The 116,035-nt window shown below is 38.3% G+C and overlaps 2 protein-coding genes across 3 annotated transcripts; both read right to left on the bottom strand.

The window, feature by feature from the left end:
- Positions 1–4,679: 4,679 nt before the first annotated feature.
- casp3a (caspase 3, apoptosis-related cysteine peptidase a) lies at positions 4,680–11,561 on the bottom strand. Its single transcript, XM_079615119.1, has 7 exons — positions 11,311–11,561; positions 10,537–10,767; positions 10,186–10,328; positions 8,822–8,950; positions 7,255–7,430; positions 7,025–7,142; positions 4,680–5,812 (listed from the first exon to the last, which is right to left on the bottom strand). The coding sequence occupies exons 2-7, from the start codon at positions 10,578–10,580 to the stop codon at positions 5,583–5,585; spliced, it is 840 nt and encodes a 279-aa protein (XP_079471245.1). The 5' UTR covers positions 10,581–10,767; positions 11,311–11,561; the 3' UTR covers positions 4,680–5,582.
- A 10,709-nt stretch (positions 11,562–22,270) lies between these two features.
- On the bottom strand, positions 22,271–106,084 carry fat1a (FAT atypical cadherin 1a). 2 transcript variants are annotated; one of them, XM_079617379.1, is made up of 28 exons: positions 105,973–106,084; positions 101,061–104,344; positions 81,738–82,052; positions 67,151–67,212; positions 60,978–61,307; positions 60,250–60,460; positions 58,687–58,826; positions 49,708–49,983; positions 49,262–49,472; positions 44,506–48,576; positions 43,605–43,801; positions 43,006–43,159; positions 39,575–39,808; positions 37,381–37,770; positions 36,747–36,961; positions 36,186–36,323; positions 35,952–36,095; positions 35,060–35,257; positions 33,220–34,042; positions 33,005–33,136; positions 32,339–32,496; positions 30,915–31,371; positions 30,676–30,829; positions 29,765–29,875; positions 28,910–29,553; positions 28,647–28,784; positions 25,424–25,459; positions 22,271–23,960 (listed from the first exon to the last, which is right to left on the bottom strand). In XM_079617379.1, exons 2-28 carry the CDS (start codon positions 104,317–104,319, stop codon positions 23,281–23,283), a joined length of 13,878 nt encoding a protein of 4,625 aa, XP_079473505.1. In that variant the 5' UTR covers positions 104,320–104,344; positions 105,973–106,084; the 3' UTR covers positions 22,271–23,280. The 2 variants fall into 2 exon arrangements, with proteins under 2 accessions (XP_079473505.1, XP_079473506.1); XM_079617380.1 differs by lacking the exon at positions 25,424–25,459.
- Positions 106,085–116,035: the final 9,951 nt, after the last annotated feature.

The following is a 116,035-nucleotide window of genomic DNA, read 5'->3' as shown; positions in this document are numbered from 1 at the left end:
CGCCTTCGTTGACTCTGGATTTATTAATAAAGCACAGTGGACCAAAGTCCTCTTTTCTGATGAGAGACAATTTTGGATCTCATTTGGAAACCAGGGTCCCAGAGTCTGAAGGAAGAGAGGAGAGGCACAGAATCCACATTGCTTGAAGTCCAGTGTAAAGTTTCCACAGTCTGTGTTGGTTTGGGGTGCCATGTCATCGGCTGGAGTTGGTCCACTGCTGTCCACTCAACGCAGCCGTCTACCAGGACATTTTCAGAGCACTTCATGCTTCCTTCAGCAGACAAGCTTTATGGAGATGCTGACTTCATTTTCCAGCAGGATTTGCACCTGCCCACACTGCCAAAAGAACCAAAACGTGCTTCAATGTTCAATTTTCTGGGATTTTGATTTCGTGGGTTTCATAAGCTGTAAGCCATAATCATCAAAAGTATCACAAATAAAGGCTTGAAATATCTCACTTTGCATGCAATGAGTCTATATAATATATTATATTTCACCTGTTAAGCTGAATTCTTGAAATAAATCAACTTTTTGATGATATTCTAATTTTATGACCAGCACCTGTATATATATATATATATATATATATATATATATATATATATATATATATATATATATACCGGTATAAGAAAATGAAATATTAACACTGTACTTTTGAAAAGACAAATATGAAAGGTTTTCTCAATATTTCTTTCATTGGTGCTATTTTATATATATATATATATATGAAATAATAATATGGGGTAAAATATTCTATGATTACAATACAAAGTGTAGATAAAGGTCTATAGCTTGCTACTAAGAGACTAAAGCAAATGACTAATTATTTTCATGAATGAAACTGAAAAGACAATGAGGCGCACCCACCCGCAATGAGGTCCTCGTGCACACCCACTACTGTCTGCACGGTGCGGCCCCCACATACCTTACTGATCTCCTTTCCCTACACACCTCTACTCCGACCAGAGCAGGCAAACGGCACCTCCTGGTTACACCTAGGACACGGCTCAAAACTATGGGCGACAGGGCTTTTACAGTTTTTCTCAGTCGCTTTGGTGCATTTCTCACATCACTATTTACATTTGCACAACAGTTAGTTCAACCTCCACAACATTTAGTCATTTGTGCACATCATAGTAGCAGTTTCTCATTCCTTCCAACAGATTGCAAATGCTTTTGGACATGCATCAATTGCTTTCATACAACTCTCTGCTGTTTTATAACTTTATCATTTGCTTATGTCATGTCAGTCAAAATTAACTATACTTGTGAACAGAGATGGGGACTCGAGTTTGAGACTCGGACTCGAGTGCGACTTAAGTCGCACATACAGTGACTTCAGACTCGACTTGAGACTCGTCCTCGAAAGACTTCAGACTCGACTCGGACTCGAGCTGCGGGACTCGTGAACAATGTTTATTTTTAGGAAACGTCTGATGAGCTCGCTGTTATTCCCCTCCTTCCGTTATCTATAACCTGCCTACATAACACTATATCTGCTGCGCGCGGCCACACATGAGAGGACATCAAACATCGATTACACCGGCCGCTGCTGTGCCATTCATCGTAAGCTTGGGTTTAAAAACTTTCACCTCAAACAGAATTTTCACTTCAAACAGAAGGCACAAATCCTTTCTTTAAAGTGAATTTCGTTTTGTATTAATTGTATCTTAATTTTAATCAATGTTTCATCAACCAATTGCCTGGATTTAATAAATAAGAAGTAAATATAGCAGACAATATAATCACGACACGGAGGCGCCTGCGTGTGAACCGTCTCATAAATTAACCGAAACTCAGCGTATAAGGTAGGCTAGGCTAGTCTACTTCACAGACCTGAAAAATATATCTATATTGAAATGTATACTTTTATACAGAACAATTCAAAACGAAAGAAAACAGACTGCTCTCTGCTATGTAATCCGTAGCCTATTTCTCTCTGGCGCATTCACTACTGCGAAGATCGCGAGTCAGCATCGTCAACTTCATCTTTATTAATAAACAATTAAAATGTATCCTTGCTATATTTGACATATTCATAATCATTGCTTTTGCTGGTTCTTTGAGCTCTGGTGCTTTATCGGTAGCGCCACCGCATTAAAAACATGATTGCGTGATGAAAACATGATGAAAAACACCACCTACATATAGCCTAACTGCTTAGAAAGAAAACACAGAACAAATAGAGTAGCCTAATGCGCATACGTCCATCTCGCGAATGTACAGTCTTCTTCATGCCATCATCACCCATTAGCCGCTTTTCCACTGGCCACCGCGAGCAGAGAGGCCGAAACTCCTGTCAAAAATAAATCGCTATAGGCTACAAATATATCAGACGCTGCCATTTAGTCTTTATTTAAAAACCACAAACAGGTAACTTAGCCTACTTGCATTCTTCATTCGTTAATGTCTCGCGGTCTTTTTTTTTTTTTTTTTTGAACAAGTAGCCTAAAACTAAAAGTGTGTTGTAACGCAAGCGTTACTGAATATTTAACGAGTAAAATATTACTGAAAATTTATTAGTAATGCCGGCTTAGACTACTGCGTTACAGCAAAAAGTAATATGTTACTGTTATGCATTACTTTTGTAACGGCTTACTCCCAACACTGCATTACTTTGATCCTTATATATAGCTATACAGTGTTCTAAGCAGCCTGGATGGGTCGCTGTACGTGATGCAACACTTATTTAACCACAAAAGACTTGAGACTTGACTTGGACTCGAGCTCAGAGACTTGAGACTTGACTTGGACTCAAGCTCAGAGACTTGAGACTTGACTTGGACTCGAGCTCAGAGACTTGAGACTTGACTTGGACTCGAGCTCAGAGACTTGTGAGCATCTCTGCTTGTGAATGCTGAATAGTCATTCCATATAAAACTAATAGTCCTCCTTTCATTGCTTGAGTCATTACATACAAAAATGTTGAACTAGTTGTCAAAATCTGTCAAGCAAATTTTACAAAAAACATTGAATCTTTTTTTTTTCCTGAAAATGTCTCCTAAATTGAACAATTTATCTTAGGTGAATCTCAACTTTCACTGATGCGAAGGGGTGTGTGAAGCATTACTAGTTGCAACCAATGATAAGCCACTTCAGGGCTACAATTGTGGATCATGTTGTCAATCACGGCCTCACAACGGCTGAGGCTGGTCGAAGGGTGCAGCCAAATGTTGGGAGAACCACTGTAAATTCAATTATTCAAACATTTCGTCGGGAGAACAGGTGTGTATAAATGGCATATCCCCAGTCTTGCTCCATACAACACACAACATCTGCTGACTTTGTTAGACACTCTTTACAGGGACAGAATCCCTGAGAATGAGAGGGGTCTAACTGGAGACCATCTGAGCAAGCATGTTGTTGTTTTGGATTGCATTGCAAGAGATGATATTCGCTGTGATGCAGATGAAATGATGTGGCCAGACAGAGAGGAACGTCTGGATGTGCATGAATGATTACAGTACTATGTATGTTGTATGTTCAGTTCCAATATGTACTGCAATATTGTTTACAGTTGTGCACAGCTCTACCCAAAGGGAGTTTATGTTTGTTGTAAATAAGGGTGTATTTTTTCTTTTGCACAATGCTGTGAACAAATTAGAATTGCAAAGAGCATATGCAGTAAAAATGTGAAACATTCAGTGTCTTGTACTCAGTTACCTCACTAAATACAGTAATGTGTAACTTTACTGTATTTTTCAAATGGCTGTGCAAATAGTATATAGTGCTGTCTTGAGCATTTTCAGGTAGTGTCACCAATATCTGACTTTTTTGCATTGGAAAACATTTACAGAGTAAACTGTCATAATGAAAACATGACAAAGCCATTTGACTGTCTTGTTCATAAGCAATGGTGTCAAGACTTTTCATCTTGATGACACTGACACTTTCATTGACATGAATACTTGCTTTTGAGGAATGAGCGATCCATTTTGAGCAAGTGACACGCTTTTGCAGGTTATCAACTAGGTTTTGCAGTTTGTACTAATTGTTTTGAGAACTGCATTAACTGTTGTGCAAATGTAAATAGTGATGTGAGAAATGCACCAAAGCGACTGAGAAAAACTGTAAAGCATCCGCTCCTCGTCTGTGGAATGCTCTCCCAGAACAACTCAGAGCTCCTAAGTCTGCGGATGTTTTTAAAAAAGAACTGAAAACCTTTCTTTTTAGAAAAGCGTATTTTTAATTATTTTTTAAGTATTTGCGTATTTGTTTTTGTTTTATTGTTTTTATTTATGTTTTTATTCTTGTAGCACTATGAGATTTGATGTCAAATGTATAGTGCATTATAAATAAAATTCATGATGATGATGATGAGGCATATGATTGAATGAATGGATGAGAAACTCATTTTCTTTAGTTTATGATTCCGTTGTCACTTACTGTTACCTGTGCTCAAGGCGACTGATGCACCTGAACAAATGCAAACACCCTTCTTGTAATTCAGGAAACTGGTTTCACTGGCTGTCAGTGTCCTACACGCTATATAGACACTGGGAGCAGAAAAACATGTTTTCACAACCTATCTAAATATTTGAGATTATAATAAGAGCCAACAAACACCATTATAGATGCAATTGTTCTTTAGACAGACATCTCTATAATAAAAATGCCTGCCCAATACTGAATCATTTTGACACGTAGGTAACTCTCAATGAAATATTGACCAATCATCCAGTGCACCACAGAGCTGTTTAATTACATACAGACAAATCATATATTCAGGATTGTACAATAAACATGAAACATTTTTTTCATGTATGCATAATTAGAAATTCATCACGTACACAATGCATGCATGACCTCAACTGAAAGAATTATTTATGACTGACACTTACAGTGATGGTTTGGACAGTCGTTTGCCCCACAGACTTCAACTTTTAGACCAAAATGTCAATGCATTGTCTGTGGTAGTGGACTGGATGTCACTGATACCATCCACAGTTTAACTTCATGTAACAAAGTATGTCTGTAAATAATGCATTTATTGTGTCTCCGTGGAAAACTACACATTACATTTCAGAAGTTATCAAAATCTGTTAACATGGCTCAGTGAGAAGCACCAGGAATAGTTCTGATTGTTGTTTGCTTTTCACATTAAAACAGGCACACTGGTTTCCCTTCAATTTAGAGGAATCTCACCGTCCATTGCTTTAACTGATTTAATGCCCACCTATGATTCCCACTTAGTCAAACTAGTGCAATAACACATTAAAGTTTATCAAAGTCCCTGATTACTGTAATTCTGCCATCTTTTTTTTCAATTCATTATTATTCTATATTTTTTTTTATTAGAAAACCAGAGGCAAGTGACATGTAAATGGTATATAGTCACAAGATGAAAAAGACCTGAGCTTCTAATTTTACGTACAACACTTTAAATGCCAATTAGACGTGTTAGGAAAACCATCACAATAACAGTCCTAGGAGAGAAACCCCAAACTAAGCATGTTCAGCTAATGCTTCTGGTAAATAAGTGGATCTGAAAAAGAGCTTCCCCGTGTAAAAAGGGTCTTACACTTACACAAACTCAACCCCTAAATCTATATCATATGCCTTAAAGTTCCCTTGTAACTTCAAGGATTGAAGTACATCTCTTTGGTGAGCATTGAGACAATGCAGGGAATTTGTTTCCTAGCGTCAAAGTTAGGGATGTTGGAGGTCGACTCAAAGTCGTACGCCACTTTATGGTTGACCCTGGTCATGATATGCATGAGCTCAAGTTCTTTGCCATACTTTGCTATCATTTCACAGAGAGACTGAATGAACCATGAACCGGTCATGGTGTTTCTCCAGGAGTAGTAACCTGACAGAGAAAAGGAATACATTAGGAAACATTCCATGCATGTAAATTATTTAGGGCTTTCGAAATTAACGTGTTAAGGTATGCGATTGATTTTTTCAGTTTAACGTGTTCAAAATATTTAACGCAATTAATGCAGCATTCGTTTTTTTCCGCCATCTTTTAGCTAGCGTTACATTATATAATCACACCCCTTATTCATACAAATGCTTTTAAACCATTCAAGCATGTCAAGACAAACTCTGTGAATCTCCTGTCTGTCACAAGACTCATATGCACAGAATGCCGCTTCATTATGAACAAACTGAATGTTTGTTATGAACACCAAATTATGCAAAAATGCCCGTTTTGTCGAGTATCCTCGTAAGCACTGTCTTAAATGAACGTAAAGAGAATGGTATCTACTCAGATCTGTGTCGTGTGTGGCAGGTCTTAAAGTGACAGCAGCCTAATAAACCTGCTGCTGTCTGTCATTAATGTTAATCAAAGAACAACAGAAAAAGAGAAAATCACTCACTGTTCTTGACTGAATAACTTTTGTAGCTTTAAAAAAAAAATCTATGTTTAATTTATAATTTATGCAGAGAAAACAAGTGTTCGATAATTATTCAAATTATGTAGCCTATTGGCCTATTTTCTACCTGTTAGATCGATTTATTTTTAAATATACTATCTTTATCTGGTTTCTACATTAATATATATAATATAATATATAAAATAATTAATATACAAATATAGTAAAAATCACAATTATTATTTTTTTTAATCGATTGACAGCATTCATGTAAATTATCTTCATTTAGAGAATTATCTTCAATTATATATATATATATATATATGCCTACTTGGGTTTCAATTGATTAATCAGCATATAAGAAATACTTTCAGTAGCCACAATTCATTCATAGTGAACTTTCCTTTGTGCATTTGCTGTAGGCAAAGAAAAAAAAATCTCTTAAGCTCACCGAGGCTGCATTTATAGAACAAAAATACAGAAAAAAAGTAATATTGTGCAATATTATTATTATATATTAATAAAATAAGTGTTTACTGTTAAACTGTATGCAATTTCAGCATCATTACTATAAACTTCAATTCCACATAATGCTTCAGAAATCCTTATAATATGCTGATTTGATAGTGTACATTCATTATGTATGTGAATATTTCATCTGATACTCAGAGGAAACATTTGTGTGCTTTGTGTGTCTGCACCTGGTACTGTAGAGTACGCATAGAGGAAGTCTGCCTCCACAGGGATCCTCACTGGACTATCTGAGCTGCTTCTGGCATCAGTCTCCACACCGGGATCCAGCTCTGTTCCTCTACAAGCCTGGATAATTCAAGAGTGGAAAACAAGCACTCTGAGCCAGCTCATTATAAACATACACGCACGCACACACGCACGCACACACACACGATGACAGCAAAGATTCAGGATGTACCTGTATGAAGAAAAGTTTAGGCTTTCCCACTAGCGATGGGCAGCGGTCTCCTCTGAACAGGCTAGTTAAGGACTTTAGGTCCAGCTGACCATCAGTGCCAAAAAACACCCCGTCGTCTCCATGACTGAGCATCACACACACTAATGAAGCACAGCGACTGTGGTCGTCACGGGCAACTGAGAGAACAACAAACAGCCATGTTACAATTGGTTACAATTTAAATTGTATAAAAAGTATAATGATCAATTAACATAAAATGTGGGTATTGGCAGCTGATTCAAATTCATTTGGTAATTTTTACAGTTATAACATCAACACGCTTTTTAAATAATTACTTGATGCCCTGATGGCAATTCATAGATGCCATCTACGTCACTACAAATAGAACGCCGCCATATTTACGACCGCTCTCGCCGGTATGGCCGCCCAAACTGCCCATTTGAATGAGAGAGAGAGACAGAGATTTAAATTTTAGGCTCCGATCCTTATTTGTTACCCCCATTTTTCTTTTGTCCATTATTATCTGCCCCAATTGGCCTTCCACCATGATATATATATATATATATATATATATATATATATATATATATATATATATATATATATATTTAATATATATGTGCAAAACCCCTCCCCATACATACAGTGGGGATCGCTTGAAGGCTTTCAAGAGTACCGATGCATATCAATATGCTGTGGCTGGATGGGTGAAAGATGTGAAAGTGCGGCACCTGGCCACCAAGGATTTATATTTAATCATGGGAAATGTTAGGTAGCCTATTATAAAAAAAATTCAAATGTATGATTTTGGTGGTAGTTTGCTCTGGCTAGGTAGCGAGTTGTTAGCTGGCTAAGTGGCTAACAGCTGGTAGCTTGTAGTGATGTCCGGTTTGTGAACGAATCGTTCTTTTGAACCGGTTCTTTTTAGTGAACCGGTCGATCCAGGAGGCTACACTAAATCGGACTGAATCGTTCAAAACAGTTCGCGTCTTGCGTAAGCGCTGATCCACAAGTTACTAAAGTTACTCACTTTTGGACATGCCTGACACAGTTCCTCCGGAAATAAACAATATCCCGGAGTATATGTTTACTGAGTAAACTTCAACAATTTACTGAACTGAGACATGTTGTGCTGAAAGAAGTGATGAGCACTTTCTTGCGGCCAACTGCTGTGGTGTTAACTTAAATGAGCACGGGTGAACCGAGGACTTAAATGAGGGGCCGAATTCGGCGAAATGTAAGTTTATTTAATAACAAATAAAATAAAATTGATGAAGACCAGTTTATTCACTTTATATATTTTGGTATAGAATAAAATACCAGTTCGGGGTTCCTCTTTCGGCTGTTGTTGCAGCCAACTGCACAACATATTGCAGGCATTACTGAGACCGTCGGTCATAAAGATGGCGGCGCAAAGCTACAGTGACGTCATGTGACCCGAACCAATAACAAGAAAACTTGGGATTTTAAGATTTATCTACTGATATTGAGGCAGAGAGCTGAGAGACAGGATATAAGAATTAATTTAAGGTTTGTGCAGACTGAGTGTAATATGAATACACCATACCTGCTGTTAAAACCTGCTTAATCTGCATTACTGTCTGGTCATTGTAAACTTTCACAGTGTATCCAAGCTTTCGAAACACATTCATTACGTTTCCAGCATCTACATCAGTGCCATTGCGTTGGTTCATGCCTGTAGGAGGTGAAGAACAGGTAACCATCACTCTATTACATATAACAGATTTTCTTTTCCTTAAATGACTTAAAAGGTTTAAGACTAGAGAAGCACAATATATTCATTACATTGTTAATTGATATTAGTGATTCACACTTTCACAGTATGGCCATCAATACTTAATCATTATTCTACTGTCGGGCAGAAACCTTGTATATCCATTTTTTTTCTTTTTTTCCCCATAAATAGTTACCGTACTATTGGTCACCCTTTATGTCTGTCTTTGAGTATACAATTTAAAACCAATCATTTACAAATGTTGATTATACAAACATATATTTTGGATTTATTGCAAAATATTCATAAATTATGCACATTCACCGTGCTTTATGGGAGTAGGCGGAGCTAAAGAGCTATTTTGGACTCATTTTCTGTACAGCATCATAGCTGCACGCAGTTTGAACAGTCTCTGCTTGTTTGCAATGCAAGGGTAAAAAAAGAATTGGTTCTTTGACTAAGTACAACATTGTATTTACTCAAGAAACACTATACATATATAAAAGCTAATTTTTTATGTATTTGAGGAGCAGAGAAGAGTGTCTTAGTCTAGCATTTGTCATCCAGTCATAGCCAATACTGTCATAAATAGCCTGTGCGTAGCACTTCGTCTTTAAAAACACAAGATTTTGGCCACATGACAGAAAAAAACAGCGCCCTCATAGCTACAGTAAAATTTATAACCTGTAAGTTGATGAAAGTGAAATGCAATGCACTTATTGCCTCAGATGCGGCTGGTCTAATGACGGACAGAACACAAATCAACTGGTAAAAAACCTTCTAACTTTATTTGAGCTTGATTTTGGGTAAAATGTCAACAATATAATGATATGACCACATATAAAAGCATTAACTTTGACAGCGCGGTTTAATTATTTAAAAAAATATGTTTGTTTTTTTTCCTTTTCCTGAAAAGTAGCGTTAAACACTACAGGTAAAAAAAAAATACTGTAAGACATTAATTTTGGGTTCATCTAAAGATTACATTTTCATATTCTTATTACATATAATACATGTATATTATTTTTATTTATTTTGTTTATTTCATGTATAGGCCATAACATTAGTCATATACTAGGCTACTAAATTTGTTCACTGTTCCGTTCATAAGTAAATGCATTTCAACAATCATCTGAGTTTGATGAGCATTCAAATTGACAACTTTCACAAAAACAAGACGACTGACAACGTGTTACCTGTCTTGGGATCAAAATTCTTGTTGTTGATGACGACGCAGTGCCCGATGTTGGGGTAGTTCAGGCTGTATCTGAAGACATGTGACTGACCCTTAGCGTCCACCTGTTCGTGCTGCAGTCCAGATGCCACATCTGTACCAGGACTGGACAAACAGATGCATGAATCAATTAGATGAAACTGTAGCTAAATGGAATATATTATTCATCAGATGTTTGTATGCGTCTGTTCTACTACTTCTATAACACCATGGCACCAAAAAAAGAAAGCAATTGTTATGGAATTTAATACTGTTTTTGAACTGTCAATCACTTCGGAAAGCTGCATAGCAACAGTCGTCAATATCATCTTACTCTGTTGTAGCCTCGCGCCGCGCGTCCACGCAGTCTCCGTTCATCTCCAAACGTTTAACGATCACTCTTCAAAATAAAAAAGGTTTCCTCTTCACCAGAAGAAGCTGTTATAAGTGTAACTGGAGGCGTACAACGCGTTATAACGGGCTTTCAGCAGAATGAGCACCGAACCAGCATGCCGGATGTATTTTCTTTGTTGTTTGTTGTCTCGCACGCCCAGCCAATGGGAAGCTGCGAAGAAGAACAAAAAAAACTGAAATAAGACTTGGGATAGTGTAGCAGCTACTTTATTGAACAATTTATAAATGCAAAAGGCAGCGTTTGCAAATACTAGCAAAGTCAAATACAATTAACATAACATAATGGCTGTGTGTTTCAAAACCTAGCGAGCAGTCTTCCAGCGTGTTGGGAGTGTTCCAAACGTGCAAGTTCACAAAGTGCCCAACAACGCGGTCAAGGTGTGAAGGTTTAAAGACACAGCCATTGTAAGTTACAGAAGGTCAGTCCCGCTTGCCGTGCTAATGCATTAAAATACATTTGAGAAATAATTACAGCAAAGAATGCATGCCTATTAAATTAACTATTCTAGTACACAAGTCAATCCACGATTTTATTGGAATGCAGAGAGTCTATTTTAATATGTAATACTATTAAAACTATCCGTATACATGGCGTTTCTTTGTCTGCTTTTAGACGTGTAAATGGATAACAAGTAAATATTGACATAAAAAACAACCCCTAAAACTCTAATGTCAAAAAAACAATGGTACTTACCAAAAATTGGAGAATGTCCTGTAATTGACAGCTGGTAATGTACAAGATTCCGACGACAAAGCGGTTACTGTGCATCCAGGAAGTGTGCTCAGGCGACACCTCTAGCCATATATTGTTGGAACTACACCTCTTACTGTCTATGGAACTACACTAACTCGAAGCCCTTGCGCTTGGCTATTGCGCTACAATATCGCCCTCTGTTGCGAAGATGGCTTCTATACACACAATCTGCCACATGAACAGCCTCTGAGGTGAGAGTTCTGTCCGCCCATTACATAAGGGGTTCTCAACTCTCAACTTTTGTTTTAGTTATTTATTTTATTAATTTCATGTTGTTACTATGGCTACCATTAATTTCTATTATAATAAACAAACTGAACCAAATACAAAATAAGAATTGTTTATTACATATTAGATCGATTTAATACATACACTTCCATGCACAATATCAATGAATACACAAAAACATTGTATAATACATAAGCAACATGAATAATCAACCATGTATAGGCTATACAAAAAAAGACATGAACAAAATCCAGCAACATGAATAATCAATGTATATACAATAGGCTATACTGTACAAGAAAAGACATCAACAAAATGCATGGAAACACATATGTTCCATGTAATAAATCAATGTAAAATATGAAAATTTAGACTAATTAAAAACATCCATCTTCACTTAACTTTAAAACATTTGTCTCAGTCCGCTTGTTAAGTCTGACGTCACTCTTTCCAAGTCCAAAAGCTCTTTTAGATGCCAAAAACAAACAACAAACGGTGCTAATATACATTTATTGTGCTGTAATATTCCTGAAAATGATGATCCTCCTAACTTTTATCTCTATACTGAAATCTCAGATGGTTAGTTATTCAGCTATTTTGAATCATAAAACGTTAAAGTCTGGGATGCCGTAAGACTGGAGACTGTAATGTGCACTATGGCTTTTGAAAAGTTTAAATGTGTGACTTGAATCAACAGTGCTTGTAAATGGTTGTTGAGTAAACAAGATAGAGGAAGTAGCTTCGACCCGGAAACAGTATTCCTTATGTCACAACAAGCAGAAAACATTTTACATTAACAGAGTTAAGTTGCAGTGAAATTATCTGTTGTTCTGTGAAATTTCACTGGTAAATTCCAGTCATTTCAATAAGAATCCACACAATCAGCAATTTCGTGTGTGGTCAAAAATGTCACTATGGGACCAAGTTGGTCGCGGTAATTCGCTGGATGTGACCAACAGAAAGCTGCTGGAAAGTGACTCCTGTGTGAGCTGTGCTTCATACATTACGTCGCTACACTGCTGACAATGGTCAATGGACTTTTTTGCCTGTGTAATTTCACTAAATTACACAGTTGTGTAATTCATAACACTTGTGTTATTGTAGGGGGAAAAAATACCATGGAAGTCAATGGGACCAGTTAACTGTTTGGTTACTGACATTCTTCAAAATATCTTCCTTTGTGTTCAGCAGAAGAAAGAACTGAATACAGGTTTGAAACAACTTGAGGGTGAGTATGACAGCATTTTCATTTTGAAGTGAACTATCCCTTTAAGGGGAAGGGTGTCAAGATGACATCCCTTGTCAGATGCTGTCTCATATGGGATCATCAGTTTTCTCCTAAACAGTAGCCTGGGAGGCAGTGGCCGGGCACTGGTGATTTCTCAGGAGATGCTGCATGTGGCTGCTTCCTCTGGGGACAAGGCATGCACAAGTGCTTCCTGGAGAGGCAGTGGGTATGTGTGCTTCTGCTTCCTCTCAGGACAAGGTGGGCACAGGTGCTTCCTCAGAGGATGAGGTGGGCACTGGTGCTTCGACTGGGCATGCAGCGGGCACAGGTCACCTGCTTCTTCTGGGGAGGCAGTGGGCACAGGTGCAGCCTTTTGCGAAGAGTTGCGTACAGGTGCTTCCTTATGCCAAGTTCACACTACAGAATTTTAAGCCCGATTTGCAAGTCAACGAGCTCCTGACAGGTCGGGCTAGATGTGATTGGGGCAAATCTGAATGCCTTAATTTTTATAACATTCATTAAATGTATTAATCAATTAATTGTTATAATATTTACAATGAGCAATATGCCTGGTGCAGTCTGTCAGAGGAAGACAATTAGATAAAAATTTAAATATTTTTCAAAATGTACGTGACAAAGTTGACCAAGTTTACTTGTGTTGTATGCTATTAATGTGACTAATGCAGATGCATAATGCGAAAATAGTTTTATATTTTCTTACACATGCAGTTGACTATTGACAATTTGTGTTGGAGTATAATTATCAGTGTATATATATATATATATATATATATATATATATATATATATATATATTAGGGCTGTCAAAAGATTAATCGCGATTAATCGCATCCAAAATAAAAGTTTGTGTTTACATAATATATGTGTGTATACTGTGTAGAATTATTATGTATAAATACACACACATTCATGTATATATTTAAGGAATAATTGCATTTATATACTGTATATACATTTATATAATTTATATTATATATAAATATTTTATATATAAATGTAACCAATTTTTCTTAAATATATACATGATTGTGTGTGTTTTTATATATATAAATAATTATACACAGTACACACACATATATTATGTAAACACAAACTTTTATTTTGGATGCGATTAATCACGATTAATCTTTTGACAGCCCTAATATATATATATATACAGTTTATATATAATTTGTCTGAAATGCAAACATAGAGAAAATAACATCCATCTGCTTAAACAGCATGATATTATTGATTAAAAGAAACCTCCAGATGAAGAGTACGCTCACGATCACTTGCCGATCTTGTCTGCTCTAAATCTGTACTCCACGAACATTCTGAAATATTTTGCCATCATAATGGCCTAAGATCAAAACACTGCTACTCTGTAACAGAAAACCATAAAGGATGATTTAAAGATACTTTACAAACATCGAAAACACATATGCATTTTAATTTGTGGTTGTTTTACACCGCTCTGTTAGATATTACCTTAATAACTTAAAATTATAACAAACCAGTGTCGAACCAGAAAAAAACATATTTTTACCTCCTGGGTAAAAACAACAAATGAGATCAGTAAACTCCTTGACATCAGAGCAACATCCTTTTTTAACAAACATGGTCCTCAGGTCAGGTAGTTTTGCTCTCAGGTCTTTTACTGTTTTGTTTTGCCACCATCTATCTTTTGACAATTGTGTTGAGTGAAAGTGTAGAAGCGGACAAGAGCATCTTTGTAAGATATAATGAAATTGTACACTTTGAATAGTTAATCAGAGAGCCAAGGTGATAACTGTCGATCTTGTCTTAACTTCGCATGGCTAGAGGGTTTAGTTGTCTGCTTTCATCCAGATGCTCATCAATGTTGCAGCAAGATAAATAATTTATAATGAATACTGCAATATTTCAAAAAACAAAACAAGAATGGTAAGTTTTGACTTCCTAGTGCAGACTGTGGAGTATGTTGTCAAGAAGAGTTTACCAACACTTCTTTATTCTTGGATATAGTGTACAATGGGTTTACAACAATCAAAATGAATGTATATTGAACGTTTTAACTGTCCTGTTGTCTCTGTGAAGATCTGTTTACATTGCATGTAATGAGTGGTATGATAATTCTGCCATTTTGATATATAACTTGTGGACATTTTTGGTATATAATGATTTTGATATTATGATTATAAATTTTTTTTGTGCTTCGAGATTAAAGGTACGTACAATATGTAAGAATTTTGTAATAAAATATCCAAAAATCACTTGCACAGTGATATATTTACTGCAGTTGTGTACTTACAATATCCCAAAAGTTCCCAAAGATTTTTAATTTCAGAGAAATTTCCATTTTAAATAATTGGCCATCCGATATAAAAAAGCTTGTTTTGGAAGTTTTTAAAGAATGTATAAAGAAAGGTGAATTAACTGAGTTCATGAAGCAGGGCTTGATCACTTTAATCCCAAAGCCTAACAAAGATTCTTCATATTTAGATAATTGGCGCCCAATTACTTCGGATTATAAATTGTTAGCTTCCCTTTATGCAAATAGATTGAAACCATGCTTAGAAGAACTTGTCTCAGTTTCCCAATCTGGCTTCATGAAAGGCAGGCATATAGCAAATAACATTCGACTTGTTTTAGATGTTTTAGAATATAATGAATTGATCAACGATAGTCCAATCATTTTATTTTTAGACTTTTATAAGTCCTTTGACACGGTCGAACATGAGTTTATTTTTGAATCTTTGCGCAAATTTGGTTTTGGCTCTTCCTTTGTTAGAATAGTTCAGACTTTTTACAAAAATATTAACAGCAATGTATCTTTGGTGAATGGTGTTTCTCCCCGGTTTACGATTAGCAGGGGCATCAGACAAGGGTGTCTATTTTCACCATTTTTGGTTTTATTAGTCACAGAGTTTCTTATTATTTGTATGACTCGCTGTGTAGATGTTCAGGGTATTGTTGTAGCTGAACACACTTTTCTAATTAGTCAACTGGCGGGTGACACCTGTCTGTTTTTAAATGATGAGAAACAGGTTCCTGTTATTTTGGAAGCTTTAGAAACATTTTCTAAGGCTTCTGGTCTCACTGTTAATCGAAATAAAAGTGAAATTCTACCTATTCACAGTCTTGAAAAAGATCATATAGAAGGTAAAAAATAATGTAAGATATTTAGGCATTTTAATAAGTAAATCACCCAAAGATAGAATTTTAGATAAAAATCTAAAAATGTATCCAAAAAAATCTAAAATTTTTGTGTTTTTCTATCTAGGAATAAAAAAAATTAAGAATGTCTTCAATTGCTGGCCACAAATAAATTTAACTATCTATGGTCGTGTCTTGATTTCTAAAGCTGAAGGTATTTCTAGGATTGTTTACCCAGCTTTGTCTTATATTTCAACCCGAAAACTTGCTCATTTATCGACTCTATATTATTTTAATTATTGTGGAAAAATAAAACTGAGTATGTTAAAAGGATGACTCTAATAAGAAATACTTTGGAGGGAGGTGTGAATGCTTTGGACTTTAGTACTCTCAATCAGGTTTTTAAGATCGGCTGGATTAAACGCTGCCTGAATGCTGATTCTAATCTGTTATGGTTTCACATACCTAAATTTATCTTTGAAAAATGTGGGGGGTTACATTTTTTATTGTCTTGCGATTTTAAATGCAACAAACTTCTGTTCAAGCTTGCTAAATTTCAGCAAGCCTTGGAGGCCTGTAAGCTTGTCTTTTGCCATATTTCCCTCATAGGAGTATTATATGGAACAACCAGAATGTGCTGCGTGGAAAAAAAAATATTTATTAAGGATTGGGTTGACAAAGGTGTTATTTTTGTTTTGGATTTGTTAAAGAAGAACGGCAGCTTTTATCCCTACAATGAATTTATCAACCTTTTTGGAGTGGATTCCTCACCTAAAGTTTATAGCTGGGTAATAAATTCTATTTCACCTAAACTTTTGCATATGGTTAGGTCATACTGTAGCAGAGTATCTGCTTGTGAAATGCCCCAGTTATCTATTGGAGGTTTGGAGCTTTCCAATGTCAAATGTAACAATTTCTGGATTAGAAGATCTCCTATTAGGAAGATCCGCTGTCATCCCAAAGCTTTTTTCAAATGGAAATTAAATTATCCTTCTCTTTCTACTATTAATATATGGACTGGCATTAATAAGTTAACAAGTGGAAAGAGCTTCACTTTAAAATTCTATAATTACTATCCCTCTTCTTTCTAAATTTAAGGTAGACTCTTAATCTCTTCACACTGCGCATTCTGTAACTCTAATCTTGAAACAATACCCCATTTGTTTTTTGAATGTGATTATTCAAGGGAGTTTTGGAGGAAGGTAGCTTGGCTTATTTTTTCTGCTTATAAACTCTTTACTTTTGAAGTTGTGAATGTGTTGTTTTTGTGTGTTTTTGATTGGACTCCGGGTCAAAGGACACGGATGACAGATTAAAACTGCTTACTTTATGTGGCGAGTTTCATCTTCAGAAGTGTAAAGTAACTGATTTCTAAGCCCAATTAAGACTTTTTTTGTGTTGATTTAAAATTATTTCATGACTCTCTTTGTTTATCAGCTAATAAGAAAGCTGATAAAACTCTGCTCTGAAGATTACTATTTATTTTTTGTATTTCCCATGTACTTGTATTATTTTTTTGGATGTGTATAGTTTCTATGATTGTTTTATGAATTATATATATATATAATTATCATACAATCATACAATATATATATTTTTATATAAACTATCCCTTATCTACTGCCTTGATTTACTATGAGTATGACTTATTCTTATTTTTACTTTTTGTGCTTGATACTTGTATCCCCTGTGCTTTTTGTTCAATAAAAAAAAAATTTGGCCATCCGGATATCCTTGTTCACTTGTCGCCTGTCAATGACGTAGGCTAATATCCGCGTTATCCATGGTTTTCGCCTAGACAGGTGAGCAAATGTACATAAAACTAACAGCGCTGCGTTACCTCACAAGTTTAATTCATCTAAAAAACTGACCTGTGTGAGTAGTAATTCTGCAATTGTGGGTATATTGGTTGAATGAAATGTCCTTAACATTATTTCTTTCTAAAGCCTGTATTGGATTATGTGCAGGCAACACACCCAGAGGTTTCTGTGATACACTTGTTTAGTGATGGGCCTTGTACCCAGTACAAGCAGAAGGGCAATTGTTTCCTTTTTAGCACTGCATGAGCTGGCGAAAAGAGGCATTAAGGCAGGGACATGGAATTTTTTTGAGGCCAGCCATGGCAAAGGAGCACCAGATGGTGTTGGAGCAGCCTTGAAGAAGACTGCTGACATGCTAAGAAGCCATGGCCGGGACATCCAAGATGCACATGAGCTCTTTGAGGCCCTTTTGGAGACCAACACATCGATCAAGTTGTTCTTTGTCAATGGTGATACTGTTGAGCAGGCACTTGAGAGGATGCCATCAAACCTACAAGCAGTCCCAGCAACCATGCGGATACATCAGGTGGTAACTCTTGCTCCAGGAGAGATAGTGTCTCGTGATGTCAGCTGTATGTGTGCTCGACCCAGAAGCAGTTACAATGCGAGTGTTGGAACACAAATCATTTCAGCTTTGTTAAGAAGGTGCCAGATGCTGTGTCACAGAGGCAGACACGAATCCATTGGGATGACCCAGAGGTGCTAGGGCAGTGGTGTGTCCTAACATATGATAAAGATTTGTTCCCAGGAATAATACTTGCAATGGATGAAACGCATGTGCAAGTAAAATGCATGCACCGTGTCGGGCCAAACAGGTTCTCGTGAGGATGTGCTTTGGTATGTTTTTGATGATGTGCTTGAGCTCATCCCACCTCCTAAGCCAGTGACAACACGGCACATGGAAATTCAAAAAGATGTTTGGGCCAGGCTTTCTGAATAAATAATGAATTAATGGACATCTTACAGTCCTGTTCAATGTTCAATGTTCAATGTTAAGCACTAAAAACAAGTTTGAATCAAAATTAGATCCCAGCAAGTTTTCCATAGCCTATGTTGTTTTTATAAGGAATTTTTTGGACCAAATGGAAAGTTCAATTGATGTTTGTTATTAATTAATGCTTAATGCTTTTGATTTAATGTTAAATACTAACTATAATGTTTGTTTGTTTTTTACAACTTTAATAAAATACAATTTTATTGAATGTGATATCATTAATTTTACAGGAAATAAATCCATACTATATTGAAATAATGATCATCACTTCAACCCTGTTATCATGTTCAACCCTGTTATGCTGAGTTCAACCCTGTTATTTGAGAGTTTTTATTAATATTTTCGTGATAAGAAGACAAATTAGGTCAATGTTTGTTTTGCTGTGTGCAGAATTTACAGGACAGTCTGAAAAAAATATGAAAGCCTGATTAAATCCTAATGTTAATGCATATTTTATTTTGTGATAAGATATGAAGACCAATGTTAGATATAGTTTTCATGACCTGATTTGGTATTCAAATGGTGAGTATTTGAAAATAAAATTCTACATGCAGTAAATGATATCAAACAAGGGACATCTCATTGAAAAGCTTCAACAATAATTTTCTTGAAAATCTTTTTAAATCATATTGTTGTTTGGTTGAACTCCAAAACAACTTTCAGTAAGAAAAAACACTCAATATTGTTTAGAATTTCATGCCCGCGGTGGGAATTTTTTTTTTTCTTAAAGGTTTGACTAATCCACTATCACATGAAATTATCAGAAATATAACTATTTAAGGTAGCCTATATAAAAAAAAAAGTTATGACCCAAAAGGCACCCATCTCAGAGAATCACCCTTATATCCGCGGGACTCGCGTGTGGCGCATATCTGTCTCTCATTAGCAATCGCGACCTGCTTCATACAGTCATGATAAAAACATCAATGTATTCACTCATCCATAAACATATGATCCATCGGCTCGAAGACAAGTTCCATAATTCATACGCCTTTGTTATTGTAAGAGGTTAACGACCCCTAGCGGCGAAAAAAAAGAAGACATTGTATCTTTAAGTACAAGTTACGTGCAAATACGTCAAGCATTTTTCTGGACAGTTCTCAACCACACTGTAAAAACTAAATGTGCCTTGAATATCCTATAAAGTACTCATGGAACTTCAATGGTGAAGCCTGTAGTTTTTGCATCCATTAAGGGATGCAAAAAGCACATTGTATTAATTTGTGAGATTCTGGAGTTCATTACCATGAAATCACAACAAGATGTACAGCCTTGTGAATTGTCAGAAGTAAAGGTTAAGGATCTAAGCTATAGGGCCTTATAGCTGCTCTTGTTCGTTCATCAAAAGTGAATGAAGACTGAAGCAAAACTTAAAATGTCACTTTAAACCACCCCACCCACAATAAAACCACAATACATTCCTAGTTTTTAGAACCCATACAATAGCTATATGTGATGAACAGACAAAAATGTAATCCGTTATTCTCTGAAAATTTTCCCACTTGCTGCAGCTTTCAAATCTCATTCACTTAACTCAGATAAATATGACAGGTTTGGAATCAATGATGCCTTTTACGAGGTATTTTCTCTCTGTCTGAGGGCAATAAACCAGGAATGAAAACTCTTGTAGACCTAAAAATCTTTGAAGTGCCAGGACCATCTACCACAAAACAGGAAAAAAGAAACCTGGCAGAAAAAGCTGCTGCACCTTTTCTCTTTTTCTGACTTCTTAATGACCTAATGTCCCTTGTGAGTATTTTATTTATATGAATTGCATTTATGTTGCAACGGATTGGTCACATTTATGAAATTTCAGTAAAATTGCATGGGCAAAAAGACCCATTGTCAACAGTGTAATAATGTATGAAGCAGAGCTCACACAGAAGTCACTTTCAAGCTGTTGGTTTGACCAACTTAGACCAATAGTGAATTTTTTTGAATTCGAACTAAATTCCTGATTCTGCTTTAAATGACTTGAATTCACCTGTGAATATTCACAGAACAACAGAAGTAAATGTGACTGCACCTTATGAAATGTTAAGTCCTGATGTATGGAATACAGTTTCCGGGTCCAAGCTTCTAGGGAGAATACTCAACAGCTGTTTATGAGCACTGTTGATTCATATCACACATTTAAGCTAAGCTCTTATAAACTGTACAGTCTCCAGGCTCAAGGCATCCTGGACACCAATATTTGTTGTTTGCTTTGTTGTTTGGCATCTGATGGATCTTTTGGACCCCGAAGCAGTGACTTAAACTGATTGAGACACATACATGTTTTGAAGTTGAGTATACAAAACATATTTGAGACACTTTTAATTAATGTAGTCAAGATGTTAACACCGTTGTTGTTGTTGTTTTTGTTTTTTTTGATTGATTACATGGAACATATTGTGTTTTTTATGCAGTTTGTTTGAGATGTCTTGCATTTCAGCCTATAAATATATACACCACATGATGATTTATGATGTATTTTATGTAACACTCATGCAATGCCATCCAATTCTCTGGATTCCCTGAGTCTTTTCAGAATATTATGTATGGTAGATAGTGAAAGACATAAATTATTTGCAATTTTGCATTAAGAAATGTGATTTTTGAATTGTTTGACAATTCGGTTTAATTAAAAAAAAACTCAATAATTCTGTATTTTTCAAACCCTATAAAGGAATTTATCTCAAGATGAAGTATCTGCTGATGATGTAAGCAGTGAGATGGCTTGTTTAAATAAAAGTTAATTGTTTATTGAACTGTCACATAAATAATTATAGACTAACACAATGCGTATTGGCTTAACTACTGTATAAGCAATATTGCTTATATAATAGCACATCCAGGCACAAAATTAAAAAAATTTCCCAGTCATCTGGGAATTGTAATATAAGGATTTTAACTCAATATCATATTTTCGAAAAATGAAAAAAAAAATTAAACTGGAGGTTGAATTCAGTGTTTCTGGTATTTTTGTTGTCTCATTATAATTTCAACTTCAGTTCATTTATTTGATAAGCAGCCATAAAAAAGTGAGGCACCATTTCACAAAGCTAGCATATTAGCAAGTAACATAATTCACGAAAATCTCTTTATATATCTGTCAGAAACATATGTTAAATTTTTGTAGCCTATTATATGAAGGGTTTTCAAATAGTGTTTTGTGCGATTCATCCATAAAAGTGCGTTAGAATGTTTAAAATCAAACTTTTCATCTCAGATGTTATAAAGCTATCAGTAAACAATTGCAATCCAATTATTTTCATGTCATAATGGAGCTGTTACAATCCATTTGTAGAAACTAAAATAATCATATCAAAAGATCATTCAGTTTCCCTTCTAGTTTCTGAATTCTGCCTATAGCTAATATAATGCCACTGTCTGACCAACACAGCACTGCTCTAATCACAGATCAACACATTCAAGCATCGATACACGTGCAGTATGTCAAGTTCAATATCTGAATTGTTCTGCCTAAATCGGTGTATAAAAAGTAAATAAATGAATGCAAGACAAACACCCATTTTAGAGAATAATTTATTGCCAGTAGTAAAGCAGTTAAGCTAGTGGCAGTATTTAATAAAAATCATAAAACAAGACCATAGCATTGCTCACACACACGCAGACCCTGAAAAAGTCACATGTCTGTGAATAATCTCTCACTATAAATATATTGTGTCCCATTTTCATGGTCAAAAAAATAAAGATGTTCCAAAGTCACAATTTACAAACAACAAATTAAAAAAAGAAAAGAAAAAGAAAACATAACACATCACAAGAATATGCAGACGTCCATCAGATGATCCTTTCAGAAATGAACGCGTGTTGTGACGATCACACATTCATATCCTTTACATTAATATTTATTTGTATTTTTTAGACTCTTTGCTTGTGAATGAACATACAGTAAGGCTAATGACACACCATTTGAGTTGGTATACTACTTTTTCCTGTCTTTCTTTTTTTTTTGGAAAAGAAAAGCAAAAAATATCTACAGAAACCTAGTAAAACCTTGAAATCAAAACTGTACATTAACATTTACATTACAAATGACTGAGGATTTGTATAAAAAAAACAGTTTGCATGGTTATATCTATGCAAATACAGATATCACCTTTGAAATGATGCTTTTTCTCATTATCCATGACAAGTATATCAGTTATAATCTTCTGGGTAACTTGTACACCTCAGCATGATCTTGTGCACGATGATCAATGTATTATTTAACGGCACAGCCAGGTCTAATGCTCTCTTCGACACTGTTAAATAATAATAATATTAATAACAGCCCACGATAGCTACTGAAGAGAGAACTCATGTTCAAGCAAGTCTTTCCAAAAACCCCTCTTCAGTGAGATACAGATGTATACGGAGTGTGCGTTTGGCATTTATTAAGTGTAAGCCTAAGTTTGTGTACCGCGTTTGTCGTGTGGTTATGGTTTAAACACAGTCAGTATCCTGTAGCAGGGTTGCATTTAGGCACTTTTGATACTTTTGTGTTGGATCCAGTGTCAGACTTCAGTATGCTGCTGCTGCTGATGCTGAGAGTCCAGTGGTGGTATGATGAGCCTCTGAAACTGTGCTTCCTCCTCCTCTCCGCCGCTCTCGTAATCACTCATCATCACTTCAGACTCCTCGCAGCAGGCGGACATGTCCGAACAGGACGCCGTGGACGTGTACAGGGACAGTGACATGTTATCGGCAGCAGGGGGGTCGAAGTCGCGGCCGTAGCCCAGTGGGAATCCTCCGCGCCGGTATCCTCCGGTGGAGGATGATGTGATGGTGCTGGTGGGGTTGGTCTGGGGTTCGGGGTCTGAAGAGTAATGGTGGTGGGGTAGGAATTGGGTGAGGCTGTAGAGTTGGGGTAAGGGCGGGCGCTGGTGTACTACAGACCCTCCGGGACTAGAGGGGGCGCTGTTTAGTGCCCGCGTGGTGGACTGCAATGTGTCGTAGCGCTCCCCGTACTCCGGCACGGGCGGAGGAGGGGGGAGGTCATCGTGTGAAGGAAAGTCGTCGGGTGGAGGAGGGAAGTCGCTTTCGATGTCGTATCCGCCGGGATAGTAGTCCGTGTCCAGCAGGGTGGGGTCGCTGTAAAGGGTGGGTGGGGCCTCCACTACCTCATACTGAGGGAACTCCTGGATTCCAGGAAGTTGAACGCTCGGCATCCAGTCAGATGTGTCCCAATGATAGCCTGTCGGACAAAAACAATAGTAAACATCACAAACGCCACAATTTGAACAAAATAAAATCTTGGGATTAGATTGATGTCACACACACTGAAGAAAGGCTGGGGTCAATTCAACTTCAGAAGGGGTGATTTTAGTCACCATGTCAACATGAAGTCAGCATGAAATGGCATTCAGAACCTGTTTTACGTCTGTCACTGAAGTACTGAAGTATATAAAAAAGGAGGATTTTAATCATCAGGAAATTATTGAAATGATGATAACCATCAGCACTTTTTTTAAGCTTCTGTCATTATATGCTATTATTGACATAATCTTTATTATACTAGTATTAAATGGCATAATGATCACTAATTATTCAAAATTAATAAATTTAATTATTTGTAAAATAATAATAATAAAAAATAGACTCATTTTGACGTGCTTTAAAGACGCGATGAAACGGTCACACATCTGAAAATAATGGATTATTAAAAACAAAAACAAAAAGTATTTTTGGATTATGAGATGAAATATGAGATCTAGGTGTTGCACTTACATTTACATATATATATATATATATATATATATATATATATATATATATATATATATATATATATATATATATATATATATCCAAAAAACAACAAGTGCATAGAACCAAGTCCCTGCCCTATGACTTGTATATATATATATATGTAAGTGCAACACCTAGATCTCATATTTCATCTCATAATCCAAAACACAACAAGTGCATAGAACCAAGTCCCTGCCCAATGACTTTTTTTTGTAAAAAACAAACAAACATTATATATATGTAAGTAAAATATGCATGGATGAATTGTACAGAGTAAGATCCGAAATTAGAGAAATTGAAATTTCATCATAGAAAATCTTTTCATGGTATTCTTTTTTTTTTTTTTGGTCAAATGACAATTTATTCTGTGTACTCCCTGAACAAAAGTTGAATTGACTTCAACCCTTTTCATAAATCACTCGTTAAAACAAGCCAGGTCATTTAAAACCAACAACATGCAACGTCAGTATCACACCAACACAATGCAGATGCATTCAGCTTAACACTAATATTACTGGAGCGCACACAAATACACACCACACATGTGCACACACAATAACTCAGAATATGTCTACATATTCTATACACAACCTTGACAGAATATGACAATTAGTCAGTACTTTCAAAGATTCATTTTTACACAATATATTATTAGGAAAAGTATTTTATGGTTATTATTATTATGTGTTTTGGGGGAATTTGAGGAAGACATCACTAAGTTAAACTGGGAACACAAAAGCATAAAAACAAAACTTTCAAAAAGCACACAAAACTACCAAAAGAAAGTTGATTTGACACTATTTCTGTCACATATTTGTGGACATGCAGTTTTACAAGCCAAAAAGTAAACAAAAAACAAAAATATCACATTTAAAAGGCTTCAGGCAAATTGTACGAAAAATAAATCACCTCTTGGGTTCTTGTGTTCATGAGCCGAGAATGACTCTTTAGACAAAAAGCAAACAGAAATGCAGAGAAAGGAGAAAGAGAAAATGTCAAATACAAGGAGATCGAAGAACACTGTAGAAAAAAAGAATGCAGGAGGACGTAGATACAAATGAAAGAACCATGAAGGTATGAGATGATCTTCATGCCATTTGCTTACACAGAAACATTGTTTCATCTCACAGATTGGAGGGAAAGTGAAATCAGTCTCGGCAAGATCGTAATTTTCCATCTCAAATTAGCTGAACACTCATCAAATGAGGCACCTGATTGGCTAATGAGGCATTTGATAGAAATTTTCCAGATGTGATTAGTCTTTTTTAATCTCTCTGTCTCTGTAGATGTGGTATGGGTGAAGAAAATGGCATTTTGGACAGCTAATAATCACCCACCGAACACTAAAACAGACACTCAATAATCAGCAATGAAGCAGCAAAAGAATACCTTCTTTCTCCACCGAGTCAACAACAGAGCTGACAAGGTGGATTACTGTCACTAGGGAGGCTTGTAAGAAGGGCAGATAAAAGAAATCTAACATTAATTTTTCAGAAGTAAACATGACAGGAAAGAAACACTAGAAGTCAAGACTGCGAGGGAGAGAGGAAACGGAGACAAAAGCGGTTCTTACGATGAGACGTGGCATTCTGACATCTGACAAAACTGATGGATTTGATTTGATTTGCCAGCACGTTTGAACAACAGATACTGACTCTGGTTTTATGGGATTCTGGTTTCTGACAAGGGTGTGATCTGAGGGATGGGTTAATGGCAGAGGGATTTGGTTGTGTCCGTAGGGAACACGTCTGGGTTGAGCTCTGGTGGAGGAGAGTGGGAGTGACGGCTGACGTTGTGCTCATGATTACACACATTAACAGAGAGATGGAAGGAAGGATCAGGAAAATTCTCAAAGATAAAAAGAGAACAAAGACACTCTCTCTGGCCCCAAGCCAAAACCAACAGATGGAGGAAAATGAAATAAGCATGGTTGACGTTTTAGAGGAATATGCGGGTACATGGCCATAAGGAAATATGGATAATCTGTTCAATACAATGCATTAGTATATATCAGAGATTTAGTGGGGGAGTTGTTAGGTCAAGATCAGGGGTTGAAAAGGTCAAATGAGGGTCAAGCTTCAAAGGTTAGACGACTTCGTCCCTCTCACATGACTTCCGTCAGGGCTTCAACTAGGCGTGTTTAAAACTTCAAATCAAAATCCACTAACAGATTATACATGTTGTTTTCAAATTTTCTTATCAGGCCGATAACGTTAACAAAAAATGAACATATATCAGCTGATACCGATATGGTGGCCGATATATCGCGCATCCCTAATAAAAGCCAATTAAAAATATGAATAAATACTATAATCGTATATAAATAATACTAAAATGACACGCAACTCTAGCTTCAACAAACTTCTCAACACAAGCATCATTCGCTGATTTGATCGACCAATCTAACATGCATAATATGAGGATTATTCTCAGAGTCTGATGATATAAACACCTTTGACTAGATATGCACTGAATTAATCTTGTTTTCCTTTTCGCACTGACACTGGCCTCATAATGACATCTTAACGATTTGTCCGCTAACAATTAGCTTTGTTTGAAAGGTCAGCAGCAACTGGTTCAAAGCTGAAACTGTTTACTTCAAGCACTGTTACAACGTTCGACTTGAGCGCACACTATAGCTTGACAGTTTGTGCCCTGTAGTTCACCGCACTGGGGAACGCTGCCACGAGTCATGTGAAAGAGCCTTCAGATACAGTTATCAGGATCAACAGGAATGATGTGTGCTGGAGAGACCCATCATGTGTACTTTTCATACCCTGCTTTTACACTCTGAGCTGATGTCTTCAACCATCCATTGGCTTCATTAAGAGAAACAAAGGGAAGGGGTAAAAAAGAGAAGAGATCCAAAACATGAATTTCACACAGATAACTAATAGAGATGCTATATAGGTCATTCTCAGATGTTGCCTTAAACTGATGAAAAACGTACGAGAAGCTGCCGAGAGCAACTGCGCAACAAAAAGGTGAGGGGGTTTGGAGGGAAGACATGCTTTCTTCTTTTTATGCATTGAGAATTTCACAGGGCTTTTAGTGATCACTTCCTTTCACCGTGGGCGAATGTTCACTTACGAGCAGGCCTCTATTTAAAACCTTGCTCTGTGTCTGTGGTGAGATTTGATCCAAATGGGAGCTGAAGCCCCAGTGCAGCGATAAGGAAGAGAGAGAGAAACGACATAACACATGACCCAAAACATATCACCCTTTACACTCAGTTACATCAGTAAAATAAAGACAGACAGGGTTAGCAGATGTTAAAAAACACACAAAAAAACAGTAACCGAACTGTATAGGGGTCTGTCTACTAAGAAGAGCATGCAAGAAATGTAGGCTATGTTCAGAATAGCACATGAACACTATTTACTGTGCAGTTTGCAAATTTCCTGTTGATCTCTCTAGTATGCCAAATTATCAGAAATAATATCAGATATTTTGATCAAAGTTTTAACACATATGATCGGCAATATGACAGTTTTAAATATGAGGTGATAACTAAACACTGCTCAAACTAAACAAGTAGTGGTAGTGTGTGTAGCACATCCTACTCATACTTGCAAACGCTGGACTGGTGAAAGAGGACTCTAATGTCTATGGTAACATCCTAAACCGTAAAAAGAACCATAAAAACATACATTTAAAAAACAACAACTTTAGTTCTAATAATAATAATAAAAGTTGACAAAACCTAAAAAAATATGAAATGATAAACTTCACATTTCAGCCTTTAAACAGTTTTTTTCTTAAGAAAAGATGAGTCGAAATGATAAATGATATATTTCGCAGTAAGATGAGTTTGCAGTTATGGCCACTACTGTTCACACTAATGCAGCGTCCTACTATTTGAAGCGCTTTTTTTTTTGCACACAATTATTTTAAATTAGTAGGCAGCATTCAGTGTATACTGTTTGTATCGCAGTATGTAGTACACTAGTGCTCCATTCAAAACATAGCCTTTTTATTATTTTTATCTTGTTACAGAGAGACATTCTATATAAATAATTCTGATATCTGGAGAAAAAAAAAAGCATAAAAACATGTCAAGTATTTCACTTATAATTTGCAGTTTAACTGGCTGATTACGACCTATCTGTCATCTGTGTAAAAGCAAACGTACCATTGTCGTCGCAGGACTCGGACTGGAAGGAGCTGAGAGAGTGGACCTCAGACATGCTGCCTCTGGTGTTGTAAGGGTGACAGGCACTGTCCTCCACCATTTTCTTACTTAGACACGGGTCCAAGTCCACTACTTTAGCTGTGAGGAGAAGAAAACAGTCACATCACTTACTTACTGAGCCCATGAAATGGATTGTTTTACAATCACACATGTCACAAGTCACATGCACAACATTCTCCAGATTACAGATTCTCCATACGTACCATCGTAGTCGTAATCCCAGCTGGGCTTCTGTATGGAGTCGCTGTCAGACACCGAGTTGGAGGGTGGGGGAGGAGGCAGGTTAGGCGCTACACTACAGACAGCCACTGTCTTCCTGTGCCCGTGTACCGAGTCGGGGTTGAATGTGCTGAACTCTGGGTGTTCCGGTATGGCTGAGCCCTCAAAGGAGTTGCGGTCTAGATTGTTGCGGGAGTCGCTTGGAATGCTGGGTGTGTAGGAGATGGGCCGTACGGGGACCTGCGGCGGGATGTCGGAGTAGATGTTCTTGTTGAGTTTGGAGTCGAAGTACGGTCGATGGAGGAAAGCGTGGGGGGCCCCTGTGCCTACCCTGAGATTGTCGTCGTCGTCAGATTTGGATTTTGAGCGTCGACAAATGCGCTTGCGAATCATGACAAAGAGGAGGACAAGAAAAAAGATGCTGGCGACGAAAACGACGATTCCAATTACTTCCTCCAGGCCGATGTTCCAAGAGGTGGAGACAAATTCGTTACGGATTTCGGAACGGAGTTCACAATGCTGCCCACTGTAGCCCGTGGAGCAGTTACAGTTGAAGGAGCCGTATGTGTTCTGGCAGTGACCATTGCCACAAGGGTTCTTCAGACACTCATCTACATCACTGAGGCACCTAAACACATAAACACACACAAACATGGCATCGGTAAGAAATCGTTTGTGCTCACCAATGCTATTTTGATAAATATAGAGCAAAAACTGTAATATGGAAAATTATTACAATTTAAAATAACCTTTCTTTTTTCAATATATTTTAAAATGTAATTTATTCATGTGAATTTTTAGCAGTCTCATTGGTTCATAAGATGGATCAAAAGATTTACCTGTCTCCTTGAAAACCTGGTTCACACTCACAAACAGGGCCATCCAGGCTATCAATGCACTTGCCGCTGTTCTTACACGGGTTATCTGTGCAGTATGGACCCAGCTGACACCTGATAGACAATTAATATGAGCCAAATTGTTAGTCAGAAACTTCACACACGCACACATTTAGATAAACTTTAAATACGAAAGAACGGTTTGGATAGTTTTTAATTGCAATACAAATTTCTCAAAGAGAAAATTGATTCTGTCTTGCTGAATTAAATCTGAAAACCAATCACATCGTGTCCCAAAGCTTCTGATTAAATTTCCAATTTACCAGGAATTACTGAGAATGCCGCATGGATCTCTGAAGTATCTTTCTTATGTTTGAGTCAGACTATGCATATTAATGAAGTTTAATTAATGGAAATGTTGACAGAGCTTACTTTTACTTGGCTACATATCTGGAGTATACACAATGTAATTAAAATGAAAAAAATAAAAAAATAATTTAATGAAATATCAAACTTATCAAACTATTTTACTTTGCACTACATCCTGTTCTTCTTTCTTAGTCTAATTATTTTATCATTTAAAAAGAAAAAGCATGACAAGTAAACATCAGTCACATACAGTAATAGAGAATGATGAATATGTGTGTATTCTGAAAGTGTACAGCTGCCCCAAAATATCTAGACACTGAAGCCACTCTATGGCTTTATATTAAAGTCTATTTATATATATATACAAAGTTTTAAGTGATCAAACAAAATAAAATATTAATGTTCAAATTTAAAACAAAATGTATCTGAACACTATTAGAAAATACAGAAAAGTTTTCTGAACATGTCCATAGACAATGCCATGAATTTACACCTAAATCTCCTAAAAACCACCAATATGTGGTCATATGTGCATGTGCTCTTACCGTTGGCCAGAGTACTGTCCTCTGCACTGGCAGTAAAAGTCTCCTCCTCGTGGGATACATGTGCCTCCATAGAGGCAGGGATTAGAAGCACAGGGGCTGATAGTAACTTCACAGTGAGTACCCATGAACGCAGCAGTGCACTTACAGAAATATCCTACAACAGCACATGAGAGCACAGCATATTAGTCAGTCCTATATATAAACACAATGATTCAAATCCAAAGAAACACCATGCATACCTCCATTAGGCAGTGATGAACATGTGCCTCCATTGGTGCAGGGGTTACTGGAGCATCCCTGGACTGGAGGAGCCAAGCTGCACCCGGGAGCCGCTTCGACCAACTCCTCCAGCACTGAGTGAACCCCTCGAACCTGAGACAGTGGCAGCTCCCTCCCATTAAACACAATCCCCTCCAGACAACCCCGCAGCCCATTTACCACAAGTCTTCCTGAGCCGGACGCCGGCCGTGCATGACCCCCAAAGAACATGCTGGTATCTAGGTTAAGGGTGCGGAGAGTGCCTGGAGCTGTTCCGGATGCAGCGTGGACCTGATCCAGGACCAGCCGGGCGTAGTTGCCGTCTACCTCAAGTGAGACTGTGTGCCACTCTCCGTCACTGACCAGGGTACTGTGGACGGACACCACACCAGGTCCACTGCCACAGTCAAACTTGTACTGTAGGCGGCCGTTCACAATCTGAAAAAAAAAAAAGGGGTGGTGATGGCGCAATGGATAAGACACATGCCTTTGGTGTGAGAGACCCGGGTTCGAATCCACTGTGAGACACCAATGTGTCCCTGAGCAAGACACTTAACCCCTACTTGCTCCAGAGGTGTGCGACCTCTGATATATAGCAATTGTAAGTCGCTTTGGATAAAAGCGTCAGCTAAATGAATAAATGTAAATGTAAATGTAAAAAACACGCATAGTTTTGTCTTTCATGCTGACCTTATGCTAATCAGCAATCGCACTCATCTGGGGTAAAGTAAAAAAAAGTATCTCAAATTTACTATAAGCCTATTATTAGTCAATTTTTTATTTAAAATGATAATTTACAAAATTATAATAAAACAATAAATAACTCTTTAACAATCTAATTATAATATTTAAAACATAAAATAATTATATTTCCCATTAAGTTGTATGAATGAATTTAAATAGGTGTCTCAAAACCTAGTAAGCATCCTAAGGCCATCTAAGCACATGTAACATGTTTTAGAATTTGTATTATTATTTATTTTGCACATTTTAGGGCATCACAGGTATACTCGGTGTCAGCACCGTTGTTTGACACAACTAGCTTCTGATGCCCAAAAATGTGTGCCTATAAAAACTTTATAGCCAAATAGATACAACTAGAAAGTACTTCAGATGTGATATCAGACAGTTAAAAAAGATTAAACAGATGAAATGTGGAATGATGCTTCAGGGAGACGCAGAAACAGCTACACATTATTATAATGTAACAGCAGGGAGATGACACTGCTTGCATTTCAGTCCCAGGCTCCTTTGCTATATCTGTCAGTTGTGTGGTTTCCCCTCACCAAAGGGGGAATGCGTGAGAAAGAGCTCCCCTCTCTTCTCCCAGCTCCAAAATAACTCCCCTTTCTTTTTCCTCTTCTTTTTTTTGGAATGATTGAGGGGGTTAAGAGCACACACTCACCTCCAGGATGCTGTAGTCTGTGCCTTTGGCATACATGACAGTAGCGTGGGTGGAGTACGTTCTCAGTCTGAGGGACAGCTTCATTTCTTCTTTATTCTCGTTCTCCATCAGCCTGTACCGTGCATATCCATTTCCACTGAATGTTAAGGACTGAGGCTCTACAACACAGAGAGAAAACCAAAACAAGTGATGTTACCCAAAAATACATATTTGATGCAATTTCCATTGCAATGACATCATCTGTTTGATACAGCTAAAGGCAAATTCACACCGCACCGACAGATGCCGACAGACGGTGACAGACACTTCGTCGGGTTTTGTCGGATCAGTGTCTTACCCCTGTTGGGGTCTGTCGGAGCTTGTTTTCACCAATTGAACATGCCGAATCGGATTTAGAATGCCTGAGAAGTGACGTGCTGTAATCTGGTGACTGTGACAGTCTGCCGGTGCAGTGTGAATCGGCCTTAACATTCTACCAATCAGATTTTTTTTTGTCTGTAGCACAAATACAGCAGGTTGAGTTATGTACTGAAGTTTAATTTGAGCAATACTGATACTTGACTTAGCAAGTACTACCAATAAAAGGATGGGATTTCAATACAGTGCTTTAATAAAGAGTGTGAGTTGCACTAAGGTGCATGAAGGCAAAGAAATGTGTGTTCATACCTGAGCACTCTTCCTGTTTTCCCTCAGGACAGATGCATCTGAATTTGGTGTGCATGGGGTCTTCTACACACTCCATGCCATCAGGACAGGGGCTTCCCTCACACAGTTTACTCAAGACAGGACACTCAGCTCCTATAATCACACATAAAGGGTTAACATGCTAACATTATCTCTTGCCTGGAAGTGAAATACATATTTTGTGTCTGCATATTTACCTTCACAGAGACATTTGGATGTGCGCATGTGACGTGGAGTAACAAAACTAATCCTGGCAGTGCTGTAGGCCGACACTGCTCCCGTCTCCAAAGAAACCGTCTCTTGGCAGTAACTAAGCGGACAGTCCAAACCGGCACAGAGTTTCTTTACAACTCGTACAATACGGACCCCAGTCATCTCTTCGATTACCCCAACTGAGGCGTTTAGCTTCCTGTACACCACTTCCTGGGGCTGGAATGGACTTCCTGACCTCTCTAAAGCTAGAAGTACTTCCAGGTCACCGGATGCATCAGCAGCAGGTTGCAAGCTGACTAACTGTACGTCTCCGCGTCTGACACCGGCGATATTCCGCAAAGCCCGCAAAAAGTTGCGCCAATAATCTCCAATAAACTCCTCTGGGGCTATTGCAGAGAAACGCACAGCGAAGGAGTTATCGAGCGCTTGTGCTGTGGCCTGCCGTACATGAATATTGACTCGGGCAGCTGCAGTAAAGCGACCATCTGTCACTGTAATGTTAAGGACGTATTGACCAGCGTCCAGATTCCCACGGGCCACGAGTTTCCCATCAGCATCGGAGACGGAGAAGAGGCCGGAGTTTTCGGAGGCGGAGGAACTATCGGGCGCAAGGCTGTAAGTTAGAGTGTCGTAAACATCCTGATCGGTGGCGTGGATTTTACCCAGGACTCCGCCTGAATATTCGTCTGTTGCAGTGGTGATGAAGATGTCCAGGGGAAGAATGACAGGAGGGTAGATGCTCTCCTCAATTAAACGAACACTCACAAACGCCGTGGAGACCAACGGAGGCCGACCGCTGTCCGTTACCTAGGGCAAAAGAGTCAAGAGACTAAGGATTCAGAATATTCAGAGTATTTCAAGACAGTTGATTGTTTTCACAGCCATCTATGATGTATCTCACTTTACAGCACAAAACAGCATGCATCATAAACGTTAACTAAAAACTTGATAATTTGGCACCATATGTTGAAAGACTAATAATCAAGTCAGCTGTTTGAAGTATAATTGAGTATTAAGAGTAAAACGTCTTTGAACCTTCTGCATGGAGAGGCTGATAATAAGTGCCAGTCACGGTCAGTAGAGGGAGCACTTGAGCCTGGATTTACTTTTGGCACAGTAGACTATTCTCAGCAAATTTCTCAGTTCACACACACGCACGCACGCACGCACACACGCACACATTTACTAAGCATTGATGTATTAAATTGATCAAAAGTGACCGTAAAACTTTTATTACAAAATATGTCTTACATTATTAAAAATATTTCTATTTCTAATAAATGCTGTTCTTTTAAACTTATTTTCTTTCTAATTTTGATGTCCTTTCTAAAATGTATCACAAATTCAACAAAAATATTAAGCAACTATTTTCAACATTGATAATAATAATAAATGTTTCTTGAGCACAAAATCAGCATAATAGAATGAAGGATCATGTGACACTGAAGACAAGAGTAATAATGTTGAAAACTCAGCTTTGCCATCAAAGAAATAAATCATGTTTTAATATAAATATAATAATAATTCTAGCCTTGGTCAGAATAAGATTTATTACAACTGAAACAGAGCACCCAGAAGAGGAGGTGACTGAGACAGAGACTGATGTAATTATTTCCTTACAGGTCCACTCCTCTGCTCAGCTTTTCATGCCTGCTCCTTCGTCTTACTCTATTGCCCATGCCTGGCCTGTGCGGGGAATACTGAATAAGCTTCACCTCCGCTCTATTGCTGATCTATCCCTTCAGACGTCCAATGCAAAGTGAACAAGACCCCTACAGCTTCAGTTATAGTTGGAGAATCAGAGAGAGAGACTTGAGGTCTCACCTGGGCCTGTAGGAGGTAGAACTCTTGAGTCTGGCGGCTCAGCATTTCCACTGAGACCAACGCGCCCCGAGGAGTGATGTGGAAGGCGTTGCCCTCGTTCCCACTGATGATAGCAAACGTGAAAGGAGGTCCATTGTGGGAGGCATCACGATCCGACACAGTCAGCTGGAGAACACTGGTACCTCCTGGCTGGTTCTCCTATACAACATATTCAGAAAGTGTTTTAGAACATAGACCTACAACATTCACAGTTTTTTTACACTTAAGGAAAATTTGGCATGTTAAACATTTCTTACAACCTAAATTGAGAAGCTATGATTATATTTGATATGTGCAAGCAAGCACAGACATTTCTAGTGACTAATCATATTTTCCCTTAGAGCAATGTTTCAAAGACAAATGGAAACGGTATTCGCAATGGATTTAACTTCCACAATGCTGAATGTCAGCATGAAATGCAATAATCCTTGAGAAATATACATTTATCCATTGATATTAGATTGCAGCAGGAAAAGTAGACTATAATATTATTGGTTAGTTTTATTTTTTTGGTTCTGTCTAGGAATGGGTCAAGATAGTTGATTAGGTAGGTCATGTAGATTTTTTATTTTTAACCTTTACATTTTTAGACATATATATTATATATATATATATATATATATATATATATATATATTATTTTATATATTCTATTAAAGTATTTATATTTAAAATTAGCGTAGTTTTTCGGTTTTAATTTAAATTTTAGTTTAACTTTTTTAACTTAAGTTTATTTTGACTCTAAACCAGTGTAACTTTAAGATTAAGGTTTACACTGGTTACACTGGTAAGGTTTCGCAAGTGAAATTATTGACAGTGAAATCACTGTATCGTCTCCTTTGAGGACACAGACCTGTATAATGATGCTGTAGTTAGCCTGAGAGAAGAGAGGCGGGTTATCGTTTATGTCAGAGACGTCTACATTGACCGTAGCGCTGCTGGATCGAGCCGGGCTTCCGTTGTCAGAGGCCAACACAGTCAGCGTGTAACCTGAAGTCTACAAAACAAACAAAACAAAATGTCATCATTAGGTTTCAGCAACAGACTGTCGATGCACCTGCTGCTGAGAAACCTGAGTGTTTTGTACCTTCTCTCTGTCGAGCTGCCGAGCCACCTTGACCTCTCCTCTGACGGGGTCGATGGTGAAAGGACTGCCTTGATTGCCATCAATGATGGAGAAGCGCACCTGATTACTGGATGGACCATCTGCATCGTCGGCCATGACCTTCACGCACACACAGAAACACACACCTGGTTAAGACAAAGATTGCCACGGACTCAGGTATGCAGCACCCCTGCATTTTGTCCTTGCTTCGCGAGTCAGTAACTATTGGCTGAGACCCCCAAGGGAAATCAGAAGGCACGCAAGTGAAACAGAGCTGGGTATCAAAGCCTCACTTTCACACTCACAATTTATATTCAGCATGATAAGACATGAACATCTCTAATAAATGACCAGAGTGTGAGAGAAGACTACAGATTAAAGATTGCGGCGAGTCGCCAAGCTCTGGTTTGACATTGGACTGTGTTTGTTTAGTGTGTGTGTTCTTTGCTCAGTGTTGATTTTTAGGAGATGATGTAACACAGAGACCTGTGCAGGGCACAATAAAATCAGAAGTGCTTTAGAAAGAGAAAGCCAATGACTCACTGTGAGCACAGTCTTTCCCAGTTCTGCATCTTCACTGATCACGGCTGAGTAGATGTCTTGGTTGAAGATGGGGCTGTTGTCGTTTACATCAGTCAGGTTGATGTTCACAGTGGCCATGTCGCTGAGTGACGGTGTGCCTCCATCTGTAGCCTCCACTGTTAGATAAAACTCATGTGATGTTTCGTAGTCCAAAGGTTCGATAACAAAGACACCACCTGGGAAGAAAAGGACAATGAGTGTAAATAACAAAGTCTCTAAATAACAACATATTTTAATAATTAAATAAAATATATAAATAAATTAAATAATAAATAAATGAATGAATGAATGAAAAAAAAAATACATGAAATACACCTCTCTAAATAATATTTTTTTCCAGGTAAATAAAATGTATAAATCAATGAATAATTTAATGATATATATATATATAAATGGATGGATGAATGGACAAAATAAAGTAGAAAAGGAATGTCGCAGAAGAACAAACTAAAGTACTCCAGGTTCTTTGTTTTGTATGAATGCCATAAGGATTTAGGAATTTCACAGATGCTACATAGTTCACCATTTTAGGCACCATTTGAATCCTCAAGTGCTGCAGGGATCACAATAGGTTCACCAAAGCTGCTGTGTTTACCTGTATTGGGGTCGACGCGGAACGCTCCTCTCTCGTTACCATTGATAATGGCGTATGTAATCTCTGCGCCTGCTTCTGTCTCTCGGCTGGCAGCGTGCACCCGCAACACCTGGGTGCCCATCGGGATGTCTTCAGCAATGGTGGCAGTGTACTCACGCCGCTCAAAGACTGGAGGGTTGTCGTTAATATCCAAGATGGAAACACTGACGGTGGTGAGAGAGGAAAGATGGCGCGGGGAACCACGGTCGGTGGCGCGGGCGCGGAGGGTGTAGAGCGACTGGAGCTCACGGTCCAGAGGACGATCCAGCCGTACGACGCCCGTCTCCTCCTCAATGGAGAAGACACCATCAGCAGAGTCCAGCAGTGAATAGAGGATCTCTGCGTTAGAACCTAAACACACACACAAAGAACAATGAGATTAATATAGACATGCAATATGTCGGTTTGTTTTATCCCTCTCTCTCTCTCTCTCTCTCTCTCTCAAAAAAAAAAAAGGTTTATCTAGTTTAATACAAATTACACCGCAGCATTGTTAAAATCTTGATTCTGATTGTCTGACACATATACCAAAACTGCAATACAAAGAAATATGATATTATTATATTGTAACTTATTCCTGTAATGGAAAATTGTATGCAGCCATTACTCCAGTCTTCAGTCACACATTCCTTCTGAAATCATTCTAATATGCTGAATTGCTGCTCCAGACATATGTCTTATTAAATTTGAAAATTTGCTGCTTAATATTTTGTGGAAACAAGCACAATTTTTTTCAGGATTCTTTGATGAATAGAAAGGTCAAAATAACAGAATTTATTAATTTTTTTGTAACATAAAATCCTTACTGTCAATTTAGATGAATTTAACACATCACTGAAAAAATATTAATTTCTTTTTCTTTCTTTTTTTTTTTTTATCTTACTGACCCCAAACTTTTGAATGGTAGAGTTGTTATACAGCAAAACTGGCTCTACAAATGACAGTAGTCAATTATTCATTCATTTAATGCACAACTGAAACAATCATATTTCCTACTAAGAAAGGAAACTAATTCATAAAGATTACCAAAAGATCAATACATTTCACAAATTAAACTGCTTTCAAATCAATAGCAAAGCCTCCAGCAGTCATAATGATTTGCATAGTTCGACTGTGTCTCCGTCTCATTTGCTCAACTATAATGACTTATAAATTCATCCTACAAAGGATTCAGTGGTGAAACCTCTTGTCCTGTGCAGCATATTAAGAAGTGTGAGTGAGTGCCACTTATTGTATTGAGAAAAGCACACACACAAGCAAAACAAGATGAAGATAGAGTACACTAATCCCTCTAATGCATTTTTGAGTAAGCCTCATTTGTGGCTTGCTAGTACAATTCTATCTACCAAGACACACTCTCTCATTATAGCCAGATAACACAATCTCTTGTGTTTTACAAAGTTTCAGTCAGACTAAATTACTGTAATGCAGTTACTTCATGACAGTTCAGTATGATGCAAGTCTATAGATCATTGAATAAACTCCCTCTTATGATCATTTCCAGTTTACGGTACAGCTATTATAGGTTAGTCCCATAGACCTCCATTGTAAGTGCAGGTAAAACATGTCACGGATGCAGTCTATAGAGTTGAACTATTTTACCACATCAAGGGCTTTCAAAAAGTAACCAGTGATATGAAGGATGTGGCACTCATGCTGAAAAAATGAAGGAATAATATTTTTAGGCTGTTTAGGGTGAGCTTAAGTGAAATAGAGTCTGGAATATACACTGAGCACACAATGTGTCTCTGAGGATAGAGAGTACAGAACAAAAGAAAGATAAGAGAGGAATCTATGCAAATGGAAATTTGTGTTCTCTCAGATTAAAGGTGCTGCCCTGTTTGACTGAGTGTTGTCAACAGTGTTCTCTTGGCGCTCATGCACAGTCTTCACAAAGACGAACGCTCTAATCTGAATTCACAAAACAAAATGCACACAAATGTGTCCATGCTCTTTACATACAATCACATCTTTGCGATGAACATTTGTACATATATCCAAAAACGTATCTGACACGCTTAACAAAAGTTCTACCACCAGACCATTAAGACACACGAGCATTCCATGCAAAGCTATGTATTTATATTCACTGACTTGATTGTGACAAGTTACACTGACAAGTTACTGTTCATTGTACTGGAACTGGAGATCTTACCTGTGTCCAGGTCCGAGGCATACAGGCGAGCCACAGGTGTGTTTATCTCTGTGTTCTCGAACACAGTGAAGGTGTAGGGGTCAGAGGAGAACTGCGGAGCATTGTCGTTAACATCTTCGACTGTGATTTCAACTTCTGCTTCACAAAAGCGTCCGCCTCCATCCAGAGCACGCACCTTCATCTTGTGCACTTCTTCTTCCTCACGATCCAGAGGGAGAAGTGTTTTCAATTCACCTGATAATACAAAAACACACTTTACACTGCGTCCTCCTAACCAGATGTGATAAGAATGTCACAATAGATAAAAGCTCTTTTATGTAAATTATGAGATTTTTTTTTCTACCCAGCTGTGACCACAGAGTCGTGCTGAGTAGCCCTTCACATTATGAAATCTCATTGGTCCAAAATTGGTCATAACTCTGTCAGAATGTGTTGCATCAAAAGGTAAAAACGTTTGGTTGCACAAACTCTTTTATGAACCCCTGCAGTTATGCAACCCTTTTAATTGAAGTTCTGTCATCATTTACTCACCTTCAAACCCAATAGACTTGCAAACTTCGAAATGCAAACAAAGATGAAACCTGAAATATTTCTCATTTAATTGACCATATTTCATGTGATTATGAATGTGCATTGATCAATGGTTATATGTGAATAAAAGCCTAAATTATATTCGTTCATCATATAAAGTGATCCTGTTGTAAAACGTTTACAATGTTTTTAGCAACTTTTTGAAGTGTCAAAGTTTTGGTTGCATGCACTTAAAAAAAAAATAATAATTCTTCATTTGTATTTAAGATAAATGAAAGTCTTATGAAATTGGAACAACACAAGTATGAGCAAATGATGACACACTTTTCATTTTTGGGAGAACAAACACATTCTGTGAATTAGCATAAACTCTAGCTTGTAGGCACTCTGATGCTGCTTCCCCACACAAATGGTTCACTGCTCTCTCATTCTTCATGTCTGCAAAGTAGCTTTATGTATATTTATCATAGTTGTCGCTTGCTAAAAAAAATTTAATAAAAAAAAGAGGTGGAGGGAATTTTGAACATCAGCTGGCACTGCCCTAATGAACAGATACAATCCAATTCCACTTCAAACTCTCTCATCTGTCAAGTCAAGAGGACACTCTAAGAATGCCCTTAAAAGAAAAGCAGTGAGCGAGAGAGGCAGTCGTCTCTGTGATGAGAAAATGATCTGACCTAATAATTTCAGCAAGCGTGAGCTACATTCCATTGAAGTGGTCACTAATTTAAAACTGCACTTTTGTGTGCCAGCTGTTTGGTGTCGACCTTTTAGCTGGAGCACATCTCAAGAAAGAATGAATGCAGGGTGTCCAAAAGTTTCCCCTCGAGGGGAGCTAAAATCATCCTTGTGCTGAGCGGCTTTATGAAACAGAAAATATTAAAGAGGAGAGGGATGGTGAGAAATAGTAAGGGAGGATAAAGTGCAGTCGGCATGTGGGCTGCTCGGAGAGTGAGCTGAGTGAGAAAAGAAGAAAAGGGAAAGTCACCCTTGGAAAAGCAGCCGCCAGCTTTCAGGGGTCTGGTTGACTCGAACGAGAGCACTCTTTGCATTGCTAACTTACTATAATGCTCCTCTTCTTTTCCACGATGGAACGAAGGGGGAAAAAAGTGAAGAAAATCCTCCATGCACACTAAACCCACACAGAAGAACAGTAGCGCTCCTTCAGATTGTGAGCCAGCATTCCCTGCCTTCACACTCAGTGTTATCAAAGAGCCAGTGAGTAGCGCCTTTACAAAAGCTTTTGTGTATTAGCAGTGTGACGCTGTCACAAACCCACTGTTGATTTCTGCTCTCTTTTCCGGCTGGAACCAATGTTTAATTCACACAGTTGAGAGACAGTTGACTAGAGTTAATAGCTGAAGTGGGGTAACACTTGCTGAAATGTTTATTAAAATATTGTGTGCGAGTATGTTTGTGTGAATAAAAGAGGCAAGTAAAAAATGTAAAAGAATAATATCAGAAACAGAATTCTGTGGTATTCACTTGAAACCGGTAATAAAAGCCCAAGGGTGTACATTCTTCCCTGGAATTATACAAGTAATTAAATTAGAAATCATTATGGTTTTAAATGGGATGTGTTTGACTGCAGGCAAAGGCAAATGGTGCTGAAAATGTTCTGTGGGTATGTGGCATATACAGTATTTGCTAGAAATCTTGGAGTAATCTTTGAGGCCCAACAGACCTTCAAAGACCACATCGCAAAGACAGCTCGGTCATGCAGGTTTGCACTACACAACATCAGGCCTTTCCTAACTGTGCATGCAACACAACTTCTTGTCCAGGCCCTCGTCATTTCTCGGCTGGATTACTGCAATGCTCTTCTGGCTGGACTTCCATCGTGTGCAATCAAACATCTACAAATGATTCAGAACGCTGCAGCACATCTTGTCTTCAACGAGCCCAAAAGGGCCCACGTCACACCTCTCTTTATATCTCTGCACTGGCTACCACTTGCTGCTCGCATCAAGTTCAAGGCATTGACGCTTGCTTTCAGATCTACCATCGGCTCAGCACCCTCCTACTTCCACTCGCTCTTACGAGTCTACATCCCTACCAGAAGTATATATATAAAATTCTAAGCTTTCCCTTTCCTTTAATTCCTCTCTATTTTAGCTTATGCTGCTCTAAGAAATGTCTGAAACTGTATTTTGAGCAGACTGAGCACTTCTTGTGTTTGTTTGCCTCTTCACAATGAATTGCTGTATTCCTCATTTGTAAGTCGCTTTGCATAAAAGCGTCTGCAAAATGAATAAATGTAAATGTACATGTATTTGTCTGGTTATTGAGACAATGATCTTAGAGCTACTGTTCAAAAGTTTAGGCTCTGTAAGATTTTTTTATGTTTTAGAAAAAATATGCTCACCAAGGCTGCATTTATTTGATCAGAAATACAGTGAACTATTTTTCAGATTTACAATAACAGTTTTCTATTTTAATATATTTAAAATATAACTTATTCATGTGATGGTAAACCATGAGACATTCTCTTTCAGGATTTTTTTTGGAAAAGAAAGTTTAAAAGAACAGCATTTACTTGAAATAGAAATGTTGTAAATATCGTTACTCTCAATTTTGCTCAATGTAATGCTTCCTTGCTGGAAAACCTATAATCTTACTGACCCCAAACTTTTGAACAGTTGTGTATATAAATATCCTCAATTTAAAATATATATTAATTTTTTTTTTTCTAAGGCTTTACAATGCACAAACATGAACAATAATACTATAGCTTTGACAAAGTTCATAATACATATTGACCCTGCTGAGGACCCTCTCACTGTGCGATAGTGAAAGAGTTTGAGTAGGGTCATGGCATGGGTACACACAAATCCAACACAACATTTTACCAAAGGCACAATTGGCTTATTCGACGTGCACATGCAAATATGAAAGCATACCTGTCTCAGAGTCAATGCTAAAGTGCTCTGATCCAGACCCTAGCAACTCGTATGAGATCTGTGCATTGGAACGGATGTCAGCATCGGTGGCGGAGACCTGTAGGATCAGCCTACCAGCAGGGGAGTCCTCCGGGACGCTTTCCATATAGAATGACTGCAAACAACAGAAAGGGAGACATGTGACAGACAGAAGTGACTTCAAAAACGGGGTGATGGGGCTAAAAAGAAGAGAGAAATAATAGGACAGAGGAAGAGCTTGGTGATAATTGTGAAGCCAAATTGAAAAGAGGGCTAAAAGATTTTCACCGCAGGAGTTCTATTAAATTAACATTATTCAAAAAGGATCACAATAAGTAAAGGAGGCACATTAGCCCTCACAAAACCCTCTCTTAGTGCAAAATCGCTCTCTTTGTTTCTTAAATGCTGCATTTCACATAAGGACCTTTTCAAATCCCTCCTGACATTCTCTCTTTCTCTCTAAGTCTCGTCCCATTTAGCATGCACAGCGGGTAGGCAGCACCCTCCCCTGAACTGACAGAATCAGACTACATGACATTTTGCTTCCCACACACACATACACACAAAACTAACTATCATACCTTCTCACAAATTGGGCTGTTGTCATTGGCATCCAAGACCTTGACTTCAACTACAGCCTTAGCTGTGAAGGTCCCGTCAGTGGCCGTTATGTTCAGCAAGTAATTGTCCCTCTCCTCCCTGTCGAGAGGTTTCCGCACTGAGACCTTCCACTCGCCTTGAGTATGCTCAATGCCAAATTGCCCCAAGGGGTCTCCACCTTCAGAGAGCAAACATGAGAAATGCCAGTCAAACTAATGAACATGAATGGCAGATAAATTGACTATGTATTTGTGTGGTTTTCTGCAGTATGTGTAGTAGCTATAGTAGTGACTCAATTTATATCCGTTTTATTTAACAGGTCACTGTGAGATATCAATGCAATGAATAATCTACAGCGATCATGAAACTTCACTTCTTGTTTTCTTGGAATTCACAACAGTAACACAAAGCGTCTATATAAATAAGTGGCAGTGTGACTTGTTGTGCCAATTTCTGTCATCACTCTACGATCAGGCGAAGACAAGTGGATGTAATGAGACTGTTTTCTGTGCCAGAAAGGGTTCATCTCTTCTCCAGCTTGGCATCGATGTTCGCGCTAATTAATTATCACCAGAGCTGAAACATTCCCACTTTTTTTTAAAGCGTCATTATAGGAAAATGATCCAGTTTTCAATTTAGAATCTCATTGTGATCTAAGTATTCTTCACACAGAAATCCCTTAAAACGTGACAATTTGATCAATTCATAGGATATTGCATTAGCTTTGAGTGGCTTCCCACAGATTATTAATTGCGGGTACAATAATTTTTTCCATTATAAAGTAGTAAACTTAAACTATCCTTCCAAATTCAACTCAAATGATAATGGTGGCATGCAACTGCTAAAATTAAACTAGAAGAACAAAATCAACATCAGACCAACCTGTGATAAAGTAGCTGATTTGCTTATTATTGTCCTCTGTGTCCAGGTCTGTAGTGCTAAGAATGGCAATGACTCCACCAGGTGGGTCATCTTCGCTTACTGTGCCCTTATAGATCTCTGCGGTGAACCTTGGGGGGTTGTCATTCACATCTACCACTGTGATATCCACCTTGGTACTGGTCATCAGTTGTTCTTTGTCTCCACGGTCAGTGGCTAAGACTGAAACAGTGTATTTATTTCTCTTCTCACGGTCAAGTTCCTTTAATGTGGTAATCCATCCAGTTTCACTATTGATCGCAAACAATTCTGCTATGTCCCTTGTCTCTTGGTTGGGATCGAGATTGTAAACCACATGGCCATTAGTGCCTGAGTCCAGGTCTGTGGCCTTTACCTGTATAACAGAAGTGCCATCTGGGAGATTCTCCACAACGAAAGCTTCATAAGGGTTTGACTCAAAGAGCGGTCGATTGTCATTGACATCTTTGACCTGGATACTAATGTCCACAGCGGAGACCACTTTACTACCATCATATTCGCTTTGTACTTGTAGGGATAGCTGATACCATTTGGTGCTCTCGTGGTCAAGTTTCTTCTCCAGCTTCAATGATCCTGAGTTGGGGTCAACCACAAATACCTCATCCTGGTTGCTCTCAGGAGTATTCCCTTTCACCAGGCTGTAAAAGATTGGCTGATCACTTTCGGCCTGAATGACATCTATTTCTGAACCAAGAGGAAGATCTTCATCTATGGCAAATCTGTAGTGGGACTCTATGAACTTTGGCACTGGGACCTCGGGTGCAAGAATCCTGACATAGACGGGAACAACAGAAGCCTTGGTAGGATTACCGCCATCTTTTGCTCGCACAAGAAACGTGTATAGTTGGTTCTCCAATCCAATGAGGCTTTCCTTTGTTACAATGACACCACTGATCTGGTGGATTTCAAAATTCTCCTCAACATTGTCTGTGTCCGCTTCAATAGAGTAGGTGATGTCGGCATTACTACCTTCATCCATGTCGGATGCTGCAATCTTAAGTATGGTTGTTCCTCTTGGTGCGTCGGAAGCAACATTAACTCTGTAATCAGCAGCTCTGAACTGCGGGGCATTATCATTAATATCCGTTAAGATCACATTTACAGTGCAGAAGCCAACTTTGCCACCACCATCTTTAGCAATTAAGGAAATCAGAATCACTTTCTCCAATGCATTCTCTCGGTCAAGACTCTCCAAAGTAAAAATCTCTCCATTTTCAGAGATTGAGAACTTGTCTTTAGCAATATCATTGACTATATGGTAGGTGAGTCTTCCATATGTGCCCGAGTCTTCATCTGTCGCTTGAGCCTCAGTCACCATTGTTCCAACCGGTGAGTTCTCAAGAAGCTCAACCACGTAATCCACCTGGTTGAAAGTAGGATTGTGGAAGTTAGCACTAATAACATTGACCTTCACGATAGCTGAGCTTCTGAATACACCATCGGATACAGACACATTGATGTTATAGAGAGACTCCATGTGGGGTTTCCTGTGGTTTGATATGACTATAGCTCCAGTCTTTGGATCTATAGCAAAGTTTTGCCCTTCATTTCCTGATATAATTGAGAATTCAAGTTTACCACTATCCGAGTTGTCAGCATCAGAAGCCTGAACCAGGGTGACAAAGTGGCCACGGGGGGCCAGTTCACTGACCGTAGCTTCATAGACATTCTGTGAGAACACTGGAGCGTTGTCGTTAAGGTCTGTAACATCAATTAATACTATGACCTCACTGGAAAGGGCAGGCACTCCACCATCCACTGCTCTAATTATCAGTTTATGTGAGGGTTTTTCTTCGTGGTCAAGCATCTGAGTTGTCCAGATTGTGCCCGTGTCACGGTCGATGCTAAAGTAATAAGAGCTCTTGTCTTTATCTTCAACAATCTGGTAAAAGAGCAATTTGTTGTTACCAGTGTCAGCATCTGTAGCTGAGACTTGCAATACAGACGTCCCAATCACTGATACTTCAGAAAGACTTGCATTGTACAATTTGGTAGAGAAAACAGGTGGGTTGTCATTAACATCTTCCAAGATTATGTCAACAAAGACTTCAGCTTTGGCACCAGTTAGTGAGTCGGTAGCCCTTACACTAAGTTTATAGGCTGGATGGGTCTCAAAATCCAAAGGCTTTAAAACCTGAATGACGCCACTATTGAAATTGATGGAAAACTGGTTGAGAGGGTCCCCTTCTGTGATTGTGTACACAATTCTAGGGCCTTCTGAGTCATTAGCCTGAATGTGTGCAATAGGTGTTAGTAACTGTATGCTCTCTGGGATCTCCAGACTGTAGAAGGCTTTCTCAAATACAGGCATTGCTTTGTTTACAACCATTATTGGCACATCAACGGATGAGGAAAGTGCTGGTTCACCTCCATCTCTGGCTACAATGGTGATTACAAATTCAGTGTTAAGTAAGTCTTTCTCAAGCTTCTTTGTAAGTGAGATTTCACCATCCATGCTTATCTGAATAAACTCATTTAGCTCCTGGAGTTGGTAGTTGATTTCAGAATTTCTGTCAATATCGGCATCAACCGCAGTCACTTTTGTGATGACATGACCCACCTCTGTGTCAACCTGCACCAGTGCCTGATAGGGTAAATTGACGAACACAGGTGGGTTGTCATTTACATCCTCAATTATCACAGTGACGAGGACATGGGTAACATCAGATGACTTGTCTTCTCTGGTCACCTCGACCACAATATCAAATACGCCTTGCTCTTCTCGATTAAAGGGTGTGCCTGTAGATGAGAGTACTCCCGAGGTACGGCTTATTGTGAATCTCTTATCAGGGTTCAGAATGGTATAAAACAAAGGCTCATTGACTTGGTTTCCCACTGCAGCTATCACAGCTAAAGTCTTCTTCTCTAAGGAATTTTCTTGCACAGAGGCCTTATAAGATTCTTGGGTGAACCTCAGAGTACTCTCCTTATTCTCTCTGACATTTATTTTTACTAAAGCTGTTTTAGAAAACCTGCCATCAGACACCCTCACTCTGAGCTCATACCTGCTTCTAAGCTGAGTGACATTTTGAATAGTGATAACCCCTGTGACCGGGTCCATTTTAAACTTCTCTCCAATATTGCCTTCAACAATAGAGTAAAACAGCCTTGAATTTGGACCAGAGTCTGCATCTGATGCATTTACTGTGATCACTTCTACTCCTTTGAAAGTTGGCACTAAGACTGTGGTTTCATATAGATCTTGGCTGAACTGAGGCGGACAATCATTGATGTCCAGGATCTCAATCGTCACATTAGCAGCCTTCTCTGCAAAATGACGGGGGATTCCCATATCGTGGACTTGAACCGAAAAGCGAAACACAGATCTTTGTTCATAGTCCAATTCACTGATGGTTCTGATTGCACCAGTGCTAGAGTCGATTGCAAAGTAATTATGGGCAAATGGCTCCACAATCTGATAGACCAGCCTCGAGTTAGCATCACGGTCAGTGTCCAACGCACGGATGACAAGTGGTATGTTGTCTTTGGTGAGGACTACACTGTTGACTGGAGAAGACTCGCTGACCATTCCAGTGAACTCATCTTGAATGAATACAGGTGCATTGTCATTCTCATCCTTCAAGTGAATCAGTAGAGTAGTGTTACTTGCCAGACCGGCCATGTTTGTTCCCTGAATGGTTAGTTTGTATGAAGGAATAGTCTCATAATCCACAACCGAATGGGTCACAACCACTCCAGAGTTGGGGTTGATGTCAAATGCTCCATTCACGTTTCCATCTTTGATCTGATAGAATACTGATGATTGGCTGTTGGCGGTAACCACACTTACAAAGGTTCCAGGCAAAGCAGTTTCACTGACCTCGGCAGAAAACTCATTCTCTGAAAATTTAGGGATGGCATTGTCAGAAATAGTGACAGTTATGTCAACAGTAGCAGTAGCACTAAGAGGTGGTATGCCTTTATCAGAGGCTTTCACGGTTAGCTCAAAATGGTTCTTGTTGCTACGGTCCAGCTCCTTGCCCACACTGATGGTGCCCAAGATAGGATCAATGGCAAAGGAATTGGCAACATTTCCTAGGGAGAAAAATGAAAAAGATGCATCACTCAGATTTAATTTTCAGGACTTTTTAGAACTCATTCATTTAAACCTTTGGTGTAAAACTTTAAACTTTAAAGAGGAAAGTAAAAAAAACAATCATGGATGCATTTATTCAAAGTCCTTTTGTAAGCAAAAATCTCTTTGTTTTGGTTTATTTATACTGAATATTTTAATTTGCAGTTAGTCGATAAAAGGAAGCGGCTGTATTGCCTTAGACTAATCAGCTGCCTAAGCGTCAGTCATTCAGTATGTTATCTGAACAATGTTTGCTGTCTCACACATACATATACAGTACATTTCAATTAGCTTCTGTAATCTCAGACATTTCAAATATGTGCATTCTCAAAAGGCCACTTGGCGTCATTTCTGTGCTATGCTGTGCTTTCAAAACTCTCACACAGTTTGGTGGACTGCAGGATCCTTGGCTGCCACATTCAATATCTCCCACATTTTCAACTTTAAGTGGCCAGCATGGGCCGCTCCTGTAGCTCTCTCAACAATATCCCATGTTAAAACTAAGACGGCATGATAGGCTTTTAAACTTACAGTCTGTTTCTACTTACTTGCCTTTTCCATGTTCAGACATTTCATACATCATATGTATACATATGTAGTTTCCTGGACAAATTGGATTAACGTCAAATCAATCAGATTTATTACCTGACTCAATGCTATAGATGATCTCAGCATTCTGGCCTTTGTCTTTGTCAAGAGCAGAGACCTGAAGAACCGCTGAGCCGATGGCAGCAGATTCAAATACACGGCCCACATATGGTGAACCAGAGAACCAAGGTGCATTGTCATTGGTGTCCTGCACATTTACAATCACACGCACCAGGTTCCGCTTTACAGGAATGTCCTGATCTCGTACCTACAGTGTGGAGGGCAGATGAAAGGATAAAAAAAGCAATTCTCCAGTAATTTCAACACTTTAATTACCAGCTTATGTGAAACACATCAAACACTTGCAATGTCTAATGAATTAAAGCAAATACAATCTGCCAGGATAGTTTACACTGATGGATGGCTGACTGGCTGAACATTTCTAAATCAGACAGAAAAATCAATTGGACAGATAATGTAGATAGCAGACCACATGATCTTACCATGACAGTTAGAGTATGTTGGTGCATAGTTTCATGGTCTAGTCTCTCTGCAGTGTACAACATTCCTGTTCCAGGATCTAGTCTGAACTTGCGTAGACTGAATGGGTCAGTGCTGCTGAGGAGGGTGAAGGTAAGCTTGTTCTTTTCATCCTGGTCTGTAGCTGTAATCTGTAACACTTCTGTCTCAGGTGGGGTATCTTCAGGGACATCCACTTCATACTTAGACTTAGAGAACTGAGGACGATGGTTGTTGGTGTCAATCACTTTAATAAGAACCTGTAAAAACATACAATAAAAAGTAAAGTATATAATTTAGGAACTGTAAAGCCTTGTTAAAAGTATGTACAGTGTAACAATTTATTTTCATTAATAATGATATGATAATGATAACATTGCTATGATCATTGATCACATCACTGAAATTCTATGAGGAATAGTTAAAACCATAAACTAAACAAGTAAAATATCTGGCTTACAGAGACCACTGCAAGAGGGGCAACAGGAAGAGATTGACTGCATCCTAAATGTACACCCATATACAAATTCACCAAGGCTGAAATTCATTCAGTATTTCAAAACTGTAGAACAAAACTGTTAATTTGTGAAATAGAGGAAGATCAGAGAGACAGTAAGGATAGGCCAGTCTAACAGCCAACTATTTGTTTAATGCTGTTGACTAGTGAGTTTATCTACATTTCTCCATTTTTTAGTAAGGACTACGGATGCGTTTAAAAGGATTCATTAAAAGACAAAACCTCACATCTCTGTGCCTGTCAACTCAGGTAAACCCTCTCAGGGAAGTTGGGTGCCTAAATTATTCCTCTTTTAAAGCACCGCCACTGCAGCCATCAAAGCACAGCTTTTGTAACAAATATTCAACAATACATTCCTAGACAATTACTACTAGATTTCAAATCACCTGCTGTGAGCAAGGTTGTGAATAATTTGTAGGTCTCTGATTGTTTGTGAGGACTGTGATGGCTGCATGCAAATTTGAATAAAAGTTATAGTTATCCACTTGTTAAGTCATGACATAATGCATTTCTGTGAGGAGATAAAGTTTAGGATTAAACATTTTCTGGAGTACTACATCACACGATGAGTGTATATTAGCACTATGTATATTTGGGATTTGATAGAGTGTTTAAAGACTGAAATAATTAAATGTGACATCTGTAGAATATCTGTCAGGTACCTTATCTGATCAATGTTTAGTTGACATGAATAACCAGCCTAATTATATAGAGCATCTTTAAGACATATAGAGTCAGCTGAGTGGTTTAGACTACACACAGACTATTTTTTTTTTTTTTTTTTTAAGTTGTAGATTGCAGATCATGACATTGCACTTCATTTATGTTTGCTGTCCATTACCTCAGGGAATCAGAACTCAAATGGCAGCTTTAATATTGACTGGATCAATACATTTAATAACTCAGGCAATCATTTAAATGCCTGGTTACTTATGACTTACATTCAGCAATAAATGTTAGCAAACCGACATGAATCCAAATGAGTTGTGGCTGGTTGTGATAACATTGCATGTTGACATTTTCTATGGTTAGGAATGATTGTATTGTGAATGCACTTGGATGTGTTTCATTAACAGTTAAAAGTCCTACAGCGAGTGAAATGCCAAGGTTATTCCACTGCATACTTATGAGCATTTTGACTTTTTAGCGATGCTCAATGCACACACTTCTTGTGCATCGGCTTATGCTAGTATAGATAGGTAATTTAAGCACAGACACATTTTCAGTCTATACTAGCAGCTGTGTTTATACAATCAGACATACTTTTATAAAACCAGGATGGAAAACAAAGGGGTGAAATGCATTGAATTATTCAAGTTCAACATGCCAGCCATCAGGTGGCGCCGTTTTGCATTAAAAAAAGGTTACAGCTCATCGGATTCACTGATTCAAACCAGAATCCTCAGAAACAGATTGGCCACATATGTGTCCCTCTAGTGACATGTTTTTCATGTGACTGAACGAGAGTGGAAGTAGGAAAATTAGGGACAGTTTTAGTATGTCACAGAGTTACGACTGAATGAATTTACCGATCAGCAACCGTAAAAGCGTGCATCGTCTGGAAAGCATGATGCTCTATTCTAAGCGTCATATTTGCGTACAAACATTTCATAAATAATTTAATGAGCAGATTCTCATATACTCTAAACTTGGGCTGTGTTAATTCAGTGACATATCAATCTAATAAATTACATACATTAGATCATTTTATTAACATTTTTATTTATGTGCACATAATTCATATATTATATTCATTCATTTCCGAGAGCTCAGTTACTGAAGAAGCAGGTCATAAAAATAAGCATCTCTTCATGCATTTCTCACTGAGGTCAGAGACTCTTTTGAGGCGTCACACTAGACAAAAGCGAAGCGAGTCAAATGTAAAACTGGTCCTGAAGATTGGTCTCTGATGCGCATTTGCAGCAGTTTCAGTTATAATCGGAATACGATATATATCGCAATGCATCACCATGTATTGAATCTAATGTATATCTAATAGCGAGGTACTTGCCAGCTGTACTCTAGATCATCATTTGCCTTAAATTAAACATCTAACATACTACTACTACTGTTCAAAAGAAAAGTTTGAGTCGTCAGTATGATTTTTTAAGTATTTTATGCTCACAAGGCTGCATTTAATAATACTGAAGGAGCTTATATATGTATACGGTGATAGGCGTCGTATTCCTATAGGTAGACGTGGATCAGCTGAGTGTCAGCTGATGCGAGCTTGACTAACGTGACCTGCCAGAACTAACGTTACGCTTGATTGTAAAAGTCTTTACTGTCACTTTTGAACAATTGAATGCATCCTTGCTAAATAAAAGTATTAATTTCTTAAGCAAAAACAAACAAAAAACTCTTGCTTACAACAAAATTAAACATATCAAATATAATTCACATTAAATTAAGCCATTTTTTAGTCAAACATTCTGATTCACTGTAAGGTTTTGCGGTTTGAAGTTTCAACACTTCATAAACCATCATCTGTCAAATTTGTTGTTTCACTTTGGAACATATATTTCTCACCCACATTTGCTGGTTGCAGCCAATAAATAAATACAATTTGATATATATATATACAAATAAACTTAGCTGTTAGCTGCCACTTACTCTCAGCTCAAGATTAGCCCATGTGGGTGTGAGTGTGGACAATGCTCATACTTGTCCTGACAGCATCAGCACGTCCCCTGTCCCTGAAGAACATGTTTGGTTTTATCGAATGCCAAAGGTCGGGGAAGAGAAATCTTGGCCTTTTTCTCTCTTCTCTTGCCTTCTATCTCACACCTTTCCCTGGAGGCATGCCGCCTGGCCCAGGCAGCCTGGCTTTTTTTTTCTTTTTCTTTTTTTTCGTAAATCATGCCAGCACAGACAGTCAACTGAAAGCACCAGTGTAAATAGATGAAGCTTGTAGCTTGTATTTGTTTATATTCTGCCTGCTTTCCATGATGCTTTCTAAGCAGCACAACAGGCTTTGCGACTGTGATGCAAATGTACAGGGAAAAAACTCAAAGGAGCTCCACTAATGTCTAACACACATACAGAAAGAAGGACAGATGGAGAGATTCGAGAGGAAGTGGTGAGTGAGGGAGTGATTAAAGGAAAATATCAGAGAGTGTGAATGACAGATGAAGAAGGATGCGCATGTGAAAGACAGAAAAGGAGAAATATGAGGAACAGAAGGGAGGCACAATAAGAATAAGAGCAAGAGAGAGAGAAAAGCAGAAAGGAATGTAACACTATATATGAAAAATAAGATCTATGTGTGAACATGATATATATACACACACATCAGATGATCCATAGGGTATTCCCAGAAGCCAACAGCCTACTATTGAAGTGAAATTCCAGTTACAAACTTCTACCACTTAAACGGGCATTATCTCCCACACATGGACATCTCTCAGGCTGGGTTAAAACATCTAAGATGTTATATGTAGCCTATATACACATACACACACACACACACACACACACGAGAATTATAACATGGGGCATGCCACCGATACTTTTAGCAACAGATGTAATTTTAATTTTAGACTTCAGACTAAATTGCATTTTAAAATTAGTCACATTTTAGTCTCTTGAAAATTGTTCCGTTTTGCAGTCATAATCCAATTTGTTAAACTAATCTCTAATGCTTGACCTCCGTGGTCGCCCTAATGCCTTGTTTGTCTCGATCAGGGTGTTATTGAATCATAGGCATGCACATACCTTGAAAACTCTCTCACACAATTATAGGCAAGCTATTTATTAGATTTAACATCCTTATTGTGCCAGGCACTGGTATTTTGGCACGTGTAGTTATTATATTACACCACAGTTCAAAAGTTTGGGGTCAGTAATATGTTTTTTTTTTTGTATATGAAATGTACACTTTAGAAAGGATGCATTAAATTGATTACAAGTAGCACAACTTTCAACAATGAATCATCTTTTAAATGATTTTTGAAGACAGTAAGGAGTAATGGCATATTTACATTTAAAAAATAATAATTAGTAAACCATTATTTTAAATTGTAATATTTCAGAACAAATAAATGCAGACTTGTAAGCATAAGAGACTTCTTAAAAAATATATATCTTAAGGACCCGAAACTTAATTCATGAGTTTTGATCGGGTGTCACTCAGTGGGGCTCATCACAGGAAAAATTCTCTGATGGATATTTTTTTCTGAAGGGCATTCCCTCAAAGAAAAGTAAGAAACCGCAGGCAGAAATGGCCACTGTTCACCCAGATCCCCATATTTCTTTGTATGTGACATGTCTTAGGGAAAATGACTTTGGCACAGTCGCAAACACAGGGTTGCTACACATTCTCTCAGAAGGCCTAAAATAGGATTACACCCAGCATACACTTTCCTCCCCCTCTGCATTCTTTTCTTCCCTTCCAAAATAATCATAATCCCTCATTGCCTGTCTGAAATGTGGTGCTTTTGTTGAGATTGGGGTGAAAGAGAGATAAAAAAATAAAAAAAAGTAGAGATAAATGGCAAAAACAATGAAAATAGAGCATGGAGAAGGTCTGGCAAGCCCATGTGGAATACACATGACTTTGATTTAAACAAAGATATGCGGCTCCACGAGGAGGAGAGAGCTAATCGCTTCAGGAGAGGGTCACTAGACATACAAAGGCAAAAGTGAAGCCTGAATGCAGATTTATGATTAAAAACGTGCATTTGGTGGGTTGCAGGGGTAACTAAATTCATTCACATAAATCAATCAGCTGTAATCAGTTCAAGATTGTGTTTTCTTTCAAACACAACTGGCACATGATATAGTTGTAGATATACTCCCTGGGTCACATGCTGAAATTGACTTTGGAACCTGCTCGTATTTAGATGCAGCTGTTCCAAAACAAGTGCTTCTCGTAGCCAAACTCATTAGTTGGTCAATGAAGAAATTAAAGATGAAACAAGTTTCAAATGGGTTATATTACTCATCCATATTTCTCTTGCTTTGTAATGCGAGATGAAAGCTTGCAGGCGTGCACTTAATATCGCCTCTTTAATGTTTTAAGGGCAAATATTTGCTTGAATTGTTCGTTTGGCTTAGTTTGCTTTTCCAGCACCTGCCTGAGCATTTACAGATATATTAGAAAGTGTTGAGTATAACAGACTTTTGTCATTACTAATTAGCCAGCAAGCTGAAAACTCCTGTCAGGGTGATCTAATGTACCAAGGACGTCTGCAAAACTCTAGTCTGAGTTAAACCAGTCCTGAGACACCTGGCAAATGGTAACACAAGCTATAGATTCTGCAATTTAGTTTAGTTTATAGTATCAGTTAGCAGTTAATGTCAAGGGAATATTTTATCACAAAAAGAGGATAGAATAAGATATTATATTTTGACTTATATTTCCTATTATAATATATTATCTTTTTCATAAAGAATATAAAGTATGTTCCTGTTTTTTAATTTTAATAACAATTCTCTTTACAATTATGTAAACAAATTGCAAAATGATACTCCCATTGGGGCCTGAATGAATAGTGTAAACAAAAACATCAATAACAAAAAAGAAAAATATGATGGGTAGTAACTGCTTACATGTAATCTGGATTATGTAATAAATAAATGAAATTAGATTATATTACTTTTAAACTAATCAGACTACAGTAATTTTTATATTGATTACATGATTAAATGTTATTCTCACAATGGCAGTAAATTATTCAAAATGTATTAACTCTACTTCTTAATTCAAATACTTATTGATTTGTAAGAATAAGTATCACTCAGTGAGCAATTTAACCATGTATTAATGTCTCAGGAAGGCTTTTGTCTTTCAAACCCAATACAATTTACAAATTAACATCATTTTATATTTACACGCAATGTAGTGATTCACCAAATTTTTTGTCAGCTGAACCTCTTTTCCCTTACATATTTACTTGAATTAGGCGTTATATTTTAAGTTAAGTTAGGTCAATAATAAAAGTATTTATTTATAATAATTATTTAATTACTTAATACTAGCTTTTCACTCAACTCACAAACCCCTGAAGATCCTTCATGAACCCCAGTTTGGGAAACCCTGACGTAATGTAATATTTAATGCACTTCATGTTGTTGATAGCAAACAAATTTAATACATTTTCTTACTCTTTGTATATTTTTTTTTATATCAATATGGTAAAAAGATTATCATACTCAAATCAATGTGATAAACGAGTCAGGTCTTCATTTTTTGGTAATGTTCTTTGGCTTTTGATTTTGTGGTGAAATATGATCCACACAATCTGTGAGAATCACCCAAAAGCTCTTTTCTGTTGTTGATTTTCAGACTTACAAAATATTTTAATACCAGTTTTTATTACGGGGGACTAAACAGAGTAGATCAGCCAACAAAACTCACATTAGACAAACTATCACGGATTTAGAGCCTTATTAATATTTCCCATCAAAGCCTCAATCGTCATAGGTCAACAAATACATAAATGAACCCCAAGCAGTGATTATCAACACATAAACATGATAAACCCAAAAAAGGAAAATGTGTGCACAAGCAGCTCCAGGCAAAGCCAGATGCAGGGCACTGAAGTCTGCACTCTGTGCCCTGTGAATGTGACAACTGTAACTGATTTGACTTGAAAGGTTTGAGGGCCCAACAATAGTTTCAGATTAAGCAGGGTCGATCGAGAGACACTTTGAAGAGCTGCAGCGCAAGGACTCAGTGTCATGCCATTGCCTTTGTGTTTGGAAATTTTTGTCAAGAAGAGGGAGAGAGATTTGGAAGGGGGGGCTGGGGGGCTTCAGTTCAGGATATTCGTGGCAGTTAATTTTGCGTGCAGGAATGTATGTGTTTGGTGGTATCGTTGGCCACAGTGGTCTGCTTGATCACAAGAGAGTTCCGACAGTGTTGCCTAAACATATCCCGGGAGGGGGGTTGGGGAGCCGCTCACAATGCAGGCTCTGTTCACGAGAGTGAGGGCAAAAACATGGCCCTCATCCAGAGAGCCCCGCTCTTCAGTGACCTCTTTAGGACCATATGCAAAGATTTACTCGCGCTCAAACAGGAAATCAGTACATAAACTATGTGGCCAGTTTAGAGGTGATATAAATGATGTAGGGAAGACCAGGAGCAACGTGTTTTACACTTTCTGCCATAACTCACAGACTATTACAAATCTTCCTGGTAATATTCCAGTAAAAAAGCAACTGTACCGTAAAGGACTTTTGAGAATGATGAGATCATACTATCAAATAAAAGGTACATTCTCCTCCAACTACATTATATTAACCATTTAACTCACAAAAAAGCATGCCTCAAAGTAGTAATTTACTTAAATACACCATAGTCTCACTTATTTGGTACTAAATGTGTACTTAGAACAAAAGTGATATAATATACAGTATATGCCATATTGTTTTAAATTGGTTTAAACTGTTTAATAAAATATACTGATCAGCTGACTCAATTGGTGTTCTTTGATTAAAGTAGATACTTTGATTATTCACACAAATGTAATTTCAGTAGTGTTAAAATTGCTCCCAACCTTACAAGACAGTGTTAGTTTCCCCAAAACAATTTTTTGTTGGCAAAGAACTTGGCATAAGGCGAATAAGTGTCATCATTCATCTTATTTGTAACAAATGCAAAGGTCAAAGTAAATTGATAAGTTTGAAAAATGTTCTAATGCGCATCATTGAAAGTTAAGGTTGACGTTCTCCTAAGATTTACAACTGAACTAAAGAAAAAGAGCGAGACTGTCAGAGGAAGCGAAATGGAAGAGCAGGGAGCCAGACAGCTTCATCCTCCTCACACGCTCCAGGAATGAGACAATGGAAGATTCCAGGAACCCCGGCCAAAAACTCTCCGTCCGCCAGGCCAAGGAATGTCTGCCAGCATGTTGTGACGTGAGGTATGTAAAGAACATTCAGGGAACCTTTAGACATCAAAAAATGTCTACACTATCTGACCTGATTCTAACTAGAAAAATTGTCCACACTATCTGACCTGATTCTAACTAGAAAAATTGTCTAATCAATGCCTGGTATTTCGAAACATTTTCTAAGAAAAACGTATGACCTGGCCCGCACTGAGCCTGTCCAAAACATTTCTATAAATATACCTCTAAAATCACTACAAACCATATATATGAAGGTCAGATTTGATTTAATTTTGTGTGCTTTTCACTAGACCTATCCACATAAACAGCGAGATGCTGTGCTCCTTTTTTTTAAACTGAAGGCTGATATGAGCTTATACAGAAAAGACCTTTGGGACCTACAGTGCCAGTGCAGTCAAAAGAGGAAACTCAATTTGGAAAGTTGGAAATGCTTGGGTTGCTTTTCTATTCCTTGCCACCAGTCAACTGTACATGCACAAAAAAGTCTGAGCCAATTTTTGCCCCTCATAGTGATCTCAAAAAAGAAGCCCAAGCCTCTTTGGTGAGCGCACAATGCTCTGCTTCCATAAACACTTCATTAGCAATTCAATTACCTGCGTGCTGACAGATCTGGTGCCATCTGTTGCGTCCACCGTCAGGTTGTAATGGGATTTCTGCTCTGCGTCCAGCACTTGGGCCACAATCACCGTCCCACTCGCCTTCCCCACTTCAAATCGACTGTCAGAATTACCACCTGTTGAGAGGAGGTTTTCACCACAACCAAAATGGACAGGAAATTAGACGGCCATCATCACAAGTTAGGCAGTTGAAGACAGGAGAGAGAGAAAGAGAACTGCACAAGTGGCAAAAGTCAGGGTGTCACGTTTATGGTTTTGCAGCAACTGTTTCACCCTTTTTGTGTAAACCACAATAATGGCTGTCTGACATTTATACTACTATATCCCTGCCTAATTAAGCATTAACATTTAAAATTAAGCATTTTTACATCAAATAATATATAAAATGTAGTAATAGATATAAATCAATTATCCATTTCATTGGTACAGAGAATGGTCAATAACCATAGTGCTTAGTTTATTGATAGTTTTTGGAACTGTCTAAGGAAAAGCTAAGACTTAATCAGTATTTTAAAATTCTTTATTTGCCATTTTAAAAACACCAACAGCTTTGCCGATGGATAATATTCTGTTTTTTGTTTGAATTTTGAGTAAACATTTATTTGATTCATTTGCTATCATTAATTTGTATTATACAAATGTATCAGTCATCCTGCTTTTTTGATCTTGCCAGCAGCCACTTAATCACCAGCAGTATATATTCTTTTCGGATGATATGACCAAACATAAATTTAACAATAATAAAAACAGAATACATGAAAGAAAATGAGAGCACTGGGCCTTCAAAGTGAACAACACTAAGTGCATAGGCTGGCAAGGAAAATAAGCTACGCTTTATGTATGCAATAGTAAGACAATCTCATAGGGTGGACAGAGACAACTAATTTTGATTTAATGATCGGAATGTAACTTTCATTGCCAGCTCATAAGCCCTTAGTGAGAAAGAATCAAAACTTGGGACCTGGTGCAACCAATGTGAAATAATCACAACAGCACGAGTACAAAAGCACATGACAGATCTCATAACGGCCACGCACAGTAGTATTAGGAGATCTGCGGCAGATACCTTCTGCAGTGCAGTTGAGGTCGCAAGCCATCTGAACGATGTAAAACAGTTCTTTAGCCGCTATGTCCTCTTCCAAAAGCCAATGGAGAGGAGCAAGGAGACAATCAAGAGGAGGAAAGCAAGAGGAGGGAAGCAGAAGAAACCAAACCATTCCAAAATTAAGGAGGAGAACAAGTAGAAAAGAGAGAGAAAGTAAAGCTTGTCAGTGATAGATTTGTTAAAAGATAAAGGGACAGGATGCAAACTATTATGTCATATTATGACAGTTCTATTGAGAAGATAAACACAAAGATAGAAGTTCATTCATGCAAAGAAACTTCATCTAAAGAGTCTCATTAGAAGATTTAATCATTTCTGTTTATAACAAATGTGTGTACTAACAAAGACACTGATTAGGATCCAAGCTTTAGAATTGTAAATGCAGTCAAACCAACACACACAACAAGCTCTCTGAAGATTTACCTCCACCATACCTGTTATTTCAAACCAGACTGGTGTGTCCACAGACTCCATGGTGATGACCCCGACCATGTGTGCCACGGGGTCGCTCTCCATGACAGAAAAGGAGTAAAACGGCTCGTCAAATGCCAGAGGGACTGTGCTCGGCTCCGGCTTGGGGATCCATTCGATGTGTAGACGGCAGGTGGACGATTTCTGGGGTCGGCCATTATCCACTGCTTTAATCTGAAGGATAAACGTGTCAAATCAAAAAATAAAACTACTACGTAAATAATCTAACAGTAATGTTAAAATTTGGTTTTGGGATTCATATGTTTGGGAACAATAATACGTTTTGCAATTCTGTTTGGTGCTGTTAATGGTATTCCACACTTTAAGCTCAATCAGGGAGAGATACCACTATCTGAATACTACTAAATGCGGGAAGGACAGAACATTAACAGAACACCTGTCACTGTAACGTTTGGAAAACGACAGATGTTAGCTAATGAAACAATGGGAGGTCTGGCAAAAAATGTCACTGGCCACATGGGCCGGGCAGGAAGTTCACTCTACGCTCGTAAAACTTCAATAAGAGGGACATTCAGGAAAAATGTAGTGTGTGTCAAATCTGAGATCTCAAGTTTCTACATTCTAGGACATAATAATGGCCTCCTCAAACGCTGTAACGGTGTATATTTGCAATAAAAAAAATATTCAGTTTTGAACAGAATGTGTGCTACAGAAATGTGTACATCCTCACCGTTAATATATCATAATCTCCAGCAGAAGAAAGCTTCTTAAAGGAAACCATGCCAGTTTTGGGCTCAATGAAGAACTTTCCCTGTTCGTCTCCATCCTCGATGCTGTAGGAGATCTCAGCATTTGGCCCTTCGTCTCGATCTGAGGCGATGACGCGGTAAACAGGATCTCTCTTGAGCGCACGCTCTTTCTCTGGCTTTTCTCGCTCTGGGAGTTTGATTTTGTAGACTTTCTCCATAAACTGTGGTTTGTTGTCGTTCTCATCCAGAACTTTGACAATGACTCGAACAGTGGTGGACTTCACAGGAACGCCCTGATCAGACACTGTGATCTGTAACACAACATTGTGGAATGTGAAGTTATAATACACCCTCAAAATAATTTTCATCACTCAGTTGACTAGTTCAGAAAATCCACTGACTAGTTGGTTTTGAAAATATGTACTTTTGCACATCCCTTTAAAAGTTAGATTTTTTAAATAGAAAGCTTCAGGGGGCTGATAGAAATTCCTGTAATTGAGGGGGGAGGAAAGATTCATTCACTCAGTTCTAGTTTCCTTCTTTGCTTTCATGTCAAATAACTCCAAAACCCAAGAGAGCCGGGTGTCATAATGAACATTTTCAATTAAAGTGACAAAACGAGCGGTACTAAAAGAGGTGCACAGGACAATAATAGAACACACACAAGAATATCTGACACAAGTGATTGAAAACCTTCATTATAGCGAGCGCTTCAATCAATCGTCGTTCAGAAGTAAAGAAAAATCTCCTGTTCGGAACACGGGGGCAAGTGTTTCTATCTAAGTCAATTGGCTGACAAAATTGAAGTAATTCCCTGTGCGCTTAGCTGTCAAGCAATCTTTTCAGAGATGTGCAGAAAGGAGGGAAGGGTTTCCGGGGGTTAGAACAGACTGTTATGCATTACTCTGTGTGATTGCGGTATGACGTTTTTTCCTACATAATTTCTCTTTTATGACATCTGATGAAAAATACTAACATGAATGTGATAGCCAGACACGCTACATGGCCTCAAAATGAGTGTGCTTTGTATTTTTCTCAAAGCTAGTCTGATCATCTAATCCAATTGTGTTGTTTAATGACCTAGAAATCAGTTCTTCACACATTATTCAAAAAGGCATTAGACCGGTTCAGTTCAATTGTATTACAAGCACACTATAGTGACAAAAAATGAAAAGATAAAAAGTTCACATGCACATCAGTTCAAACAGGAAAGCACTTTTGTCAACAATATGACCAGTAATAGGTGCAGGAGTTGTTCCAAACAAGCAGAGACAGTGGCATTAAGCAGACGCTGGTTTGTTGAGCATATACTCATGCTCAGAAAGCCGTGTCCAATCTCAGCTGGTATCCGTTAACCAGCTCATTAATTTCCTCTGGATATCTTCAGTTAATCTCGGAAAATGCCCATTTGAGGCGGCTTAATGGCACGCTGGTGCATAAGCTGATGAATGCAAACACACACACAGATGCAGACATACACACTATTTCCTGCTAATGAACTCAGCTGACTTGCTTTCTAAGGCTGAAGCAGATAACAGGCCAGCACAGACATTTAAAGCATCTGTTCAATACTGGTCCAGCTTTTGGTGTGAACAACGAGTAGACCTATAATGTACATTTGTTTTCAAAGCTGTCCAGTGCTGTCCAAGTGTTTTGGCCAAACAAATTTAATTAAATAGGAAGACAAGGGACTCGGTCAGCTCCAGCATTCCTCTCTCCCGAGCTGAGCGTGTTTTTATGCCTGCAATGCACTGCTTTTTAAAAACCTTTTCCAGCAACTGGAGAGAATTCAAACAGCTGAAATTAAATTTCCAGTTCAATAATGAATAAATCTCCCATGTCTGCTTTGAACATCAATTATATAACTAGATTTTTACATTTTCTGTGGCGCTTGCCTGAGTAAAATCATAGAGAGTGTGAAAATGATCACTTAGGCGTTAGACACCTCTCCACAAGAGGTAAGATTTACAGTCTTACATGACATTTACATTACATTATGCATTTTGCAGACGCATTTATCCAAAGTGACTAACATTTCACTAAAGGTTTACATTTGAATCAGTTCATGCATTGCCTGGGAATCGAACCCATGACCTTGGTGTTGCTAGCGCCATGCACTGTTTGAGCTACCATCATGCTATCAATCACGTTCATTCCGGAATGCATTCCCATAATTACGAGCAATAGTGGTGTTTCATTCATGGACAAATTTGTGCTTTTGAACTAATCTTTTAGGTGAATTATTCTCTTTCAGTTCCATGCATTGAGACTCTGAGCATAGCTAAATGGGCCAAGTTGTTCATTAAAAAGAAACAAGATTAATCAGGCATCTTTTTTTGTGAAAGATATTCTACTAACTGACTCAACAAATGAACAAAACGGTGCATGTTGTTTGCTGTTAAGAGCTATAAAAGGTGAATCTGTTGATTGAATGATTCAATGACTCACTCATAACACACAAAAGCATTGTCTCCACATACTTATGTAATGACGTAACATGCAAAAAGAGACTGTGGATGAATCAGTGAACAAATCTGAATAGATTTTTTTTTTAGGTGAACAGATTCAGAAGCCATTGAAATGAATGACCACTAATAGGTGCAAGCATCTTGAACAATACAAATTTGTTCAGAGCTTCCAGAGCAGGCAAGGCAGTAACACATTTCACATGCCTGGAAAACAGGCAAACGCCCTACATCTTCAGTCACTCAGGGTGTATTCCCAGAAATAAATTACATTTCTTTGCAAATCAACTTAAGTGTATCGTGGGCATATTTTCCTGTTTGGTTTTAGAAGTTCAAAGAGCAACAGGCCAGGCTCTCCGGCGTGCTGTGCATGCCTCAACATGTTCCAGAGTAGCTCTCTCTCTGTTCTTTATTTTCTCAAATTTCATTCCCTTCCCCCTCTAGAAGCATTTTCACCTTACACCTTCCTTCCCAGCTCTTAAGTGTGTGTGAAAGTTTTCAGGGCTCTCTCCAATTTATCTCTCACACACACTCAACTGCCCTCACCCTGGCCTCGTATAACTGCCCCTCCCTCCCCCACAGGCCTCTTCTGCCTCCAACTAACCTTAGCGAACCCCTGAGCACCAGCTCATTCCCCAGTCCCCTGCAGTGCATTGCCCAGCAGGATTGCACTGCCCCTGGGAGAGAGACAGCCAGAATCCTGGGCGAGAGGCTGGGTGAGACAAGACCCCTGGAGGGAAGATGTCAATAAACAACTTCCTGTTGCTGGATCCCTGACTAAACACCGGCCAAAAAACCAAATTGCCATGGTTGTCATGACTACTGGAGTGGGCCACCGGAGCAGTGCGAGAAAAAAAGGAGAAACATGATCCAGAAGAATGCGTGTGAACAGTGACTGGACCGACGGTCATTTGTTTATTAGCCGTTCCCTCAGCCGGTCTAAAGCAGCGTGGTAATCAAATTAAACATGAGATCATAACAGTCCAAGAAGGTGTCTGAACAAAGAAGACCGTTGCTCTGGACAAGATAAATGTCTCCAAAAATCACATTTTGATCCAACTGACTAGTCAGTCTGTCTAGTTTTATTTCATTTTAATATTCTTTTAGCAGCAGTGTTGTAGAGAGGATAAATATAGGCCTGGTTTCACAGACAGGGCTAAGAATAAGCCAGGATTAGGCCTAACTTTAATTAGGACATTTAAATGGCATTTATAAACATGCCTTAGAAAAAACATTACTGGTGTGCATCTTGAGACAAAACAAGAACATATTTTAAGATATGTCAGTGCAAGCTGCTTTCAGTTAAAACAGCTCAAACATGCATTTTAGTCTGGGACTAGGTTAAAAGCTTGTTTGTGAAACCGGGGGACCAATTCAGTCTGCCTGTTGAGCTCACATAGGACCTCAAAGTAATTATTTTGGCTGAAATAAATTTGAATGGGCAATCCTATAGTTTTACCATTTACGGAATTCGTTATTCTTTTAGTTATCTATAGCGGCTAATACATGTCAGAAGTCTTGCACATTAACAATAAATAGCTTTATTATATGTTTTTGTTTGATCAGGCATTATAAACAAGCTAGGAGACTGAATGGACTAGTGGACTAAATTGTCCATTACACCACAAATTCATGGAAGATGGTTCATACTAAAGCTGAAAGTATGCTTCAGTTATATTTTTGATGCTACAAAAAGCGGATAGCTCCAATTTCTTTTAATGTGGATATATGTGTTTGTATCTACTCGATAAACCCAGATATTTTAAATGTGATCGGGCTGGCCACCAATTTATGCATCCTTTCTTTTCTATTTAAAAGTGCAATTAAAAGGGTAAAAGACAATGTTAGGTGAAAAGCATTCTATACAGCTCCTTAAGGTTAAGACAGCTGATATACAGCAAACAAATCGAATAAAACTACACGCACCACCAAACTCCAATCTCGACAGTTAAAAAAAAAGGCTAAGTTAATTAAAAACCAGTGAAACAGATTTAACCTTGAGGGGATCTTGGCACTACTAATATTTAGCTGAATAGTTGGCATTAGCTAATTACAAGCCTACTGTCTATCGGTCAGCAGGCTTTGCTTTGAAGTCAAGAGGAACTCTTCACATCACTGAGGCATGGAGAGAAGAAGGGAGGACAGACACTGGATGAGCGTATGCTGCAGGGTGTACCATCCTCCCTGGTTTTATTTCCTGTCCGCAACCCTCCTGCCATTTACAAAACAATTAGAGTTGCAGAAATGGGCCTGAAAGAACTGGGAAGGGATGGTGCAAATTTGCCAAATTAAATGAAATGCCACAGGCCTTGAATTGCACAATCTATAACGATAATTGAAGGAGCATCAATCTCTGAAGTCTTCTGTGCACGACTTGAAGTATCAGCAAACTGTGGTTGGTTTTTGTGGAAGGAAGTGAGAGGGTGGTAAAGAGTTATTGAGAAAAAGAGGGAGAGAGAGAGAGTGAGAGAAGCTTGCAGCTCAATTAAAATCCACAAGTATAAACTTTGGCTGGGCAGGGTGACGCTTCCTGTTCTGGCCTGCCTAATCCCGAGACGGTACACTGAGATAGAACAAAGGCAAACCCCCACATGCATATACACACACACACACACCTACCCTACACACACACCGGATATATAAATCCCCACAGAAGCACGTTGGAAGGAATGGAGGGGGGAAATGCAATCCACTCACGTGCACAGTTTAGTTTGGAGGCTTGAGCCTTGAAGTTTTTTGATGCTGAAGTTTTTTACTCATTTCCCCTGTATTAGGATGTTTCCTTTGCTCCCAAGGAGTTCCCTTTAAAATAATATTCTAGGTTAAAGGGATACTTCACCGCTGGAAGGATGAATGTGTATTTAAATTGGGTCATTTATGTAGTAGAAATGTGAAATTAGTTGGTGCCTTCTAGACTGAGAAAAGCCAGATACTGTATTTTTGGCTCAAGTGGATGTGAGACAACAACTCCCAGAATGCACTTGCTTCGCTGCCCTACGAGGCCACTCCCAAGCCACGCCTACCGGTTACAGAGGGCAGTATCGGAAAAATTGATACAAATAGGCTACCAGTTGACTCGAAACTGAAAAGACGCCGTTTTATCATGAGTCTCTGTGACGAGTTAGTCCGCCCCAGCTTTAGTCTGCCCGGGCTCTTTCTCCTGACCGCCAAAGCAGGTCTTCCTCCTCTGCTGCAGCAGCTGCTCCGGATCATGTCACAATGAATACTAATGTAATTATGCTGAAAATTCAGCTTTGCCATCACAGGAATAAAATGCTTTGTAAAAATATATTTAAACATAAAAGAGGCATTTTAAATTCTAATAGTTCATAATATTACTGTTTTACAGTATTTTTTATAAAATAAATGCAGCCTTGTTGATAAAAAAAAAGAATGGTATTTGAATGGTAACAAATGTACAACATCTTGTGAAATGTACAATGGATGCCCCTTAGACTTCAATTGCAAGAGCATTTCTGTACATGTTGTTTTAAAGAAATTGTTTCTTATGGTAATCAACAGCATAGCACAGATGATGTTCATATAGCTTAACTTTAACCCAGAACATTCCAGAGGGAAAAAATAAGCCTTTTAGGACCTCTCTAAATATGCGTTTCTAGGATTGTGATTGTATGCTCTAAGGAAGAGTGTTCAGTGTGATCAGTGGATGTATTTATAGTTGTTTTTACCTCCAGAATATGTTCATCCTGCTGTTCTCTGTCCAGCTTTCGAGATGTGGTGGCAACTAGACCTGCAAGCACATGAGCACAATTTAATAATCCCATTAAAACTCATCATAACTTGATACAAATAAAAACAAGTTCAGTTAGTGCAACATTTAGATATGGAAGTTTTTTTTACAATTTTTTTTTTAGTGTAATAATACAATTTCATCTTTGAGGATGTACCTAGACATTCTCAAAGTGAGTCCCCCACCCCCCACACACACACGTTAAATTCAGCTGCACAGAACTGCAGAAAATGGCATTGTGCCTGTGTCAGGACTGTTTTAAAGCTGAACAAATAGCCATGCTTTAAACACACACTCACACTGCCAACACAAACCTCACACACTACCTTCAACCAAACACACAACACTCATTATAAAGAGCTTCAAACGCTGCAAAGATGAGTGAAATGTCAATGTGTCACTGCGTTTACTCCGTGTGTGAACCTGTTAGTAGGTGTGTGTTTGTGGTGGGTTTTTGAAGATTTCTCTCAAGAGCTTTGCTTTATAATACAGCAAAATAGAATCAGAGCTAAAAGGAAATTCAACTGGAAGTGAAATCAAGTGCCGAACCTGGAGAAGAGTTTATAAACAGGCAGACAGGCAGATCGAACAACAATGCAAATGAGCACACATTTCTGTAAAGAGCGTCTCGATTGCAGATAATAAGCAGACTTGTGTTTCTCCGTCAGTATAATTGTACATTAGATGGGGCAGAGCACGCGGCTGACGTTGCCAGCCCCGGCCACACGAGAGACGCCTGCCGACCGCACCACGTCTGATTAGTGCAGAAAAAGGATTTCCGAAACCAGAAGCCATCAATGGCGCACATGCAGGCAGCAGAAATAGCCTGGCCACAACACGCCTCTTGCTCCTGGTCAAAACTGTGTTAGGCTGCTAACCATCTCTCTCTCCTTTGCTCTCGCAGTCATACATGGGAATGAAAATAAACTCTGAATGTGGGCAGTCATCAAAATCTCTACACTTTAAAACGTTATATTAAAGGCAATGCTACGTTTATAGACCAAGAACTTAACCAGAATGGAAAAGGACATTAAATAGGCACATTTAACAAAGTTTTATAAGAATTTACAAGCAATATTTTATGTTTCCCTATTAGGATTTGTAAAGTAACAATATGTGGCTGATATTCTGAGTAAATTCGCTTTTACATGTCTCCCAGGAGTTTGGTGTTCAGAATATGCAGATGACTCTTTTCCACTATTAAATACTATTTCATGAGTTAACATGAATATATATTGCATATGCATATTAAGCTAAAACAAATCTCCTTCCCCTAGATATCGTTCCACGTGAGCGTGTGCGTGTACTGCTGAGGTGTACGTCTGCTGGATGGACCGTAAGAACATGCTGCTAAACAGACGCCCATGTTCGTACCCACAATCCATTTCTTCCCGGGCCAAAAAAACGGTCGCGGGCTAAGCTAGCCAAAGAAAATTACAGTTCAGCCATTTTTGGAAAAGAAAAACAAGAATGAAGCTGGGAGATGCAGGAGAAAATGGAAGGAAGAAAAGGAAAAAAAAAGAAAGAAAGAAAGAAAGAAAGAAAGAAAGAAAGAAAGAAAGAAAGAAAGAAAGAAAGAAAGAAAGAAAGAAAGAAAGAAAGAAAGAAAGAAAGAAAGAAAGAAAAAGAAAGAACTGGTTTGTGATGTTAATGCTAGTTTGGTTGACCAATGAACTCTGGCTAGTTAAGCCTGTTGGGGACACCAGCAAACTGGGGTGAATCGTCCTCTGTAGGCACCTCATTTCATTAGCCCTAATTTTACCCCTGAGAAAGCAAATAAATTTTGCCCAAATATTTCATTATTTGTTCTGTCTGCATAGTCTGAGGTACTTACAGTTAGTGCTTGTCTCGCTGAGCGCAAGCGCGTGACCCTCGCCTAAAATCTTCTCTGCTAACCACTGTACTCCTACAATAAACCCATAGAGAAATCTCACATATAATGATAGTGCCGCCACACTGCCCCAGGACAAAAAAAAAAGATCAAATCAGAAGGAAAACAGCAAAAAAGAGCATCGAGGTGCCTCAGTAAATGACACTCTTTCCTCTTGCTTGTTTTTTTTTCTTTCTGGCTCACTTGAACTCTCCCTCACTCAGACGGTAGGCCATTGATGGACTTTAGAAGAGGTATCATTTAGCAGGCAGGAATGCAACACTCCGTATCTGAGACTGAGGTGCCACATTCCTCATTAAGGGTCTCAAACACATGTTAAAGCACACACACTTAAAGAAGCGCACATGCAGAGCTTAAACACAGATGAATGTACATACAAAACGCTCTCAAGGCCTACTAACAAGCACAAAACCGTCCATGCCACAGCTACATAGATAAATGAGCACACACACAAAGATGTGCTCTACAGTGGGTAGACCCGGGCAACGTTCCCAAATGGACCCTAACCCTCCTCCCCATTCTAACACATACTGTGTGTGTGTGAATGGCAGCCATTTCAGAGCTGAGAGGGAGAGACAGAAGGGCAACACTTGAAGTTGAGAAAGGAGTCTTTGCTGGGTTTGTGTCTCTCAGAAAAAGCCCCACATTAGCCTTACGCCATTAACCTCAGAACACTCAATAGAGCCTATCAAAAACACACTACACACAAATATGTGGTCAGACAAGTCATAAAAATGCAAATGCTGAATTTTTTTACATTATTATACTAAAAAATTTGTTTCCCGCAACTAAAGTATATGTTTTCATTAAATAGCGTATAAAGGAACTATATGTTTATATTAAATAGCATATAAATTAACTTTTAAAGGCATTTACAGTAACAGTGATTTGTAGTGGCAAAGTAACCTAGTAAGTAGTAATTCATTTTCAATCAGAGTTTGCAATTAAAGATGACATAAGCAACAGAGGGAACTATTAGGGATACACCACCATTAAAGTTGGCATGAAACATAAGTAAATGTAAAATCTCAAATAAATGGTAAAAATATCAACTATATATATATATATATATATATATATATATATATATACACACACACACACACGTGTATATATAGACAAAATAAGTCCTTTCAAAATCATTGGTGGATAAATCAGACATGATCAGAATAAATCCCATCAGTCTCGTCCGGTGGCTTCAGCTCAGTCTCCGCATTTAGCAACCAAAGGCCCCTGGAAATGGGGCAGCTGATGGTAGGAAATTCCTATCTGAGAGTGACTGAGATTAACAACACTGAGCTTTCAGACCTCCGCTCTATTCGGTGTACTAACTCCATTTAGAGTGTGGGTCAGGAAGAGAGAGAGAATGAACAAGAATAAAGAGACAAATCCCTGGCAGATATTTTCTCTTTCAAAACATTCTTTCTGATTTGAGTATTCCAGAGTTCATGGCTCACTCATGCATGGGGACGACCTGGATTTACTACACTAAATCACTGCATTCCTGCCTCTGTACAAGCATGTGTGCGCAAGGTCATGTTCGCATCAAGACTGCTGCATTGATTTTTTTCTACATCACAAGGTATGGCACACTACCACATAAAGTATCTGCCCCGTCCTTTAAGGATAAGGTGCTTCTGCACCACTAGTGGCACCAAAAAGGAAATCGCTAAAATAAGTCCTAAAACCCGGAAATGAGTCGTCATTTTTGAATTTCCGGTTCCATTGTGTCAAAGTTAATACGTTTTTTTTTATTGGGTTTTTGGTTAAATACCTGAATTAAGGTCTATGGTTAACACAATTTATTCTACAACATAAAATACATCAATAATAGGGATCCACCTAAATAAATTCTGGGCAGAAACCAAAAATTCAGAATTCACTTGGCCGAAAACCAAAAAAAAAACAAAAAAAAAAACTTATTTAATAATAAAATTGCTAAAACTGAGTTGGAAAAACATTGTACATTACTTTTTAATAACATAATTGTTTCTACTCCAGAATGTTGGTGAGCATTTAAATGACAATAAACTGTAATAACGTGTTTTAAAGACAGATTAATTCAAACATAGCCTACATTAAATAATGAAGACATCACTAACAAGTTAAGTTAAATAATGAAGACATCACTAACAAGTTAAAGTAAAAATATAATATGTAATACAGGACATATATTTTAGCAAAATGCTTTTGATGAGTTTTTAGAAATTTAATAGCTTTCTTGAGGTAAATTTAACGTTAAGTGTAGTTTTTTTTTATGTCTTTCCCCGGTTGAAAAACTGACATAGCGATTATAATAGACAAGATTTATTTCAGAAAGTTGTAATGTACTGTATCATTCAACATAGCTTCTGGTGTTCCCCCATGTTTATTTTGTGCTGTAACTAGTAAAGATGAGATGAGACGATCATTCGCTTCATGCGTGCTGCCGGTAATGATCGGTAATGCCGTATTAAAGAGCGCCAAAATGTAATTTTTTGTTTTAATTTTGTAATACAATTGACAATTATAAAGTTGAGACTTTGCTTCATATTAAAAGTAACAAAGATTTTTGAGATTATTGGATGGCAGGCGTGCTACAAATATTTGGTGAAGCTTTGTTCAAGCATCAACAGAAAAAAGCATAGACAAATATTTTTGAGAGAAATCATATAATTGCCTATAAAAAAAAAAAAAAATGAATATTGTCAATCCAGAGCTATAGAGTCCACAGAACTGACATGTTTAACTGTTGTAGCTTATCCACGTTGTGTGCACAAAATAGATGCTGAACAGTCAAAATGTGCCATTGGAGAAGCGCTAATTAAACATCTGTTTCAATACCATACGATGTTCTTTGTTTATAGCCTAAATGTAGCTTTATACTTCTGCTGATTAGATTTAGGCTTCAAAATTCCTAGAAGTTAGGTTAATTTGTGAAGATTATCCTGATGAACGAAAGTGTAAGAATGTAAGAATGTGTAAGAATCATACAATTTTGTTGATCACAAAGCTTATTTTCTGCACAGGGGGTGCTAAGTTGGCCACCAAAAATATGCAGCACTCTAGTGTTCATGCAGTTAGTCCCGCCCCAAACACATCATTGGTTGATTCAGAAGTTGACATGTCAGGTCACTCAAGCGCCATAGTGGAAGTCAGCCAATAAATGGCTTTCTTAGGCTAGGTTTACACGGAAACGATCTGAAGAGAAAACACAAAAGTGGCGTTGCGTTATCACTTTTTATTCTGCGTTTAGACGAGCGTTATGGGGGGGAAATCTGCGTGCATTGGGTGACGCAAAAGTGTGTGAAATTCGATGTAGTATGAAGCACTGAAAGTGAAAGAGACGCTGACACAGTTTTTCATGTTTAATACGGTAAAGCTGCTGCTTTAACCCTCGGTGCTCTTCACGTGTCGCTGAAAAATGACAGATTTTTTTTTTTAAATGTGTCAATGAAATTAATGCTATATTTTAGTTTGAAAATGTTTTGTTATTTTCCTGTACTGGCGCATGCCTGTAACGTAAACGCATACGCAACACCTTCACTGTCTAGCAGACTTTTGCGTTTTTACCCTTTAGACGGGAACGCGATGGTGGAGCATTTTTAAGATTTCCACTTTGGAGGGTGGTTTCACTTTTTTGCGTTTTTAAGCCCCAAAACACCGTCGCCGTGTAAACGAAAGGCACATCCGATAAAATATTTTTACGTTTTCACCCGCAAGCGTTCTAAACAGGGCCTTACATTGGTCTCTGAATATTAAATTGGAAAAGGATAAATTATTTTAGCATTGAGGGGATACTAATAATCACAAGCTTCTTTAACAATGGCAAATCAGTTTGTTAATTGTCTGTGTAACATATGCAAAGATTCTGTCAGAGGTCGCTTTCGCTCACTCGGCTGGGTTGAATATCAGAGACATATCTGGTGTGTGAAAACCGTAGGTTAGCAGTAAACAAACAGGACAGGTGTGCCGGTGGATATGTTCACAAGCCTCTAAAACCCTGCAACTTTATCCACAGGAATGAGTGTGAGGGAGGGGGAGTGATTTGTGTGTTTTTCCCCCTCTGCACCTCTCTTTAGTTTTGCATTCTTAATAACCTTTTGTGCCTCGTGCCAACTGTGGGAGCCTAAAAGGCAGGAAACAACAGGAAGTCGTTGGACATAGTATCCATTTCTTTTCAAGCTTCCCCTGCTTTGGGTTGAACCCTTTGAAAAGAGCACATGGCATTGTTGTATAACAACCCACATTTTTTTCCCTTTTTTCTCATTTAAAAAAAAAGCAGGCCCTTACTAAAAGTTAATAGGAAGGTGGAAAGGAGAAAAGAGGAGAGGAAAGCAGGCCTTGTGAATCATTGCAGCTATATCCTCCTTTCAGTCCTATTAAACAAGCAGAGCAGCGCTCAGAGGCACAGAGGTGGCTCATAGACTTCTAATTACTGAGCCGATTTCTAGCCCAGCAGCCAGTGCTCTTGATATAGTCAGTACAGAGAGCAAAACTACTGTGGTAAGAGGACAAATAGAGAGTTAATGCAGATATCGGGTATTACACCAGAGATCTGATATTTCCAGGAATATGTGTGTGTGTCTGTGTGTGTGGATTGTACACCAGAACAAGAGCTGTCAGCATTGTACTGCGCACAATTATTTCTGCTTGTGCCTGCCAGCTAGAGAAATTATTCCCATTCTCACACTATCTGCACACCCAAGGTCCAAAAATAACACTCAACAAGTGCAGTAAAATTTGTATATTTATTATTTATATACCATTATAGTAAAATAGTAATAATATTTTGAATTAGCTTTTATTTTTTTAAATGTTTTTATGGTTTATTTGTTTTTTCTATATAGCTTTATTTTTTATTTTAGTTTTATTGATTTTAATACTTCAACTTATTTAAACTTATTTTAGTTCGCTGCCAAGGCAAAATTTTATTTGTTACATTTTTTTACATACCATGTTTACATTTAATTTTATTTCAGTTACCAAAAACCTGAAAATAGTTTATGGCAAATAAGTCAAACTGAGTATAATCGGTGTTCGACAAACATTTGTGCAAGTCATTTTGTTGACTAAATTTTTTTTGTCGAATAAAATGTTTTTGCTGTCTAAAATTATTATGCTAAATTATATGCTATTTTACAATAAAACGATAAATACAGATGACATGATTGAATTTAAAAGGACAAAAATTTCACAAGACAATGTCTGAATGTCTTTTGTAATAATTTGAATACATGAAATATTAATTGAAATTTATTTTATCTGGTGATGATACAATAATATACAACTATAAATATGAATTACCATAAATATCACTCGACAAATGTGCAGCGTATGATACCCCAAGTGTCAAAATATGCTGTGTGTATTTTTTATTTGTCATAATTAGGTTCTTCTGAGAACTTCATCGATTTTTTAGGTGAACTATCTCTTTAAGCCTCTCATGTATGAACATTTACTCACCCTCATGTTCTAGACCTGGGGCGCGTTTCCCAAAAGCATCGTTAGCCAACTATGGTCGCAAGTTCTGTCGTTACCAATAGAGTTCAATGGAACTTGCGACCATAGTTGGCTAACGATGCTTTTGGGAAACGCACCCCTGTATGACTAACTGCTGTCTGTGAAAAATGGGAACCAAACAATATTGGAGCCCATTGAAAAGTATAAACAAGCCTCAAACTGTATATATTTTTTTATGTTTCACAGTATAAAGAAAGTCATAGGTTTGAAATGACATGAGTGAGGATGAGTAAATTATGACAATTTTCTTTTCTGGCTGAACTATCCCTTTAAGCTGAAAAGGCTTTTGACATGAAGGATACCGGTATACTGATATTTGATCCCCTCCCTCTCTCTCTCTCTCCCTCTCTCCCTCCCTCCCTCCCTCCCTCCCTCTCTCTCTCTCTCTCTACACATGCGCTTCCACTCTGAGAAATGAGTAGTTACGTTCACTTGTGTAAATACACTCCCTCATATAAAGGCTTTTCTTTTATCACATCGTTCGAAGTCCAACTCAGTGGGGTGCATTCGAAAATCAGGCTGAAAGGAGCTTTCAAGCAGATAGGCTAATTTCTCTTCACTGACAGGTAGAGCGTAGAAAGAAGATACCTTACACATACAGTCGAGCAAAAAAAAAAAAAGTGTAGTGCAGTCATTGAGAGAAAGCATTTCAACAGGGCAAAGGAAAAGATGGAGATGCTAGCAAACTGCCGCACGCACCTTACACAGAGCAAAGGCCTCTAGGAAAGACCTTAAAGAAACAGAGAAAGTGAGGAAATTTCATGAATAGAATGAAGGGGCAAAGGGAGTGTGTTAGCTAATGCATGAGCACTTATGCTGGTACATGTGCACTGCACATCTATACCATATTTATACACACCCACACACTCACTCTATCACTTTAACTGTCCTGTGAGGAAGGGATTGAGGTCAGTGTGAGCAGGTTAACCAGACTCGGGTTCTTTTGCATGACCTGACTCAAAGTCCGGAACAATCTGTTCACCTGCAGTGCATGTCATTATCCTTAGCTACACTCGCTGAACAAATCTGCGGCTGAGAAAGAAGCTCTAGGACAAAACACAAATTCAACAGGGATCCATGTTTCTCTGCCAGCTATCTCCATGGAAAATTCTAGTGCTTTTTGTTGAGTGTGGCTGTGGCGCACAGGTGTCAGAGAAAATTACAGTCTTCAGATGTTATGAGCTGGAATTTTAAGGCGGCTGTATTTTGCATTTTCTTTATTGCCTGACTGTCTTTTACCTTATTTAAAAAAATATTTAATACATTATCTCTCTCTCTATGCGTTTATATATCCATATTTATCTATCTACATATAAATAAATAAATAAATACATAAATAAATAAAGGAGATAAATAGAGATAACTAAAAAAGAGAGGTAGATGGGTAAATATAGAGGTAAATAAATACATATAATATCTATATTTATTTACCTCTCTTTTTATTTATCACCATTTCATTTATTTATTTACCTCTTTATTTACCCATCTTGGATGGATGAAATGTACTCATATAGATGTGTGTTTTTGAACAAGTCATTTTACAGCTTTCTATAAATGGACTGTGTAGGGGCTTTGTGTTGTGCATATTCGATTATGTCTACATAGCACAATAAACTCAAGAAAACAAAAGATCAAGGAAAATCCTGTTTTCCATGACATGTTCCCTTCAATGAAACACAAAAGCAGCACTAAGACCTGTTTACTGTTGCCAAAGGAAGAAAAAAAAAAATCACTCATCCAAGCCCTTAGTTACCTCACACAAAACTAAATCAACCAGTCAATATCGTCCAAGGTGCTTTTGTGACCATGAAGACAAATATGCCAGCTGAGAATAGGGCTGTAGCGATAACCGCAATATTGTAATACTGGGATACTGACAAGCCATCCGCAGAGGAACGCAAGCAAATGCTGCAAACGTACGGAATGTTGTTGTTTTTTTGTCCAAAAGGCTATGCCCTTCTTATTTAACATTCAATACACATGCATTAAGTGTAAAAAAGCTTATAATGACAACAAGAGTATTTTTTCACCAACTGGCCCCTTTCTACTAAATTAAGACTGTGTACCAGTGTATTAGCGACACTGAATAATGGTGTTATAATGTAATTTACACTGACTGACAAGCCTGTCCAGAACACGCAGAGACGAGAAGTGCTGATAGTACTGGTGAAATATCAGCAGTCTTAGAAAGCCTCTCGTCCAGTTAGATTCGAGGACTAGAACTAAATATCATATGCTACTAATACAATAGCCCTATACTGTATATATAACAACATTTCAAAAAGGCGATAATATAGCATATCGAGATATTGAGCCACTGAAAATCAAAGCAAGGGAAATTCCTTCACCACAACAGCATTAGCTGAGAAATAAACAATCAAACACCAAGGCTGCAGATGTGCTCTTCACCGATCTACCAGCAAACCGACAAACATGTTTATTCTGTTTCTTCCCACAGGTCCTATTTTTTGCAGGGCAGCTTTGTAGATGAGCCAGCGCAGGGCTCTGCTGTTTCTGAGCATGTAATTACTGAGCTTTTGGCCTGCTGTATATTTAACTGTTTTATCGTCAGGCGTGACGTTTTGTGCAGAAAAATGAAATACTAATAATAGAGGTCAGCAGTGATAACAATTAAACTCTATACTCAATGAAGCGTTCATGGAAACCTTGTTCAAATAAATACAACGCAGGTAGCTATGGTGTTAATGCAGCCTATGATAAGGGTTACGAGTTAATTGCTTGATTGCTTTGAGCCATATCGCATGAAGCGCTTTTAAGTGTTGTAAGGAAGTTATGAATTGTTTTAATGACTAACAAATTGTAGACAACGACACTGCACACTCTTTCTTACTCACACAAGTACACTTTCTCACACTGGTACTCGTGTAGAAAGATTTAGTGTGGATCTCTTAGTTTGGAGCTGATAAAAGTTTAACAGGTTTTGATATGCTGGAACACACACCAAGCTTGTCTGCTGCCTTGCCTGCCTAGTCACACTACACTTTTCTTTCTATTGACTTCCATTCATAGAAATGCAGGAAATCGGAAACACAAGCTTGTGCAAAGTTCTCTACATTCCAAAGTTCAAGCTTGGTGAACTCTGACCAGTGATTTGCATCACGTGAAGACGTGTGACCAATAGAACACTGAAACCTCACAGTGCGACCTCTTAACTTAGACCTGGGCAACTCTGGGCCTCAAGAAGAGTTTAGCGCCAACTCTGATGAAACTCACATGCCAGTAGCTTTCTAGTAATCCTGGAGGCCTTGATTAGCTTGTTCATTTGTGTTTAAGTAGGGCTGAAGCTAAACTCTGCAGGAAAGTGGATCTCAAGGAACATAGTTGCCCATCCCTGTCTTAGATGAATTAAAAGAACAAACTTTAATGCTGTTTAATGATGTTTTTTATTAAAGGCAACCACAGAGCTGACATCATATCGTGTCCGTTGTAATGTGGCTGCCGCTTAGAGATTTTTCTCTCACCTTCTTTTTGCAGAAGTCTCTGAAATCTGACCAAAATCTTTCATTTATTTGAGGTAGTGGCTGAAGTTTTTCATTTACTTTGAAAGTGCCTGGAACCTTTCATTTTTTTTTCTAAGGAGTAAGGAGGTAGTGATTTTTTTTTCTTTCATTTTCATTCTGTGTTAGTAAGTGGAGTCTTTCATTTTCCCTCTGAGCTCAAAACTCAAACAGTAGTGCAAGTCATCATGATTAAATGGCTTATACTCCTGGTTATTGTGAAATGCTTATTAAAGCAGGGAAAGCATTATCTTGTTCATTCATCACCCATATTAAGTAAATCTGGGCTAAAGGAAATTCAACCAGATAAACCAATCAACCTTGAGGCAGTATTATTTATATATTCATTTTAGTTTCATTTGTAGTCATTTCATTTCATGTTTTTTTAGTTTTTTTACATTTCTATTAGCTTTTTTAAATATTCCCATGTACCTTTTTTTTCAGTTTTAGTTTTCAGTTAAATTGTCATCTAATATTTACATATTTTATTTCAGCTTTATTACAATTAATGATTTTTTTTAAATATATTTTTAGTTGAAGTTAACCATTGCCTTAAGGCTGAATTTTAGTTTATTCATTGACAGAAAATAACATCCACCTTTTTTCTTTTCTTTTTTTTTTAGAAACACTTTTTAAATAGAACATAACTAAGGTGTGATAAATATGATGTAACCAAGTCTGTGTCACAGATTTCCTCCATTGAACTTCATTCATTTACAGACATACTGTGCAGCTGTTTGTTATCTAGGAAGAGACGGACCCATCCCTTAATACTCCCAGTTATGTTATATTATGTCTGAGTCTGCAAGTGTTTGGGTGGGTGACAAGAACCCTGTGCTTTTAACAAACTATGTACCGTCTACATTACATACCGATATGGTTGTACAAGATCAGTTATGCTTTGCTGAGCCTCAAGAGATCTGATGCACTTGATGACAAAATATTTCAGGAAATTCTTTGGACCATCTTTGTTGATGACTATGAACGAAGGACTTCATAACACGAAACTAGAAGCGTTGCAAAAAGACATTTCCTAAATAGAAGTCTTATCTCTTTCTTATTATAACACACACAAAAATGCACTTCTAATCCACACATCTGCCGCTCCTGGAATGGTTAATATTCGACAAAAAAAAAAAATCAGAATGCCTCTCTTTTTTCCTCTCTTCCCTTTCTTTCTTTCCCTGGAGCGAATCCAAGTGTGGAACAGTTACTGAGAGAACACCGTCTGCTGGAGGACAAACCCTTATTTGGTCTGAAAACTCATTGGCCAATGCTAGCAAAAATAACCTTCACATTTGTGTATGTAACTGCATGGGGAAAAAAGACCACACAAGTCAGTAAAACACTGTGAGAGAGGCTGGCCACCAACTTTCACAGACTGGCCAAAACCTTCAACTCAAATTAAACTTCAGGGCCAGTTTCTCAGACTGATTGCTTTCAGGTTCACAAAGTCGAACAATGCTTCAGGGGGCTTTTTCATTTCACATTCTCACTTAGTGGATTTGAAATATTGTGGATTTCAGAGACCCGTACCCATAGGAAAGAAATTTTCACAAACAAGATCTCTTTAATATCTCAGTTGTTCCTCCTAGACGGCAATGGGAATGAATTTAGAGCAAATGAGACTTTTGCTTAAGTTTGCAAAAGATTTCATAAGAAGACCCTAGTAATATCACACACAGAAGTTTGAGAAAAGATCTCCAAAAATGTCTCAAACTATGCTCTGAACATTTCTCATGAAATTCTTAATTTTATAGCTCAATACTTTATCCAGCAAGGATGCATTAAATTGATCAAAAGTGAAAAAAATTATAATATTACAGAATTTCTATTTCAAATAAATCTGCTGCTTTATTGAACTTTCTATTCATTAAAGTATCCTGAAAATGTTTGGAAAAAAAGACTAAGCAACACTGTATTTAACATTGATAATGAGAATGTTTCTTAAGCACCAAATCAGCATATTAAAATTATTTATGAAGACTTCTTTCAAAAACATTATCGTTAAATCGTTCAGGGGCGGTACGATTTGTTTAGTGTAAATCAATAGTCGGCTCATTTTTGTCTGTTTTCTCTTCATCTTGTGGGAGCAATAGGATTGTAGCCACTAGCCATCACAGTGTTCCTCTGTTAAGCTTTACAAGTTATTTGTTCTTAGCACTAAAACAAGTTCAGACAACAATGGTGGAGATATTGCAGGCGCTAGGTAATCTGACCTAACATGTTCCTGAAATGTCCTGAACTTGAAGTGTGAATCATTTCAAGGTTTCCTACAGCTGCAGGCCTTTGAGTTTGCTGTTTGCACCTTACGCCCGTTCTCTTTGGTATGCTGGCAAAATCATGTCCTACTCTACGGGGGAGAAGAGGATGAGGGAGGGAAACCATAGCTGTATAAAATATTCAGTGTGGGTCCATTTAGTAAACCCCATATGCGTACACAGTGATCCATGAAGAGAGTGAGAAAGAGAGGAGAGAGAGAGAGAGAGAGTGAGAGAAAGAGAGAGAGGGGAGGGGGTGAGAAAACAAGAACACGCAAAAGATCTGAGAGCAGGCGAGTGTGCCTTCGTACGCTTATTCACTGAGCCTTATGCTTCAGTAGATTCACATAAAAAAACAGGTTTGGGAACTGATGGCACTCAAAGAATCTCAGAAGCCCATTAGGACGTAGCTAACCTATCTCTTCCTGTCTGTTTGTATGTGTCCTGTAGATGAATGTCTACTCTAATGGACCATTTTCACTGTACTGATGTGGCATCAAAACGAACAAAATCAGCTCTGCAAACCATCCTTGACTTGGTAATGAATCACTGAGTTGAGTGTGACCTGAACAAATAATTAACAGAATTGCTGTTTGTTAGCATACACAGTGTTTGAGCTCGGTAATATTTTAAAAATGTTTTTGAAAGAAAGTCTCTTACGCTCACCAAGGCATTCATTTGATTAAAAAAAATATTGATAATATATAAAAAATATATATTTTAACAATTTCAAATATATTTTAAAATGTAACTCTGAACAATGCTGAATTTTCAGCAGTTATTACTTCAGTGTCACATGATCCTTCAGAAATTATACTATGTTGATTTAGTTCAAGAAACATTTATTATTATTATCAGTGCTGCTTATGCATTTTTTTTCAGGATTCTTTGAATAGAAAGTTTGAAAGAACATTTATTTTAAATATATTTTTTTGTAACAATGAACCTTTTTTAACTGTGATTTTTGACCATGTGTCCTTTCAGAATAGAAGTATTAATATCCTAAAAATTAAGTGTAAAAACAAAAGTGCATGGTTTCCTTTCAGCATCATAGCACATGTGTGTGCTATACAGTAAAATATTTGCTTTTCCTCCCACTGTGTATGATCCTGCAATTTCAGCATTCATTTTTATTCTTGAATTAAAGCAAAATGTACTATTATTTGAATGGTTAACCAATATGGGTGAAGAGTCATTTAGAGATAATCTGCCTTATATCTACTCTGAGCCTGCATTTGAAAAATTAGATTACCTCAAACATATTACAGTCTATTCCTGTCAACCTCAGCACCCTCTTCAAATGGACTACTAGAAAGACTGTAAGATAAAAACAAAGCTCTTTGATACACTCACCAGTCTTAGGGTTGATGCTGAAGAAGCCCTGGGGGTTCCCGCTAGTGATCTTGTAGGAGAGCTTCTCACTGGACTTCGTGTCCGGGTCAAACGCCTCGATCTGGATGATGGAGACGTCTTTGGGTGAGTTCTCCATGACGGATGGATAATATACAGGTTCGGAGGTCTGTGGGGTATTATCATTGACATCCTGAACATCGATGTAGACCTCCACAAAGGAAGACAGCGGGACCACACCGCGGTCAGTGGCATAGACCGTCAGCCAGTAGTGAGACACGGTTTCATGGTCCAGCAGTTCTTGTGTCCGGATCACACCTGAGGATAACATGGAGAAATCTTAGTGTCGTCTCCATAAGACAACGGTGCAACTTGAAGTTACACCTATTAGCATGTATGCTATGGAGGACTCGGAGGACACTAATTAACAATGTATTGATTAAAATAAAAAAATACAATTAAAATAAAATAGGCAATGCTTTAAAAAAAATAGTTAACATGTAAAACATGTAACAATGTAAAAATGTTGTATTTTTTTACATTTAACTATGCTTTTAAACATTAATTAACTAAACCATTATACATATTCCCATTTATGTCAATTTCAAAACTGATTATTCCATTCCATTTAAATAATAAATTACATTTATTTTAAAGTGGCACTCCTAATTTCCGGGAACCATTGTAGAAACACCTTAATCAAGCATATTTGTCACCAATGATTCATTTATTCTGCAACAGGTACTAAGATAAAGTGCTATTTGGCTGACCTTCATCACAAATGAGTATAAATCACTTCACACATATTGTGTTTCTTTCTCTAACTCTCTAACACCTAAAGTAGACCTTTAAATAGCATTTTGACTGTTTCACAGCCACAATATCCTATACCCATCATGCTTTGCCACGATAATGGTATCCTTAGAAGCAGATAAGTGGCTCTGATAGGTTTTAAGTGGGAACCTAATACCTCCTATAGATCGTCTTATGGTCCTCTAAGTGTACAATGCCTTTATTAAACGTGCTTGCTTTGAGCCAGAGTCACCTGTTCGGCTCTCTACCTTGCAATCTCAAAACATTATACATGTTTCACATGTGTGCCGCATTGCACTCAGCTGTGTCAACAGTCTGCCTATTCACTGCCATAAAGGAATGAGACGGGGGAGGAAGAGGAGGCCGTCAGAGAGCAAACAGCAGGTCTGCATACAAAGAGAAGTCGAATCCATCACATATGATGGCGAGAGAGTGAGAAAGCAAAAAGAGCCTTGGACTGTGATCTCTACATTTTTCCAGTCTATGCACACTAGTGTAAAAAGGTGTGGCATATTTTATGTTGCAGAATGATTGTTTTATTGCGTATATTACTGTATATGACTTATATTTTATTGCATCATACTGAATAAATCATAGGCTTGTTTAAGGGCAGTAAAGATGTGGCTTGCCTGAAAGGACCTGTAATGTTATCAGTAGCCGAGTGATCTCATCGTTACTCAGGACAGGCAGGTGGGGTGTGTGTGTCAATGAAAAGGAGAGCTAGATAGACACTCCCTGGCCAAAGTTTACCGCTGCCAGAACAGGCAGGTCCCTGTTGTTGAAAACTCGATCCGATTAAACTTGAGCCCATGAACTTAAGATTATACTTAGTTGGTTAAGAAATCTTTAGATCCGATGTTGTTAATGTTGCAAACATTTCAAGAATAAAGTCTCATTCACTAACTCTCAAACTTTATTTAGGCCAGCTCAGCATTTTTTTTTGTTTAGTTACAAAGTACAATTATGTCGCCCAAGGACATACGAAACAAGAAATTGACAACGTTATCCTGTTTGTTCCAGAGCGATCTTTTGCACAGTGCATTGCGCCAGTTCTTGTTCTTTGTCTTCTTAACTTGCTCTGCTGGGCTTTAGCAAACTCAGAGGACTAGCTGGAGCCTCAAGGGGGATAAGTGTGAAAGAATAGACTTACTGTTTATAAAACAGACAAGGAAAAATGGCTGCTTTTCGCAGCTCGGGCTGTTTTATTTGACCTTCTTGGCCTTATTTTTCATTCATCAATGATCTGTAACACCTGACGTTATGAATAGCTTAAGGCCCTGTATAGGAGGTGAGAGAAATGAAATGGATAGCTCACTTCATTTTGCCATTGGCTATCAGTGTAAGGTGGCCTATAGATCAGCACTGTAAAAACTCTGCAGAGTTCATTCTTAAAGAAGGAACATGCATAAATTAGGCAAATGAAACCATTCAAAATTTAGTTTTTAAAGAAATTAATACTTTTATTCAGCAAGGACAAATTAAATTGATCAAAAGTGACTGTGGATCAGTTTAAAATGTTTAAATAAATGCTGTTTTTTAACTTCAATTCTGAATTGTATTTGAACTAGCCTACTGTTTTAAATGATAATAACAAATGTTTAGATTTCAGAAGGATCATGTGACACTGAAGATGGTAAATTCAGTTTTGCAGAGGAAATAATTACATTTTAATGTATTTTTGATCAAAGAAAAGCAGCCTTCATGAGTTAGCCTATATACTTAATTTGAATTCTTAGGGCAGGGATTTGTCAAAATCCCTAACCACAAGTACAAGCAATAGTAATTGCGTTTCTTGCCTTCGTTGGCAACCTAATAAATCATCTTTAACAGTAAGGTTGTAACTTGTTAAACTAAACTTTGCAAAGAATTCGTTTAGCACTGAAGATTAACTCATACGTGTAGAGGTTTAAGTGTATTGAACTGAGGGTGAGTGTAGAACTTGTTTGTGTAAAACATTTATAAAAAACAATTACTTTTATTTGTAGATGGTTGGCTGAGAATGAAGAGTGACAAAGACAAATGAGTGTGTGTAAGCGGCTAGCAGGGTATAAGAACATGTCAAATAGAGTCAGAGGAGCTGAACGATAGATGTGGAAGAGAAAGAGATGGTAGGAGAAGAGAGAAAGGGCGAGACAGAGAATAAGCTTTGTCTCTGCCAAACAACTACCCATGCTTGAGTGCTCATTTGGATGACCAGAGGATACACACAAAAGAAAGCTGCTCCTTCAAGCTCAAAAGGCCACTGCTGTAAAACCAGTCACTAGGATGATGACTTCACCAACAAGCACACTCCCACTAAATCCTCAATACTTTTGACATTTCTGAGACTTATTTAGAGACGCAACTAAGTTTGCAAGTTACCAGATTCGAATGCACACCAATTACTATGTCCAACAGATCCATTTTAATGCTCAGGACTTTTAGTCTTGTGTTATGCCACTAAATGACACACAGCTAAATTACAGTTGACAAACATTATTGCACACACAATTTTTCACCTCATCTTTTAGGTTTTAAAAACTTCCATAAATTCATAATTCATAATAAAATACTGAAACTTCGACATTGTCTGAATAATAAGCTTTAAATTCAACAGCATGGATGTAAAAGCTGAACTGCACAACCAATTGTCTTTTAGAAGCCTGGCTAAGTTGATCAGGACCAAATTGGCATGCAAGAACATTTACCTAACAATAATCAGGATTCCGATTCATAAACACGAGCCCTTTACAATACTAACCAACCCTGACTGAGAAGAAGCTATTGTTGTAAAGAAGCTTCAGGCATTCTTCAGAGTTAGAGCTCACACTTAAGTAATGGTATAATCCTCAGCACATGAGAGCAACAAGAAGTTTTAAAACACACTGTCCTGTCTGTTATTGCAATGATTCATTCGGTGCATTAAAGTTGTTTCATAGGTATTCTGCCACACCTTTGAATCAACTGTGGTTGAGGAAGTTGTGAAACCAGCCCTGAAGCTATATAATATGATGACTGAATTAAAGCAGGTCTTTCTTTCTGGCTTCTTTGTCTGTTCATTTCTTCACCCTGAAGCGAGGCATTTCACAGCTACCTGAGCGCCTCAATGAACAATGAGAACCACTCGCACTGACTCAACATGGCTGACCTTGCACATAGGTGTGTGTGCATATTTGTGTGTACAAAGAGAGACAGAAAGGAAGCAAATTTCATTCTCAGACTGGGTCGACATCCTCAGTGACTGATTAGATCATGATACGGCTATGACTACACTCTCTCTACACTGAGTTAACAAACATGGACAGTTTCTGATCTTGACTTGACATGTTAAAGTTTGGACATGGTTGACAGTATTAAGAGCCATAAAGATGGGAAATGTTAAGTGGATTGGGGAATAGCAAAGCCTCCATGCTCCCTTCCCTTTTCTAATGTTTCTCAACTTTCCCAAAATGTGGGTCAGTGAGAAGGTCTCGTCAGAGGTAGATTGAGTTCTTCGGTGCGTGCTGGTGGCTATGCGACTGAATCCAGCTCGGGTCGATTCCAGAATGTTTCCCTATTTTCTCCAGTCTGTCACTTGAAATCATAACATCTGAACATCAATACAATTTGTATTGTTCTTGAAAGAGGTTAGCCCATGCTCAACAAAGCTGCATTTAAAGAAAAATACAGTAAAAGCAGTAATATTGTGAAATATTACTACAATTTAAAACAACTTTTTGTTGTTTCCTTTTCTTTTGGTTTATTTTAAAATGCGTTGCAAGTACATCCACTATTGGTGGACAAACTAAACTAGAGATAATGTGAAAAGTGTGTTTTAAGAGCTTATTTTCTAAAAGTCTACAGGGCTAAAAGTGCCCATATGATAGTTAACGAAACAGTCCTCAACAAAACCCCTCTTTTCTTTGATCTACACACGTAAAAACACATGGCAAATCTTCAGTTTGAGATAGGTCTGTGTTACAGGTGTTACACGGTGTTCAGCCACACACTGATTGCATCACCTGACCAGGTGGCGACCACCACCCACCCACCATCGTTTAGAATTTTTTATAGTAATAAAAATAATTTATTTCAGCTAGAGAACAGACTACAATTAAAAACTGAACGCATCTGCTCAATTCAGCATGAGACGAACGAGAGTCGCAGCACAGATCAGCAGCAGGAGTCAGATTTAATTTATAAGAATGTATGCATTGCTTATTAATTTTGTTAATACAAGTTCTGTTTAATATAAGCGAGTTTGTCATTGTACTGGTTTGTTGTGTTTTTCGTTAAGAATAATAATGAACCCACCGTTCAAGCAAATGCCATCCCCGAATTGCCACTAATTAATGCTAATGCCACTAAAATGCGCACGGATGCACGTGCATTCATAAGCGATTTAAAAGCGAGGTGGAAAACAGGGAAAAACTACAACGTCCCTCGCACCCCCACCCACCCCATCGGTGATACCGTTATTGCCAGTGTTGTCACGTGTCGATTAACCAGTGGGAAAATTTCCTCACCGTCACATCCCTAGTTTGAGCAATTGCAAGCATATGAAGAAGCTGGCAATTGCACCAAATAAGAAAGCCAGAAAAAGATTACCCGAGGTTGTCAAATAGAGGATTATGAAATGTTAAACCCTGTTTATCCATAGTCTTCATTTTCAGAAAGAGACAAGTTGCCTTAAAAAAAAACTGTCAATATCATCATGTTTTTTTAAGGATGCGTAATAAGCCTCAGCCATCAGCTCCTGTAAGCGCACTTGACGTTCGCAGAACTGCTGTGAATATCATCAAAGTGAAGCCTAACTCTGAGCAATTATCTGACCTTCAGAGAGTGACTCTACAAGGCTTTCACATATGTAGTGGAGGTGGTGGAAGCAGAGGGATAAGTTAGGGCAGCTTAGGACTTGTATTCCCCTGGTCTGCACTTTAAAAAGCCATGCGTTTCTCTTTGAACTGGCTTGGTTAATTCTGTTTGCCGGGCTCCTGCATTCCTCAACCTTCTTAGGCCTCCTGCTCACATGCTTACATAAACTTTCTCAGCGATTTTTCTCTCCACCTCCCATTTCACTCTTTTTCTTTCCCGAGACTCCAGAGAAATATTTGAGATTCCAGTGTCAGAACCAAGAGTATTATAAGGGAACCCTCAGCTAAGCTTCCATCACCACCCCCCTTTCCCAACTTTAATCATATCATGCTCTCGGTTCCCAGAGTTTTTTTCAGGGGCTTTAAAAGGGCTCTACCCCACTTCACTTTAGGGATGCAAGGGCGGCACAAGCCTTGAGGAATACGTGTACTACAAATGAACTCAATATTACTTCATAAACCATGAATATTATATATGTCTTTTTCTGTTTGCCCGACTAGGCCACTATTATAGATTTCTACTTGTCCTGCCAATATTTTCCTTGACCTTACCACAAATTGAACATTTATTTTTATTAATACACTCAGCCTATTTTTTTAAGATAACATATTTATAATAATAATAATAATAAAGTGTAACAAATATGACAACTCATAAAAAAAGACTGACTTTAGTGGAATCATAGAATGCACATACTGTAGTTGTCCTCCCAACATTTTCACTGGCTCCAATGCAAAACAAACAAATAATTTGAATCTGAATTTATAACTTTCTAATATTTATATGACTTTTTATATTCTTTAATGTATACATTTATAATTATAATAATACATTATTATTAATTATACTTTCTTTTTTGAAATGATATGTTTTGTTTTACCTAGTGGACAAATTAATAACCAAATCAAAGAAAACAAAATATTTAATTTTACAAGGCATTAAAATGCATTTAGGCCAGCCTTAATGTTATATGAAACAAATCTATAAATGCAAGTGTGGGAAAAAATGCATTCCAGACCAAAAAAGAAAAACACAATTCTAGTTTAGAAAAAAGGGACTGCCACTGCCAAGGTTATCGGCCTCTAATAGCGGATTGAGGAAGCAATTAAAGAACGAGTGCTTGATGACTTTAACAAACACTGTGGCACACAATAGCCATCTTATCTGCAGGGCATCCTGGACAAGTGATTACTGGCTTGCGAAGCCTCTTGAGTCAACCCACTATTTCCGCGTTACGCATCATTGCGTTTTCACTATATCGCCCTGGCTAACAAAGCAACTACCAACCTGACTTGCACTAAAAAACAGCTTGTAACATCTGGCTGGAGGGAAAAAACATACTTAGGAGGAGCAGAATGATTTGACTAGCTTAATATAGTGCACTGTCTCGCTCTACATATCACACTAATCTCATCTTTAAACCTGAGAGCGTGTGAAAATCACAACATTTGCAAAACAACAACAGGTAAGTTATAAACATGTATGTTGCAAGCTCCAGAAAATAGAAAAAAATCTAAACAGGAACATGAAAAGGGAGCATAAAAAGGGAAATTTGTCAATGAACGGATGAGAGTTTCTTTTTTTCTGCCTGCTTTAGCCTATTAATTCTAGCTGAGAGCTTCTTTTGACACTTGTCCAGACAGATCCTATTGTCCAGAAGACCTCGTGTTTTTGCAGAGGCCTGCCAGTGAACGCGGCTGTTTGTTTAAATATCATGTTTGCACTTTAAGCATGCTCTTTCCCCCCTGAATTGACTCCAATCTCTGAGCCCTTCCTGATAACGAGCGTCTGTCCTCCGTTATAACAACATTTTTCCGAAGCATGAAATAACTGCCCAGTGTCGGCACTGGCATTATCACTAGGCCGGCACATTAGCGTCCCAGTTCATGCCGGAGAGCTTTTCTCTCCTCTTTTGGGGAGGCTGATAAGACTATGAAGTGAGAGTGTGTTTCATACAGGGTGCTGTCTTGACATTTTGAAAGCCTCACTTCTTTTTTTCCCTCTCACTTTTCTATTTATATACTTGTGCTCCTTGGAGTGTTTCTGTGTGGTGAGGATCAAAGGCGTTTTAAATATTGAAGGGAGGAGTCTGGTGAGGCAGTAAAACACAGGGAATAGAAAAGTCATTTGGTTAAAACCCCAGATGTTTGACTCTTAACTAGGATCCTAATTACACCTTCACATATCATTACGAACGTGAATTTATACATAACTGTTATCTAGGGACAAAGCTGCGCAACCGACATTCCGAAACAAACAGACACTGTAATATAGGTTTGCATGCATAAGAGTGTTCAAATCAAATGAAATGAAAGTAGTGTGTTCCTACTTTAGTTTTTTTGCAGTGAGTTTACAAGGACGGTATTATGACTACAAATCTGAAAATGTGCAAACCCGACATGAAAAAATACAATGTACATTAGCATTACTGCGGTTTAAGTTTAACACCCCAAGTAGGGTTGCATGATTAATTGATATAAAATCGCAACAGTGATAGTGCTTACTGTGATTATCATATTGCAAAGACTGCGGTTTAAAAAAATATATATATAAGAGCACCGTGTTTCAGAGCGAAGCATGGCAGTGTTCTTTTAAATACAAACAGCTTATGATCTGGTGTTTCAGAGTGACTCGGTTCTCAGTAAATGCTGCTGCCGACAAACTCATTTCTGCATGTGCTCAGAGTTTTGGTTGATTATAATATGCATTTGGAAACGCAACATGCGCCAACCATCTTCCAAAACTTGTAATGAGATGCGCTTAAAAAACGGTTGTTTATGTCAGCAATATATAAAAGCTGTAAGGGCTCCCTGCCTGTGGTTTACGCTTAAAAAAACAAAAGCTTGATTGTTTAACGTTTAGGCTAAATAATAATTGTACTGTAAAATAAATTATTATTATTATTATTTGTCTAAATATCAAGCAAATGAATTCCATCAAGCCAGAGTAACGCTTTGTACATAATTAGACAATGCAATGATTTATTGTCCATTTGTTCAAAATGCAAACAAAACAATACATTTATCTAAATGGAGGTAGCGGTTTTCAAAATCAGGTTGAGCAAACACACTGTAGTGTCGCTAAACGCTCCATGATGCAATGATTTGTTGAGCTTTTGTAGCAAGCTGTTATGATTATCTGTCGAGCGCAGAAGCCCAACAGTGAAATAAAAAGCATTCATCTTCATTTCTCATCTCTGACCTCTGAGTGGAAAAGCCGTGGGTGTGACATTCATAGTCCCAGGATGTGCAATTCTAAAATGCCAGTTAACTTTGACGCACAGTCAGATACAGTTTGGGAGCAGATGCATCACACAGTTTGTCTCGCGTCGGTGGTTAGCGTCTCTGGTTTCACACTCTGCATCCACCAGCGCCGTGTTTACATCTGCTGTCACTCGCCTTCGATTCTCATTATAAAAATCTGTGACATCACAGGGAAACAGTGAGTGCAACAACATCACCCACCGTATTGGGAATTGGTATAGCTGAGAGCTGGACCGTGGCATATGGAATTTGAGTATGAAATATTGGGCTTAACGCCAAACCATCAATCCTGTAGCACACAAGTCTAAAACCATTCACTTGCTGGTTTGTTCTTGGCATGGGCGATCTTCTTTCGCTCAACTGACTTTTATTTAGGGAACATTGAAATAACAAGAGTTAACATCAGCACGGGTTCCCAAAAATGGGACCTGATAGTTGGAGACGGCAGTCGACTTTAACAAGGGAAAGTGTGCTTTTCATTTAGCACCCTACAATCAACTCCTGATCCTGCATTCCAGAAACTGGTTGCCCCAGCAACACGGCTCAAGCAGAGACTACACGGAGTCAGTCAGTCATATACCCTCAGAAAAAAGTGGAAAAGTAGTAGTCACACTCCTGAGAGATGAGAAAATACGACGATATGGCAAGATGGACATAGAAAAAAATACTAGTCACACAACAGGCTCAATATTTTGACACTTAGTGGGAAATGTACAAGCGCGAAAGAGAAAGCCAGAGTAAAATGTGGCAGGTATGCAAAGAGAATCTTGATAAGAGAGAAAACTCGCTCATGACCCTTTTCTTTTAGATGACCCCCTTCCCCTTCTCGCTGCCCAGGCCAACTGATAGGTAGCCAAACATGAGAAGACAAAGCCACCAGCACATTCCTCTGTTATCTGGCATCAGAAAGAATCAGCCAACCTTTCTCCCCACAGGAAGGGCATATAGGGGATCTGGCACAAAGAGTAGCACATGCACATTCCCATACTAGTGCTTTGTACATCAAACTAATTCACAAGTGCCATTTCACTAGTGGGAGGAACAACAGCCAATACCTGCCGCAAAGCAAGCGGGAAGACCTTTTAATAGAGGTTGTGAACCAATAACTACTTTGAAAATACTAGAACTAATAGTCTTTTATGTACTACTTTTCAGTAGCGCCACGAAACCGCTACGGAATCTATTATACGTGACCAGTAAGGTACAAGTCACAGAAAAATGTATTATGATCCGGTTCTTTAAAAAAAATCAAAAATAGACAGAATGACTGACCGTAGTCTGATTAAGAATTAAAAAATTTTACCAGTTCTTTTTTAGCACATCAAAAACATATGGCTTAGCCACTGCAGTACGATTCCCAACCAATGATAACACGTATGAGCTGGTACTTAGAAGTGCATTACTTTTCTCCAAATATTTTTTTTTTTCAAAAGTGCTAAAATAATAATTATTTGAACAGGTTGTCCTTTTTTGAGTCGGCCAGTATCAAGTGGTTTGAGAATTTAAAAAATGCTGCATTGGCTACTACAAAAATTCATTTTGAAACAAACTAAAAAGATAGCGGGGTTGTGAGTCTTCAAACATAATTCTTGCCAGAGCATTTGGACTAAAATGAGTGAAAGATGTTAACAGATATGTTAATAAAATCAAGGACCAAGTACATAAATTAAAACACATTTAGAGCCAGAGCTTTTGGCCTTGCCTAGTGAGTAATCAATCTCTGAAATATCTTAACCAGAAGTTGTAAATGTTGTTTCGTACGAAAGTATTGTTATATCATAAGTCAGTCTACATTTTCTGATCATCAATCACATAAGCAACAGCAATGGGGGAAAAGCCACTGGCTTTCTGCTGCTTCATGCAAAAACAGATATTTTTGAGCAGCGAGTCAGGGGGATTAGACATGGATGCATGCTCAGCATTATGGGCCACTCTCTGACCTAATGGTGTCTGGCTCAAGCATACGTCTGTATCCCGATGACTGAGTAGCTGCGTCCCAATTCACAAACTTATGCGCTATTCTATGCCATTTTATAAACAGTGCGAGTACTGCAAACAAGTGTACAGTATAATTTAGAACACAACTAGTGACCATGGCATCAGTGTGCAGTACCAGTGAGCTTTTCATCAAATATAGCCTACAACTTTTTTTTGACAAATTGTGATCTTTGTTGGCCTTAGCAAAAAGTATATAAAATTGTTTTGATGGTTAAAAGAACATAATTCGGGTACTTCTGAAAATGAACATTTATAACACTGAAACAAAATACATGTAGCCTACTTAAAGGGAGATATTGGTATCAAGATAAGTACAGTCAGTTATTTTTTCTTAAATTTAATGATCTGAAATGTGCGACTACTCTGTGTCTCAGAATGTTGGCGACCCCCTACATTTCACAAGAGGTGTAAACTGCTTTATCACATCATCAGAGCTGACAGAGCTGAAAATAAAGCAGAAATGTACTATTCGCAGGACACAAGTGAGAAAACTGCCTGGTGGTTCTATAAAATGATATCTAGGGAACTAAAATGAAAAGTTTAACCTAACTGAGCATACAATGTGATTGGCCTCAGAATTAGGGATACAGCTCCTCAAAATCCAATTTTCTTTGCACCAGCTTTAAAGCTACAATTTACTTTTTTTTGTTATTCGCCGCTAGGGGCCGCTAACCTCTTACAATAACAAAGGCATAGGTTGCTGACGCATAAACAGAATTATGGAACTTGTCGTCATGCCGAAGGATCTAATGTTTGGATGAGTGACACATTTATGTTTTTAACATGACTGTGGTATGAAGCAGGGCGCGATTGCTAATGAGACGGATATCAGCGCCACACGTGAGTCCCACGGATATAAAAAGAATAAAGACATTTCATTCTATCGGACTAACTGTTACCCGCAAGTGCAGAATTACTACTCACACAGGTCAGTTTATTAGACGAATTAAACTTGTGAGGTAACGCAGCGCTGTTTCACGTGGTCTACACTATCACACTAAACTGCATTTGAGTGTGTTGAAAGTTATAGGCCTAATGTTATTCTATGTGTTAGTTTGGCTATATGAGTTAGAATAACACACTGATCATATTCTAACATTTCATCATGTTGAGCTGTATAACATTGATTACTTTTATGTACATTTGCTCACCTGTCTAATAAAGTACAAGAGCTCTGTCAAGTAGAAGTTTGTCATGGACGTGGAGCTCTTGGCATCTCAAAAACGCCAAGCTGATATTGATCCTCGTTTTAGTTCTCCTTTTGTTCCAAAGTCTGCTTGCCATGGTCCATAATGTTGAACGAAACAACAACAGCTTGAGCGTGCCGCTAGACGTAACGCAGTTGTCCACGTCTGTCGCCATGCAGTACGAGCGGAAACCAGGGATAACGTGGATATTACGTAATTGAAAGGCGACAAGTAAACAGGGACGAGCCATTAGCCAATTTAAAATGGGAATTTCTCTGGAATTAAACATCTTTGGGAACTTTTGGGATATTGTACACAACTGCAGGAAATATATCACACTGTGCAAGTGATTTTTGGATATTTTATTACAAAAATAATACATATTGTAGCTTTAATGAGTTGCTTCTTAAAATATTATTTTTTCAACTGATCCCGTTTTCTGAGAGGTTGCTAGGATGTTTTGGTAGGTAGCCTACTGGCCAGGTCCCGATGAAATTATTCTCACCTCCTTCAAAGCAAATCTATTAGAGGTTGTTTTTACCAGTTAATACGTTTTTAATCCTAATTTTAATGCATTTTTTAAAACTATTTTTATTGGATAATCAGGTGTTCTACACTAAAGTGAAAGGTTGCCAATACAACTGCAAGTACATACATCACATTGATAAATTCATTGAATAAAAAAATAAAAAATGCTCATCTGACAAATTATATGAGAATATGGATACACTGCTTATCCAACCAGTATTGACAGTTGACTAACTATCTATCAAGGACACTAGGTGTGTCCCAATAGAAAGCTCTGCATCAACAACCTTCTATTTCTAAGACTTTGTTCTAAGCATTTCATTTTATAAATTTCAAAGTTAAATATCCTTGACCCATGAGTTTGCTCTCCAATTTGATTAATTCCCATTTACCACGGGGGTTTATTAAATAAAGGCACTGGATTCTTTACGAAGCTCTGGTGACTTCAATCAATTTAGCAGCATACCTCAATGACTCGTGCATCGGTGCTTGTGTGTGTGTGTGTGTCATCTTGGCCGCAGAAATAGCCTGGTTAGAACACTGGGGTCTCACCAGGACCCAATGTAGCTAGCCCTCTGCTCTTGACATGTTTGTGAGAATCACATATGTAAACACTGCAGGAGGTTCTACAGACAGCAGAACCTCCTGCGGCTACAGATCTAGCTTTGTTGGTTAAAAAAAAACAAAAACAAAAAACTAAAAGATAGACAATCTCTAGTAACCATTCTGTTTTAAAGCAAACTAATCGGGTTGTAAATCAGTTTCATTGTGTCAGTAATCGTTTAATTCGTACTATGTTTCTCAGAACTGAGTTTTTTTAAGAGGAGCTTTTGCTCTCTCAGACAAAACAAAAATACATTTATGGGAAGACAGGATATAAATGATGGAAGCCTCAAATTCCTACGAGGCAAAACTACTGGAGTCAAACATCCAAGGCTGAGGCGAACAAAATTGGGGGTAGAAATGAACGACAAAACATTTCATTTGCACATTCCTCGCCCTCCTGTGGGGTCTACAGAAGTAGAGATTAAAATAGGTAAACAACACATGGAAAATATAGTCCAGAGCCCCAAATGTGGCCCAGATGTGACTCAGTCTTTCTTTTGGTGTTCATTCTCATAAAACATGACTAAAGGTGCACCCATAGCCTCCAGCGACGGTGACCCCATGTTCTCAAAATATCCATTTAGTACAAAACAACAAATGACTCTTTATTACTACTCTCCGGACTCAGTTTAAAGATTGATTCCTTGCTTGAAACATGATATTCATCCCACATGTAGTGACCTCAAATCTGAACACCTCCTACCCATCCGTCTTCTAATCTTTCCATTCCCATGAGAGCTGCTATTACCTCAGGCATATTTGCTTTGCTACCAGTCCTGGCTATGATCCTTAACAATGGTACTCTGAAAAAGACAATGGCATGGCTGCCATAGGATCAATTTGAGGGTCAGAGAGTGGGGGAGAAGGTCAGAGACTCCTGCTGACCCACATCTCTAGTTAGGGGTGGTGCTAAGTTGACTCTCAATTGACAATACTCACTAACACGAAACGTTATGGCAATTATTAGATTAGAACTTTGATATGGAGATTATTCTAGGGTTGGGCCGATAGACGATGCCATCGTCCATCGCGATGGCTGACAGAAATCACGATGTTGAGCCATTTTGTCGTTTAAAAACCTTTATAAATGATCTTGATCTGTAACGAGAGATGGGCGTCACCATGTTTGTTTGGGCTGCAGTTCAGAGAGTCCTGTCTGTTGGATTTATTACAGCACGTGAATTCATCAGTTTCTCCCGAAATACATGAAAGTAAGTGGTCGGTGAACTGGGAGAAGAATAGAGTAAACTTTATAGTTACTTACAATGTGTATCTGATATGAAAAAAATACGTCGACCAATATATTTGAATGGATTGTTATTGCTGCTTCCATAGACACCATTGTGTATTTTACAAACTATAAATGTAATGTTTTGCTTTAAATTATATTGTATATTGTATTGTATTTAAATGTCTGAAACCTAAAATAAACAGTATGTGGTTAAAAACACTGAATAGTTGTGATGAAAAGTGCTGAGCGCGTCCGTCTTTGGCTCAGCGCCAGCCATAGTGTGAAAGCACAGTTTGAATCTGGCAGTTATCTCACGTCACTGTACATTCGCTCCTTAGTGGTCAGCTGCTGTAGAGCGGGCCAAAATCGAAATTGCTGATGAGATGTAGAGGAAAATATCTAATGGATGAAAATGTTGAGTTACCCCCGCCCCCACCCCCATCCTTCCCGATGTCATCGTCAATCGCGATGTTTCACTGTAGACATCGTCTGATGCCAAATTGGTAGACATCGCCCAACCCTAGATTATTCTGCACCCAAGAAACTCAACAAGATTGATTTATTTTTCTGCTAGAAAGGAAAGAGGCCTACAAGATCAGTAAATGTGAAACTTTCATGTAAAAGCGACATTACTGTTAATTGGCACAAAACTCTCTCACACTGGCCACGGATCAGCGAGCCATCCTTATCGCTGAGCCCTTCAAAGTATTTTTAAGTTCAGAAGTGTTGACTCGCTGTGGTGGTGACAAACTCATTACAGGTTCTTCCTAGACTTTTTTTTTCTGATTCACCCCTCAAGACACCATTTATGTTCTCTACCCAAATCAATTTGGAAAAACCTTCAAATAAGCTTCCATCCATTGGAACTGCAGCAAAACCCAATCTTCATAAGACTGGGCAGGCACAATGGGCAACAGATGGTCTTGTTGTGGGGGGAGGGGGGTAACCTATGCCAACACATCCTGTCATGCTAAATTTACCACCCAAGAAAGCAAGATTTCTCAAAAGGCATTTAAAAGAGATACTGGTAATTTACTTTCTTAAGGCCCTTTCACACAGAGCACAACGCGTTAAAGCGAAGCACCGACGAACGACGCTTTTACAACAAATACAAAACGATTGATCGGCTTCTGCTAATTCACGCCTGCACGATAGGTGGGCGCTAACCGAGAATGCATTTTTCCTTATGTATGTCCCTGGCATTTATTTATTGCAATTATTATTTATTTATTAATTTAGCACTACACCATAAACACAAATTATGCTTACGATACCTCATGAGAATTAACCAAATACATCATACAATATAATCGCAGCTAAGTAACAGGTGCATTAGAGCTATAATTAACATCAAGCTACATTTTAACATTAGCGCCACAATTTAAAGATTATTACGGTTTTCGATCTAGACTGAATAAGTGCTCTCCGACTCTTCGATACACGCACCCAAAAAAAAACACCGCTCACACACAAGCTCTTCCGCTCTAATAAAATTGTATTTAGCCTAATGGAAATTAATTAAAATTATATTATGTATAAATAAATATTTAGAGAACGTGACGTGAGAATGAATTAATATTTCTCAAAATGTGCACACTTTTCAACTAATATCACTAATGGAAGCTTAAAGTGAAGCCATGGATGTGAACTCAAACAGAAGCAGACACAATTGAATGTATGCATGTCCAGTTCGCAGACACCAATAATAACAAGAAATCAACATCCATTCTAGTGTTGTCAAAAGACCCGGTACTTTGGTACCATTTCGGTACTAAAAAAATAAAATGGTTACGGTACCAGCTTTTCTTAAGTACCGGTGGTACCGAAGTATCGGGTTAATCTGGTTCTTGATGCGCTGTCCGAAAGGTGCACAGTTGCGTCCTCTTCATAAACACACTGAGACATGGCGACCGGCGGCGCTGCTAATGTGGTGGCTCTGAATCCACTTGTTGAGCAGAAAGGAGGAAAGAGCCACTCACACAGCGCGTTTTTTGCGCGTGCAAATTCGTTTTCCAGGCTCGCCTTTGTTCATGGTTGCATAGCAACGGCAGACACAACGGGAAAGCACGCGCTTGTGGAAAGGAGAAAGCGGTGCAAACTGCGCTCTCCATGATGACGAGGAAGTATCATCAAATAATTAATTGATTTCTAGCCCTTGCATATATTCATGGAGATGAGAAATAAAAAGCCGCCCTGTACAGCTATGATCAGCTGTTCGGCCGAGCTTTCCATGTTGTTACGGAAAGGCCGCTGGTTTTTGTCACATGACCTGTTGAGATGCTTCTATTATAAGCCGCGCCCCTACATTTGAAATAACGAATTTGCACGCGCATAAAACGCGATATGTGAACGGCCCCTAAAGTGGTATCGTGTGCGGTTGTATCTAGTTTAAAAGGCCTTGTAAATATGAACGCAGTTTTGGATTAAATAAAAGGACAGTCAAGTCAAATAAACACGTTTTATCTCCTGTTTAGTTGGTAACACTACAATAAGATACCATTCATTAACATTACTTAATGCCTTATCTAACATCAACACATTGAGTGAACAATATATTTTTACAACATTAATGTATGTTTGTGAATGTTACAATACAAACACTTGATTGTTCATGAACAGATACAACTTTTGATTTTAAAAATGTATTCGTAGGCTACATTTTTAAATTACCCAAAGGAGAATAATTGCTTCCGTATATAACTATTGTTTATTGTTAGGTCATTTTATACAATATTATCTAACAAATGGATATAGCCTACACTTTAATATATGCAAATTTAATCTAAATTAAGCTTTGGTACCGAAATTGGTACCGAGAACTGTGGATTTTCACAGGTATTGGTACCGAATACTGAAATTTTGGTACCGTGACAACACTAATCCATTCTCTTCTCTCTTCCGGAATACTTTTCTTCTGTGTGTTTACACTGGTTTTCAAAACCGCACCACCAATCTCTTTGTGCAAGAGCAGTGGCTCCGCCTCCAGGTACATGATCTGAAGCTCAAAACTAATTGGAAGGCCCGTTTTAATGCAGGGCGATGAAGAAGAAAAAAAAAGACACACTGGAAGAATTTTTTTTCCGCTTTGTCAAGCCGCGATTGATCGCGCCCAGTGTGAATAGCTCCATAGGTAACTATTGTTTCCATTCAAGTGCATCATCGCATAATACATTTGCGTTGCTTATTCGCGCTCAGCGTGAAAGGCCCTTTAGGCAGATATGCTTGATAGAAATACCTTGATATAAATTACAACTATTCATGTTTTCACCTTGACTAAATAGTAGGGGTGGTTAATCTGTCTGATTTCCCGATTCGATTCGATTACGATTATTGAAGTCCCGATTCGATTACAGTCGATTTTCGATTATTAACGATTCTCGATTAGCGATTATTGATTTTCCATTTCACAACAGTAAATTCACTACAATAAAAATCACAACAATAACAAATTATAACAAACTTCAACATATTCTGAATCTCTATTAACATAAAATACGGATGTCCACGCATCACATGTTACAGCTATCCTACCCGCTTTCTTCAGTGATTCCATGACTTCGGTTTTGGTCTTGTTGTAGAGTGTGGGGATCGCTGTGTCTGTAAAATATCTCCGAGATGGGATGTTGTATCTCGGCTCCAAAGTGTGCAACAGCGCGAAAGCCCTGGTTCTCAACGACTGGACGCAAATCCTTGGCAATAAAAGTTGCGACAAAAAGAAGCTTTGACAAAATTGTTTCCACGCTTCAGAGTTCCGTCTTTTGCATTCCGGCAATATTCCGTTATTATCGATTTTCAAAAAAAAAAAAAAAAAAGATTTTTGCCATTTGTGAATCGATTCAGAATCGTCCACGTCCGCATCGCGATGCATCTAAGAATCGATTTTTCCCCCACCCCTACTAAATAGCCTACATTTATTTCTAATTCCACATTTCGAATGGATGTAAGTTACACAAAACATCATGATGTTTCACTGGTCTATTTGTACATCATTTAGCTCAGCACACAAATCCATTAATCAAAGAAAGAAAAAAAAACCACTCGTCTTGAGTCTTGTAAGTTTTGTGTATTTTAGGCCTTCATTTTTACTGGGTGGCCATTAGTTGCTCAGTGTCAAAGACCATTGGAATTCCAGACTGCTTATTTTAAGCTTTTGGCACAGGTGCTTTGAGTGGTCAGGGCAGCTGAGAGAGGTATTAATACATTCTTTGTATAAAGATAATGAGGCCAGATGTTGACTTTTGCGCACGGAAATGTGTTTGCTTCGAAAAGCACCATTCTCTAACACTCATCGGCTCACATTAATACACGTTAAGTATCCTATGGCCTACATAACAAAATAATCTATAAATGAGAAATAGCCGGTGCTTGATTTGCTTATTTAAAAAGAAAAATAGACAGAGAGAAAGAATCAAGTAAAAAAAAAAAATGTGTGCACGGAAGTAGGGGGCGGGGAGGGAGAGCAATCCTCTTAATACCACGGCAACTAGTGTGGAATGTCTACAGCAGGTCCAAGAGACAGCTGCTCCATCTGTTCCTGCCATCAATTCTCTCTCCTCCGGTGGAAAAATGAAAAGAATCAGGATGCTCTTCATCAGCTCTTTCAAAGACATCCAACTGCTACCACCAACCTGCACAAGTATCCAACTGATGCCACTCAAAATAATATGAATCCCTCCTTCTGTACACCCCTAAAAAAAACTTTAATACAGCAAGTCCTTTCACATTTGCACCGTTCATATCACCGGCTACTTTAATGCATAGGAGATTTGTTTCTTGAATAATTCATGACCTGACAAAACATCCCCCGCAACCCCACCCCACCCCACCCCAGTCATGAATGGATAAAAGGGAAAGGAAGATAACTTACCAGTTTCTTCGTCAATGGTAAAGATCCCCAGACCCGACCCATCCCGAATGGAGTAACGGATTTCTCCGTCTCTTTCTTTATCCTCATCTTGAGCTGTGATTTTCATCACCGATGTTCCAATGGGCACATCCTCTTTGATAAATCCCTTATCCACAAATGATGGGAACAATGGCCTGTACAGATTCTCGTTCACATCCACAACCTCCACCTCAATGTGACAACTTGAGGACAAAGATATCGGCTTGCCTTTGTCCTTCGCCCTTGCTGTGAGACTGTACACTTGCTTTTTCTCGTAATCAAGATTCTGTACGATTCGTACGGCACCACTCAATTTGTCTACTTCAAACTTTCCGTCCCCATTGTCAATGAGGCTGTATCGAACCTGGCTAGACGGCCCAACATCAGGGTCGTGAGCCTCCAGCCACATTATAACAGTACCGATGGGTAGATCCTCACGTACTCTCACCTGATAGTTTGGGGGAATAAATTTTGGAGGGTTGTCATTTACATCCTCCAGTGTGATTTTAAGCAATACAGTTGAGACAAGTTGAGGTTCATCAGTGGCCTGGTCACGGGCTGCTATCTTGAGTACAAAACTGGGTTGCACCTCACGGTCTAGAGGCTTTTTCACCGTAATGATCCCGGTTTCCGTATCAATAGCAAATTGATCTGTGTCTGCCAATATAGAGTATCTGACCACGCCATTATCCCCAAGATCTTTATCTTTTGCTTCAACTTGAATGATCTCTGTGCCGACCGCAGCGCTCTCGCTGATATCGACGGAGTAGGTGTCCTGTAAAAACTGTGGGCTGTTGTCATTAGCATCCAGGATCTTTACATCCAGCAGACGTGAAGATGACTTCTGGGGAATCCCAAGGTCATACACAGTAATGTTCAATGTATAGTGATCAGTCGTTTCTCTATCAAGAGAAGCATATACTTTGAGCCATCCACTGTCCATGTCAATGACGAAACGACTCTCAGTGTCACCCCCAGAGATAACGTAAACCAGCTTCCCATTAAAACCGCTGTCAGAATCTGAGGCACTAAGATGGACAATTCTGGCCCCAACAGGCAAGTCTTCTTTGACCTCAATCACACTGGGAAAAGTCTCAGCAAACTGGGGCACAAGGCGGTTCACGGAGTGAAAGTCAAGGAAGTGGTCTTCGGGTTCAATTTGGCTGTGGATCTTGCTTCCTTGCAGGAGCTTTTCTGCCAGCATGCTGGCAACTCCAGTATCAACACATTTCACTTGGACCGGTTTACGTGCCGTAACAACCGTAATGTTCAAAAACATGGGCTGAGTTTCATGTTCTCCATCACTGGCTATGATCTGCAAGCTGTGATAGGACACTTTTGCTGCCTCGCCCTCATTCAAAGGTTGCTTCAAAGACAGTACGCCAGAGTTTGGATTAATATCAAAATAATTCAAGTCATTCCCAGCTTTTATTCTGTACCTCACCAACTGCAACTCATCAGCATCAATAGCAGACACTGTTGTGATCTGCTCACCAACACCATGGTCTCTCGGCACAGTTATGTCACAATCCACACTCTCAAAAAGTGGCTTGTTGTCATTTAAGTTGTTAAGCGTGACTGTTACCTGGGTTTCCACCTCACGTCGAAAAGGGGAACCCCAGTCTGACGCCCGCACTTTCAAAGTATAAATCCTCGGCATCAGTTCATAATCCAAAATCTCTGAACTACTGATGACACCAGAGAAGTAGTCAATGACAAATGGCTGGGGATTCACATTGGCAATGCTGTAAGTGACATATCCATTCTCCCCAGTGTCTAAATCCATGGCTTTCACTGTTAGCACACTAGTACCTATGGGCATATTTTCATCAACACTTGCTTTGTAAGATGTCTGTTTGAATTCTGGGGCATTGTTGTTCACGTCGATCACATCAATAATGACTTTTGTGACTGCCTTTTTCTCGCTGGTTATAACATCTAATTCATACTTTTTCAAGGAGTCTGCATGAAGGGGCCCAGCTGTTGTGATCAAGCCTGAATCTGCATTAATAGCAAAATGATTTTTATCCAATTTGTGTCTAAATGCATACTTAAGTTGAGGATGCTTTGGCACAGCTGTTACCATTACAACAGGTGTGTGCAGTGGTGCAAATTCACTCACATTGACTCTGTAAATAGCTTGATTGAATTTAGGAGGCCCTACTTTGAAGTGGGGAGACATGACATGGATGACCTTTGCAGATGAAAACTGGGGTGGACTTCCTTTGTCTTTGGCTTGCAGTGTTAGGTTGTATCCAAAGGGCTGACTATCCCAGTCAACCTGCTTAACCGCTTTGATTTTATATTCCTTACTGCCTGGACTTGTCCGCATGGCTTTAAACTGCTGAAGAGGGTCGCCTGCAACCACACTGAGAGATGCAATCTCACCGTTAGCACCTTGGTCATTGTCTTCAACAGTCACAACAGCATAAGTAGGATCCTTGTCGGTGTCTGAGGGTGCTAGGGTTACAGCAGTGATGACCGGTGCATGCTCGTTGGCCTGCTCCACTTGTACCATTAACTTAGCCATGCTGCTAAATCCACTGCTACCATATAGCTTCATGCCTCTGTCCACTGCTAAAATCTCTAATTCATACTGCTTTGTCTCAGAGTAGTCCAGCTTTCCTGTTAGCGTAACTACGCCACTCGTTGGATGGACTGAAAACATGTCTGTCCATTCTCTGAAACTGTAGTAGTACTCTCCATTTGTACCGATATCTGCATCCGTCGCCATCACCTTGGCTACGCTTGAGCGAACAGCTGTGTTTTCGGGTAAAGATATGCTATAAGCAGTCGGGGAGAACAGTGGCCGAAGGTCATTTGTGTCCAGTACCTGAATCATGACTCGTGTTCGAGCCTCAGCATTTGAATTCTTTTCCATGGCTTTGACTGTGAGAATATAGTGGTCTCTAACCTCCCGGTTAAGAATGGCACTGCTACCTCCTTTGGTCCTTATTCGCAAAAAACTAAAGTCTCCCAATTGATAGTCCTCAGCTTTGAACAGGTTCTCGTTGTCTCCTGACACGATTTTGTACCGTATTTCCCAGGTAGGGTCTGTGATGTAGATTCCCATTTTGACAGGATTTTCCACATAGGTCTTAGCAGCAGAGTTCTCATAAATGGTAGCATTGTAAACAGACTGGGTAAACAGAGGAACAGGCGCAGTGTCGAGGCTTTGGTTCCCAGTGCAGCCGCACAGGAGCAGCAGAACCACCAGCAGTGAAGTCACGTGATTCTGCATGTTTGCAGCACACTCCTCACTGAAACTGTGGAGAATAAAGAGAAAAAGTTAAGAGATAATATAGTTTCACTTTTAATCGATTTAGTACATTTCAGGCACATGGTTTGGTCTTTCATCTGAAGATTTCAAATCTAAAGACCTCTTAAATTATCATTAAGAAGTTATTCATTCATGGGTTGCAGCACATATTTTACACAAAGCACATAAGAAACTGACAGACAACTTTTAAATAGCTGTTTATGGCACATTACTTAAAACAAATATGATTGGTGCATCAGCATCCTTAGAGACAGGCACTGACTATTTGTCTATTTCTAACTTCACCATAGACACCATGACAGCAGATAGGCCAAATGATGAATTGTTGTGAGCATGGAAGTGTCTTTTGTGTATATTTAACGTCACATTCCACTACTTTCTGAATAAATTACACATTATTCTCACTGCCTCCTACCATATATCTTCTTCAGCTAAGAACAACACACTGTGTTTAAAGAGAGATGCATTCAATGATGTTAATAGGAAAAAAAAACATTATGTGGATGAATATGAAATACTGCATAGATACAAAATCATCACTGTGATCTGCATGACCTCACTGATACACTATAAAGAAGTGGTTGTTATAAATTATCTAATCATAATATGTATTAAGGGGTAAGAATAAGCATCATTATTATTTATTATGGTGGATAGAAGTATTCGTAATATTGTTTAATGTATTTTTCTGATATGCTGCACATCAGCAAAGTAGCATAATAACAATTGAACAAATGTTTAATAAATAAATACATAAAGTTGCAGCGTTTGTTTCTGCTCGCATTAAATGTGTTAATAATAATTAGGCTATACATTCGGATTACCTTGCCTAGCACATTAGATCCGACGAAATGTCGGACTACAACATTTAACGTTAAATAAGTGTTTTTTGTCTAAAGCAAATTCACAACAGAGGACTTCACAATCGCGAGCGTTTGTTCGAGATTTTCAGGTGTCCTTGCGACTATTGGTGCCCTCGAGCGCATATAACAGCAAGAGACTCACAGCCGTTAACGTGACGTTTGGTTCAGAAATTAAATGTAACGTTAGCCAATCTGACGAAACTTTCTCAGTGACATCAAATAACTATTCCTTTGCTGTTACTATTAGCACACTAAACAACATACGATTTGAATGTTTTCCACCTCAGTGGTAGGCTAACTCTCCTCAATATACGCAAGGCAGTTTAGCCTTTGGAATGGAAACAAAATACCAAAGTAACAAAAGACAGGCTTCTGCTCCGTTGTTAAAGTATATCCCCATCCCCCCAGCCCGACAGTTCCTATTCATTTCACGTCGCCACACTGGTGCCTTCATGCGCTGGCCAGATGTATGAACTGTTTCCATTAGAAAACAAATATCTGATCACCCTGGACTGCTTATCTTAAATAATTCAACTCCATTTGAACACATTGAGTATTCCAACAGCTTTGCCAACCAACGGTCAACTTCAAAGCTGCCCTATTTCCACTACGGAGAGCAGTGGGGGACTCCCAACGGCAACTTTACACCACGAGCTGACTAAAACTTTTAAGCATTTCTGAAAATAGCACAACACCAGAATAAGTCCAAGAAGTCCTCCCTCAAATTTAAAACTTCCCAAGTCGTACATACCTATTCCAGCACTAACGTCCTTTGTTTGGTGGCTTTTCATGAAGTTTGTAAGTTTCAAGTATCTGCATGGTACCGACACTCACTCTCAGCGGCTCTCTCTGCTCACTGAATTATCCGATCCACACACACACACACACACACACACACACACACACACACAAAGCGCTCTTAGTATTTCTCCGCGCTCCTTGCACAGCGCACGGATCTACTTCCTGTTGGCATGAAGATGAAACGGCCGTTGCTTTCCCCTCACAGTGGGACGGGAGAAGTCTTTGATGTTTCATTTTATGTGCCAAACCTCTCTAATGAAGAAATATGCCGCGTCATACGCTTTTTGGAACAAAGCAATGGAATTATCTCCATGGATGTCAGCATTTGAGATATTGGTAACAATAAAAGCCCCATGCGCAAGGTACCTATATAGCCTACCTGTACCAAGTTGATAGTAAAATAAAATTAAACAGATATAATAATGCCATTTCAACAGTTACGTTTTCTGACTCACATACGACTGCTTTGCGCGCGTGCTTCATGAAAAGCATTCTCAATTGAACGTTTTTGACATAAGCACACCATAAGCTAAATGCTCGTTTTGTTAATGTAAACAGAGTTGTGGGGAAATAGGATCGAATCAAAAATATCAGATATGGAATAGACCGTGCAGTAAATGCAGTTGTTAAAATTAACCAAGCGCAATGGGAATTATGATTTAATAAGTAGCTAACTAGCCTATATCTAATTCATAGTGAGGAGGACTACAGCTATTTTCTTTGAACATTTCATTAATTTTTTTACTTTACAGATAATTGCAATCTGAACAACTTAAAACAATTCATCTTTGTTCTATTGTCTTTATTTGAGCTACTGCGTTTAATTTTTCTTGATTTTTTTCTGATTAGCCCTACTTGTCTTTAATAGACTTATGCGATCTTGAAGCAAAAGCTTGCTTAATTAAGAAGTTATTGTTCATCTTTGCTGTGGTGTCTCGCATCGTATTCGAATTTCCATGGTATCGACTGAAATCGTAACGAATAGCCTATACGGGCATTCTTTAGCCTACATGTTTAGGTGAATTTAATAAACAGAAACTCTCAAAATGAAAAGCAACGTTCCATGCCATATGGAAACTGGGGAAAAGTTGCAGTGACATACGGAAAATCTTTCTAAAGCGTGGCTCTCGCACGGCACATGCACTCTGTTGCTCGCGAATGATGGCGCTGTCTCACTGCTGTGCCAGAGCGCGAGCGGTAGGCTACACGAGGCTGTGCGCTCTATACTCAATCTGTGCAACTCACTTTATAATGCTTACATCGAGTTGCGTGTGTCCACTGCCTCTGCATGACCATTCATTACTAAGCGTAAGACATAATGCTAATAACTATTATTGCGGGTTAAGTATCACACATTTAAACGAGTAGCCTAATGGTTGTAGTAACAGAAGAGTAATAGCTACTGATTTGCCTTTTTCTGTAGCCTAATGCATATTTTTTTTTAAACAAGTAGTTGCATTTGGCAAAGTTGAAAAGCTATTGTGAAAGAGGCTCACCAGATTCAGCGGGCAAAAGCCGCCGCTCCAAAGTTGCGTCTAAATGATCTCCAGGACGTGTTGGCAAAAAAAGTATGTGAGCATTTCTTCGCATGGAGATTCAGTCAAAACTCGTAATAAATCCGGGTCGTGGTGTATAGCCCCTACATTTCCTCACACATCCGAAATTCTCGTGAGCAGGATTCCACGCAGCCACGCGTGCAGAGACTATGCACGGATATCTCCAATACTCACTCAGAGCTCGTGCGCTCAGGCAGTGGAGGAGGCGCGCGGATCCTCCGGGATGCCTGGCTGGCTTTCCGCCGCTGTGACGTCACTGCTCTCTCCCGAGAGAGTCGATCATTTGATTCAGTGATCTCACCTCTACCGTACACTTTGACGTTTCGCACTGACATTGAAGGCTGTTTATTGAATTATCAGCCTAATTGAACTTTGTAACTTCAGACTTCAGCTGTCTGAGGTGATCCATTACATTTGGATCAATACAATAGAGCATTCTGCCTCTCAAATAGACTTTTTATTCAGTTTAATAGTTAAGTTATTTGGCTAATTTGGGAAACATCTTGATTGTATATAGACCTACTGACCTTTGGGTTTGAATTTTTATTAGCTGGACTGTGGCATGTTGCTTAAATAAGAGCACCTGATGTTCATTAAGCTTACACTCATAAAGCATTTGCCCTGGGGCCTCTGTGAATGAGAGGCATCAGGTCTCTCTCTCTCTCTCTGTGTGTGTGTGTGTGTGTGCCCGCCACACTCCCCCTCTGACCATTTATCGAAAAGCAAGATCATTCGGTCACCCCCACCATGGCACCTCCTTATGCACTGACACAGACACACTGTTTCACTCTGATCCCCCCCATAAAGGTTTAATTGGATTCCGGTCAGGTGACGTGAGGGAGCCGGCCGGTGCTTTTGATCCTGCCAGTGCTGAGACATTCCGTTGCTGGTCTGGAGTTTGTGGAGTGGCGGCCCTAAAAGAGAACAGCCGGCATGGAGGAGGTGCATTCAAGTGTGTGTGTGTGTGTGTGTGTGTGTGTGTGTGTGTGTGTGTGTGTGTGTGTGTGTGTGTGTGTGTGTGTGTGTGTGTGTGTGTGTGTGTGTGAGAGAGTGTGTAAACGTGGGAATTAGAGCTTCACATTTGCTGGATGTCTCAGCACAGGCGGGGAGTAACTTTTTTACCTTAACATCTTATGGCCATAAAGGTTGTTTATGTTCAGTTTTTTGGGACAGATAGGCTAATAGGTTTCTGGAGTTCAGGTTTTATCAATACAAATTTGCCATCAACAATGATTTAAATGGATAGGTCATCCAACACTTTTTTAAACTATGTCATTATTTTCTCATCCTCATTTCATTCCACACCTATGACTTGAATATAAAATATATATTTTTTGGTTTTGGTTCCCATCGACTTCCATGGACTAAAAGTCAAACTGAAAGTGTTTGGTTTCCAACATTCTTCAAAATACTATTGTGTTCAGCAGAAAAAAAAAGAAAGTCAATCATGTTTGGAATGACAGTAAATTTTGACAGAATTAAAATTTTAGGTTTTCACCCTTTAAAGATGTTGAGCATGACACTGACTTTCCATCGTTTTCTTTATGTCAGTGTCTTGTTTCCGTAAGGTTGAAGAAAATATGATCACAGCCATATTTGATCATTAAAAAACTCTCTATTTCTCCTCAAAGACAAGTGGACACATGCAGTTACACTTCCCAAGTGTTCATGTGAAAGCAAAGTCGTTTTAGATAAAAGTGACTGCCAGACATTTTTTTAATCAAAAGCGCCATTATGCAATGTCATATGGTAAAGAACAAGCTCTGTCCCCGCAAATATCTTCAAAAGAAAATAAGAGGCATCACCAATATTACCATATTTAGAGAATGTGGAACATGGATGTCACAGCACTCTTTTTCATTTCTCTAGAGAACTGCAGATTATCTCTATAAATCCTTCAAGCTAAAAGTTTCAGAATAATTGCCACTTACCAGTATCACACCCCATACTTAATATCTGTTCACTAGTATATCATTGAAAATTAATAATATGGGTGATCTCTAAAACACTTGGTTTTGTTTGCTGCATTACCACCATGGCACTGTGAGTAGTGAATAGTGAGTTTTTTCCTCATTCAGTGTTAGAAGCACTTTTTAGGCATGGCAGTACAATATATCTCTAATATATTGCTGCAGGGTGCTAGTATTCTCAATACAGCATGAAATGCTATCATCTTACTTTCAAGAGCCTACGGAGCTAGTTTGGCCATGTGCTCATTTGAGGCATTTGCTCTCGGTTACTACATAACCGACCCACAAACATGCCGCATCACAGTTATATTCCATTCTGATTTTGCATTTTTCCTCTTAAAAAAATGCAACTCGTTAATATGTCAAAGTAGCCTATATCACTGTAATAGTATTTGAGAAGAGAAAATCTATCGACTTAGAATAATTTACAAATGTTTATTTACAAATTTCATTTATGACAGACAGGGAAATTCAAGTGACTGGAGCTTTGTAGCGTGACAAAAATAAAGGGTTGTCCAACTAAATGTGCCACTTAAGGCACTAGTGTAGTTGATAAACTGAAACAATCTAGTTTTGTTTTGAGCTGTTGTTGTTCTGAAAATTTAACTTGCATTATCCCATTCTTCCAGCCACTCATGGGTCGCAGTTCCCGGTTTGAGAGCATTGGCACCCTGTTGGTGGAGAAGGGGTAATGGTGCGAGAGGCTTTTAGGAAGTACTGCAAGAAAAGTGAGACAATAGACCATGTCAAAACTTATAAATGTTGCAGAGGGAATTATGAACAGATACAAACTTCAAGACAACACAGAACACACTGTCATTCTGAATGTCTAATTGAGCACTACATTAGACGTTGTTCAGATCTAGACTAAATTTCCAAGGTATGGGATTACGAAAACAAGGATCATTTTAGGTGGTATAAAACAGACAAAAGAGATGGTTAATCTAATCTCTGCTGTTTGATTTCTTGTGAGTGAACGCCCAGTCCGAGACTGATGTAATACCTTGTAACATCAACTCAAGCCTTTAACATGTGAGTGAGGACTTTTTATTTATCAGAAGATCTCAGTGGTTTTCACTGCACCACAAGTCAGTCTCCACATCTGACAGGCTGTAATTATGATTGTAATTATGTCATATTCAAAAATTACATGTTTTCCCGGTTGAATGTCTCAACCAGGATATTGTGATTTCTGTCTTGCTGTTTATGACAGGAACAATAACTATGATCTTAAGAGGCTGGTTTGTTCTTTAAAACCAATGTCATGTATTATACACAGTTGGGTGTAAACAGCACCTATTAGTTGAATTTTAAAGAAAAATTAAGTAAAAAATAAAAACCTTACAATTATGAAACATGCATGGAAGCATTTCTGATGAAAAATGACAACATAATTTTACACTGCAGGAGGAACATAGTCAGGGAATAACATATGGTCGGGATACAAAACAATATATAAGTAACAATTATGCAAAGAAAAAAGAAATATGGGGGCACAGAACCTAAAATTCCAAATATGTTCTGAAACACTGTCGTCAAATACAAAATATAGTTATAACATTAGTTTGGGATAGTTCACAACAAATTTTAAATTGTGTAATGTCATCGTTCACCCTCATGTTGTTACAAAAAGTGAGAAGTCTTAAATTACGCACATGTATCCCCAATCACACATTGTGGGTCCCCAGTTTGAAAAGCCCTGCACCAAATCCCTACAGTATTAAATATGTGTGCATTTGTGCAGTTTTTTTATGGGTTAAGTCCTCTGAAGGGTGTCTGAGTCAGAGTCTTATTTTGAAAGGCCTTGTCATGCTGGTTTTACCCCTTATGTTCTCTATTCCCCATCAGTCGCATTGCCCTTCAGTCATAATCTCATGGAAATAGTGTTGGATTACAGACAAAATAAGCATTTCCTACATGGATTTGCATGCTTGGATTAGTACAGTCATGTACTTGAGGCATATGTTTTCGGCACACGCACATTAACCACGTGTAGATCTTTTGTCAACCAATCCTGTCTTTCTGTCTGACACTCTGAATTTATGCTCTGAATTATCCTTAAGTGTGTTGTTTTCTCTGATGCATTCTCAAAGAGCTGATTTCCCCACGTGTTTCTGTCAAGGAATTATCTCAAAGCCTTTATAGCAAACAGGAAATGGATCAGCATCAGAGGGGAACATACCCGGTACAAGACTTTTAGAGATTGAAGTCATGATTGATCTCATCGTCCATGTGACCTCTCTGGATTTTTGTACATACCCATCTGAGTTGAGTTTCACCAAAGCATTGTTGTATGAAAACCACATGTATGACCTACAAACATATGGTAATCATTCAAGGTGTTGTCAAGGTCTCAGAGTCATTGTAGTAAATTTGAGCCAAGGTCACAGTTATAAAATAGAAATGTGGTATTACTCTGATTTGTAAAAAATGTAGTCCCAACCACTTACACACAATGTACCAGTCACATAATTCATCTGTCTCTTTTGGTCATTTACTAATTGACAATGTAACTATGACGTTGCATGCTCATAATTTCATTACCATCAAATAGTATAACCAGATAAGATAACCAAGAACATGCCAGTTACTATAGTTATTCGTAATATTTTGGTAATTTCAAGAATTGTTTTGAAATGTAACTGCAACCCCACGTGCCTGTAATTTCAAAACAATTATTTTATCGACTCACACTGTAGACAGTATGGCCGCCTAAGGTTATAAGATAACTAAGAACATTCCAGGTATGTAGGCCTACTATATACATTACACTATAATTTTACTTATTGAAAAAGTAACTGGAATGTAATAGGTCCATACATTTATTACCATCAAATTACTCTTTATAAATGTTCTGTTGACCAGAATTATATATTTAAAATTTAATTAAATGTCAGTTGAAATTAATGTAAAATGTGTTTCTTTTCACCAATCAGAAGATACGGTCGAAATGTGCATTAAAGCCTAGATCTACCTTTTTCATAAAATCAGTAAGAGGAAAATCTGCAGATGCATCAAGAGTATTTTTGAACGATTCTGATTCAATCAGCAGAATCCATTCGGAGTTTAATTTGAACTGTGTGGGACTGGATTTTGCGCCCCTACACTATCGTGGAAAACTTGAACGCTCATTTGATGTTAAAGATGCTGATAATGTGCGGTCTCAGCTTAATTCAGCTCAAGACAGCAATTATCCACTCTACAATGACAACATACTTCAAGACTTTGAATCACTGAATAAAAGCGGAAAGTGTGGCATAGCCTGTGATGCATGAACGTCCACTGTCTGCTACACACTGCAATACCATACTTCTCTGTTTGGTTATTTAATTTGCCATTTAATTAGTTGTATTATGGATCATGTGTATCCAACCTTTTCTTTTAACCATGGACGAATTAACTCCTTAACACGACTGTCCTCACAGGTTCACTATAACGTTTGACAATCAGAAAGTGTCCAAATAGGCTACTTAAAAGAAAGAAAAACAAAAGATGAAAGGGATAGTTATAGTTCTAGGAACTAATCCCTTTCAACCCACAAAGTAAATGTCACTTGATATTTTGTCATATAATGCAACAACATTTATATATATATTTTTAGTTTGGACCGGGGGCACTAACAAAAAGTATTTGTGCAAATATACTAAGCCAAAAATCACGCACACAAAAATACTCACATGTGTGCACCCTTGGCCTGTGTAAGAAGATCATATATTCTATGAGATTTATCAGGCTTACAGAATGCCCCGGGGTTGCATGTTTCTAATCCTCCATCTCTGAGCATTGATACCGCCTTTTGACTGAAATAAGCTCCACTCTCCAGAGCTAGACTGAGCACATCTACACTCAAGCGAGCTGAGTTATTCTCTTCATGCTAATTTAGATAGAACTTAAAACACAGTCTGAAACTTTTCTATCCAATTTATGGTAATAAAGGCTCACCGATATCTTTCCCAGATCTCTGTAGAACAACTTGGCATCATTTAGCCTGCAAATGGAGGCTTGCTAAGACATGTTTAAAGAACAGGTAGATGGTACATTTCAGATATATTCATCCCATGGAAATAGTACATTCATACTATCCTTATGTCTCTGCTATTTACTCTGTCAAACCCAGATGTTGACCAGTGGCTTGATGATGCTCCAAAAAGCTTACAAATATATCATAGTTCATGGAGCACACTATATTCCATGTCTGCCAAAGTCGAACCATAACTTTGTGTGTTATTTAATAAATTCTTTGTCTGTAATGTAATCGCGGACTGAAAAGGGAGTGTATGGGTGAAATCGGGATTCGGGTCCCCCTCAGTTGATATTGCGGTCCGGAAACAAAATGTATTGTGAAAACTGCATTGCATATAAACTGACTTCAATTCAATGACAATTCTCATTTGTCTGTACAGTTATTTTTAATTATACTAAACTACATCAATCTAAAACTAAATTAATGTTTTAGCTTTGCACGAACATCTTAAAATATGGCATCACTGTAGGTTATTATTCTTGAATGCGTCATTTTCTGCCATCAGTACAAACTAAAACAAAACACCAGCAAATAGAACAAACACTGTTTGAGGACAAAATCATAAAGCATAAAATCTTGTTAGTTATTCAGCTAATGTATGTGCGATCGTACAGATCAAAAGAAAGAGTAGGATGACTCAGCTTCCCAATGGAGGACCAAGAAGACGCTTTTAAGTGTTTGACATTGAGGTTCCTGTTAACATTCAGAAGAAAATGCACATCGACACCACTCTCATTTGCATTCCTCTCAACTAGTTGTATTTTTGTGACAAAGAATAAAAACAATCCTCAATGTCCACCACTTTTACTCCCTGTTACCAAAATGTTCTTAATGTGTCTCACTTTTAACCCCTTCCTCTGACTCTGTCTCTTACAATCTTGTTTGCTAACCTTCAGGGGCAAAAACACAGGGACACTTAAGAGACCAAAGTTTTTATCTGTTTAGACAAAATGGTTCCCAGCTATTCTAGCAGTGTCCACTGGGCCACAAATCTTTCAACACAACACAGCACGGCTTCTGTCCTTCTGACGCATACACACACACCAACAAACTCTCTAGAAAACGTCACTCTGTAGCGACTTTTACTCTGCACCACTACAATGTCACACTGTGGTGCCGTGTGCATGGGGAAAATAGTTGAAAAGGTAACATATATTATAGAAGTATAAAGAATTTCAAGAATGCATTTGTTTCGCTGCATTGCTCTGGAAAATGAAAAGGGTCTTTTATGAACTGACAGGCACTTATAACTGTTTTAAGCCATAGCGTACCACTGCACATTAAAAACAGAATTAAAATAATTACCAGTATGACCAGGTCATTTCATTCACTAGCCCCCGGTCACCCCGCGTTTTCTAAAAGTGCCCTGGAGCAGCATAATTTGAGTATTCCTGCTGTGGACGTTTCAGGGAGCAGCGAAGATCAGCGTGAATGTGCAGCCATTAGCATGTCAGAGCACAGAGCCAATTAGAGCCAGTCAGTTGCTATGGCTTATCAAAAGACTATATGCTTAACATTAGAAGTAGCTCACTCTTTTTCTTTCATAAAATGCCTGTTCCTCAATGTGCCGAGATTCTCCATTTCAGGATATATCACTTTACCCATTGATTATGTTGGAATGAGTAATGCCACTTATTTTCCTTTCAATCTGATACCAAGTCGCAAGGCCGATACCACCTGAATGGAATGTTTTTGTGATTTCAAAGCATTTAGAGCTAGAATTATATAAAATAATTAAAAAGTCAGAACATTTTTGAACATTTATAGGCTAAAGTGTGAATGGTCAGACTTCTGTTTTTGGTAATTTATTAATTTGTAATTTATTAACAATTAATAAGCAAACTTGCAGGCAAATGTTTTTAATAAACTTTACACAAATATGTTATGATAAATGTCACATTTACTTTTGTTGTTCCTTGTTAGTCTGTCATTTTTCCATCTAGTTTGAACAAGCTGCGTTTGAGGCGAGTAGTCTGTGACTGTTTTTCAGCATTTCTGCATATTAAAGTGCCCCTATTTATGCTTTTTCTAATATTACCATTCATGCAGCATGTATTAGCCGTTTGTGAATGTAAAAGGTCTGCAAAGTTTTACAGATCAAAGTGCACGATGGTATTGTCTACTAAAAGAAAGAATCGATTCTGAACTGCTGAAATGAGTCGTCAACAATTCCAGTCTCACTTCCTGCTACATACCTACGTAACAATTTGCATAATGCCAGCTTGTGGTCTTCATTGGCTGCCTAATTTGACCCGCCCTCAAACACTGTAGTTGTAGCACAGGCCCGGAAGAGTTTGGTTTGTGTTGTTGGCACGTCGAGAAGACATGTTTTCAGTGCTGCGAATCCACTTTACATGCACTTTAAAATAATTAAAATTGGTGCTTCAATTGAGATACAAAAAACTGACGCCATCATTCTTATCACTGTGTATCAAACGCTGAGGAAGCCTCTGGAGCTGAAAT

Source organism: Phoxinus phoxinus (genome assembly GCF_949152265.1).
Source record: "Phoxinus phoxinus genome assembly, chromosome: 6".
Taxonomy (NCBI): Eukaryota; Metazoa; Chordata; class Actinopteri; order Cypriniformes; family Leuciscidae; genus Phoxinus; species Phoxinus phoxinus.
This window is presented reverse-complemented; position numbering and strand designations above follow the sequence as displayed.

Excerpts from the sequence above, each read along its gene's own strand:
- fat1a (XM_079617379.1), bottom strand. The coding sequence starts at position 104,319 with ATGCAGAATCACGTGACTTCACTGCTGGTGGTTCTGCTGCTCCTGTGC. Across the intron at positions 43,160-43,604 it reads ACAGCCCAATTTGTGAGAAG|TCATTCTATATGGAAAGCGT; the intron begins GTATGATAGTTA and ends TGTTGTTTGCAG. Across the intron at positions 34,043-35,059 it reads TCTACCTCCTACAGGCCCAG|GTAACGGACAGCGGTCGGCC; the intron begins GTGAGACCTCAA and ends CTTTTGCCCTAG.
- casp3a (XM_079615119.1), bottom strand. The coding sequence starts at position 10,580 with ATGAACGGAGACTGCGTGGACGCGCGGCGCGAGGCTACAACAGA. Across the intron at positions 8,951-10,185 it reads GAATTTTGATCCCAAGACAG|GCATGAACCAACGCAATGGC; the intron begins GTAACACGTTGT and ends CACCTCCTACAG. Across the intron at positions 5,813-7,024 it reads TGCGTACTCTACAGTACCAG|GTTACTACTCCTGGAGAAAC; the intron begins GTGCAGACACAC and ends TTTCTCTGTCAG.